A 122,718-nucleotide genomic window follows, 5' to 3' on the forward strand; every position below is an offset into this window, starting at 1 on the left:
GGGTTGCCATAAGTTGGGTGCAACTTGACGGCACTTTCCACTACCACACACCATTTTGACAGGTGATATGTATATGGAAGAAGGGTTTGATGGGATGCAAGTAATACTTAACACATCCTGTAGAACTCAACGGTAGCTTCTGGAAACTCAACCAGGTAGTGTGGTGTAGTGGTAAGAGTGTTGGTCTAAGATTTGGGAGACCCAGGGTCGGATTCGACCCTGCCACTGAAGCTTTTGGGGAGGGGCTTGGGCCAGTCACTACAGGATCACTGTGACAGATTTGACTTCTGCTGGCAATCTGCCCCACAGTACTCCATCTTGGGTGGCTTCCAGTTTGACCTCTGATAAAGCCAGCTCAGAAAAAAAGGGGGGTTTAGGACAAAGCAAGCCCACCTAGCCCAGTTTTGGAGGGGAAGGGGGGTCCCTTCTGAATACTGTTTTCTGCATGTCATTCTGCTGCTCTAGGCCAAGGTACACTGGCTTGAATTTCTGGAAAGACTGTGCTGGAAATTTGCATTAAATCCTTTTTTCCCCCATTCTGTTTCTTCCGCAGACTTGTAGAGGCATCAAAGGGAAGTCAATTGGAGAAGATCGAACCTGGTTTTGAAAACATGGATTGTTTCACCCTTGACCTAGAACACGTCACAGAAACACTGAGAGCAATAGACTTTGAAGCAGGTGAGGTAACTTGGCCTCCGGTCAATGGGGGGGGGGGAGAATAATTTGAACCTTGAAAGCTGCTCAGTCTGAAGGTTCAGAACAAAGTCAGGGGCTTTATAGGATGAGGTGAAACTCTATTGGCCCTTGGAGCTACTTTGACGATTGAAAATTTGCTAACTGTAATACTACTTTATGACTATTTGTAGTCATGAAGTGACTATTTGCTCAAGCAGACAACACGGGAGTTCTCTCCTCCAGCAAGCTACCATAGAGACACACAGAATAGTGTGCTTGGGTGTTCCTGACATCATCAGTGGCTGAATTCCCTGGTACCAAATGTCAAAATTAATGCCGGAGTATGCCAAGGGAGGGGCAGTGGCTCAGTGGTGGAGCCTCTGCTTAGCATGCAGAAGGTCCCAGGTTCATCCCCGGCATCTCCAGTTAAAGGGACTAGGCAAGGAGGTGATGTGAAAGACCTCTGCCTGAGACCCTGGAGAGCTGCTGCCACTCTGAGTAGACAATACTAACTTTGATGGACTGAGGGTCTGGTTCAGTATAAGGCAGCTTCATGTGTTCATGTGATAATTTTTTGGAGTAAATTAATTTCAGCTCAAATTGCCTCTGTCTTCTCTGTGGCTGATATCTATAACCCTGTCTTGAAGATACCACATCCTCTTGTGTTAACAGTACCTCAGGAAGGAAACATGTTTGTCTTTCAAAGCAAGATAATTAATTATCAGCTGAATCATAAGCAGGGTTTCTGAATATCGAGCAAAGCCCATTTGACACCAAAGACTTTCTGAGAACCCCCAAAACCTTTTGGGTTTTGCTCGTAAACACGTCGCCCTTTCCCGAGTCAGAATAACCAGAAGTGACCCCTTGGTAGAAACCAGGAGCCTCAAAGGGATTCAGCTTCCTAAATTATTTTTCTCCCTTCCCTTTGAAGATGAGGACGATGAAGAGCTAAACGAGGAAGAAGAAACGGAAGAGGAAGATACTCAAGTTGGCAATGTGGATGGTACGCAGCAAGCCTCGGGAATCTCACGTTACTTCCATGCAGGGACAATTGCTCGTTCTGCTCTGACTGCCTTTGCATTTGCAGCAGCCGCAGTGCTTCCACATGGAGATCATATTTTCCTCTACCATCCACCTTCCCCACCACCCTCTGTGGGTTTTTTGGGAGTTTTTTGCTTTTGTATATTATTGGTAGTCAGTTTTCACTACTGATAATTTTTAAAGAAATGTCCAAAAGTCTGCTAGCAGTGGTGGGTTGGGGTGGGACAGTGGGTGGCAGAGGAAATTATGCTGGATGTGGCACTTGTAATGTTTTGGAGTGGTGGACTCTGATCTGGAGAACCGGGTTTGATTCCCCACTCCTCCACATGAGCGGTGGACGCTAATCTGGTGAACCCGGTTGGTTTCCCCACTCCTACACATGAAGCCAGCTGGGTGACCTTGGGATAGTCACAGCTCTCTTCGAGCTCTCTCAGCCTCACCTACCTCACAGGGTGTCTGTTGTGGGGAGGGAAAGAGAAGGTGATTGTAAGCCGGTTTGATTCTCCCTTAAGTGGTAGAGAAAGTTGGCATATAAAAAACTCTTCTTCTTCTTCTTGATGTGGGTGGAGAGGTGCAGAACTCTGCCCTTTCCTTTCCACGCTTTTCTAAAGCTGCTTTGGTTATGACCTTCCAAGAAAAATTCTACAAAGCAAGTTTGGGAAAAATCACGGCACAGCTGGGGGAAAACCTGGAAGGTTGAAGGAAGCACAACACCTGTTCAGAAGCCGAAATTAAACCTTCTGAAGTTTGGGGGAGGAGATGTGGAGCAAGAACTCCATGTGGAAGCAACCTAACTATCCGTGCACATTCTAAAAAAAATCTGTCTGCACACACCATAGGGATGCCATGGAAAATGGCATTCATGCGTCAGGTTCTCCCGGTCCTCTTCTGTAATACATAGGATAACTTTACCTTTGATGCAGCATCCTCACAGAGATTCTTCTGTCACTCCACATCAGTGGCTGCCGACTAATGGAAACAGAGAAATGGACAAAGTGATAATGTCACGCCACAGAGATGCCATTTTCCATGGTATCGCCGTGGCATATATATATAATGGTTCAACAGAGAGCACAGTGGCCTATTTTCCCCTGTACTTTCCCAGATGCTTCCACAAGGCACCTGGGAGCGGGCCATTTTCAGCAACAGGATACTGAGGTGGATTAACCATTGACCCAAACCCCCAAAGGTTGCTGTTATTGTGTTATCAAGTCACAATGTGCTAATTTTTCTGAATGAAGCTAGTTTCAGTAGGCCCAACAAAACAGTCAGGCTTATTTGATTGATTCTGACAGCTCTCAATTCCTCACTATAAAGCTACCATAACGGTTGAGCGGGGATTTAAGGTTTCTTTATTTGGGGTGGGGGGAAGTAACTCCATACATTTTGTAACTGCTATGAAGACTTAGGCTTATGCAGAAAATAGGATTTGATAGTTGCATCTAATAAACTTTACTAAAATATGTTGCTCAAACCATGCCTTAAACAAACCAGGGTTTATCATGATATCTGAATGCAACCTAACCCTTCCTCCGCTCCTGAATCAGGTTCTCTGAACATGTTTTCTTCACCCCTTCCAGGTTCTCAATAACAAAGCAGGAAATTGAATTCCATGGAGGAAGAGGAAATTCCTCATGTACAGACCGAGAGAATCCAGGGATGATGATGATGATAATGATGATGATAATGATAGTGGGGTGGGGGATGGGAAAACCAGACCGAATGCCCAAGCAAGCAATGGGAAGAGCAGGGCAAAATCCCAGCTGAAGAAGAGCCATATGGAGCGTGGGGTTCTTGGCAAGTCAGAAAGACAACTTGCACAAAGACACTTTTATACACGGGTGCAAAACGAAATCTTTCATACATTTTATAAGTATTTTTTTTGTACATAATTGTCATGGCACTTGAATATTTGTAAATAAAAATAAGGGGTTTTCCCCCCTTTTTTTTGCTTCGCAGCACCCTTCCATGGACCGAAGGGTGTTGATTTTGATTATTAGTTACAGGGATTTCTTTGCACTATGTAGGGCATAGGAGAAAGAGGAAGGTAGTATTAGACTTAGCTGTTTTAGAAAATGTTGGTTAAAGGATCTAATAAAGAATATTCTTCCCTGCAATGCCTGTAGTTAAACTTCAAAGATGCCTGTTGATTTTGTTGCTGCATATTGTTACAATAAAGTAAATCCCAGTTTAACCTTGTTGTCAAAATTGTTTTACTCTGGTTGGTGGTGGCAGGAGAAGCAGTTTGAAAACAACCTACAGAACCCATTGCCATAAGTAGCAGCCACTGATTTAGACCACGTGAAAAAACGATCAGAGAAAATAAAGGGAGAGCAATAGATATTAGCTACATTATGCTTCAAATTATCTTTTGAAACGTGGTGTTGGAGGAGAGCGTTATGGATATCGTGGACTGCCAAAAAAACAAATCAGTGGGTTATAGATCAAATCAAACCTGAATTGACCTTAGAAGCTAAAATGACTAAACTGAGGCTGTCGTATTTTGGTCACGTCATGAGAAGACAAGAGTCACTGGAAAAGACAGTCATGCTAGGAAAAGTGGAAGGCAGCAGGAAAAGAGGAAGACCCAACAAGAAGTGGACTGACTCTATAAAGGAAGCCACGACCCTCAATTTGCAAGATCTGAGCAAGGCTGTTAAGGATAGGACGTTTTGGAGGACATTGATTCATAGGGTCGCCATGAGTCGGAAGCGACTTGGCGGCACTTTACGCACACACATACACACCGGGTCAGGGCCTAGGAGCAGAGCCCATCATCACTTTGGGAATGGAGCTGGGAAGGCAGACATTAACAGTTTGGGGTTGAGCACAGGGACAGGAGCTCTCTGTGTTGTTGTGGGTCCTGGGTCAAGCCTAGCACAAAAGCTGTCTGCTCCCAGTGTGATGTAGCGAAAGTGCCAGACTCAGACCAGAGGCATCTGGATTTGAATCCTGCTCCAGCCACAAAGTGAACTGGGCACATACATTAACACATATTAACACATAAAGCTGCCTCATACTGATTCAAGACTATCAGTCCATCAAGGTCAGGTACTGTCTACTCAGACTGGCAGTGACTCTCCAGGGTCTCTGGCAGAGGCCTTTCACATCACCTACTACGTCATCCTTGTATCTGGAGATGTCAGAAATTGAACCCGGGACCCCCTGTATACAAAGCAGATGCCATGAGCCCTGGCAGTCTTGGGCATGTTTGTTAACTGACTTCACAGGGTGGCGGGGACTCTCTTATTTTTAGCAGAGGGGTTCTGTGAGAGAGCTCCTGATTTATATAGAGAGGGGTCTCGAGTTAAGAAGATCTTACGTGACAGGAAAGACCCCTCCCTGCTTGAGACTTTGGAAAACTACTGCCAAGGAAACTCAGGCAGAGCAATTCCTGTTACTAGTTGGGCCTGCCTTTTACTACAGGGTTATTGCAGCGACTTCATCCCGCAGCAGAACAATCATGCTGGCTGGAGTTTAGCAGAGAGATCCAGGCAGGTTACTCTTTTCATGCCTAGGTGGATGCAAGAGGCACCTGCTGGATCATCTGCTCTCTGCAGAGCTTGAGCGCCACCACACCAGATAGCCCAAGAGTGGTATTGCACCTATCAAGTCATTAGAAAAGGTCAAGGTAGTCCCCTGTGCAAGGATCAGGTCATTACTGACCCACGGGGTGACGTCACATCATGACATTGTCTAGGCAGACTAGTGGTGGTTTGCCAGTGCCTTCCCCAGTCATCTTCCCTTTACCCCCAAGCAAGCTGGGTACTCATTTTACCAACCTCGGAAGGATGGAAGGTTGAGTCGACCTTGAGCCAGCTACCTGAATCCGACTTCCGACGGGATCGACCTCAGGTCGTGAGCAGAGCTTGGACTGCAGTACTGCAGCTTACCACTCTACGCCTCGGGGCTCCTGTCATCAAGCCATTAGGACTTGCCTAACACCAATCAGTTTTCACCTCATCATCCTATAAAGCTGCACACTTCACTATCTTCTAATTTCTTTATTAATTAGTATAAGACTGCAGTAAACTCAAACACACATGACTAACTCAGCAACTATTTTGGCAGAATAATATATGGTATTTTTTACAAAGCCCTGACCTGGATGGCCCAGGCTAGCCAGATCTCGGAAGCTAAGCAGGGTCAGCCCTGGGTTAGTATTTGGATGGGAGACCACCAAGGAAGTCCAGGGTTGCTGTGTAGAGCAGTGGTTCTCAACCTAGGGGTCGGGACCCCCAAGGGGGTCGTGAAGTGTTTTCTGGGGGGTCGCCGCCACTGTCCTAGGACAGCCCCCATCCTGGGCTGTCCAGGACTAACCCAGACGCCCTGTAACCCTGATCCATCCGCGAGGGCAGGGAAGACCCCAAGCAGAGAGGTGAGGAACTGGCCGAACCAACAGCCAGAAGGAGCCAGGCTGCAGAGACGCAGCGGCGTGCCGCCCCACACCAGCTGTAGCCCCGCTGCCCAGCTGAGAGGCGGGCGGGCCAGCCCTGGGCGCGGTCACACCTGCGCCGGGCGGATGATGCGGCAGGATGTGTGGGAGGCCGAGGAAGCTCCCCTGGCTCGGCCAGTTCAGGTCTTGGAGGAGAAGAGGGCGGTCCGCCTTGAGGCCGCTACAGCCACGTTGTTTTTACTTTTAGCGGTGCTCAGGTGGGGCAGGAGCTTCAGCCTGGAATCCAAGTGCGCATGACTGTAGTGTGGCTTCGCTTTTCTGCCCTGAGTCATCAGTTCCGCTCTGGCAAGGCCATGGGGAAGAGAGTCGAGGTGCATGCGCAGTTCGGGATTTCCCCCTCGAGCGCGAAGGTTCGGTGAGGCGCAGAAGGAGCGGTGACTGGCGGAGGGGAGAAAAAGGCACGAAAAGTCCGAGCGGGATAAGCGGCCCTCGGCTCTTTCCTGGCCCTTCGCTCTCGTGAGGTGATTAAACGGAGCTCCGCTTTGAGGGATAACTGCAGTTCTGTGCACAAGCAGTGTCCCAGTCACAAGAGAGGGGTTTCCTCGCGAGAGCCCCGGCCTGCTTGGATGAGTTTTTGGGGAGAGAGGGGAGGACAAGGAACGCAGTGCATGCTCAGAGGCACTCTTTCCTCCGTGCCACACAGTCACAGCCGTTGCGCAACAGGTGGTAGTACCGTTTGCTTGTTTGTTTTAAACTTTAAAATTTAAAGTAATTATATATATGGATACCCTGGACTGCCAAAAAAACAAATGTGTTTTCTTTATCCTATTGAAAATGTCATTTATGCAAATTTATGCAAATGTGACGAGGGTCGCAGGTTACTTGGCAATTGTAAAAGGGGGTCGCGACTCGAAAAAGGTTGAGAACCACTGATGTAGAGGAAGGCACTGGCAAACCACCTCTGTTAGTCTCTTGCCATGAAAACCCCAAAAAGGGGTCGCCATAAGTCAGCTGTGACTTGACGGCACTTTACACACACACACCTTTTACAAAAGTACATCGATGTGAAGCATGGGACTCTCTTATGCTGCCGCAACATTGAAAACATCTTTATTGCCCTTGAAACCCTTGGGTTAGACACCACGATCCCCTTGGTACCATAACTAAGGAGATATAAGTCTTCAAAGATGGCAGCCTCCCACACTGAGTAATATCTATGCAATTTGTGTTTTCTTAGCACACTGGTAAGGTAATCACAGTCAGTTTCTGACTTTTCAAAGTCAGAGACTGGATTACATGGTTTTTACATGGGCTTTCCCGGCCTAAATCCACTGTGAAATCACTGCTCTCATGGACACCTAACCCTACCCACGGACTTCACCATGAAAATAGTGGCATAAAACTGGAAGCTAGTTCATAACTGAGAACGAACAAATAAACAAGGGATCTAATATATTCTCCGACAAATTTTTGCCCCATCCTTTCTCTCAGGAGTACAGGGTGGTGGTATACGTAGTCTTTCTCTCAAAACAACCATGTGAGGTAGGCCCGGTTTAGAGAAAATGGCTGGCCTGGAGGGTTTGAACCCAGGTCCCCTCTCCCGAGTTGTAGCCCTGCACTCTAACCACTGCACATGGCTGTTATGGATCCGCATGATGTTTACATAAAGAGTACACACATACAATCTATCATCCATTTATAGCTTGCATCCCTGCCCACTAATTTATGGGTCACATACAAAAAAATTCCACCCTTCTTTCCAGGATTTTAGAGTTACATACATGAGTCTCCCCTCCTCCTTTCAAGGTAGGCTTCTTCCCACCCCTTCCGTTATGTCAAATTTGGGGCTGTAAACCTCTTGGGGGCAGGTACCGGACACTGCTTACCGCACTTTGAGGGCACAGTATAAATAACACCTTATATAGAGGGATGATTGTCTCAAACTCACAAAGCCAGAGCTGGGGGGCTGAGCTGGGAGTGAAATGCAGGTCAATCATCTACCCCACATTTATTCCCCCCTTCCTCAAAGCAGCTCAGAGCGTCGCATCCGGTTCTCCCCCATTTTATCCTCACAATAACCCTGGAGTCTGTCACTAGCGGTAGAAAAGAGCAAGAGTCCAGCAGCACCTTAAAGACAAACACAATTTCTGGCAGGGTATGAGCTTTGGTGAGCCACAACTCACTTCTTCCGATACATAGGGTTGCCACCGGCGGGAGGTTTTTGGGGCGGAGCCTGAGGAGGGCAGGGACTTCAACGCCATAGAGTTCAATTGCCAAAGCGGTCCTTTTCTCCAGGTGAACCGATCTCTATCAGCTGGAGATCAGTTGTAATAGCAGGCAGAGCTGGGAGTGAAGGCTGGCCACCATCCTACTCCAGGCTAGTACCTGGAGGCAACCCTACTGATACAGTTAGAATGTGATTCTAGCTGTGTTGGAAGAAGTGAGCTGTGGCTCACCAAGGCTCATACCCAGGGCCGGTGCCAGTCTTTTTTTGTGCCCTAGGCAAGGCTAACTACTTGTGCCCCCCCTCCCATTGCTAACCAATTTAAAAAAAACAGGTGTCTTGTAGAAAAAATAAAAGCCTGATGCATTCCTACAAAACTTTTTATAAGACGTTATAATTAATTATATTCCATAGCACTGTCGTGGTACTTACCTTAAAATTTAAAAATATAAATTGTCAGTTGCATTTTTTCAAGAAACTAATCTGTTTAAAACTGCACCCCTCTAAGGTCTGTGCCCTAGGCCCTGCTCATGAAGAAGTATTTTTTCACACAACACATAGTTAAATTGTGGAACTCTCTGCCCCAGGATGTGGTGATGGCTGCCAACTTGGAAGGCTTTAAGAGGGGAGGGGACACGCTCATGGAGGAAAGGAGTAAAATTAATACTGGTCATGATGCAGACCTATTCTCTCTAGTATCAGAGGAGCATGCCTATTATTTTGGGTGCTGTGGAACACAGGCAGGACGGTGCTGCTGCAGTCGTCTTGTTTGTGGGCTTCCTAGAGGCACCTGGTTGGCCACTGTGTGAACAGACTGCTGGACTTGATGGGCCTCGGTCTAATCCAGCAGGGCTTTCCTTATGTTCTCATAGGTAAAAAAGGTAAAGGTCCCCTGTGCAAGCACCGGGTCATTCCTGACCCATGGGGTGACGTCACATCCCGACGTTTCCAAGGCAGACTTTGTTTGCGGGGTGGTTTGCCAGTGCCTTCCCCAATGTTCTCATACCCTGCCAGAAATTTTGTTAGTCTTTTTTTTTTTATAATATAAAACAAAACAAATACAATAACTAAAAACATAAAAAGAAAATACAAAAGAGTATCAATTATAATTATACAAAGTTATACAGTTCAACAAAGCCACAATACCCTTTTGACCCTCCACCCACCTGAAAAAGTGACCCATCACCTGACTTCCGCAGAAGTGTCTAAACAGTTTTGAAAGTTGTTAACAGTAATAATAGAAAAGTAAATAAACTTGTTTCGATAACTCACTAACTAAAATAGTAAAATCCATTTTTGCCAGTTTAGAAATGTTGTTAGTCTTGAAGGTGCCACCGGACTCCTGCTCTTTTCGCAACAACCCTGTAAGGTCGAGCGGAGGCTGAGAGCGCGACTGGCGTAAGGTCGCCCTCCTACCCCCCCCCCCCGCAGAAAACGAGGCGAGATGCCGCGGCGGGGGGTGGGGGTGGAGGAGGGCGCGAGGCGGGCCTGGGGTCGAGCGTGCAAACTTTGCAGCCGGGCCCAGCGGCCGTCGGGCCTCCCTTTGCGCACGTCCGCCGCTCTCCGCACGGGCTGCAGGCGGGCGCGAGATAAGAAGGCGGCGGCCGAGCGCCGCTGCCCTGCAGGCGGAGGGCGCGGGCCGGACGGGGCCGCTCGCCGGACGGGAGGATGGAGCCCAGCGACGGGAGAGAAAAGAGCCGCCTCTTGCAAGGGGTGGAAGCCAGGTAGGTAGGTAGGTAGGTGGGAGCCGGGGGGGTGGAAGGTAGGTAGGTAGGTGGGTGGGGGGGTGGAAGGTAGGTAGGTGGGGGGGTGGGGGGTGGGGGTGGAAGCCAGGTGGGTGGGGGGGTGGGGGTGGGGGTGGAAGCCAGGTGGGGGGGTGGGGGGGAAGCCAGGTGGGGGGTGGGGGGTGGAAGCCAGGGTGGTGGGGGTGGTGGTGGGGGGTGGTGGAAGCCAGGTAGGTGGGGGGTGGAAGCCAGGTGGGTAGGGGGGGGTGGAAGCCTGGTGGGTGTGGGAAGCCTGGTGGGTGTGTGGGGGGGTGGAAGCCAGTTAGGTGGGTAGGTAGGAGGGGGGGTGGAAGCCAGGTAGGTAGGTGGGGGAGTGGAAGCCAGGTGGGTAGGGGGGGTGGAAGCCAGGTGGGGGGGTAGGTCGCCCGCCCTCCTCCCCCTCCCAGAACCCCATAGCAACTTCCCTCTCACCCCCTCCCTCAATTCCAGGGCTTCCAGCTTTTACTTTCCAGCTGTTGCTCCTCCAGCCCGAGCCTCCACACCAGTGGTTCCCAAAGTGGGCAGGACCACCCCCTGGGGGGCGGTGGGATTGCCTCGGGGGGGCACTAAGAGGCAAGAGGGCAGCAGGGGGCGCTGGAAGCGAGACCCTTCGACGGGGTTGTGCGCTAATTGACAATCGATCCGGCTCTGGCACCATGCTGGCCAATTTGGTGGAAACTATCAGGATTCCCCCCCCCCGCGCGCCCGCGCCCAGACTTTGCAGAGCTGGTACCATTGGTTTCATCGGTTTTGTTGAATAAATTTCAACTAAAAAGTTTTAATTTGATTTTGAATAGATGTGCGATTGATTGTTAAAGGGTAAAGGTCCCCTGTGCAAGCACCGGGTCATTCCTGACCCACGGGGTGACGTCGCATCCCGACGTTTCCTACGGGGTGGCTTGCCAGCGCCTTCCCCAGTCCTCTTCCCTTTACCCCCAGCAAGCTGGGTACTCATTTCACCGACCTCGGAAGGAAGGAAGGAAGGCTGGGTCGTGGGATCGAACTCAGGTCGTGAGCAGAGCTTGGACTGCAGTACTGCAGCTGACCACTCTGCGCCACGGGGCTCCTTGGTTGATCGTTACGCTTTTGAAATTGTATTGTCATTATCTTCTTTAATGAGTCCTGCAAAACCCCTATTTTGAATAATGCTTTTTGTAGGACAGGGTAGGGGGGGCTGGGGTTGAGTCTGTGGAGCCAAGGGGGCGGTGGCCGGAAAAGTTTGGGGACCACTGCTCTAGATGCTTACTCGGAAGTAAGTCCCACTGAGAGACATTGCTCCCAGGCAAGGGTGCATCGGTTTCCAGCTGTGCAGCCGGCGCAAGTTTACTCTGAAGTAAGCCCCTCTGGGTTTGACGGGTTTATTCCCAAGGAAGTGTCCTGCCCTTGAGTTAGATTGCAGCCCAAACTGCTTCTTGCACCGATTTTGGGAGGCAGGGGTGTATCTCCCTCCCCCCCCCCCACATACTAACCAGCTGAAAATGTGCCTGTCTCTGCTTAATCTCTCCCCCCCCCCCCATTGGACTGTTGAGTGGAAGAAGGCTCCCCCCCCCCCAAGCAGTTTAGTAAATAGGGTTGCCAGCTCCGGCTTGGGAAATACCTGGAGGTTTTGGAGAGAAGTCATCTTTCCAGGCTAGGGTTGCCAGGTCTCTCTTCTCCACCGGTGGGAGGTTTTTGGGGTGGAGCCTGAGGAGGGCAGGGGTTTGGGGAGGGACTTCAGTGTCATAGAGTTCAATTGCCAAAGTGGCCATTTTCTCCGGGTGAATTGGTCTCTGTTGGTTGGAGATCAGCTGTAATAGCAGGAGATCTCCAGCTAGAATCTGGAGGCACTACTAACCCTATTAGTAAATGAAGCTTTTCTTTACATGAATTAGTGGGGAGGAAAGCTTCATCTGTTTAATGGCCGCTGGTGGGTAAACCATTGTATACCCAAAGAGTAATTAATCTCTACTGAGTAACTAATATCCCTTAACTCGACAATAAAGGTGGCTGGAAATATGTCCAAATGACAGACTGCCCCCAAACATCTGGGTCTCTCACTGCATTGGTGATCATGGGTAGTAAATGGCACTTGGGTAAGCAACAGCAGTTAAGATATAGATGTTTGTTCTTGTGGCACCATGCAAAGAACTGGAGGTAAAAGACTTTGAGAGATCCTGAAGTTTCACTGATAAAAGGCAGTGGCCATTTCTTACAGGGAGAGCTGTGGGCTCTGAAATAGTTGGGTGAAGGTTGCCCTGCACAAAATGCGTTTGCAAACTTGCTTGGGTAAATTATTTAACTGCTGCGATCTAGACTGTTCTGTTTAGCTTATTGTAAGTAGGATCCTAGTGACGTAATTTCTGTTCTCCTTAATGCAGGGGTGGGGAACCTTTTTTCCGCCAAGGGCCATTTGGATAGTGGAACATCATTTGCGGGCCGTACAAAATTATAATCTTAAAAATTAGCCAACCAAGCCCCAAGCGGGCAGCTGCCCCAGATGACACCCCCCCCCGGCGCAGGCAAGCAGGCAGGCATCCAACCGGTGGTGCACTCGCCCACCTGGTGGCACAGGATGGTCTGTTGCACCAGCCGGGTGTAGCCGTCTAGCTGCACGCCTGCTCCTGCTCTGCATGGTCAGGGCGGATTCTACAGCTAGCTCCTGCTACCTCTGCCTGCAGGGATGAAATGAGGACACACTGGCTAAGAACTCCCCGCCCCCGCGCACTTGCATTCTGGCTCGGCCCCCATTAACCCCTCCATTGTTGCCACTTCCACTTCCGGTTCTGTACTTCTGAAATTCTAATGCGTTGGTTAACTGAATGCCCCAATTTTGTGATTGCCCTGGCTCACTGTGTGTAATCCTCCTTGAGCCCCTGTGAGAAAGGTGGTCTATAAAGAATGCAAATAAACTAAACAAGACAGGCTTAGCTTCCGCCACAGGCTCTGTCTCATTTTTTATCCCGCAGCTCTTCCTCCAGCATGCTGTTCTTCACTGTGTCCTCACAACAACCCTGTAAAGTGGTTTGGGCTCAGAAACAACAGTTGGCCCAGGGAGCTCGTGTCTGAGTGGAGATTAAAACCCGGGTCTTCCTGCTCCTAGTCAGAAGCTCCGCCCGCTGCCCCAGATTGCACCCCAAACTGCAAACAGAACCCTCCTTCCCAAGTTCATTTTAGTTGGGTTTATTTAAGAGAACGGCCTAGTAGCCCATGCTGGTCATGGGTCAAGGCTGCCTGTGTTTCTCTTGCTTTCTCTCTGCGCATTTGCCACGGCACGCTGCTTCTGGGAAGGACAAAACAGGCTGCGGGGATCTACTTACAGAACATTGGGAACTCTCAGCTACTAGTTATCATGTTTTGATCGGTACCCTCAGCAATGCAGAGTTCAGGAACATCCACGATGATTTAAAAAAAATGTGATAAACCCTTTTGCAGGGCTGGTGTCTGACAGAGTTTGGCTCTGGCTTCTTAAATATTAGGGGAAATTTTGTGCTCGCCAGCCTGTAGCGTTGCCAGGTCCCTCTTCGCCACTGGCGGGAAGTTTTTGGGGCAGAGCCTGAGAAGGGTGGGGTTTGGGGACGGGAGGGACTTCCATGTCATAGAGTTCAATTGCCAAAGTGGCCATTTTCTGCAGGTGAACTGATCTCTATTGGCTGGAGATCGGCTGTAATAGCAGGAGATCTCCAGCTAGTACCTGAAGGTTGGTAACCCTACAAGCCTGGCTGTGAATCTGTGAAGCTTCTTATTTTTTTATGCAGTGGATCTAATATGGGTGCCACTTGTTAGGAATTTGGAGAATTTTTCCAGCTTTGCAATTACAGAGAGAGACCAGTCAAGTGTATCCCTTTGAGTGCCTTTGTGGACTGTGCTGTTTGACTCTTTTTTTGTGGCCCCACATGCCCCCACTTCCCTGTACAGTCTCTGGAGCTAGAGATCCTGAAAAATGAGGGAGCCTGGCAACTCAGGAAGGGGACAACAGCACCTGTCAGGTTGTGGCAGGCCCTCATAGTAGCCATAGACACAGAACTAATTGTTGAAGCTCCCCGCATGTGCAGCTGAAAATGTGCAGCTGAACCTTCCCCTGGGGTTCTCAAGAAGGTGGCTAAAACCTTAAGACCCAGCAACCCCCCCTTCTCTTATTTATTTTATTGCATTTCTACCCTGCTCTTTCCCAACCCCAGGGTCGGGCTCAGAGCGGCTTACACAATCTAAAACATAATAAAAACAATAAAACATTAAAAAATATAATTTAAAATCGCCCCAAACAATCTAGTAAATAGAACAATAATGTCCCTCGATGGCGCTAAAACCCCCAAAATAGCCATCTGCAGGCGTCAGATGAATCTAACCACCTCCCAAGGTGGTATGGTGGGGGTGGCACTCAGCAGCAGGGAAGGGGGGGAGGATTAGGGAGGCCAGTATTTATAACGAGAACCATCGCTGGCCTCGACCATAAGCCCGGTGGAATAGTTCCATCTTCCAGGATTCCTGAAGGTCCCGCATGGCCCTGATCTTGCTAGGGAGCCTATTCCACCAGGGAGGGGCCAGGGCCGAGAAAGCCCTGGCCCTGGTCGAGGCCAGCCGGATACTCCTTGCCGCACAATTCTGGCAGGATCTCCAGCCTGCTGATTGGAAGGAGGGGGCCCATACTGTTAAAGCTCTGCCTCCATTCGGTAATTTCTCTGAGTTTGTTTCCGGTGAGTGTGTGAGCAAACCCTTATGGGCATCTCTGAGCTCCTTGCACCCTTATCAAAATGTGATAGATTGGTGAAGCTGAACTTGTTTGCATTGGTTGGATTTTGCAAGGTGCTTAAATGTGCCTAATTTCATAGGTTGCACCAACAGCTTTCTTGGGGCTGAATCTTGATTGCTATATTAATGTGCACCATCCTGGTTCTATGTGGGGCAGCTCTTGTCGTGCCAAGCAGTGCAGACCTTTAGTCACGGGAGGCTTGTGGTCCTTATAGGGCGCTTTCACACATGCTGAATAATGCACTTTCAGTCCACTTTTACTGCACTTTAACGATGGTTTGCAAGTGGATTTTGCCATTTCACACAGTACAGCCCAGCTTCAAAGTGCATTGGAAGTGAATTGAAAGTGCACTATTCAGCATGTGTGAAAGCGCCCATAGTGATGTGGTCTGTGGTTAATGAGAGTTGAGGGGAGGGGCTTGTGTCCATCGTTGGGCATTAGTTGGCAAGCAGCTCCCTCTTAGAGAATCTCTCTCTTTTTTAATTGCTCTTCTTGGTTCAGATCTTATTTAGGGATTTCAGGGAGCAGCTTCCCTGGTTCGATGCTCGGCTACGTCCCAGACCTCTCCGCCATCGAGCTGGGCCTGAAAGAAAACCAGCACTGCCATTCCAACTGGGCCTCTGGCAATGGCTACGACTGTGAAAGAGAGAGCGCGCGGAGGAAGCTCTACGTGGCCTCTGCGATCTGCTTGGTCTTCATGACAGGGGAAGTTGTGGGTAAGAGGCCAAGGCTTGTCGTACCGCGCAGTTTCTTTGGGAACAGCCACAAAGCTGTGCATAGCTCTGAGTAGACATAGCAGCCTGTCAAAGAGGATGCCTGGCCAGAGGTACCCTGGTCTTGATCCAGCAGGGCTGTTCCTGCACCATCTGACCTATCTGTTGGCCTCCCTTTTCCTCTTTCTTTCTGTGGTGATCCCGTTCGCCTCCCCGTTGTTCCATCCTTAATTTGCATGTTTTCTAAGGATGTTGTGCATGAATGCGGATACATGTGCCATATGTGCTGTACACTGCATTGGTCAGGCCGCACATGGAGTATTGTGTGCAGTTCTGGAGGCCTCACTTCAAAAAGGATGTGGACAGAATCAGGCGGGTGCAGAGGAGAGCGACAAGGGTGATCAGGGGCCTGGAGGCCAAGCCCTACGAGGAAAGGCTGGGGGAGTTGGGAATGTTTAATCTGGAGAAGAAGAGTTTGAGGGGGACATGATGGCTCTCTTTAAGTATTTGAAGAGCTGTCACTTAGAGGAGGGCAGGAAGCTGTTCCTGTTGGCAGCAGAGGATAGGACTCGCAATAATGGGTTTAAATTGTGGGCGGAAAAGTACCAGCTGGATATTAGGGGGAAATTTTTACAGTAAGAGTTGTTCGACAGAGGAATCAGCTACCTAGGGAGATGGTCAGCTCCCCCCTCACTGGAGTCTTTAAGCAGAGGCTGGACAAGCACTTGTCAGGGATGCTGTAGTCTGATCCTGCGTTAAGCAGGGGGTTGGACTAGATGGCCTCTGTGGCACCTTTCAACTTTATGATTCTATGTTAAAGGCTCTAGGATGTGTTCAAGGATGACGTCCCGTTTATGCTTGTGCAGTGCGCTAAGGAAATGCAGTGACCGGAGTTGGAGCACTTAGGAAGAGTGGGAATGCAGAACAAGGGCAGGTGTCCTTGGGTGGCCAGTGGAGGAAAAGGGTGGTGGCCTGGGCCACTGAACTGAAACAAGCCACGTTGGGTTACGTGTGACAGAGTAATTGAGTCTTTACACACATGAACGTTTAGGGGGAATGAGGAGGCAGCTCTTAGATGCAAGCGCATTCTCAGAGGGAGCTGCCCCATGTGGAAATGCCATGTGATGCCGTCTTCCTAGCGCCATACCACTCTGGAACACAGTGGAGGAGACTGAATGTTGAACGTTGCCCTTGTTTCAAAAACTCTCTGTACTTAAACTAGCATGGCAAGGAGAAGATCTCTTCTCTGATGTGTTAGCTTTCCACAATTCCTGCCATTGAAAGAAGAGCCAAAGAGCTTCATAGTACCGATTAACAAAATTTCTGGCAGGGTATGATCTTTCGTGAGCCACAGCTCACCTCTTCAGATATCTGAAGAAGTGAGTTGTGGCTCACCAAAGCTCATACCCTGCCAGAAATTGTGTTAGTCTGTAAGGTGCTACTGGACTCCTACTCTTTTCTACTGCTAGTGACAGACTAACATGGCTACCCATCGTGATAGTACTGATTGTGAGCCGTCAATGGCCTGTGATTCTTCTTTCCGCCTCCCACGTCTCTCCTCAGGGGGTTACTTCGCACACAGCTTGGCCATCATGACGGATGCAGCCCATCTGCTGACCGACTTCGCCAGCATGATGATCAGCCTCTTTTCACTTTGGATGTCATCCCGGCCGGCTACCAAGACCATGAACTTCGGCTGGCATCGGGCAGGTAACTTAGAGCCAGCATGGTGTAGTGATTAAGAGCGGTGATTTGGAGCAATGCAGTCTGATCTGGAGGACCTGGTTTGATTCCCCACACCTCCACATGGGCGCAGGCTAATCTGGTGAACTGGATTTGTTTCCCCACTCCTACACATGAAGCCAGCTGGGTGACCCTGGGCTAGTCACGGCTCTCTCAGCCCCACCTACCTCACAGGGTGTCTGTTGTGGTGAAGGTAAGGGAAGGTGACTGTAAGCTGGTTTGAGTCACCCTTAAGTGGTAGAAAAAATCAGCATATAAAAACCAACTCTTCTTAAACTGTTGTATTTAGCTTTTGATGGATCAAATTCAAGGGAAGACCCTGCTTTCTGTAGAGAAACGGCATTCTGTGATGTAGTTCTGGCCTCAGCCTTTTTGTCTCTTTCTGTTCTTCTCCCCCCCCCACCCCACTCACGCACATACACACACACCAATTTCCTCCTAATTCACAGCTGGTCAATGGTCTCTGAATGTATCCAGATTCCCATGGGCTGGGACCCTCAAAGCACGGCCTGTTGGGTTGTGATTCTCTAAAGAGCTGCCATTTTTGTTGCTTTTTGGAAGGCCCTGCTACTGGTGATCATGTGCAGAAAGCTAGGAAACATCACCCCTTGCCTTCCTTTGCACACATCCTGAGAAGAGCAGCAGGATGCCGAGGTGTGGTTTTGGAAGAAGAAGAAGAGTTGGTTTTTATATGCCAACTTTCTCTACCACTTAAGGAAGAATCAAACCGTCTTACAATCACCTTCCTCTCCCAACAGACACCCTGGGAGGTAGGTGGGGCTCAAAGAGAGTTCAGAGAGAGCTGTGACTAGCCCAAGGTCACCCAGCTGGCTTCATGTTTAGGAGTGGAGAAACCAACCCGATTCACCAGATTAGTATCTGCCGCTCATATGGAGGAGTGGGGAATCAAACCTGGTTCTTCAGATTAGAGTCCACTGCTCCAAACCACTGCTCTTAACCACTACACCATGCTGGAAGAGATTGCTTTCAGCACTAGGAGGGTTCTACCTCTTCCTGTCATGTGACTCTCTTACATTACTTAGATTCATACTTCTCGCTCTTGCAGCTCACTGGGTCTGATAGACCCACTTCCAACCCTCAGAACTGAAGGGCCCTAATCGCAATCAGTCCAGATCTTCAAATGTTCAGTGGGCTTCACCCCACCACTCCGTGTCCAGATGGTGCTGTTTTCCCACGGTCCTTTCCATTGGAACAGCTCTTTCCAACTGCCCAGACAGATAAATGCTGTGGTTGTGGGATCTGTCTCAAGGAACAGCCTCACAGATTGTGAGGCTGGAGTAATGAAAGGCAAGTAGTTGAAATAACTCTTCCACAGATTCTGCTGGGGGGGGGGGCAGTTTCATTCCCACCCCCTTTGTCTCTGTCCCACTGATCTTCACATCTGTGAGAGCCAGCGTGGTGTAGTGGTTAAGAGCGGTGGACTCTGATCTGGAGATTTGGGTTTGATTCCCCACTCCTCCACATGAGCAGCAGGGGCTAATCTGGTGAACTGGATTTGCTTCCCCACTCTTACACATGAAGCCGGCTGGGTGACCTTGGGCTAGTCACAGCTCTCTCATCCCCACCTACCTCACAGGGTGTCTGTTGTGGGGAAGGGAAGGTGATTGTCAGCTGGTTTGATTCTTCCTTAAGTGGTGGAGAAAGTCGGCATATAAAAACCACCTCTTCTTTCTCTGCATGGATCCTGCGATCCCTGGAATGATAACTCCAGGGTTAGAAAGAGCTGTAGCAACTGAGAACGTGGGAAAGTCCTGTGTAGTGTTGTGCATACCCATGAACCCAAACCGAAAATAAACCCAAAATTAGCTGTTTCGGCAATATTTGGGTTTCAGTTTTACAGGATACCAAAATTTGGGAATAAAGCCAAATAGCTGATCAGTATTCAGCTTTTTTCGGCTTCGGCTTTCTCCAGGCTTTACTATGGGATTTTTTTCAGTGAGCTCTGGGGGATAGCTTCAAGGAACTGTCCTTGTGTGAACTCCGAAGTCTGGTGAAGATCGGGTCAGGGGGTCTGATTTTATGGGGTCCGGAAGGGGGAGACCCCATTCCACACAGAAAAACATTTTAAACTTTACCATGTATGGAGGAGGGGGGGTGACCCCTTCCATGCATTTGCAAATTTTCCTGATGTTTCCCCCCACCCTGCAGAGATTTTGGGAGCGCTGCTGTCGGTGCTGTCCATCTGGGTCGTGACCGGGGTCTTGGTCTACCTCGCGGTCCAGCGGCTGCTCTCGGGCGACTACGAGATAGAAGGGGAAGCGATGCTCATCACCTCTGCCTGCGCAGTGGCGGTGAATATAATGTACGTAGGAATCGCCTTCAAAAGCTGCATAAAACGGAGATTTCTGATTGATGGGAGGTGACCTTAGTAGCTGGTCATGGAAGACTCCTGGATGGGCTGCTGGAGATGTGGACTTGAAGACCATGGGCTGAACCAGTCAGATCAGGCCCTGATCTAAGGAAAAGCCCCCTTTTCCCTGCTGGCCTTTGAGTAATATCCCCCTGATGTTCTTTTGTGTGATTATGTCCAGAAATAACTGCACTCTGTTTGTCTGCATTCTCTTGTATTTGTGATGACAGTTTTCAGATCTTAAACGAGGATTGGTCCTTAGTGTTTAAGGTCGCAAATCGTAAATGTTCACCTTGCTTCTTCCAGATACCCTTCAACAGAACTTTCTGCTTGCCAGACTATTTCGGCTGGTTAGAAATTCATAAGTTCAGACGAGCTTTCTTATTGGCGAGATGACATGCCCTTGCCTCAGCTGAGACACAAGGGCAATACAATAAAATTATTGCAGAAGAAGGAAAATGCCCATTTTGTCCGGATCACATAGACTGCCTAGCCCACATTGTTTTAGTATGTACACAAAATAATATTGCACGAAATAAATATATCACTTCTTGGATAAAACAGCTAAAGACGCTTTCTGAGAAGCGAATACTGCGATACCTGCTGTCAAATAGATCGGTCAATTGCATGAGAGATGTGGCAACCTTTCTCTTCATAGTGTCAAGGAAAAATTAAATTTCATCTCCCTTTTTTAAAGTGTGAAGTGTGAACAGCCATTGGCTGTTAAATCTAGGGAAAGGAAAAGTTTCAGACATGAGCAAAGGACGATGGGGGTTGGGCTTCTCCTCCAAGGCAAATTTGCCTTCCCTTGTAGCTTGGCTCATTTCCTCAAGTCCCCTTTCTGCTGTCCACTTCTGGAACTTTGTGCTGTGGGCTGTGAGAAGTTGAAGTGTGGGCAGTTCTGCCTTAATGGGGTCCCTGGCAGTCCTATGACTCTGGAAGGAGGGAGTGGTGGCAAGGAATGGAGAGGCCTGCCTTCCTTGCCACATGGGTTGCCAGGTAGCAAAAGGGGTCTCCTCCATGCAAGAGGAGTAGAGAATCTACATGGCTTCCTTTTTGCTTGCCTTGGCCTCTGTAGAATGGGAGTCTCCCTTCACCAGTCAGGACACGGGCATAGCCATCACAGTCACAGTGAGGGGCAGAATACCAGCGTCCGGGCTGCATTCATCCACGTTATTGGGGACCTTCTGCAAAGCATCGGGGTTCTGGTGGCAGCCTACATAATCTATTTCAAGGTAAGGGTCCAGCTGTGCTTTTTGGGAAGGATTTGGCCAGAGTGGTCATTCTACATGTAGAGTTGTCACTGAATAAGTAGCTGCCATGATCCATCAGTGAACAATTTCAATGCGGGAAGTCCAAGGATTACCAAGTCCCTGTGGCATCTTCCGTTGCAGGGTCTCGGCTGGTGGATGCTGAGAAAGACCTTTGCGTAGGGTTACCAACCTCGACGCACTAGCTGAAGATCTCCTGCTATTACAACTGATCTCCAGCCGATAGAGATCAGTTCCCCCGGAGAAAATGGCCGCTTTGGCAATTGGACTCTATGGCATTGACGTACCTCCCTTCCCCAAACCCCACCCTCCTCAGGCTCTGCCCCAAAAACCTCCCGCCGGTGGAGAAGAGGGACCTGGCAACCCTACCTTTGCCTGAAAGTTCGGCTAGACCTTATTGTTTCTTCCATGTTTGCTTTCAGTTTCCTTTTTGCTTTTGCAAATGCAGCCTCTGGGATTACTTTATCAAGGAGTAGAGGGGGGGCAGAAAAACCAGGAAATTTCTCCCTTTCCTCCCCTTTCATTTTCTCGCTGGATAAAGCCATGCCTGAGCTGCTTTGCCCCCATGGGGAACAACATGCAGGAGCCTGTAAGTTTTTCCTACCAGCATATTTGGGTCATAGGTCTGTTTCGTCATGGAGTTAGGGTCGCCAACCTCCAGGTACTAGCTGGAGATCTCCCACTATTACAACTTATCTCCAGCCAATAGAGATCAGTTCCCCTGGAGAAAATAGCCACTTTGGCAATTGTATTCTATGGCATTGAAGTCCCTGCCCTCCCCAAACCCTGCCCTCCTCGGGCTCCACCCCGAAAACCTCCCACCGATGGTGAAGAAGAACCTGGCAACCTTACAAGGAGCTGATCTGCCTACTGCCAAGAAAATTATTGCAGCCACGTAATACTTTTTTCACTGTCGGCAACAAGCTGGGTGTTGTATAGCATGGGGACGGTAGTACAACTCTATATTCACATCCTTCCAGCCAGAACTGAAGTTCGTGGATCCCATCTGCACATTCCTGTTTTCCATCCTTGTCCTTGGGACAACGCTGAGCATTCTCCGAGATGTGGTCCTTGTGCTGATGGAAGGTAAACCTCTATGTGAGTGAGAGGGGATGGATGACTTTGGACTATGAAGGAGGAGTTCTCCCCTGTTTATATTTAAGACATGTTTTTACTTGTGCAGATTTACCTGCTAGCATTACTTAATCAAAGATGGGAACATTGTGGGGAAGGGGAGACTTTAACCCTGTCCTAAAAAGGTAAAGGTCCCCTGTGCCAGCACCGGGTCATTCCTAACCCATGGGGTGACATCACGTCCCGACGTTTACTAGGCAGACTTTGTTTTTACGGGGTGGTTTGCCAGTGCCGTCCCCAGTCGTCTTCCCTTTACCCCCAGCAAGCTGAGTACTCATTTTACTGACCTCTAGTGGCCCCCAACTTCCTGTTGCTTGCACCTAACTGGCATCTCCCTCTTGCTTTTCCGCAGGTACACCCAAGGGTGTGGATTTTAATGAAGTGAAGAAGATCCTGCTGTCCATCAGTGGTGTGAAAGCTCTTCACAGCCTTCACATCTGGGCCCTAACTGTGTCTCAGCCCGTCTTGTCGGTTCACATTGCAATCAGTAAGTTGCACCCCCAAGCTGTGGGTTTGGGGCTCACTAGGTACAGCTGCCATGATCCTTGGATTGTGTCTCTGGAGCGGGGTGGGGAGGTGACCACATCTGGCATCTGCAGCTGGAGGAGGGGTCAGGATCCTGTCCACAGCTGTTGGACGGGCCCACCAAGCTGATCCTGGGATGTAGAGCAAAAACACAAAGAGGCCAAGATTGTGCATCTCTGTTTGTTTATAAAATGCAAATTGCAGCCCCAGTTTGCATCAGGGCTGTGTGCAGAAGGAGTATTTAACCCTTTAATCTCCACCAAGTCTTTATAATCAAGACTGGATTCGCTGCTTAGCTGTAGCAGTTTAAAGGTAAAGAAACCCACATTTTTAAAATGACATGCCTCTCCTCCCCTTGAAAATGGTAGCAGAACTGGGGAACAGATTTGATGAGCAAAACTGAGTAGAAGATGAAAAGTTATGCCTCCTCTCCCTTTCCTGATTTGCCCTGAGGCAAATTGAGGCTGCTATAAGTTGAGGCTGCTTGTGTCTGCAATTTGCATTTTATAGGTAGGTAGACAGGCTAGAAGGAGCCCCGTGGCGCAGAGTGTTAAGCTGCAGTACTGCAGTCAAAAGCTCTGCTCACGACCTGAGTTCGATCCCAACGGAAGTTAGTTTCAGGTAGCCGGCTCAAGGTTGACTCAGCCTTCCATCCTTCCGAGGTCGGTGAAATGAGTGCCCAGCTTGCTGGGGATAAAGGGAAGATGACTGGGGAAGGCACTGGCAAACCACCCCGCAAACAAAGTCTGCCTTGGAAACGTCGGGATGTGACATCACCCCATGGGTCAGGAATGACCCGGTGCTTGCACAGGGGCCCTTTACCTTTACCTTTAGACAGGCTAGACTTGTAGGTGGAATTGCATGGACATTAACTGTTCTCCCCCCCCCCCCAAATTCTCCTTCCCAATGCTTTTATGAACTGCAGATAGAACTCTGTTGAAAAGGGGAGGCGTTGGAAAACTGGTGGGGATGCTCAGAGAGTCTTGGAAATTGCTCACTTCAGGTGGTGCAGATGTCTGCCTGCCTGACCCTTCCCCCCCCCCATTCTTCGATAGAATAAAAGTGTATTTTTTCCTTCCAAGAGTTCACAATGAGGTGAACTCTCTCATAATACTAGAACGTAGGGCCATCTGCTGAAGCTGGAGGGTGAGAGATTTCAAGAGATTTCATAAAATGAAGTATTTCTTCACACAATGCATAGTTAAATTGTGGAACTCCCTGCCCCAGGATGTGGTGATGGCTGCCAACTTGGAAGGCTTTAAGAGGGGAATGGACATGTTCATGGAGGAGGGGAGTATCCATGGCTACTGGTAAAAATGGATACTAGTCATGATGCAGACCTATTCTCTCCAGGATCAGAGGAGCATGCCTATTATATTAGGTGCTTTGAAACACAGGCGGGACAATGCTGCCGCAGCCGTCTTGTTTGTGGGCTTCCTAGAGGCACCTGGTTGGCCACCGTGTGTACAGACTTCTGGACTTGATGGACCTTGGTCTGATCCAGCAGGGCCTTTCTTGGGTTGTTAGGTTAGGCCAGTGGAAGAAGGAGTGGCAATACGGAAATGGCCCCACGTACAAATTTTGTTCTGGGCCCAGAAAAGTAGTATGGCTTGCCAGTTAAGTAGTGATAAGAAAGTGTGGTGTAGTGGCTAGAGAGTCAGGCTAGGGGGAATACCCAGATTCAAATCCCCATTATGCCCTGGCAGTTGGCTGTGTCACCTTTGGCCAGTCACACCCTCTCAGCCTAACCTACTTCACAGGGCTGTTGTGAGAGTAAAATGGAGAACGATGTTGCAAGCTGGTTTGGGTCCCAACTGAGGAGGAAAGCAGGGTATAAATATCTAAATAAATAATAAAAACATTCTTCAAGAAAAGGGTATTAGATGTGTCGGCATGAGATGGGGCGCTGTGGAGGGTCTTTTGCCAGGGAGGTCACATCCCCGAAAAAGAACTCTACATATCTAGTACATTTTTATATTTTCCTTTCCCCAGGGATCTCACGGTGGCATACCTGGTGCTCTTCCTGCCCCATTCTATCCTCACGACAACCCTGTGAAGTAGGTTAGGCTGAGAGTGTGCGACCAGCCCAAGGTCACCCCCTGAGCTTTGTATTAGAGTAGGGCTTTTAGACTCTGGCCTGCTAGATCGTAGATGATCACTGTAATCACTACACAGCACTGCTTCTTCTGGAAGAAGTTGCCTTAGACTGAACGAGACTCTTGAAGCTGCCTTATACTGAATCAGGCCCTTGGTCCATCAAAGTTAGTATTGTTTGCTCAGACTGGCAGCGGCTCTCCAGGTTCTCAGGCAGAGTTCTTTCCCATCACCTACTTGCCTGGTTCCTTTAACTGGAGATGCTGGGGATTGAACCTGGGACCTTCTGCATGCCAAGCATATGCTCTACCACTGAGCCACAGTGAAGGGGAGCAAGGAGCTCTGAGCTGAGGGTACTGGAGATAGCCTACAAAGATGTGAACTGCAGAAAGAGGATCTGGGTGGTTTTGGCACGTGCTGGGTAGGATCCAGCCAGCAGTTCCTGAAACCATCACGTGCAGTCTTTTCATCAAAGCTACTTCCTTTTTTAAAAGGGGGGGGGCATTTCCATCTGCTGGCAGTCTTGTAAAACTGCCCAGCAGGGTTGGATGATGCTGTTCCTAACGTCACAAGCACCCCTCCTGTTTCTAACTTCACTAACGTCACAAGCACCGCTCCTGTTCCCTTTCCGTGGGGCTTGGGCAAGAGCACTTCCCTGTGAATCGCATCCACAATGCGACTGTTAATAGATCCTCTTTTCAAGTCCTGCTCTCTGTGCTCCTGCCTGCAAAGGTGGGGTGGGTGGCAACCAGAGACAGGGCTTTTCCAGTGGTGGCGCCTTACCTGTGGAATGCCCTCTGCCTTGAAGCTTGCCTGGAACCTAACCTACTCTCTGTTAGGTACCAGGCCAAAGCATTTCTTTGTACCCAAGCTTTTAACAAAGGGGGTTGATATTTATTGTTTTTACAATCTGCTTCTAGTTTAAGGCCTGTTATGAGGTCAATTTCAGCCGCCAAATGTTTAATGGTTTGGGGAGCCAGCATGGTGTAGTGGTTAAGAGCGGTGGAGTCTGATCTGGAACCGGGTTCGATTCCCCACTCCTCCACATGAGCGGCGGAGGCTATTCTGGTGAACTGGATTTGTTTCCCCACTCCTTCCCACGAAGCCAGCTGGGGAACCTTGGGCTAGTCACAGCTCTCTCAGCCTCACCTGCCTCACAGGCTGTCTGTTGTAGAGAAAGGAAGGGAAGGTGATTGTAAGCCGGTTTGAGTCTCCCTTAAGTGATAGAGAAAGTCAGCATATAAAAACCAACTCTTCTTCTTCTTCAATCATGTTTATTCTTTGGGGCTTTCGTTGCCTGTTTTTAAACGGTGATTAGTTCATTGCTTTTATTTCTATGATGTTTATTTTCACAAGCCGCTTGAAGATGAGCCTTATGATTACTTCAAATAAATAGTAGAAAAGAGCAAGAGTCCAGTAGCACCTTAAAGACTAACAAAAATATTTTCTGGCAGGGTATGAGCTTTCGTGAGCCACAGCTCACTTCTTCAGATACAGCTAGAATAAATAAATATCATCCCAGATTCATGATCCCCCATTAAATGCGCAGTTCTGTATTTTGTGTCATCTTCATCTTCCTTTTCCCTCTGCTTGCTTCCCAGACGAGGACGCAGAGGCGCAGGCCGTCTTGAAGGAAGCCAGTTCCCGGCTGCAGGCGGCCTTCAGCTTCCACACCACCACCATCCAGATAGAGAACTACTCCGAGGACATGAATGATTGTCAGGAATGCCAGAGCCCCTTGGACTGACGGGTGCCCACCGGGGAGGGTTGCTAAGCAACCCGGACTGGATGGTCTTGTCAAAACTGCTACCTCAGACCTGCTGTTGATGTGAACTTAAAATCCTATAGTCTTCTGGGCTGGCTGTGGCCGAGGAGCATTCTGGGGTTGCCGAAGGGGGTGTTTGAGACTTGGGGAATGTGATTGCTTTCCACTGCATTTTGCATTTTAAGGAACCAACGTCCCTTTTTTTTTTTTTGCCCCCTTCCTTCTCTTTGTTTGTTTGTTAATGTCTCTTTTTTCATTCTCTTCAGAAAATGTAATTTTTAAAGGCCTGCAATTAAAACAGTGGAATCTGTCGGTCGGTTTGTTGATTTCTTTTTTGTGGGGGGCTTTCACTGTCATTTTCAACCGGCGGTTATCCGTTGCTGTCCCAATTCTATGTAAAGCAACGTGGGGACGGAGGTTTCAGGCAGCATTTTTAAATCGGTTTATGTCTGAGCCGTATCTGAAGCTTCCTGCTTGCGCTTGTTTTCATAGTCCTTTTCCCAGGTCTTGTTCTTTGCGTCTTGTCTGCTCATAGAAATTATATTCATTTTGGAGCTCCTGGTCTTTCATTGCTCTGAAAGGCAGCGCCTTCCAGCCCGAGGGTCGCAAAGCTTGTGAAAGAGGGTTTCAGGCTTTTGCAGTTTTATTGATGTGTGCCTGCTTAGTTTTTTTAAGTGGGTCACCATCATAACAAGTAAACTTGGCCTTGTTGGACACCATACCAAAAAGTTTGGAGGCCACTGGTCTAGGGTTGCCTTCGCCATCTCTTTTTAACCATCCCGTTCCTATGGTGGTCTTATCCCCTTCCCCAGCTGATTTTTGTAGATCAATTGTTTGCTGAAAGCACAGGAGTAGGCCAGGCTGGGTTTATTTTTCCTGGTCAGTTTGGCATGCCTAAAACTCTCTGCAGACTAGGTAGTTTGGGGCTCTTATGTTTGCACCTTCAGAGAATAATGTCTGCAGTTGTCAGTGGTTACAGTGTAAGACCATGATCTGGGAGACACGGGTTCAAATCCCCACTGCCATGGAAGGTTGCTGGGTGACCCTAGTCAAATGGGTGACGCATAGTTAAATTGTGGAACTCCCTGCCCCAGGATGTGGTGATGGTGGCCAACTTGGAACGCTTTAAGAGAGGAGTGGACATATTCATGGAGGAGAGGGTTACCCATGGCTACTAGTCAAAATGGATACTAGTCATGATGCAGACCTATTCTCTCCAGGATCAGAGGAGCCTATTATATTAGGTGCCTATTATATTAGATGCTGTGAAACACAGGCAGGACAATGCTGCTGCAGTTGTCTTATTAGTGGGCTTCCTAGAGGCACTGTGTGAACAGACTGCTGGACTTGATGGACCTTGGTCTGATCCAGCATGGCCTTTCTTATGTTCTTTTGACCCTGGACCAGTCACACGCTCTCAGTCTATGCTACCTCAGAGTTGTGAAGATAAAATGGAGAATGCTGTACATCACTTTGCGTTCCCATTGGGGGAGGGAAGTGTGTATAAATGACGGAAATAAAAAATGCAGGGTTAGGAATCTAGGCCATGGTTGGACCACTAGAGGGCCTCAGAAGCTTTCTTAACTCGTGATTGAGGTCTTGTGAAATTTCCTTTGCACATTGTTATTACTGTACAGTATTCTATGCCCTGACCTGGATGGCCCAGGCTAGCCTGATCTCGTCAGATCTCAGAAGCGAAGCAGGGTCAGCCCTGGTTAGTATTTGGATGGGAGACCACCAAGGAAGTCCAGGGTTGCTGTGCAGAGGAAGGCACTGGCAAACCACCTCTGTTAGTCTCTTGCCATGAAACCCCCCCCCCCCAAAAAGGGGTCGCCATGATTCTGCTGTGACTTGACGGCACTTTACACACACACACACACATTCTTCTGCTGTAGGATAAGGACTGGAGTATGTTATTTGGATTAAGCCACGGCTCCATCCTGCCGCATTCTGATATGACTTGCTGTGAGCAATCTTTCCCAGTGGTCTGTCCTAATGAATGGGGTTCAGTGCCAGAGATACTGCCTCCTTGGCTGGTGTGGGGGGACGTAGGATAGGTTTCTTTCTGCATAATTTACTGTTCTTTTGTTAGTTGGCAACAGTTTTGCCCGAACCATCTCAGCAGACAACGACCCTGTGCAGTGGTGTTGTCATACTATAGATTGTGGGGTAGAGACTCAGACACCAGCTTGCTAAATTGTACGTTATATGAGAGAAGTGTGCAGAATCTTCTTTAAGTGCTGATGTTTATTTGCTTCATTGAAAGTCCGCCTTTTTCATGAAGACACGAGGCAGATTGCAGAATGAGGAAACGTGGTAGCATGCATGGCTCTTCATTTAATTCCCATAACAATCCTGTGAGGTATGTAAGGCAGAGAGAACACAAGAAAGGCCATGCTGCATCAGACTAAGGTCCATCAAGTCCACCGGTCTGTTCACACAGTGGCCGACCAGAAGAAGAGTTAGTTTTTACATGCTGACTTTCTCTACCACTTAAGGGAGTCTCAAACCGGCTTACCATCACCTTCCCTTCCCCTTCCCACAACAGACACCCTTTGGAGTAGGTGAAGCTGTATCAGTGTGACTCACTCAAGGTCACCCAGCTGGCTTCATATGTAGGAGTGGGGAAACAAATCCAGTTCACCAGAATAGCCTCTGCCACTCATGTGGAAGAGGGAATCAAACCCCGTTCTCCAGATCAGAGTCCACCGCTTCAAACCACAGCTCTTAACCACTACTCCATTCTGGCTCCCAGGTGTTGTGATAGCATACAGCTGGTCCTGGGCTACCCAACAATCTTAATAGCTAAGTCAGGGTTTCACCTGGGTTGCCCTAGGTTTAGTCCTACCTTCAATCCATATCACCACTCTGTTTCCGTATTGTTTTTTCCAGTGTGCCAACATGGCTGCTTTTTTGGAATTTTTCTTCTTGTGATCTGCATCTCGTGATGCAGATGATGTTTGGGAGCTTTCAGCCTAGGCCCGTAGTAACGCATTGGCAAGACATTCCTCTGGGGAGGGTGCTTCCTTCATGGCCTGTGTGCAGAAAAAGGCATAGATGCGCACAGCCTTCCACCCTTGCGGGGTGAGGAGTGCGCCGAGTCCCGGAGAGTTCAGGAAGCCACACAGTTGCCTGAGGCAGCATCATGCGGGAAGCGGCTTCCTGTCAGCAGGGACTTAGCGAGCACCAGCTGATGGATGTGACCGGATTCTGGTTGAGGAATGATGGCTGCCATTTGGCCCTCGTGAGGGAAGGGTCTCAGTGCAGCCCTGGAGAAGAAACGGTTGGGCAGCGGCAGGAAGGCTGGCCTTGGCAATGGTGCCGCTCGGTTTGAGGCTGCAACATATTCGCGGATGAGACAGGTAGGTTTGCACCAGGGTTTTGAGGTCTCACTCACTAGCCTGCGTGGCGTAGTGGTTAAGAGCAGTGGTTTGGAGCAATGCAGTCTGATCTGGAGGACTGGGTTTGATTCCCCACTCCTACACACGAAGCCAGCTGGATGACCTTGGGCTAGTCACACTCTCTCAGCCCCACCTACCTCACAGGGTGTCTGTTGTAGGGAAGGGAAGGTGATTGTAAGCCGGTTTGATTCTTCCTTAAGTGGGAGAGAAAGTCAGCATATAAAAACCAACTCTTCTTCTTCCCCAGAGCCTCAACTGTTCCTTTCATGCCAACTGGAGGGAGCTGGAGCTATGTCACCGCTCCTGGCATGTGCAGAATATGTCCTCCTCACAACTAGGCTGAAGGGAAGGCATTTCTGGGTGGCCTTTTTTGCTTGGCAATAGGTTCAAAATAAACAAAAGGAAGCCTGGCATGATGCAACCCATGTCTGAGTAATGCAATTTGTTGCCACACACATGGAGAACGAACAGCTGTCAACTTACGACGGTGTCTTTCGGCCGTTCTGGCTGCAGGGAACCTTCTTGTGGTCTTAGGACTCGCCTGAGTGTCTGTTGCAGAAGATCTTGGAACATCTTTTATGCCACCCATGATTCATATGGAGCATTGGTCAGTAGGGGGACGTGGTCCTTGAATACATGAAGTTGCCCTATACGGAATAAGACCCTTGGTCCATCCAAGTCAGTATTGTCTACTCTGACGGGCAACGGCTCTCCAGGGTCTCAGGCAGAGGTCTTTCGTATCACCTACTTGCCTAGTCCCTTTAACTGGAGAGCCGGGGATTGAACCTGGGACCTTCAGCGTACCAAGCAGATGCTCTACCACTGAACCACAGCCCCTCCCCAAAAACAGCTTTATCCTCACAGGAGCTTTCATAGTGGTCAGTGTATTTGAACACATGAAGCTGCCTTATACTGAATCTGACCCTTGGTCCATCAAAGTCAGTATTGTCTACTCATATTGGCAGCAGCTCTCCAGGGTCTCTGGCAGGGGTCTTTCACATCACCTACCTGCCTAGTCCCTTTAACTGGAGATGCCGGGGACTGAACCTGGGACCTTCTGCATGCCAAGCAGATGCTCTACCACTGAGCCACGGCCCCTCCACAGTCCTTGCTGTCACCCTGAATGAAACAAAGAGCCAAAGGATGCCCCCAGTGCCTGCACATGGTGGGTAGCTGGGTTCTGCATTGCTCCTTAGTGGAAGCCATGTTGTGTCTTAGGAAGACAAGAGGAATCTTTTCACTGGCAATCTTCTGGGGAGCACCTGGGAAACTTGGGCTTGAAAACCAGTACTTTAGAAGACCTTATAAAAATGAGATACATTTGTGGTGCCTCTTTTTGGGTGCGGCTAGGCCATTCCATACTCTTGGCTTAACGTTGTATTCCTCTTTCCGTATACTGCAAATGCACCTGACCCTTCAAAGAGCCAGAAGCAAACCCTTTTAAATTGCATTGATTTATGAAGACGGTCATATACCACTTAAAAAAGGTAAAGGTAGTCCCCTGTGCAAACACTGGGTCATTACTGACCCATGGGGTGACTTCTGTCGGGATCAAACTCAGGTCGTGAGGAGAGCTTTTCACTGCAGTACTGCAGCTTACCACTCTGTGCCACGGGGCTCCTACATACCACTTTGGGACCCATTAAAGTAGAAACATGGCTGATAATTACTTACAGAATCCCCCACACACAGACCCAATTGTTGTCCACTTTTCCTGCGTAAACTGGTTCAAGAACTTTTTGTTGAAAGGCCATAAATAGAAATTGTAAACACCTAAGAAGTGTTGTCAAGGGTTGTATGAAGTTGGTGGGTTTTTTTAAAACACCACTGACTCTGAGGAGATGGAAACAGGCAGGCGGGGTCTGAAAGGGAATCCATCTGCCCATCAATCCTTAGCAGTAAAGCCCAGGAGAGAGAAGAGTCCGAGCCAGTAATATACTTTAATCTGTGGATTTATAGTCTCATCTGTTTTGCTGGAGGGAGGGTGCGAGAGCCACTCGGCTTCCTCCCCACAACCCAAGAAGCGTATCTGCCGCTTTACGGACACCAGAGCCCGGCTGCCTTGCAGGAATGATCAATTTTATTGCAAGGTCTGTGAGGTTGCTTGGGAAGAAAAGCCGTGTTATTTATGCCACAGTTTGTCAGCACCATATTGATGGCATGGCGAGTTCCCCAGCCTGTTTAGAGAATGATTGCTTAGAAAGAGACTCAGGTTGGCTGATAAAGTGATTCTTGGCCCTCTTGGGCAACCCCAGTGGGTAGTCATTTCTCAGAAGGAGCTTAAGTTGTTCCAGGATGAATGTACTAGTGAGGTTCTGAATCAGGGCAACTTTACATGGTAGTGAGTCGACACAATCACCTGCTTGTGTCTATGGGGAGTGGAGGGGGACAACAGGTGCCCTCTCCCCCCTGAATCCTAAATTTACTGGTAAGAAGTCAGGTGATCTGCAGTTAAGATTAATAACCTCCTCCCCAATTATTTCTGCAGATACTCTTTCAAGGACTTAAAGAAGTGATATCAACACATGAAGCTTCCTTATACTGAATCAGACCATCAAGGTCCATCAAAATCAGTATTGTTTACTCAGACCGGCAGCGGCTCTCCAGGATCTCAGGCTGAGGTCTTTCACATCACCTACTTGCCTAGTCCCTTTAACTGGAGATGCCGGTGATTGAACCTGGGACCTTCTGTGTGCCAAGCGGAGGCTCTACCACTGAGCCACAGACCCTCCCCTAGGGAGCAACACTCGCTGTTTGATGTAGCCACGGGGGGGCAGGGAAATCCTCTTCTTAAGAAGAGTGGTCCTTCAAATCCGGTATCCTGCTTCCCACAGAGGACAGCTAGATGCTCTGGAAATGCCATAGGGCAGGGCCCACTGGAAAGAGGGAAGGCCCACCTTTTTTGTTTTTCAAAGTGGGGGTTCCTTTTATTAACTCGGTTAAACACAACTATAAGATTGATATAAATAGATGTGGATCCTTTTGTGTGACTTAATATCTGCTCTTAGGTACCTAATGTAGGCTTAATATAACATAAGTTTTATACTGTGGGTATATGTAATTATTGGTAGTTTTGGAAAGCTTGTAAAATTTAAAAAAAATTCCCCCCAAAAGTGGCCCAAACTTCACCCTGTTCTTGTCCTCCAGGAATGGATATTCAGAGTTACAGATCCTTTGACATGACCTGGCATCTTCTAGAAAACAGGGAAACCACACAGTAAACAGGGACCACATGAGATTTTTCCAGCTAAAACCCCTCCCAGCAACCAGTCAGAAGGATGACATTGTGGTCAAGTCAATAGAATGTGGTCCAGGATAATAGCATTCCCCTGGCTGTGCCAGGGGGGTGAAAGGGTTGGTGAATAAGAGGAGATCCAAGTAGTTAAAAACAAGCAAAGAGAGGTGTCATTTCCTGCAAACTTTTACTTGTACTGGTAAAACCCAATAAAGACTGAAAATTCAACTGGCATCTCTGCAGGTTACCAGCGGAATGAGTTTCCACCTCTCAGAATCCAACATCAGAAGGCTCTGGAGCCGTTCCCCACTAAGGAATGTGGCCTGCAGCCTTGTGAAACGACTGCATCCGATTCCCCAAGGCCTGCAACAGGCCAAAACCCAAGTGACTTCCTCCAGACAAGTAGCAAATCCGTACAGCCATGCCAGGCTGTTTGTCTCCAGTAGTGGGGGCTACTTCCGCCGTTGCCCCTCCGCTGGCGTTCTGTCTCCCTGAGAGGTTCTTCTGCTTCCCCTGGGCTAGTCTCTCTCCAAATGCCGGTATTTTTTGCGCAGCACAGACACCTGGTCTTTGAAGAGCACGGGGTCCAGGCGGAACTGAGAGTGCACCAGGGGCATGTAACCAAACCAGGCCGCAAACTGGTTCACGCACTCCTGGCGCTGGGAGAAACGAAGGTTCCCGTTGGAAGGAGGAGCGCTCTTCAACAGCTGCAGAGACAGAAAGGAAGACCACGGGGCAGAGAAAGACCAGATTTTTGCTGAGTGTGAACAGCTGCCTGGGAACTGCTCACAGATAAATGGATCCTATGCTACAAGGGTAGCATCTAAAAATGACCCCCCAGAAATACTAAGATGTGGAACCAGCCAGTGCCCCCATCCCTGCCTTTTATTCCCCTCATCGACCCATCTCTGCTCAGTACCTGTGGCAAGGGAACGTCTCTGTGCTGTTTCTTTTGGGTCACTTTGATGGGAGGTAGTTTTGTGACAGCCGAGACCAGGAAGTTCATCAATATGTCCTCGCAGTTGGAGATCTGATCAATGAAGCTCCTTATTCTAGCCGGCAAATAGTTAGTAAAGAGGCTGTGATAATACCTAGGGATGGAAGGGGTGGGGGAAGGAAAAGAGAAATGCTATTGTTAATGTCATGTTCAGGCCTGGTTTCCAGCAGGGACAAGACATTTGGGGTTCCTCAGGCTCAAGATGCTGGTATATTTCCATGGCAGAGATCTTGTAAATATTAATGTATGAAATGCAAACTTCATAGAGTTGGAAGGGGCCATACAGGCCATCTAGTCCAACCCCCTGCTCAGTGCAGGATCAGCCTAGAACAGTGATGGCGAACCTTTTAGAGACGGAGTGCCCAAACTGCAACCCAAAACCCACTTATTTATTGCAAAGTGCCAACACGGCAATTTAACCTGAATGCTGAGGTTTTAGTTTAGAAAAAACAACACATACATTAACATCTTTTGCCTTAAAAGAAAAACACAATAACAGAGCTTTCAATGATACAAACAACTTTTTATTGAAAGGTAAAAGTTTGCATTTGGCATGCTTTTGAACAATTAATGTTTGTTCAAAGCCCCTAAGCTGGGCGGCGGGGAGTCCAGGGAAGGCAGACGCGAGGGCTGCTCAACTTACCCGCGCGTGCCCACAGAGAGGACTCGGCGTGCCAAGTACGACACTCGTGCCATAGGTTCGCCAACACGGGCCTAGAACATCCCTGACAAGTGATTATCCAGCCTCTGCTTAAAGACTGCCAGTAAGGGGGAGCTCACCACCACCTCCCTAGGTAGCTGATTCTATTGTCGAACAACTCTTACTGTAAAAATAAAATTCCTACTATCCAGCTGGTACCTTTCCACCCACAATTTAAACCCATTATTGCGAGTCCTATCCTCTGCTGCCAACAGGAACATCCCCCTGCCCTCCTCTGAGGGACAGCCTTTCTTTCCACCTGGTTCTTGATTTTGGAAACAACAATCAAGACCCCATAAGAACATAAGAAAAGCCCTGCTGGATCAGACCAAGGCCCATCAAGTCCAGCAGTCTGTTCACACAGTGGCCAACCAGGTGCCTCTAGGAAGCCACTAACAAGACGACTGCAGCAGCACCATCTTGCCTGTGTTCCACCACACCCAAAATAATAGGCATGCTCCTCTGATACTAGAAGGAATAGGTAAGCAGCATGACTAGTATCCATTCTAACTAACAGCCATGAATACCCCTCTCCTCCATGAATATGTCCACTCCCCTCTTAAAGCCCTCCAAGCTGGCAGCCATCACCACATCCTGGGGCAGGGAGTTCCACAATTTAACTATGCGTTGTGTGAAAAAATACTTCCTTTTATCTGTTTTGAATCTCTCACCCTCCAGCTTTAACAGATGACCCCGTGTTCTAGTATTATGGGAGAGGGAGAAAAACTTCTCCCTGTCTACTCTCTCCAAACCATGCATAATTTTATAGACCTCTATCATGTCTCCCCTCAGCCACCTTCTTTCCAAGCTAAACAGCCCTAAGCGTCCTAACCGCACCCCCTTAGGGGATGCGTGTGTGTGCTTGTTTGTTTGTGAACAACATTGACTTGACCTAACTGGAAAGGTCTGAGCCAGCGTGGTGCAGTGGTTAAGAGCTGCGAACTCTAATCTGGAGAACCGGGTCCAATTCCCCACTCCTCCACATGAAGCCTGCTGGGTGATCCTGGGCCAGTTGCGGTCCTCTCAGGACTCTCAGCCCACGAGGAGGCAGGCAATGGCAAACCACCTCTGAACTTCTCTTGCCTGGAAAAACCCTACCAAGTCGCCATAAAGTCACCCACGCACAAAACTAGAAAGGTGCTCCAACCCCCAAATGTGATTTGAGGTCTCCCTCTCCCCTACTTTCTCTCACTGAGGGGGGGCAGGGCAACAAGACAACCAGAACTGCATGCGACACTCAAAGTGTTGGATGCGCCATGTGTGTGTGTGTTAAGTGCCGTCAAGTCGCTTGCGACTCATGGCAACCCTATGAATGAAAGTCCTCCAAAATGTCCTATCTTTGACAGCCTTGCTCAGATCCTGCAAATTGAAGGCTGTGGCTTCCTTCATTGAGTCAATCCATCTCTTGTTGGGTCTTCCTCTTTTCCCTATGCGCCATATGGTCATATAATGCGCCAGATTGTCATATAATGGCATTGGGAGGCTGGCTTCTGGATGTCCAGCCCATTTCCTAACAAGAACCCATTTCTTAGGAAGGTCACCTGTGGTAGAACGCAGCTGCTGTGAGGACCATGGAGAACTCATTTGTCCATTTGGAGGTGTAACTCCACTGGTTCCTGCTGTTGTCCCAAAAGTGGCTACGCATGGGAAAGCCGACGATCCGGTCGGGGAAGCTCCTCCACACCATAAAGGCAAAGTCAACCTGGAGAGTCATGGGGGGTGTGAGGAAAGGACACACACACCAAGCATTAAAGAAAGAAAAATTATAAGCTGTCATCCCTACTCTGGTATACTTGCCTGCAATCCTCAAAACACTTCTGTAGCAGTAAACTGCACTGATGCATGGTGTGGTGGTTAAGAGCGGTGGTTAGGAGCAGTGGATTCTAAACTGGAGAACCGGGTTTGATTCCCCACTCCTCCACATGAGCGGCAGAAGCTAATCAGGTGAACTGGATTTGTTTCCCCCACTCCTACACACGAAGCCAGCGGGGTGACCTTGGGCTAGTCACAGCTCTCTTAGCGCTCTCTCAGTCCCACCTAACTCACAGGGTGTCTGTTGTGGGGAGGGGAAGGGACAGTGATTGTAAGCCGGTTTGATTCTCCCTTAAGTGGTGGAGAAAGTTGGCATATAAAAACCAACTCTTCTTCTACGTGGGTGGTGGGGAAGATTTGCCTGCTGGTTTGGCCTCTCAGTTGTATCACCTTTTTTGCCAGTTCCTGGGAAAAGCCAGAATGCCTCTACAAAAAAACACACAAAAAAACCCTTGCCCCACCCCAAACATGTTACTCATCCAAGCCTTTTGTGAGAAAAGGACCTCTCCCCTGCTGTTTACCACTCCCTACCACAATTTCTATTAAGTTGAGGCAATCGCTGATCCTTCCTCATTTCTTTGCTGCCCCACCCAGTAAGATGTCAGCCTCCACCCAGTGAGGAACAGACCTGAAACCCAGCAAGGCTAAAGATGAGGTGAACTGCTTCAAATTGCTCTCCCCTTAGCCCTTTTCAATTTCACACTGTGGTCAAAGAGGCGATCTGATAACAGTGCCCAGACTCCACCCCCTCCAGAGACGGCTGCTCCTTGGTTCATATATTCTGGGTATCCTTGCACTGATGGATGAGAAGATTCAAGGGCTTCAGGTCAATGCCTCACCTCGCCTGTTGAAAGGCTGGTGTGTTCGTCTAGGCTTAGCACCGCCTCGGTCTCGATAGCTGAGTAAGGCAAAAACCGATCGCTGACCTTTAAAGAAGGGAGAAGAAAAGAGGGCCATGAATAGGCAGGCCAGAAAATAGCTTCATCCTCAGAATCACAGAGTGCATTTTCTCATTGACAGACAAATCTGTCTCCCAGTACAAAAGGGTGAATGGAGCAAAACTGGTCTCCCACTCTCTTTAGAAATTAGGTATATTGTTGAGCTACCCAACAACAACCTGAGCTGCATGCCACAGTATGAGGAATGAAGAGTCCTGAGGATTTAAATTTTTCCCATTTTAAAATGTCTGTTTGTAGTTCCCATTAGGTTTGCCAACCTCCCGGCGGCAGGGCTTGGATATAGGGTTGCCAACCTCCAAGTACTAGCTGGAGATCTCCTGCTTTTAAAACTGATCTCCAGACGATAGAGATCAGTTCCCCTGGGGAAAATGGCCGCCTTTGGCAATTGGACTCTATGGCATTGAAATCCCTCCCCTCCCCAAACCCCGCCCTCCTCTGGCTCCACCCCCAAAACCTCCCGGCAGTGGTAAAGAGGATCCTGGCAACCCTACCTGGAGATCTCCCAGAATTACAACTGATCCCCAGACAGAGATTAGTTTCCCTGAAGAAAGCAGCAGCTTTGGAGGGTGCATTGTACAGCACTATACCCTGCTAAGCTCCCTCCCCTCCTCAACCTCCACTCCCAAATCTCCAGGAATTTCCCAACCTGGAACTGGCAACCCTGGTCCCCATGGTTAAAGACATGCTTAAAGCCAATGCTTGAAAACACATGAAGCTGCCTTATGCAGACCATTGGTCCATCAAAGTCTACTCATTTAGTTTATGCATGGGTACCTTCACTCATGTTTGCCCCCAGTCTGTCTCAGTTTTTCCTTGGAGTTATGCATAAGTTTTGTCCATTAGAGATGACCTCGTGCCCAGCCCCCACAAATCCCAGGTCTTCCCATTCCACTGTTCACCTGATTCTTCCCTCTCCCCTGAGTTCAACCCGGGAGAAATCCCTGTGCATAAGGCAAGCTCGGTTTCTCTCACAGCCAATTACAAAGCAGAGTGTAAAGAGGCGGGGATTCAAATGCTTCCTGCTTCCTCGGAGCTCTTTCTGAGCAGAAGAACGGCTTTTTAAAAATGAGGTGTGGATTTCTCCCCCCCACACACACTTCCTTTTGGATTGCTCCTTTTGTTGTTGTTCTTAAAATGCTTTTTAATGCGGCAATTGGGTTAGGGGGGATTTTCTCTCACAGTAAACACTACAAAGTAAGCCAATTACAAAGCAGCATTTAAAGGGGCGGGGGCTTGATTTGAGCTTGGAGACTGCTGGCACATTGATTCCCAACAAGTGTGGGTCCAGCAAGCAACAAACCTCAGATAAAACTCGCATGCATAAACGACCTCAGACTGGCAGTGGCTCTCTAGGGTTTCTACACCCCAAGCCGACCCAGTCGCCCACTTACTTTGCTGCTGGCTTGGATGATGCTCAAAGGGACAGCAGTCAGCGGCCATCTGGTGTTCAGGGGTGGAGGTTTCTCACAGCTCCACAGAACTACAATCTTTATGAACAATAAAATAAAAAAAGCACAAGGCAGAAAAAAAGCAAAGGAATCCAATATTAGTAAGGAGCCTCAAACTGGGCCGTCGTTCTGTCTCCTGGACATTCGTGAGACGTGCGCCCAGATTTGGCACCCGGGAGTGCCCTAGCATCTGCCAACGTGTTTCCTGGCACCCGTTTGCTTCGTGAGCCTTAGGGATAAAATCCAAAAGGTCTTCCATAGAATAGAAAGAAAACTCCCAGAGAGCTTCAAATTGCTCCCTGTCAGCAAAGTGTTCCGCCCAGGCAGGCACATCACAGTCATGCATGTGTGGTTTTTGCCATAAACACACACTTTCTTCCGTTGCCAGCCCCCCCCCTTCATCTGCACACCCTCCTTCCCAGCCTGAATGGATGTACTGCCAGAGTGACACCGTGAGCAAGTCCCAAGAGGCACATGCCGAACATGGGGAGCGCTGCCATATTTTATGTCTAACAGGGAGCCATGCAGCGGTGAATACAGCAGAGGATTCTGGGACAAAAACCACAGCAATGCTTTCAGGAAGCCCCTCTGGGAGAAATCAGGGTGTGCCAACAGGACAACAGCAATTAAGCCACACCAGGCAAGAAGACAAAGATGTCCTTTCTTTTACATGCTATGCAATCACTGACCATTAACACAATTCAGACTTCATCGTCAACAAAAAAACCAGAGAGAAGACTTGACAAAGAACTGGAAATTATATTATGAGTATATTGCTAAGTAATTCTGTCAAGTGGAAAGTTATAATATGAGATGACTTTCTCTCTCACAATTAACAGTTGAAGACAGTTTAGTGTTATTATACAGAATAATTACATTCTAATGAGATAACTAAATAAAGTTATCATATATGAAAGTATTTTATTACTCTTAAGCCATTTATGCACGGGAGGTTTTACCTTGGATTTGCCACTCTCTAGATGCACATTTTCCCCATCCTAATTCTCAAAACTCTGTATGGGGGCTTATTTTTGAGTTTTGAGAATTTAGATGAGGAAAATGTGCATCTAGAAAGCGGCAAATCCAAGGCAAAACCTCCCATGCATAAACGGCCTCACTCTTTCTTTTATTATAATTCTGTGTGCTAAATATTATATAAGTAAATTTCTGACATCAGTAAGCATGAAAGTGTAATCTCCTAGGTAAAATCAATATAGGTAGGTAGGTAAATATTTATTTGTAGATAGCCAAAGGCCTTTACAAAGTATATTAAATTAAAACAAGAAGATTATGCAATAAGGATAAAAGATAGAATACAAAATGCCGTATAAGTTATAATAAAATACAATCTAATTATAATATATCCTAGCTGGCCCTCAATTCTGGCTAGTTGCATTCTTTGGCACCAGTTTGGCTCTTATCTTTCTAGCTGCTAGAGCGAAAATAACATCCTGTAAGTAATAAATGAGTTGGTATCAGACAACAAACACACACACACATAAAGGTAAAGGTCCCCTGTGCAAGCACTGGGTCATTCCTGACCCATGGGGTGACGTCACATCCCGACATTTACTAGGCAGACTGTGTTTACGGGGTGGTTTGCCAGTGCCTTCCCCAGTCCTCTTCCCTTTACTCCCAGCAAGCTGGGTCCTCATTTTACCAACCTCGGAAGGATGGAAAGCTGAGTCGACCTCGAGCCGGCTACCTGAAACCGACTTCTGTCGGGATTGAACTCAGGTCGTGAGCAGAGCTTTTGACTGCAGTACTGCACCTTACCACTCTGCGCCACGGGGCTCCTGTATATATACATATACAGCAGGATAATAGGGTGTTAATTAATATTATGCTTTGCAAGTATTTAATGGTTTTATATTAGCTTAGGTTAGAAGGTTTATATCCATTCCAGCTATTTACAAACAGTAACTTGTCCAAGACTTGTATTGATAGGTAGAACTGTTTTGTGGTGTAGTTTCCATGTTTTTTTGATGTATGTTTTATATTGTGTTGAAAATTTAATTTTTTTTAAAACACAATTCAGACTTAAGCGCTACTCACAGCCACCTCTAGGTAAAAGATCCTGGTTTACTGTGCCCTGCACAAACATACAAGCTAATTCCCCATATTAATCTAAATGTATGTTCATGTGTCTGTGGGGGTGCGATAACACTCCTGTCCCCGGGCTTGCCAACCTATCCCTGTGATCACACAGGGAGCAGACCCTCCCCCCCTTTTTTTTGGACAATGAAACTTAACAGAGGTGCTTCAGAAGAGCCCTGGAAGTATCACCTTTGGACCACCCCATTCAGAAGCAGCTGCTCTGATGATGGGTGTGTGTGTGTGTGCGTCTGGGAATAGGAAAATGGGGCCAGTGCAGGCAGGGCCAGGAAGATCCAGACTTTCCTGTTCACATGGGGTGCCATCCTGGCTTTGCTGTGATCTTTCCCAAAACATCACAGCAACTCGTGTTTGGGAAAGATTGCAGGAAAGACATGGGAAACCCAGGAGGTGCGTGGGAGCACCGTGATGCAGTTGGGAAGCAGGAAAAAAACCAATGAACTTCCCAATAACATCCCATCTGTGTAACAATAACATCCATGTGTAAGTGATCTCCCTCTTTTTGTTAAGTTTAAGATTTCCCTGCAAACCTTAGCATTTCTCATGTGTTGCACAAATAACTCCCCCATCTGTACCTAGCCCCCATGTGCAGGTTTTTTGATCCGCACAGTGGGAACCTGTTTTGAATCTAAATATCAAATAGTACTATAAAAACAACACATCACCATCCAGCAACATCAAGAAAATCAGCACAAGAATAGAACAAAGGGTTAAAAAAACATAGATAGGAGAAGCATGAAGGAAAGGGTGCTGTTGTCTCAGAGTGTTTGTGGGTGTGGGTGGAACTTTGCTCTGATTTAAATGTGAGGCTAGCAAGAGCTTCCTTTGGGTCTTTGTGTGAGGTCTGCATCATGTTTTAATCTGGGCTGCAATGTGCAAAAAATTCACCACAGACACCTGTGATGCTTGTAGGCACTGTGTTGGTGACCAAGACTTGGCATGAGCTGGATTGGGGTTCCCCCAACCAAAGCAGCTCAATTTGGGAGAGTCCTGCCCCCTCCTGCCCTATCCCACCTGCCTGGAGCTCTTAAAGAAACAGGCATGACTATTTTTTAGTCAGGGAAGGGTTCAAAGGCATCTTTATGCAGAGTTGCCAAGTGGCCAGAATAAAGCAGGCTCGGTCTGCTCCGATCCCTTTACCCATGATTGGCCCTGCAGCAATCGGGTGGCAAAGCTCTGAGTGGCGTGAAGCTGTCTATTATCCCTGGCAAGTTGCTGCAGATTAAACAGTTGGGAAGGGGCAGTTGGCAACGCTCCATGCCACCAAAGGGGCTGTACGTGTTTGCATATGTGTGTTTGCGTAGAAAGGAGGGTGGGTACGCCTCTGGTGTGTACCTGTGTCTTGCCAAGCCAAGCCCTCCTTCCCAGCTGCAAGTTCAAATAAGGTGTCAGCCCTCTAGCCTTGGTTTTAATCAAGGCGGCATCAGAGTCGCCAGGGGCTCAACCCCCACATCTATGGCTGCTTATACTTTTTGTACCTCAATAGGCTGTAATCGATGCACCAATAAGATAGTAATTTTTAAAAAGGGGTTCATGTCAGAGACACAAGCTTCAGTCAGAGGCTCTGGGGATGGCCAGTTCTAGCCGTATTTTTTAATTTTCTTTAAACACATTTCTATAATCATTCCCATTCCTCAACCTTTGGCTGTTCAAAATCAACAGTGAAATCCTAAAAGAGTCACACCCTTCTAAGTCCATTGGCAGGGCGGTAGAAGTGTGTTACTCTACTTAAGACAGCAAGGTAGTTAAGCTTTTAATATAAGTAAGCAATGATATATTATACTGAATAGTAAAAAGCAGCTAAGAACATTGGCTCTTAATAATACCTGTTATTTTTTCTTTAGGGAGTAATTAACTGATATATGGCCAGTATGTTGCTAATACTCTATATCCTTTGGAAGGTTTAATACACCGGATGAATGGCTTTAAGAGGGGAGTGGACATATTCATGGAGGAAAGGGGTATTCATGGCTATTAGTTAAAATGGATACTAGTCATGCTGCATACCTATTCTCTCTAGTATCAGGGGAGCATGCCTGTTATATTAGGTCCGGTGGAACACAGGCAGGATGGTGCTGCTGCAGTCGTCTTGTTTGTGGGCTTCCTAGAGGCACCTGGTTGGCCACTGTATGAACAGACTGCTGGACTTGATGGGCCTTGGTCTGATCCAGCAGGGCCTTTCTTATGTTCTTATCATTATCTTTTCTTTAATAAAAAATTATTTTAAGAAAGACAGCAAGGTAAACGACTTTGGGAGCAAACCTACTCAGAAGTAAGTCCTCATGTTAGTCTAAGGGGCTTACTCCCAGGAGAGTGTTTTTAGAACTGCGCTGTTACTATAGGGTCCCAAACCACACTTCAGCTCCCTAAGACAAGTGTTTATTTACTTCAAAGTAAATAATGCTGAGCTCAATGGGACTTTCTCTCAAGGAAGGAGTGTATGGTGACCCTAAGCCCCTGGCCCCGATCCAGTTCAAGTTGCTGTGATGAAGATTTCAATCTCCTATGCATGCTTGCATGGGAGTAAACCTCACTGAACCTTAAGGAGCTCACGTATGTAAGTGCCGTCAAGTTGCAACAGACTTCTGCTGACCCCAGAAAGGGTCTTTCAAGGCCAGTGAGAAGCAGAGGTGTTTTGCCATGGCCTTCCTCTGCAGAGTCTTCCATGGTGGTCCCCCATCCAAGTACCAACTCAAAGAGGCTTACTTCTAAATAAACAGGCACAGGGCATCACAACTGACACATCACAACCATCTGTCGTTGGATCAGGGCAAACGGGTTTGCATTTAACCTTCCGACTGTGTCCTTCTTTTAAAAAATATTTTTTTTTTTGCACTTTGTATTTCTAAGAACTTGTTTTAAGGAAGAAGAGCTGGTTTTTATACCCTGATTTTCTCTACCTTCAAGGAGTCTCAAACTGGCTTACAATGGCCTTCCCTTCCTCTCTCCACAACAGACACCTTGTGAGGTAGGTGGGGCTGAGAGAGTTCGGAGAACTGTGACTAGCCCAAGGTCACCCAGCAGGCTTCGTGTCAAGGAATGGGGAAGCAAGCCGGTTTACCGGATTAGAGTCCGCTGCTCATGTGGAGGAGTGGGGAATCAAACCCAGTTCTCCAGATTAGAGTCCACCGGTCTTAGCCACTACACCACATACATAACGTTTGCAATATAATTACAGAAGCAATTACAATTCTGTTTCTTGAATGGGTTTTAAGAAACTCTGCCTTACTGCGGGAAACAAGCTTCATTGCCCATAAAAGTCTCCTGAGGGCAGAGTGTATGCTTTGAACTATTCTCAATACAAGCAATAAGGCTTTCATTTTCTCTGTGGGTTTAAGTTCCCTATTTCAGATATACCATCCACAGGAACTAGAAACAGAAACCAGGACAACAAGAATTCCACTTGATGGGAAACCTTTAATGGCTTTTACTTGACATGTCATTTTTTTCAATGAACACACATTTCTATATCTAGGTACTAGCTGGCGATCTCCCGCTATTACAACTAATCTCCAGCCGACAGATCAGTTCACCAGGAGAAAATGGCCGCTTTGGCAATTGGACTCTATGACGTTGAAGTCCCTCTCTTCCCCAAACCCCACCCTCATCAGGCTCCGCCCCAAAAACCTCCCGCAGGTGGCGAAGAGGGATCTGGCAACCCTATCTATATCACAGGGATGGGGGAAAGGGCAGGCAGTGGAGTGATTAGTGTCAACAGTGCTACAATCCCCGCTCTGCTCTGAGGTTTCTTGGGTGACCTTGGGCCAATTGCTCTTTCGCTTTCAACCTAGCCTATCTCAAAGGGTTGTTGTGAGGATAAACTGGAGATGAGGAAAACAAATTTACTCTTTCCTGCGACCCTTGGAGGAAAGAAACGTGTGTGACAAAAAAGACGATGGTTATCTTCCCTAAGGCCAAATAAAGATTAGTCACAGGTTGATGTACACACATCCAGAAGCCTTGTTCGTTTTGCATCAGATTATGTGAACAACGGTCCATGTGGCGGTGGCTCTCCAGGGTCTCTGGCGGGAGGTCTTTCATGCCACCTACTTGCCTAGTCCCTGTAACTGGAGATGCGGGGGATTGAACCTGGGACCTTCTGCATGCCAAGCAGATGCTCTACCACTGAGCCACAGCCTCTCCCCAGGTGGCTAGGATCCAGGGTGCAAGAATACTTTGCTTAGCGTCCATGGAGCTGGCATGCCTAAACTAACCTGCTGCTGCACATCTTAAAGCATGGGTGGGCCGGGTCGGGTGTGGCTCGTTGGCTGAATTTTCCAATAGCACAGCAACGCTGCCAACCCTTGCCCTGGAGTCAGAGGGAGAAGGGAGCACCTGCTGGCAGCTGCCAAGATGGCTAGCCCACCCAGCTGTCTCCACAAGGCTGCCAACAATCCCATCGGTAATTTTTATGACTTCCACTGATGCACGCTGATACTAGGGTTGCCAACCTCCAGGTAGTAGCTGGAGAACTCCTGCTATTACAACTGATCTCCAGCCGACAGAGATCAGTTCCCCTGGAGAAAAATGGCCACTTTGGCAATTGGACTTTATGGCATTGAAGTCCCTCCCCTCCCCAAACCCCGCCCTCCTGAGGCTCCACCCCAAAAACCTCCTGCCCATGGCGAAGAAAGACCTGGCAACCCTACTCTGATGCACTACTATTGGGGAGACTGAAAAGAGCTCACTGCTGGGGGGGGGATGGAAATGGGGGGGGGAGATTCGACATTGTGCCAATGTGTGATGTCACTTCTGGCACAAAACTGGGAGTGCCATCATTGCGTCAGGGCAATGCTCTAGGCTTAGAAATTAGAGTTCTGCATGACTCCCAGACTGTCACCCCCGATGCAATGAAGTCACTTCATGTTTTGTGCTAGGAGTGACATCACCCATCAGCACAGCGGCAAATCACTTATCCCTGTCTTCAACATTATCCTGCCAAACTGCCACCTACGGCTGGCAACCCCTACCTTTCACCCCATTGCAAACGGCAAAGAAGGTTTGGGCAGCTCCTTTCCCTTCATGTGCATCTCAGGTCAGTTTTACATAGGGTTGCCAACTGATGATGGCTGGCGATCTTCCGCTATTACAACTGATCTCTAAGTGATAGAGATCAGTTCCCCTGGAGAAAATGGCCGCTTTGGCCATTGGAAGCTATGGCATTGAAGTTCCTCCCTTCTCTAAATCCTTCCCTCCTCAGGCTCCGCCCCCAAAATCTCCAGGTAATTCCTAATCTGGAGCTGGCAACTCTAGTTTTGCATGACTGAGCCAGAGGCTCGTTCTAGTAACAAAAAAACCATTGTTTGGTCAGTATGTACATTATGTGGGGGGCCAGGGAAACCCACATCACACTAAAACATGAAGCTGCCTTCTACTGAGCCAGCCCCTTGGTCTGTCACATTCAGCGTTGTCAACTCTGACTGGGAACCCCTCTCTGGGGTCTCAGGTCAAAGTCTGAACCTAGAACCTCCTGCATGCAAAGCAGATGCTCTACCACTGAGCCACGCCCCTGCCCCTGTTTCATCCTCTAGGAACTCTGAAGACCTACAGCAGGGGTGGGGAACCTTTTTTTCCGCCAAGGGCCAGTTGGATATTTATAACATCATTCAAGAGGCCACACAAAATTATCAACTTAAAAATTAGCCGACCAAGCCCCAAGCAGGCAGCTGCCCCAGATGACACGCCCGCCTGCCCCCCCGGCACAGGCAAGCAGGCAGGCATCCAACCGGTGGCACACTCAGGGGGAAAAGGGTTCCTTTTCTCAGCAAAACAAACTCACATCCATCTTGAATAGAGGCTATTCCTGTCTGCAGGAGGGGGGCGCATCACCAGTCTTAGATCCTTCTGAGCTAGAGATCTGCCAGGACCCACAAAAGGCCAGACCAAATGATTTCGCGGGCCTTAAACAGCCCCCAGGCCTGACGTTCCCCACCCCTGACCTACAGGATGGTTTGCTTTAACAATATCCCAGAAACATATGGAAAAATGGGTTTCTCTGCCTCTGATGAGACGTAACATTTATTTTATTGACGTTATTTATAGTCTACCTTTCTCCTTTGGTCTCAAGGCAGAAGAAGAAGAAGAAGAGTTGGTTTTTATATGACAACTCAAACCGGCTTACAATTACCTTCCCTTCCCCTCCCCACAGCAGACACTCTGTGAGGTAGGTGGGGCAGAGAGAGCTCTAAGAGAGCTGTGACCAGCCCAAGGTCACCCAGCTGGCTTTATGTGTAGGAGTGGGAATGGGGAAATGAGAAACAAATCCAGCGGGGAAACAAACCCTCCGCCGCTCATGTGGAGGAGTGGGGAATCAAACCCTGTTCTCCAGATCAGAGTCCACCACTCCAAACCACTGCTCTTAACCACTATACCATGCAAGTCAATACAATCAACAAGATGGGACATTCATGGAACAATGAAATACAACTTGGGTTGCAGAACCAACCGGAAGTCTACAAACCGAACTGAAGTTAAGCATAAGTATTAACACGACACATTCAATGATGAAAATGACACAACAGGACCCAACCCACAGCAAACTATACACAGTAGTACAGACCACAGTCCCCAATAATTTACCCAAGTCACTTTGTGATGCCTTTTGTGCATTACTCCCCTATTACCCGCACAGAAAAGCCCTCATGAATAATTCAGTTTTGCATAGTTTGCGCAAAGCCAGGACAGTGTGAGCTTTCCTGACCTCCCCAGGCACTCAAAAGCCATTTATAGAAGGAGGGAATTTTACCAGGTGTCAGTTTTTACACCAAGCTGCCGCCTCCCTTTACCTGGGCACAGTAGGAGGATCTGGATACTGCTTGAATGAGCTTGAGGATAGGCTGAGAGAGAGAAACGACTGGCGAAACCGCCCGGATGAGAGCTGTGAACTTGCTGGAAGGGCTGGATCCTGCATCGGGGAGAGACGGAATTAGTCTGGGGTGCAGCAACGGCAAACAGGGAAAAGAATCTGAGGTGTGCAGGGAGGGAGACGGAGGGTAGAAGAAGGGATTCCTGTACCCTGCTGCAGGTAGTAGAACGGAAAATCGCTGAGGTGGGTGGAGTACTCAGGCAATGCCAGCAGCCCGCCCGGCAGTGTGTTCCAGAAGACCCTCGGGCGGGACGCCTGATGAAATATCCGATCTTTAATGATCTAGCAGAGAGAAAGCAAGTTGTCATCACGTACCAGCAATCGGCCCCTGAAGCTCTCCGCACCCAGCAGAGGCGGGGGAGAAAACACCCAGGAGCAACCGCAGACACCTCACCCGCCTGAGCAAAGAAGAACAACAGGGCCAAATTCAACTATATTTGGAGATCTATAATCTGGGTCCCCTGTGGGTTTGGTGTAAAAGCAGAGGCTCAGTGTGGAGAACTGGATCGAGGGTAAATAAAGGAGGGGTTAACTCTGAACTCCCCTGTGTGGTTTTCTTCTATCTATCTATCTATCTATCTATCTATCTATCTATCTATCTATCTATCTATCTATCTATCTACCTACCTACCTACCTACCTACCTACCTACCTACCTACCTAACCCCTGTTCAAATCCCCACTCTGCCATGGAAACTTGCCTGAAGACCTTGGGCGAGGAGAATGATGTAAGCCACTTTTGGGTCCACATTGGGGAAAGAGAAAAGGTATAAATGAGGTAAATAAATAAATATTATTTGCTTGTTTTAAAAAAATCTGTAGATTGACTTTCCCAGAACGGCTCATGGGGTTTCCATTAGGGTTGCCAACCTCCACGTACCAGCTGGAGATCTCCTGCTATTACAACTGATCTCCAGCCGATAGAGATCAGTTCACCTGGAGAAAGTGGCTGCTTTGGCCATTGGACTATGGCATTGAAGTTCCTCCCCTCTCCAGACCCCACCCTCCTCAGGCTCCACCCCAAAAACCTCCCACCAGTGGCGAAGAGGGACCTGGCAACCCTAGTTTCCATACAAAATACAAAAAAACACACATTTTAAAAATCCATTTAAAATCAAACACATTTAAACTGGGAATATGGAGTGGGGGGCGGGGAAAGGTGAACCCATCCTTCCCTAATGTAAAGGCCCAGATAAGACTGAAGCCTCTCCCCTCCCCCCTGGTTGTTTTTAATATATGAAAGGAAGAAATACAGGAATTCAGGGAACTTAGATTTCTCTAATGTTTCATTGAGTTGATGCTCAATGTCCATGTGGCATAGTGGTTTGAGTGTCGGATTAGAATCCCCACTCTGTCATCAAAGCTCACTGGGTGACCTTGTCGCAGTTACACTCGCATGGCCTAACCTACCTTGCAGGGTTGTTGTGAGGATAAAATAAGGGGAAGGGGGCAAGAGTGCCCCCTTTAGCCCTTGGCAAACAAGAGGGATCACATCATATTAATAATAGGTTGGTTGTAAGGTAGGGTTGCCAGGTCCCTCTTCACCACCAGTGGGAGGTTTTGGGGGCAGAACCTGAGAAGGGTGGGGTTTGGAGAGGGGAGGGACTTCAATGCCATAGAGTCCAATTGCCAAAGCGGCCATTTTCTCCATTTTCTCTATCAGCTAGAGAGCAGTTGTAATAGCAGGAGATCTCCAGCTAGTACATGGAGGTTGGCAACCCTATTCTAAGGTTATACTTCCTAGCAGCTGGGGAGGGAAAGGGCAGGGAAAACCTACTTGCTCAGAAGAGAGAGAAGGGGAGCTAAAATAAGGGACAAAGAAAAGGATCTGCAGCAGCTTCTCCTTCTGTGTGAGACTGATGTCTATGCCTGCTGGCTTTCCCTGCCTCTCAGCAGGGGAGCCTTTGGAAACCCTCAGCAGGCAGAGATCTGCTGAGGTGGGTGGGGCGTGCAGTTTGCAGCAGGGCTCCAATTCTCTTGAGGGTTTGCAGAGCCGAGCACTCCTTGAGGAACCTACACCCATATAATTAGCTACTGCAGGGACTCTTGGAAAGCTCAGGTGGTCAGATCTGGATAAACAGCAGTAAGCATCAAGCATTCCTGGGAGCCTTCCTGATTTCTTCCCATTCTACCACACCAAAGGCTTGGAAACCAGCCAGCACATTTCCCAGCCCTTTTTTCCCATTCCTGCTGTACAAGATTTCCACAAGACACAGGATCCGTCCCCATGCCTTTCCCAGATGTCCCCTAGGGGCCAAAATTAATAAAATTTGGTGAAGCTGCTGAGGATGCCAAATAAAATTGTAAACAGCCATAAGGGCACGCACAAAATCCAGAAATAAGAAATAAAGCCCATGCAATGCCTTTTGTTAGGGACAACCGAAACAACACAAAACAGTGTGCAACCTTTCGAGCTCGTGAGAATTGGCTGGATGTTACAAAAATTAAAAAGGAAGGCGGGGGGAAGCAGATTTTTCCAATCAAGACCTTAGCACACAGTCTCATCAGACTTTAGTGTCAGATGCCGGCAAGATCACCGTTTAATTGCTTCAGGTGTCAGATTTCAGCACTTGCATTCTGGATCATCCCATTTAGTTTTACCTACAGATAGCAACCACGATAGCTAAATGGAACCTTCTTGTTCAGAGGCAGTATACCCCTGAATTGGAAGTGAAACTTGCAACAGGGAAGGACTTTTGCCTTTCTGCCCTGCCTGAAGGTGAAGAAGAAGAAGAGTTGGTTTTTATATGCTGACTTTCTCTGCCACTTAAGAGAGAATCAAACCGGCTTACAATCACCTTCCCTTCCCCTCCCCACAACAGACACCCTGTGAGGTAGGCGGGACTGAAAGAGCTTGAAGAGAGCTGTGACTAGCCCAAGGTCACCCAGCTGGCTTCATGTGCAGTGGAACCTGGCTGATCCCTGTTGGAAACAGGATGGTGGACTAGGCAGACTTTGGGTTCGATCCAGCAGGGCTCTGTTTATGTTCTCAGTCAGACAGTCAGTCATGTGCTTATGCTGTCAAAGAAGACCGTAAGAACATAAGAACGGCGCTGCAGGATCAGACCAAGGCCCATCAAGTCCAGCAGTCTGTTCACACAGTGGCCAACCAGGTGCCTCCAGGAAGCCACAAACAAGACGAATGCAGCAGCACCATCCTGCCTGTGTTCCACCGCACCCAAAATAATAGGCATGCTCCTCGACCGTACGATGGAGATCTTCCAGGGCTGCATTCAGTTGCTTTCGCAGCAGGACATAAAGAATGACACTGGAAGCCACCACAGACAGTCAGACATTTAAATCAAAGTATCGTTCTCAGGAGGTGCTTTTGGGTTTGCTGCAGACCCCAAACAACACACAACTGTGCATCTCTTCTAAGCATGCCTGCAGCCATGATCATTGGAGAGACACGCTTTTCTTATACCTTTCCAATTTAAGGAAAAGATGAGGGTGTCTGGCTCAGATGGATCTTTAAAAAAACCCCTACAATAATTAATGAAGGAAGGATCCTATTTGGTGTCAAAGAAGTGAAAAGATTTCCAGGCAGGATACAGGGTCCAGGCACAACAGACACCCTGTGAGCTAGGTGAGGCTGAGAGAGCTCTAGGAGATCTGTGACTAGCCCAAGGTCACCAACCTGGCTTCATGTGCAGGAGCAGGGAAACCAACCCGGTTCACCAGATTAGCGTCCGCCGCTCATGTAGAGGAGTGGGGAATCAAACCTGGTTCTCCAGATTAGAGTCCACCACTCCAAACCCCCACTCTTAACCACTACACCACGCTGGCCAGCAACCACACCAGTGGAGTAATCACACTAAGGGAGAATTATCCCAAGTCCCCGCTGGTAACTGGCAGCAATCCAACATTTTGTGTTTTAAAAAATACTGAAGAGATTGAGCCCCTCTGGCACAAGCACATTCTCAGGACTTTCCATGGTTTACCTCAAGCGTGGTTTGCACAATCTTCTCCACAGATGAGAAATATGCCTCCCACAGGAACTGGGTTTGTTGCTGGAAGGCTAAGATCTTGTCGCTGGGGAGGCATCGGACGGTGGATGGGATCTAAAGAGCGAGGAAGAGCAAACAGAGAGCCTTATGACCGATGGAGCCAACTAGACATTTTGACTCCAAAATGAAGGGCAGGGGGCCCTCGCAAGCAAGGGCAATTGACCAAGCTGTGATTAAGACAATGTGTAAAAACTGAATTTGTATGATCCTTATCCTGAAGATTTGAACAAGTGGGAGCTGTAATATTTTTGGAAATGTAGTTTTGCACAATCTGTTTGCTCTGGCCAATGGCTATGAACAGGAGACTGGGCTATACTGGATTTCACAGGATATTGGAGTTTGGGTTGGATTTTGGAAATAAATTTACAGTACAATCCTAAACAGAGTTACTTCCAAATCCTCATATCCACTGAAATCAACAGGCTTAGAAGGGCGTCACTTTGTTTAGGATTGCACTCTTAATTAACAGAGGCTCAGCCAGTCTGTAGATTAGAATCTCTGTTTTAAACTGTTACAGTCCATGAGGGGCATTGAAACCACTGATGGCATTTGTCACTTCCACTGCAAAAACAAGAGCAACTCATTCTGAAAGTGTGGAATGCACAGCAACTCCCATTTTCAACTACAACTGTACACACCCTAATATTGCCAGTATCAAACTGCAGATATCACACATGCTTTCTTTCTTTAACACTGCGCTGAATGATTCCAAGGCTAATATAAAATCTGCCTCATTGCTTGTATTATGCCCACTGGTTCTAGTATTTTGCTACCTGAAAAAGGATACCCCCCCCTTTTTAGGGGGAAATGGTAGATGAATAGCCAATGGCTGTTAAATCTAGGGAAAGGAAGGAAAAGGACATTTGTTTCCCCTTCTCTCTGAAATCCTAATATACTTAAAAGGTAAAGGTAAAGGTCCCCTGTGCAAGCACCGGGTCATTCCTGACCCATGGGGTGACATCACATCCCGACTTTGTTTATGGGGTGGTTTGCCAGTGCCTTCCCCAGTCGTCTTCCCTTTACCCCCAGCAAGCTGGGTACTCATTTTACCGACCTCGGAAGGATGGAAGGCTGAGTCAACCTTGAGCCGGCTACCTGAAACCGACTTCTGTCGGGATCGAACTCAGGTCATGAGCAGAGCTTGGACTGCAGTACTGCTCCTTACCACTCTGCGCCCCAGGGCTCCTATATATACTTATACTTAACCTTTCATCAATTGATAATTGGATTCTGGATTTCCAGTTTCATAGAAATTATTAATCTTGTTGCCACAATTAAATAAATCACCAGATCTCCCTTTTCTGCTTCAAACCAGATCCTGAGCTACCCTAGTAGGAATAATGAAGAAGAAAATGGAATATTGTGACATGGGATTTGATTAGGGTTGCCAGCCTCCAGGTACTAGCTGGAGATCTCCTGCTATTACAACTGATCTCCAGCCGATAGAGATCAGTTCCCCAGGAGAAAATGGCCGCTTTGGCAATTGGACTCTATGGCATTGAAGTCCCTCCCCTCCCCAAACCCTGCCCTCCTCAGGCTCAGCCCCAAAAACCTCCCACTGGTGGTGAAGAGGGACCTGGATTTGATCTACAGAATTACTACAGCTCCTTTTTTTTAAATCTAATGTAATAGAGCCATCTTTTCTTAAGCAAGTTCCTAGCTTGCAGATGGGACTAGAGGAGAAGTTAAAACACATCATGGGCTAGTTAGACTGAAATAACTGCTCCTGTAAACACATCTCAGAAAGAAGTCTGGGAATGCTTGCTTGCACAAGATTTTCCTGCTGCCTTTTCAGACACAACCCGCTATCAAAGAACGCTTCATCCCAGGGCTGTGATGACGAGATCACGGCGAGGCCGTCTGTACAGTAATTCTACAGTTCTCCCCATGAATAGGCCAACGCTCTCCCGAGGACCGACTGCACGATGCCATCTTGTGTCAGGCTGCACGATGCCATCACCCTGGCCTGCCCCTCATGACACAGCGCGGGCATTGTTACCTGCAGAAGGAGCCGCTCGTCCCCGACAATGGCCGATTTGCTCCAGTCAATCACCTCCGAGAATGGCAGCTCCCAGCCATTGCTGAGTAGCATGGGGATGCAGGCGGCCTGGATCAACGAGAGATGGGGGGTGGGGGAGATGACAAAGTTGCAGGAAAGATAAGTGCATCAGTGGTGGCAGTAGGGTTGCCAACCTCCAGGTAGCTGCTGGAGATCTCCCGCCACTATTACAACTAATCTCTAGCCGATAGAGATCATACTCCATACTCAGATGCAGTCAACCACTGAATAGCAGTGCTAGGAAGCAACACTGAGGGAGGCCTTGGCCTGTAGGCCCTGTTTGTTGTTGGCCCTCCAGGGCAACTGGTGGCCAGTATTTGAAACAGGAAGCTGAACTAGATAGGCCACAGTTCTGATCCAGCAAGGCTAGGGTGGCCAACCTCCAGGTACTAGTTGGAGATCTCCAGCCGATAGAGATCATTCCCCCTGGAGAAAATGGTCACTTTGGCCATTGGACTCTATGGCATTGAAGTCCCTCTCCTCCCCAAACCCCGCCTTCCTCAGGCTCTGCCCTAAAAACCTCCCATTGGTGGCAAAGAGGGACCTGGCAACTCTTGGTGGCAGCCTTGGGATTTAGAGATCCAGTCAAAAAGGAAAGGGAGAGGTCTGGTTGTGCCACAGCTCAGCAGCATCTATGGATGCTTTGCACCCCTTCTGGAGTTTCCAGTACTCTTATGGCTGCTTTTGCCGTGCTTGTGAGGTCTGCCACAAGCCCTCAGTGTAGCAGCCAGAGAAGTAGTGGTGGGAAATGGGCCGACAGCACTCCTCAAACTATCCACTACCGAGAAGCTCTGCAGCAGCCGAACGGGGGGAAAGAAACTTGGAAAGCTTCTAATAGGAGCATGAACCAAACCGAGGCTTGGTTTGCATGCTCACAGTGCCAGCCTAACCAGATTGCCCACCTTCTGAGGCCATTTATTATATTTACAACTTAATCAATCAATCTTTATTGTTATATACACACAAAGGGTTGCCAAGTTTTGTGCCCAGGTCTATAACCTTAAAAAAAGACGGCTGAGAAGTGATCTTAAATTAAAGAGTGGTATAGATTTCAAGTCCTTGGGGTGACTTTATTTTTAGCTTTCGTTAAAAACACATTATGTTTATTTGTAGTCGTGCAAAATATGTTCTATGATTATTTTTATAATGTTCCCATTTTTGTATCTGCTGTATCTGCTGTATCTGCTGGTTGTGGACCGTAATAAAATACTTTTGATTTGATTGACTTGAATCTTTATTGTTACAGTCAACGACCAGCATATGTACACATTACAATTCTTATAAAAGAGAAAAACTGTATGAAATCAAAAACTAAAAACCCTGATTGAATAAATAAGCCAAGGATAACTATAAAGCTGTCATAAGTGAATTGTGCGAACCTCAGCTACAATAATGTGTATATATAAGACCATTAATCCTCCTCCTTACTTATGAGTGCGTTTCTTTTTCTTTATGGCTAAAAAGCAGAATTTTGCCATTGCATGGGATACAGCAGCCTCCCTATTCCTCAAGCTATAGTTTGACCAGGGCTAACTCTGCGCACTCCAAGAAAAAAGTTCAGATGCTTAAAACGAGAAAGCAGAAGGAAAATATCCCACCCAAGCAGGGCTCGTTGATTCTAATGGGTTCAGATTCATAGAATCATAGAGTTGGAAGGGACCACCAGGGTCATCTAGTCCAACCCCAGCACAATGCAGGAAATTCGCAAATACCTCCCCCCCACACACCCAGTGACCCCAACAACATGCCCTTTTCACAGCCCTGGTCTAAATCGCCTCCCCCCATTTTGCAGCCGGTAAAAAAACTGTGAAAGATCCACAAATGGATCACTGAGCAACACCTCTTGTGCAGCCTTACAAAAACACACCCTTCAAGTACCTGTAATGCTTCCAGGAACCGAAAGGATCCCAAGCGTCTCCCTCGGGGAATGATGCAGAAGGTGGAGTTGTGCAGGAGTTCCTGGTAGTCAAATCTGGGAATAAAAGATACAAGCCTCGTTACAGAAAGCGATAACTGAAGGCCCTAGCCAGTTGCTCCCAGCTAGGGTTGCCAACCTCCTGGTACTAGCTGGAGATCTCCTGTTATTACAACTGATCTCCAGCCAATAGAGATCAGTTCACCTGGAGAAAATGGCTGCTCTGGCAATTGGACTCTATGGCATTGAAGTCCCTCCCCTCCCCAAACCCCACCCTCCTCAAGCTCCGCCCCAAAAACCTCCCACCATTGGCGAAGAGAGACCTGGCAACCCTCCTCCCAGCCCTTCTCTTGACCTGGGTCTGCTTTAATTAGCTTTTTTGGCTAAGGGGTCTGCTTTAATTAGCTTTTTTGGCTTCCTGGAATAGATGGAACCTGATCGACTTCTGGTTCAATTCTGCCAGGATTCCGTAGGAGGCTATGGACTCTATGGCATTTAAGTCCCTCCCCTCGTCAAACCCCACCCTCCTCAGGCTCCGCCTTAAAAAAACCCACCGGTTGCCAAGAGGGACCTGGCAACCCTAGACTGGTGCCCGTGGTGCCATGGTGCTGCTGCCACCTGTCCTGATGCCCGCCAAGTGTTTTTAGAGAGGTGGTGGGGCCAGGTAGGGCTTTTCCCCAACAAGGCTTCTGATTGGCCACTGGAGTTCAGATCAACTGTGCAGATTTGAAAAAAAATATTGCTTTGGCAGCAGCTGCCTGCCACCGCAGCGAAAGGATCATCACTGTGGGACTGGAAGCATGCTGTGTGTAAGCAGGAAAATACTTTGCAAATAATATGTTCATTTTAAAGCCATCCTGTTGAGCAGAGCTTCTGTATGAAATGTTGAGCTACTATTAATTATGCATAGCCTTGTTTTGTGGTTGGCTTCACTTCCTCCAGTAGCCATTTGGGGGTTGCGCCTACCCCCCCCACCCATGTCAGAAATCCAAAGGTGCCCACAGGCTTAAAAAGATTGGGGACCGCTGTGAAATTCTTGGTAGGGTTGCCAGGTGCCTCTTCACCACTTTCGGGAGGTTTTGGGGGCGGAGCCTGAGGAGGGTAGGGTTTGGGTAGGGGAGGGACTTCAATGCCATAGAGTACAATTGCCAAAGCGGCCATTTTCTCTATCGGCTGGAGATAAGTTGTAATAGCAGATCTCCAGCCACCACCTGGAGGTTGGTAACCCTAATCCTTTTGCGGGTCTTGAATTTATTGCCCAACAGACTTCATTGGATGACAGGGATGCCCATTCCAGGATACGCCTCTGCCTGTCTGCCTTCCCTCCTCATGCATCGCCTCTACTCCCTGTGGCTTGTGGGGCCTTAAACAGGGCAGCTTCAGGGGTCTCCAATTAGTAGGGTTGCCAGGTCCCTCTTTGCTACCAGCAGGAGGTTTTTGGGGCAGAGCCTGAGGAAGGTGGGGTTTGGGGAGGGACTTAATTGCCATAGAGTCTAATGGCCAAAGCAGCCATTTTCTCCAGGGGAACTGATCTCTATCGGCTGGCAATCAGTTGTAATAGCAGGAGATCTCCAGCTACTACCTGGAGGTTGGTAACCCTAGCAATTAGATACCCAGGCTCTGTTGGCTCTACTGCTGCCCTGCAAATCACCACCAGTACGAATCTGCTCTCATTGGCTGGCTGCTGACTAAGCAATGGATAGGGTTGCCAACTGCCAGGTAGTAGCAGGAGATCTGCTAATTCAACTGATCTCCAGCCGATAGAGATCAAATCACCTGGAGAAAAATGGCCACTCTGGCAACTCTATGGCATTGAAGTGCCTCCCCTCCCCAAACCCTGCCCTCTTCAGGTTCCGCCCCCAAAATCTCCCACCGGTTGAGAAGAGGGACCTGGCAACCCTAGCAATGGAGGCTTCGTCACTGCAGAACAGAGGTTGGGGAAACCCCTCAGGGATGCCAACCTCCAGGTGCGGCCTGAAGTTCTCCTAGAATTTCAACTGATCTCCAGACTACATAAATCAGTTCCCCTGGAGAAAACAGCCAAATCTACAAGAATTTCCCAAACCAGAGTTGACAGCCCTACCCATCTTAGGGGTTTTCCTAACTTCATATCCTGATTTTGGTTGCCAGCCTCCAGGTGGACCCTGAACATCTCCCAGAATTACAACTGATCTCCAACGACAAAAATCAGTTACCCTGGAAAAAATAGCTGCTTTGGAAGGGGGACTCTATGGCATTATACCCCACTGAGGTCCCTCCCCTCCCCAAACCACACCTTCCTCAGGATCCACCCCCAAATCTCCAGGGATTTCCCAATTTGTGGCTCTGAAGCTATGGAGGATTCAAATATAAAGATGCTAGGGCTTTTCAGCTCTTGCACTGAATCATGAGCTATGGTCTTAAGAGATGCCTGGGGGTTGGGAATAGGTGGAAAGTATACAACATATACAACAGCACTATATGTTGCATATATACAGTTCATATCCTGCACATATAAAACCCAGAGGATTAATTGTGCCAACACATCCACAAGTTGTAACATACGTTGCAACCCAGTTTCAAAAAGCCACAAACAGGCAAAAGCATTTCCTCCCCCCGCCCAATGAGAACAAAGGGTTTCATCTAGGAATCCAGAGTCAGCACATTTTACTGCATTTTTTAAAGATAAAACTTCTCACAAAAGGTACAAAAACTGCCAAATTAGATGCGCTGGCTCAGGTTGAAATTGAGTGCACGATCACAAGGTTTTATTTCCACCCCTGAGTCTGATTTATCATTGCATGCTGCACACGGTGATATCAAACAAAACCAATCTTTGCATTAAAAGCACACTGGCTCCAAAAAAGCATACAAAGGAGTCAGGCGATCTGCTAAAGGATAATACAAGGAACAATTCCAGTTAAAAATCCAACCCCACCAATGCAACAGGACCCCCAGTGCTGAACCTGAATATTGATCTGATGAAACATCTATATGGCTATGCAGCCAAAGCTTTCATAAGAAACATAAGAAAAGCTATGCTGGATCAGACCAAGGTCCATCAAGTCCAGCAGTCCGTTCACACAGTGGCCAACCAGGTGCCTCTCGGAAGCCCACAAACAAAACGACTGCAGCAGCATTGTCCTGCCTCAGTTCCACAGCACCTAATATATTCGGCATGCTCCTCAGATCCTGGAGAGAATAGGTATGCATCATGATTAGCATCCATTTTTACTAGTAGCCATGAATACCCCTCTCCTCCATGAACATGTCCACTCTCCTCTTAAAGCCTCCCAAGTTGGCAGCCATCACCACATCCAGGGGCAGAGAGTCCCACAATTTAACAATGCATTGTGTGAAGAAATACTTCCTTTTATCTGTTTTGAATCTCTCACCCTCCAGCTTTGAAGGTGGTTCACAAGCCCTTTCCAGTCTTTACAATGGCACATACCAGGAACCTAGCAACCGAGCTGCAGATCCTCTCGATATGCAAGGTTGCCATGTCGTGTGAACGGGAATAATGTGCATATTTATCATGCACATACATCTCTGGTATGCACAAACTAACCACTGGGTTTTCCAGAGTCTGAGTCCATGCGTACCCAGGCCTATACACGGTTGTTAAATATGCACATTGCCCCGTTCACAAAACATGGCAACTGCAAGCATCTGGAGGACCTGCTCCCAATATCCAAAATTGAGGGGCTCCCAGGATGCACAATTTGTAAAGTCTAAGAAGGGCTACAGCAAAACATGTAATGAAACCATAAAATCTCTGTAAAAATAAAAAGCAGCCGCACAAAGAAAATGCAGTATAAAAATTCTGCTTCTCTTTATTTAACCTGGCTAAAGATCTTACCACCCAATGCCAAATGCTCGATGAAGCAGCGCTCTCTTACCTGCCCCGGGCTCTGGTTCCTCTCTGTTCCATCAATGACAGAAAAGCCTGGAACCAGGAACTCCTTTAGGAGACAGCCACTGAGCATTTAATTTATTTACGTCATTTCATTTTTACCCCACCTGTCTCCCTGTGGGGTCTCAAAGCGGCTTACACTGTTCTCCTCTTCTCCATTTTATCCTTCAACATTCCTGTGAGGAAAGTTAGGCTGAGAGTGCACGACTGGCCCAAGGTCACCAAGCAAGCTTCCACGGCAAAGTGGACATTTGAACCGGGGTTTCCCAGATTTTAGGCCAATGCTCTCACCACTACACAACATTGTCTCTCCCTGTCACACCACAGCGGCACTCTCAGAGCTCACATATAAGGAGACAGAGGAGACCAGGGAACAAACATGCCCAGCTCTGGACATTGCACTTTTAAAGACATCAACAAATTGGAAAGGGCCCAGAGGATATCGACAAAGATGGTCTTGAAAATAAAGGCCCAAGGATACCTTACCCTGTGGTAGAATAGGCCCTCCAAGGCATCTGGGCACCAGAGGCTGTGCGAGGTCTCCACCTGGCACGTACCACCCACTCGGCTTTCCATACCCTTGGAGGGGTTTTCTTTCCCTCTTTTGGTTCCATCACTGCTACCACCTGGCCTTTGTAGGAATTACCCACAGAAACGACCAGGACTCCCAGCTTTCCTCCCTATGTTGCTGTTCCTGTCTCATGCTTGTGTCTCCCACTACCTAGTGCCTGCTTACCACAGGGACAGCTTACTGCATTTGCCCACGACTGGGGAATAGCAGTTTCCCAATGGACTACCCCACCCCTTCTCCTGTCGCTCGTTTTAAAATGGCATGCTCAAAACGGTGGAGGTCTATATGATACAGAGGCCAGTTGCCAGCATTAAAAGTTACAAAACATTTATTAAAAAGAAAAAACCCACAGGTATACTCTCAGCACAGCAACACTTTGAGCAAAGGATCCAAAAGAAAAGTGTCAACATGCAATTCCTCTATCCCTCACTCTGTACATGCCCTGGCTGATTTTTTTCTAAGGCAGGCTCCTTAACTTAATTACAGTGGTTCTAAAAGGTTCCCATTACCTCAGAGTCTTTGTTCAGGGAGGCAGCCTGCCGCATGGCAATGGCCACCTTCAGCAGCAGCTCGGTAGAAGACCTCCTTCCTCCTAGAAGGAATCAGCAACAAAGAGACTCTCCTCTCTGTGCCAAGGAGTTTAATTATCTCTGCTCGCCCATCCCCTGGGCTGGGCAGGGCAGGTCAAAAAGCTTTTCCTGACATCTCCAGGGAACATTTCTCTATGATTTTCAACTTGCAAAACTCTGTTCCCTGTTAGATGTCACCTTTCCGGTAGGATGAGGGGCCTTGACCATCCCATTGTCTCCCGCTAGCATTTCTAAAGAGTGGCTGAGGTGAGGTTGGTGAGCAATTGAATTGATTTCCTTCCTCTGGCCTGTTCTCTGTCAAGAAAAAGAGAGGGGGGAAACTTTAAAAACTAAACGTGAAGGTTTTGCTCAGTCCAAACCTACAAAGAAAAGTGCATTTCTTCACAACATGTCTCCCCTTCCTGTCAGACATCTGTAGGGAGTCCCATGTTGAAAATGAACACCTAGGTGGAGGTCTGATTCAGATCAGTACCTGAGGAAAGGAGACTCAAGCCTTCTCCCCCGTGCACTGGTTTCCCGACCTGAAATGGTCCCGAGGAGCTACTATTTACCCCGCTGAGGGAATTTAGGTATATTCATGGGCTCCTCTCTGTATCCATTCAGGTCTGAGTTGGGTCCCTTACGTACATCCTGCCTGCATGAGTTAAACACAGACCACACTCACGGTGCTGCAAGCCACTGACAGAGAGAGCTGTTATGTGCCGAGCGGAGCTCAAGAGAGAGCGAGAGGTTTCCACACAAATCTGTCAACTTGTTTTTCCCTCTCAGCACACATAGAATCATAGAAACATAGAGTTGGAAGGGACCACCAGGGTCATCTAGTCCAACCCCCTGCCCAATGCAGAAATTTCACAACTACCTCCCCCACACACACCCAGTGACCCCTACTCCATGCCCAGAAGATGGCCAAGATGCCCTCCCTCTCATAAACTGCCTCTCATGATCTGCCTAAGGTCATAGAATCAGCATTGCTGACAGATGGCCATCTAGTCTCTGCTTAAAAACCTCCAGGGAAGGAGCACTTACCACCTCCCGAGGAAGCCTGTTCCACCGAGGAATCGCTCTAACTGTTAGAAATTTCTTCCTAATGTCTAGATGGAAACTCTTTTGATCTAATTTCAACCCGTTGGTTCTGGTCTGACCTTCTGGGGCAACAGAAAACAACTCGGAACCCTCCCCTATATGATAGCTCCTCTATATACATGCCTTAAATGCCCACCAAGCACCTTTGTACATGGGTGAATTTCCTGCGGGGTTGTGTACACAAAGTTTTGTGTCTTCTACTTTATCCACAGTATATTTTTATTTTGCTCATCCTCCATAGTATACCTTGTTCTCCCTTCCCTAATTTATTCTCACAACACTCCTGAGAGGTTAAGCTACCTCAATGACAGAGAGCTAGCCCAACGACAACCCAGTAGGGTTGCCAAACTCCAGGTGGGGTCTGGAGATCTCCCAAAATTACAACTGATCTGTGGCTTTAGGGTTGTCAACTCTGGGTTGGGAAATTCTAGGGAGATTTGGTGAGGGAACTCAGTGGGAATGTGAAGCCACAGAGTCCATCCTCTGAAGCTGCTGTTTTCCCCCCAGGGGAACTGATATTTGTGGTCTAGAGATCAATGGTAACTCCAGAACTCGAGGATCCATCTGGAGGTTAGCAACCCAATACTTTTTCTGTGCCTGTTCAATAATATTTGATTGCCGGAATCACATCTGTAGGGGCAATGACATGGTTATTTCACACCTCAAGGTCAACCAGCCCTGCGTTTAAATATCACTGGAGCAGTGTGGGTAGGAAGGATCCTGGCGAAACAGTCCTCAAGCCCTGAGGTCATGCACAAACTGGCCCTAGATAGGAGAGAGAATATTTAGGGTTGCCAACCTCCAGGTTTCAGCTGGCAATCTCCGGCTATTTCAACTGACCCCCAGCCGACAGAGATCAGTTCACCTGGAGCAAATGGCCGCTTTGGCCACGGGACTCTATGGCATTGAAGTCCCTCCCCAAATCCCGCCCTACTGTCTTCTACAATCAAAACTGCTCTTTTTACACACAAAGAGACACAAACCCACATCTCCCTTCCTTGGAGGGGTCACCTCTTCCAAGCTCTGATGGATTCTTGAACACAATCCCTGGGGAACCATCTCCTAACAAGCAGGGCCCATTGAAGAAACATCCAGAGTCATTAAGGAACATTAGAATCCTTTTGTCACAGTCCAGGGCTCCACTCCCTTTAGGCCAAACCCATCAGTGAGATGATGAAGCAGCAATCTCACAACAATCCATTACAGGAGTCTTGACTCCAGGCAGTAGGCCGCCAAGTTCTTTTATGGTGCAATTAGGGTTGCCAGCCTCCAGGTACCGTTGTAAAAAAGAAACAGTATAGACTCAATATATAACAAACATTTGGGGTTACCGCACTTTGTATTCCCAGCGATGTATTAAGAGTTTGAAAATGTTATAAAAAACATCGCTTTAAAAGGGTTTTGGGATACCACAGCTCATACATGGTTGGAAGACGTCTTCACAGCTAAAGGGGCCAAACAAAGTGCGAACAGTATTTTTTATAACATTTTCAAACTCTTAATACAACGGTGGGAATACATAGAAAGTGCGAACAGTATTTTTTATAACATTTTCAAACTCTTAATACATCGTTGGGAATACAAGTGCGGTAACCCCCATTGTATTCTATGCAGCTAACTAAAAAACTAAGTGCAACAAAGACAATACAAGTGGTTACATGCAATATACAAATATATACAAAAGTTAATCAAAAATGACAGTCAACGATGCTTATAGCATAATAGCTATCTCCAAAGGAAGATGAAGGCAAGAGAGTCCAAATAGGAGACGGTGGTTAATAACCTAGCGTCTATGATGGCAGAAGTTGCTCCAAAAGTGCTCTATGGCAAAGGCGAAGAACAAAGGAGGAAATGCTATTCCGGATACTCGTAGCGCTTTTACCACAGCATAGCTTCATCAGTCTCAAAGGTTAGAGGATAAGGCCCATTTGAAATAACATCTTACATGCCTGGGAGGTTCATAGTCTTTTAGATATCAAAGTTGTAAATTTTGTAAAAATACTTTTTAATTTTAGTTTTTATTTTTAATATTTAATTTTAGCTTTTCAGCTCCCACTAGGAATGGGCTGCTGGAGCAGTGGCACAACACTCCATGTACAGGGTTGCCAACCTCCAGGTACTAGCTGGAGATCTCCTGCTATTACAGTTGATCTCCAGCGTATAGCGATCAGTTCACCTGGAGAAAATGGCTGCTTTGGCAATTGGATTCTATAGCACTGAAGTCCCCTCCCCACACCCTGCCCTCCTCAGGCTCCGCCTGCAAAACTTCCCGCTAGTGGCGAAGAGGGACCTGGCAACCCCAGGTGCAACAGCCCCTTCTTGGCTTTCTAAAAAACAAAAATACTCTACAGTGTGAGGGCTGATCAAAATAGAGGGAAACAACTGTCCTGGGTGCCAATACTCCCAAATATAGGCCAGCAGCTGTAGTGCGTGAAATGGTGGGCATGCACTGGGCACGCACAGCTGCTTGGCATGAATAGTGCCCTAGCGCAAAGTCCCACAATGGCAACTAGGGTTGCTAGCCCCCCCCCCGGCCACTGGCAGGGGACGTGTGTGTGTGGGGGGGGCGTAGGGTTGCCAGATCCAGGTGAGAAAACTGCTGGAAATTTGGGGATGGAGCCTGGGGGGAACAGGGACCTCAGTGGGGTACAATGCCATAGAGTCCCTCCTCCAAAGCAGCCACTTTCTCCAGGGGAACTGATATCTGTAGTCTGGAGATGAGCTGTAATTCTGGGGGATCCCCAGGTCCCACCTGGAGGCTGGAATCCCCTAGTGGCATCCCCGTGTGTTTCTTAGCACACCAGTAGAAAAGAGCAAGAGTCCAAGACTATCAAAATTTCTGGCAGGGTATGAGCTTTCATGATCCACAGCTGACTTCTTAACACACTAATTTGTCTGTACCACTAGTCCTGGATGGGCTCAGGATTAGGGTTGCCAACTGCCAGGTAGTAGTAGTAGATCTGCTAATTCAACTGATCTCCAGCCGATAGAGATCAGATCACCTGGAGAAAAATGGCCACTTTGGCAATTGAACTCTATGGCATTGAAGCCCATCCCCTCCCCAAACCCCGCCCTCTTCAGGCTCCACCCCCAAAATCTCCTACCGGTTGAGAAGAGGGACCTGGCAACCCTACTCAGTATACAGGCATGCGGAGAGGCATCTTTAGATTTTCCACTTCAGTCTTGGGCCAGTTCTGCCTGCAAACACACCCTCAAGGAGTAATCGCCCTTTGCTAAATCCAAACAGGCCCTCATTTGGTATTTCAATCTCTTCCCTCTGGGAGGGATTCAGGATGGATCACATGAGCCCTCTGGCCCTGACCTTTCACCAGCCCTTTAGACCAGAAACACAAAGGAGGCAAGACTTGATGTATTAGTCTCTCCCAAAATATCTTCCCTAGGACACAAACGGCTCTGTCAGGCATGTTCCTAGTCCCTATGGTTCTTTTTTTTTTTTTTAATAATTTTTTATTGATTTTCAAAATATAAATTTGTCAACAATTTAACAACAATTGAAGGTATAAGTCTTCAGCATGAAAATGTCCATATGTTGTTATAAATGTAATTTAATGAATATATATATACTGACTTCCCCACCACCTCCGTCTACCTCAAAATAAAGTGGTGTAATCTATCATTTATAGTTCTGATCCTAATATTATTCTAGATATCCAATTTACTCTTAACTCTTGTTTAATATATCTATTTTACTTTTCGATCAATTATAAAGATAATACATTATGGATCAGATTAAGGGTAGTCCCTATGGTTCTGATACTGTTGCCAGGTCCCTCTTCGCCACCGGCGGGAGGTTTTTTTTGGGGGGGGGATCCTGAGGAGAGCAGGGAGGGACTTCAGTGCCATAGAGTCCAATTGCCAAAGCAGCCATTTTTTCCAGGGGAACGGATGGAGATCAGAAGAAGAGTTGGTTTTTATATGCCGACTTTCTCTACCACTTAAGAAAGAATCAAACCTGCTTACAATCACCTTCCCTTCCCCACAACAGACACCTGTGAGGTAGGTGGGGCTGAGAGAGCTCTAAGAGAGCTGTGACTAGCCCAAGGTGACCCAGCTGGCTTCATGTGGAGGAGTGGGGAAACCAACCCAGTTCACCAGATTAGCCTCCGCCGCTCATGTGGAGGAGTGGGGAATCAAACCCAGGTCTCCAGATTAGAGTCGACTGCTCCAAACTACTGCTCTTAACCACTACACCAGTTGTAATAGCAGGAGATCTCCAGCTACTACCTGGAGGCTGGCAACCCCATGTTTTGATTTTTGGAAGCCCACAACCTGGCAGCAAGCCTTTCCCCCCCCATCCTTATTTTGAGAAGTCTGCCCTATGAACATCAGCTCCCAAGGATGAAAGAGACCTCTGTGCAGGCTCCTCGGTGAGAGGTGCATTCAACTTCTGCCGTGCCTGAAACCACAGCGGAAAATCCAATATTTACACTCATCTTGGACACACCAGCTTGTGTTTCGACCTCTCGCTTCCACCAACGACCGGCAAACTGGGGCAGGGAGAACAAAGGAGGCAGTGTGGGCACAGATGGGCGTGGAATGGTACTTCTGGCATTCGGGAAGGAGGTTCGTCCCCCCCTCTCGCACTAAACATCACCGGGTCGGACTGAAACGATTGTACAGTTATCCAGCCACACTCAGTCTAGGGAGAAATCTGGGGTCTGAAAACCTACCAGGCTCCAATCTCATGATACAATGCAAACCCCATTGCTTGTAGTAAAGTCTCAGGTGTTGTTTTTGCAAAAAAGCTTTAGCAGTCAACTTGCTGGCATTTAGCGGAGACCTAGTTCTGACAACCAGATTATTCTGACTAGAGTTGCCAATTTCCAGATGGGGGACTGGAGAGCTCTCAGAATTACAAGCGAGCCTCAGACGACACAGATGTTCCCCTGCAGAAAATGGCCGCTTTGGAGGATGGAATCTATGGCATTATACCTAAGGTCCCTCCCCATTTAAAGGGTTGCCAACCTCCAGGTACTAGCTGGAGATCTCCTGCTATTACGACTGATCTCCAGCTGAAAAAGGTCAGTTCCCCTGGAGAAAACGGCCGCTTTGGAAATTGGACTCTATGGCCCTGAGTCCCTGCCCTCTCCAAACCCTGCCCTCCTCAGGCTCCACTCCCAAAATCTCCCACCGGAGGCGACCCTAGCGAACCAAGGTTTCCCAGGTCCTAGTCCAAGACCTTAACCACTACACCACACTGGCTCTCATGCCTCAGCCTAACCTACCTCAAACGGGTGAGCAAAGAATCAGGTATTCCAGCCTGAACTCCTTGGCGGAAAAGCGGGATAAAAATGTCACAGGTGCAGAGGCGTTACGTTCAGTTGTAACATGCACGCTGCCTTAAGAAGGGTAAATTTGGCAGCTCGAAGTTTATAGAGCACGGACGTAATAGTCAGTTCTGATCAAAGCTGGCCACAGGGGTGTGCTGACCAAGGAGAAGCCGCCAGTGCTATATATAACACAATTCCTCAGACCCCAGCGCATTGGCATAGTGGAAAGCCTTTTCCCCAAAAACACAAATCATGAGACAATTTGCTGCGAGTGAAGAAATCACTCAGTTTCTCTCACCCACAGCACACAAAACAGAAGGGGTTTCTGCAATACTCAGTGCAAACGGTGAACTGTTTTTTTCCTCCTTGCTGGGACATGAAGACTCTGGCCTAATTCAGGGCCTCGTCCAACTTTGAGTAAAGGTGGTGCTGAAAAGAGTGGGCGAGCCAGCTCCCTTTGCAGGCCTTTGCTGCCCAGAAAGAAAAGAGGACCTGAAAGGGAGACCTGCATTCTTTCCCGACTGTCGCAAGTCCCACGGCGACTCCCGCCAGGATGTAGGCTGCCGTTTGTTTGCGCAGCCCGTAAATGCAAACACGAAACTCCAACATTGGGCGGCACAAGGCTAAGGAGAGTGGTTTTGCTCAGCAGCAGAGCAAATAAAGCCGAAAGCCCCACAGTGTGTACTGGGACACCCCACTGTGCCTCGGGGAATCATGTAATACAAGACTCGAGCGCCCACCCATAGAGGAGGATAAACCTCCTGACCCTGCTCGATAAATACGGGGGAAATCGGTTGCCAGGTCCCGCTTCGCCACCAGGGGGGGAGGTTTTTGGGGCGGAGTGCGGGGTTTGAGGACAGGAGGGACTTCAATGCCATACAGTCCAATTGCCAAAGCCACCATTTTCTCCAGTTGAGCTGATCTCTATCGGCTGGAGATCAGTTGTAATAGCAGATCTCCAGCTAGTACCTGGAGGTTGGCAACCCTAGCTTGCCCCTGTTCTTCTGTCAAGGACCATTGCTGAAAATTCCACAGTGTGGCACGCCTTAGCTGTCCTTTGCAGTCTGCAAAGACAACTTCAGTTATTGATGTTAAAAAATAATCATCATCTCTGTATGCCAGCATGGTCGAGTGGTTAAGAGTGGGGGGACTCTAATCTGGAGAACCAGGCATGATTCCCCACTCCTCCACATGAAGCCTGCTGGGTGATTATGGGCCAGTCTCAGTTCTCTCAGAACTCTCTCAGTCCATGTGGAGGCAGGCAATGGCAAACCACCTTCAAACGTCTCTTGCTTTGAAAACCCTATGGGTAGGGTTGCCAGGTCCCTCTTCACCACCGGTGGGAGGTTTTGGGAGCGGAGCCTAAAGAGGGCAAGGTTTGGGGAGGGGCTTCAATGCCATAGAGTCCAATTGCCAAAGCGGCCATCTTCTCCAGGTGAACTGATCCCTATCGGCTGGAGATCAGTTGTAATAGCGGGAGATCTCCAGCTACTACCTGGAGGTTGGCAACTATACCTATGGGGTCACCATGAGTCAGCTGCGACTTGACGGCACTTTACACACACATATGTCAGTTGCAACCTACTCATGGTGACCCCAGAACCACAGGGTTTTCAAGGCAAGAGATAAGATTTGAGGTGGTTTGCCATTGCCTTCCTCTGCATAGCAACCTCAGTCTTGCTTGATGGTCTCCCACCTAAGTACTTTCCCTGGCCAACCCTGCATAGCTCCCAGGCTCTGATGAGAATGTGCTAGTCATGGCTGCATTTATAAAGGTCACCCAGCAAACTTCCAGGGCACAGTGGGGGATTCGAACCTAGGTCCCCCAGATCCTAGTCCTGCCCTCTAATTGCTGTACCACACTGGCCTTTTTTGAGCGTTGCATGGCTTCAGTTCTAATTCAGAAAATTAAGTGTACGTGAGATGTCAGACGTTTGGGGAAGACAAAGCAAAAGATTAATGGATTTGCTATTCTCTGGGAGGTTTGGGTCTGGAAGTGGGAATATTGGCTTGTCCTCGGTTAGCAAAAGGAGTTCATAGTATTTCCAACTGTGGCTATCCAAAAGCAACAACCCACAAGAGGTTACAGTGAGGTACAGTGAATCACCGGGCCTTGCCGGCTCCAAGAATCCATTCCAGAAAAAGATATCCCCATACTTAGCTCATCTTTCAGTTGTTTATACAGGGCTGTGGGCATTTGCACAGACAACCACAACTGTGCTGAGCAAGCGTGCAACTCTGACCTCTGGAGTGGCATTTAGTATCCTGCAGATCTCAGCTTTCAACAAAGCAAGCCTCTCTAGGCTGTACTGGGGCAGACAGGACTGGGACTAAGGCATAAACAATGACTGCAGGAGTTTCGAGGAGGGATTTGAAAAGAGGAAGGTTGTTTGATAAACAGGGGGCGCAACACTCCATGTATAGAATAGGGTTGCCAACCTCCAGGTACTAGCTGGAGATCTCCTGCTATTACAATTGATCTCCTGCCTATAAAGATCAGTTCACTTGGAGAAAATGGCCACTTTATAGGGTTGCCAGATCCCTCTTTGCTACCAGCGGGAGGTTTTTGGGGTGGAGCCTGTGGAGGGCGGGGTTTGGGGAGGGGAGGGACTTCAATGCCATAGAGTCCAATTGCCAATTTTCTCCAGGGGATCTGATCTCTATTGGCTGGAGATCAGATGTAACAGCAGGAGATCTCCTGATACCACCTGGAGGATGGCAACCCTACCACTTTGGCAACTGGACTGTGTGGCACTGAAGTCCCTCCCCTCCCCAAACCCTGCCCTCCTCAGGCTCCGCCCCAAAAATCTCCCACCGGAGGCGAAGAGGGACCTGTCAACCCTAGTATAGAAAGCTGGCATGTTGTGTGAGAGACAGTAATGTACAGTGGTTATAGTGCTAGACTAGGACCTGGGAGATCCATGTTCAAATCTTCACTTAGGACTTTTTTACTCATTTTTTTGCAAATTCAGTGGCTAGGAATGCTTTATCAAGAAAAAGAACTGCAGGGGAAAAAGAGGAAAACTATAGCCTTTTCAAGCCTGCGGGCACATTTGGAATTCTGACACGGCATGGTGGGCGCAGCAACAATAAGGCTGCCACAGGAAGCGGAGGCCACCACAGAATGATTGCCACAACTTTCCTTCAGTCACACAATGAAGATTCTTGTGCAGTGGTTGCAGCTGCTGTCAAAACAACATTTTAAAAAATCTGCACAGCCAATCAAATCTCTAACTGTCAATACGAAGCCTTGCTGGGCGAAAGCTTTCTCACCCCACCCCCACTTCCTAAAAAAAACTTGGCGGGTGTTGGCCTGTGCCATGGTGCCCACGGACGCCCTTTTGGGCACCCCTGCTTTAGCCCTTTCCTCTTCTGACATTTTCTCAATGGAAACCGTCATCCTGAGCTGCCTTTACTTCTGCTGGGGAAAACTTACTGCTACGTGCCCGCCCCGGAGGTAAAAGCACCTTCAGGTTATGAATACATGAAGCTGCCTTAGACTGACTGAATCAGACCCTCGGTCCATCAAAGTCTACTCAGACCGGCAGCGGCTCTCCAGGGTCTCAGGCAGAGGTCTTTCACATCACCTACTCGCCTGGTCCCTTTAACTGGAGATGCCAGGGGTTGAACCTGGGACCTTCTGCATGCCGAGCAGATGCTCTACCACTGAGCCACGGTTTTCTCCAGTGAGAAAACAGTGGAGGGAAAAGGGTTAAAACTCCTCTCCCTCCCCATCTCTCTTCCTGCCATTCTCCGCCTTGATAAAGCCATCCCAGAGTAGAGTTGCCAGCCAGGTTCCTCTTTGCCACCAGCGGGAGGTTTTGGGGGTGGAGCCTGAGGAGGGGAGGAACAATATATGCCACTCTGAGCACCCTGGTAGAAGGAAGAGAGAAAAAAGTCATGGACAGAAATAGAAGGGGAAGCAAACTGGGCCAAAGCTGGCTTGGCAGAGAAGCGGGGGGTCGGCTTCAGCCACTCATTCTGCTGGAAACCTTGTTACACTTCCAGTTACACTTCCATACACAATGATTCCAGAATGTGATGGACATCTCCCCCATTAACTTTACAGATCACATAAAAACTTCTTCCCCACTATGCAGCAATAATAAAGATTATCTACTAATATTCTTTCCGTAGCAGAATAAGGTTGCTTCCTGGATACAGAAGAGTTCTTTATCTGTCCTTAGACAGAACATATTTGTTAAAGCTGTCACTTCGGCAAGAGAAACTAGGTTGTTTTCAAACTTTTCCTCTCTTTAACAGGTCACGCCTGACAAAGGTTTCACTGTTAAGCAAAGTTCGTCCAGGAAAGCAGAACGTTGCTAATTGCCAAAACGTGACACACACCCCACTCCAGCAGCAGCCAAAGCCTGCTCTGGCCAATCCAGGGCTGGACTTGTCCAAGGCAATGTCACACTAGAACTTGGGGTCATCCATTATGAATTGGTTGGCATTGGATTCGGGGCAGCCCTCACCACCCATAAGTAACTTATGCAATTCAGCCCACAAGATGTGCTGAAGGCCTAGAAGCCTTGACACCTTTTGTTTCCCAGTATAAAAGATTCTTAAGTGTAAGGATGTGTCACTGGCAACCAAGATCAAGTTAATTCATGCCATTGTATTCCCTATTACTATGTATGGGTGTGAAAGCTGGACAATGAAGAAAGCTGATAGGAAGAAAGTAGATACCTTTGAAATGTGGTGTTGGAGGAGTGTTACGGATACAGAGGGCTGCCAAAAAAACAAATCAGTGGGTTATAGATCATATCAAGCCTGAACTGACCCTAGAAACTAAAACGACTAAACTGAGGCTATCATACTTTGGTCACATTATGAGAAGACAAGAGTCATTGGAAAAGACAATCATGCTAGGAAAAGTTGAAGGCAGCAGGAAAATAGGAAGACCCAACAAGAGATGGATTGACTCTATAAAGGGAGCCACGGCCCTCATTTTGCAAGTTTTGAGCAAGGCTGTTAAAGACAAGATGTTTTGGAGGACACTGATTCATAGGATCGCCATGAGTCAGAAGTGACTTGACGGTACTTAACACACACACACTATCTTCTCTGACTGGCCATGGATCTCAGGCAAAGAATGGCTTTCCTAGTGCTTGTTATCTGAGATCCTTTTACCCAGAAGATCCTAAAAAATTGAGCCTGGAACTGTCAGCCTCCAGAGTTGGGTTACTGAGCTGTGAAAGCCAGCATGGTGTAGTGGTTAAGAGCGGTGGTTTGGAGCAGTGGACTCTAATCTGAAGAACAGGGTTTGACTCCCCACACCTCCACATGAGCTGCGGAGGCTAATCTGGTGAACTGGATTGGTTTCCCCACTCCTACACATGAAGCCAGCTGGGTGACCTTGGGCTAATCACAACTCTCTCAGCCCCACCTACCTCACAGGGTGTCTGTTGTGGGGAGGGGAAGGGAAGGTAATTGTAAGCCCGTTTGATTCTTCCTTAAGTGGTAGAGAAAGTTGGCATATAAAAACTATCTCTTATTCTTCTGTATTCCTTCCAAGGGCAATCTCTGCAAAGAGCAAAACTAGCCCACGCCTTGGGGCTGTATAACCTCTAGCTTACACAGGAGCAGGCAGGGGGATTTGCCGTATCAAAGTGTGGGTGGGAAATTAGAAATTACAACAGTCTGGGAAGCAAAACTCAAAACAAAAATCTTCCCTGTAAGTTGAAAGCCAAAGACATCAAAGAGCTAGGTTAAAATCCTTCTCTTTGCAGGGTTTTTTTTTTTTAGATGAGTCCTAAGTGGTACAGTCCCATGAGGACTGTACCGAATTCTGTTTCTGCATACTGCAAGCAGTCCATCGTTTCCTCTCAGCTGGTGTTCAGCCCCTGGAAAGGGATTCTGGCTCAGGGAAGAGAAATGTTGCCTGTAGCTCCATGATTCTTGCAAGGGACAATGGCTGTTTTTACAAAATGCAGCCACGGAGGACTCTCCAGACATTTTCCCCTCAAAAAGCAGCCCCAGTGCTGCAGGCAGGAGGCAGGGATGCTGTTTCTCCATTAAATTGATGGGGGGGGGGCAATTTTGTCAGGAAAAGGGGCATGAAGAGAAAAGTTTAAGGAGCCTCCTCCCAACTCATGCCAATCTCCTCCTTCAGATTGCAGCCTCAACTGCTATATTTCATTTTTTTAAAACAAGAAGCATCCCTTAGAAGAAGAAGAGTTGGTTTTGATATGCCAACTTTCTCTATCACTTAAGGAGGAATCAAACCTGCTTACAATCACCTTTCCTTCCCCTCCCCACAACAGACACCCTGTGAGGTAGGTGAGGCTGAGAGAGCTCTAAGAGAGCTGTGACTAGCCCAAGGTCACCCAGCTGGCTTGATGAGGAGGAGTGGGGAAACCAATCCAGTTCACCAGATTAGCATCCGCAGCTCATGTGTAGGAGTGGAGACTCAACCCTGGTTCTCCAGATCAGAGTCCAGGATTCTTTGAGGCAAATTGTTATGGTTATAAAACCAATAGGAGGGGTGCCCTGCAATAATTTACGGTATTGACATTTTCCGTTATCTTTAACAAGAGAGAAAGAGAAATAATCAGCATCTTTACAAATGATATTCAGAAAAACAAATATATTATCTCTTGGGATATTACAAAGTTATTCGGAAGAAAAAAATGCTCCAAGTAATCAAGAGGATGCCCTTCTTGACGGTCTTTGAATTCCCAAACCAGCTTTCGGTCTTCATCCGGGACGTTAACCAAGTAACCAATACATGTTTGCCGTTTCGGTGTGGCTTTATTCGTTTTTCAAAGGGAAGCAAGACAGTTTGGGACCTGCTGTTTTGGAAATTGTTTATTGGACGTCGGCATCCTCCTGAATTGGGTTTGAGTGGATTCCAAAGACACACGCGCAAACTACCCCGGCAAAATCACGATCCCTAACTTGCCTTTTGGGGAGATTTGCGGTGTTCCATTTCCGTCAGCGGGTCTCCTCAGCCAGCAAATGTCTGAGCGGCAGCTATTCTATAATTAGTACGTCCCACAGCCATGCTGCGATCCAACGTTCGTAAATATTTCAGCAAAGAAACACTGACAGTCAGTTTACTAACGCATTGTTTTAGAATCATTTTGTGCAGAACTGGCAATTCACAGATACAGCAGGCAGAGAAAATGAAATATGTTATATGTTGGGCGGGGAAGGGGGGAGATGCTAAAGCTCGGTGCGAAATCAAGGGTGCTACGTAGAAACGTAGAGCCGGAAGGGACCTCAAGGGTCATCTAATTCAACCCCCTGAACAACGCAGGAGACTCACAACTACCCCACACCACCACCACCACTCACCCCTGCTCTATGCCCAGAGGAAGGCAAAGAACCCTCGTAGAATCCCTGGCCCAGAGGAAAATTCCTTCCTGGCATATATAGGAGGGTCATGCAGAAGTCACTGGGAATAATGGACACCATCTTTTTCTATGCAACCATTCTTGGTTTTCCTTGCTCGCTTTTTGCAGCGGTCCCATGCCTCTTTTGGCCTCAATTCCATATTGTGTGTGTTGTGTTAAGTGCCCGTCAAGTCGCTTCCGACTCATGGCAACCCTATGAATCAATGTCCTCCAAAATGTCCTCTCTTTGACAGCCTTGCTCAGATCTTGCAAACTGAGGGCCGTGGCTTCCTTTATTGAGTCCATCCATCTCTTGTTGGGTCTTCCTCTTCTCCTGCCGCCCTCAGCTTTTCCTAGCATGACTGTCTTTTCCAGTGACTCTTGTCTTCTCATAATGTGACCAAAATACGATAGCCACAATTTAGTCATTATAGCTTCTAGGGCCAGTTCAGGCTTGATTTGATCTATAACCCACTGATTTGTTTTTTTGGCAGTCCACGGTATCCGTAACACTCTCCTCCAACACCACATTTTAAAAAAATCTACTTCCTTCCTATCAGCTTTCTTCAATGTCCAGCTTTCACAACCGTATTATTATTATTCCGTATTATTAACCTGTATATTGCAATCTTTCACATACAGAGTTTTTTGTATGCACGGAGCCAATATCCAAACACCTGAACTAGTTTTGCTGCTTGCTGTTGCCAAAGAGAACACTTTGACTTGTGCAACGAAGCGTGATAGCCTTTGCAAAATCTGCATCCTGTGAAATCCAGACCAGACGGGCTTCCCTAAGCATTTTCGAGTCATCTTGGGTTAAGCGAGCTTTAACTGGCGCTTGCAGATTATAGGGTCTTTCACTGCTAGTAAACAACGTTGGTGGCTCTGTGTGTGTATGTGAAATAGAGTCAGACAGAAATTGAGACAAAACTATTTCTGAACTTGTTCATTAACCTTACATACCGTCTATCTGGTACATTTTTATCCCACCTTTCCCCCAAACAGCTTTGGGCCATAAGAACCTAAGAAAGGCCCTGCTGGATCAGACCAAGGCCCATCAAGTCCAGCAGTCTGTTCACACAGTGGCCAACCAGGTGCCTCTACGAAGCCCCCAAACAAGATGACTGCAGCAGCATTATCCTGCCTGTGTTCCACAGCACCTAAAAGAATGGGCACACTCCTGTGATCCTGGAGAAAATAGGTATGCATCATGACTAGCATCCATTTTTACTAGTAGCCATGAATACCCCTCCTCTCCTCCATGAAGATGTCAACTCCCCCCTCTTAAAGCCTTCCAAGTTGGCAGCCATCATCACTTCCTGGGGCAGGGAGTCCCACAATTTAACTATGTGTCGTGTGAAGAAATACTTCATTTTACCTGTTTTGAATCTCTCACCCTCCAGCTTCAGCAGATGAACCTGTGTTCTAGTATGATGAGAGAAGGAGAAAAGCTTCTCCCTGTCCACTCTCTCCATACCATGCATAATTTTACCCAGTTTACCCATCATAGGGAACTCTGTCAAAAGCTTTCCTAAAATCCAGGTAAAGTACATCGACATTGTTCCTACAATCCAGTAAACTCATCATTCAATCAAAGAAGGAAACAAGGTTGGTCTGGCAGGCCCTGTTGGGGACAAATCCGTGCTGACTTCCTCGGATGGGAGAGTCAGCGTGGTGTAGAGAGAGACAGTGTGGTGTAGTGGTTAAGAGCGGTGGTTCGGAGTGGTGGGCTCTAATCTGGAGATCTGGGTTTGATTCCCCACTCCTCCACATTAAGCAAGCTGGGTGAGCTTGGGCTAGTCACAGTTCTCTCAGAACTCTCTCAGCCCCACCTTCCACACAGGGTGTCTATTGTGGGAAGGGGAAGAGAAGGAGATTGTAAACTGGTTTGATTCTTCCTTAAGTGGTAGAGAAAGTCGGCATATAAAAACCAACTTCTTCTTCATCACCACGTTGTCCTTCAGATGTTCACAAATCGACCCCTTTAAAATCTGCTCCAGTTGCTTCCCTGGCGATAGAGGTCAGACTGACTGGCCTATAGTTTCCTGGGTCATCCTTCCATCCTTTTTGAAGATTGGGATCACATTCACCCTCCTCCAGTCCATTTACCGTCCTCCAAGAGGTCTTGAAGATGAGAGACAAAGGCTCTGCAAGCTCTCTAGAAAGTTCTTTGAGCACACTTGGGTTCATACCATCTGGCCCGGGGCATTTGTACTAATCCAATGCAGCCAGGTGCTTCTCAACAACCTCTCTGTCCATGTCAACCAGCAGCCTGGATGCAGTGCTTTGCCTACTACCATCTCTAAATCAGCCCATTCTCTTCTTCAGGGGAAAAACTGAGGCAGGGGTGCTGTTGTATCCCTGCAGCTCTAAAGTTCCATGTGACTAGTATAGGCAGTTACCGAGGCTATTATTTCCATTCAATGCTAGTATATTCCAATAAGGACTAGCCTCTTGGGTGGCTCAGTGGCAGAGCCTCTGCTTTGCACGCAGAAGGTCCCAGGTTCAATCCCCGGCATCTCCAGTTAAAGGGATTAGGCAAGTAGGTGATGTGAAAGACCTCTGCCTGAGACCCTGGAGAGCCGCTGCTGGTCTGAGTAGACAAGACTGACTTTGATGGACCAAGGGTCTGATTCAGTATAAGGCAGCTTCTTCATGGGTTCATCTTGCCCTGGACACTATTGTTTCCCAAAGAGAGGACATGGTTTTTCCACCAACCGAAGTAAGCCGGATTAAGGGCAGAAAAAGGAAGGACTCCTTCTTTTTGTTCTCTGCTCCCTACCTTTAAAAGATACGCCTGGGGTTCTTTTTAGTGGCTCTTCCCTGTGCCACAATGAGGTTGCGCCCGTGAGTTTCATTCACCGATGGATCCATTCATCATGTAGAACGAAAGAATTTGCCGGGTCAGAGAATCCCACCTGCCATGTTCCCACTTTGCGCCAGTGACAAAATAAAAAATAACGCCATTTCCCCCAACATTACGTTTTGTCGCCTTCAGCAGTCTCTGAGGTTTGGAGGTGTGTGTGTTCGTCTGCACAGCCATTAGCATTTAATTCAGAGGAGAGCTGCAATAGTGGCCCTGGGGAATGGAAGCATGCAAACAGAGGAAGACGCTTTCTACTGAACCAGGCAAACGTGTCCATCGAGTTCTGGTAAGCCAGGGCCTTCAAACTGGAGATGCCTAGATTTAGGCTTGGGTGCCATGGGAGGGGAGAACATGGGAGGGGCTAAGTGATGGACTGACATCTGTTGGAAGTAAAACCATCAAGTTTCCAGTGATTCCTAAAGAAGTGAGATGTCACTTCCAGGTTTTCCCTGGAAATGACATCTCACTTCTCTAGGAATCACTGGAAACTCTATTAGAAGAAGTAATTTATTTGTTTAGCCATAGGCCGTTACAAAATATCCTTACATGACTGGAAGCTCTATGATTTTACTTCCAACAGCCAAGAGATGGAGGCAGGGCATCCCCCACTTCCATGGGGGGGGTGACTGGTAATCAGCGTGGTGTAGTGGTTAAGAGCAGTGGTTTGGAGCAGTGGACCCTGATCTGGAGAACAAGGTTTGATTCCCCACTCCTCCACGTGAGCGGTGGATGCTAAACTGGTGAACTGGATTAGTTTCCCCACTCCAACCCATGAAGCCAGCTGGGTGACCTTGGGCTAGTCACAGCTCTCTTAGAGCTCTCTCAGCCCCACCCACCTCATAGGGTGTCTGTTGTGGGGAGGGGGAAGGGAAGATGACTGTAAGCTAATTTGATTCTCCCTTAAGTGGTAGAGAAAGTCGGCATATAAAAACCAACTCTTCTTCTTCTTAATTGTAAAGCACTCTATACAGGCTTGCCCCTTGAAGTCAACTTGGTACAGAACACCACAGCTCAGTTATTATTGGGAGCTAGGTGGAGCATGCATATCACACCCATTCTGCAGTCACTCTTCTGGCTGTCCATCTGTTACCAAGTTCAGTTCAAGATACTGACCAGCACATGCAAGGCACTGCAAGGCCTTGGACCCTCACCTCTGGAAAACCACCTCTTCTCCTATGCTCCACCACAACACCTTCATTCATCTGAGTGGCGCTACTGTTCATCCTTCTGTGGGTGCTACTCCAAAATGGGCAAGATCATCAACTGCCTCTACATGTGCATACTCTGTTGCGGCCCCCGCTTTGTGGAACGGCCTGCCTGAGGTCAGGAAGGCCCCCCACACTTCTGTCTTTTCGTAAACGACATAGAACAGAATTGTTCGGGAGGGAATTTCTATAAAGGTAACAAGATAATAGGAGCCCCGTGGCGCAGAGTGGTAAGCTGCAGTACTGCAGTCAAAAGCTCTGCTCACAACCTGAGTTCGATCCTGACGGAAGTCGGTTTCAGGTAGCCGGCTCAAGGTCGACTCAGCCTTCCATCCTTCCAAGGTCGGTGAAATGAGTACACAGCTTGCTGGGGGTAAAGTGAAGACGTCTGGGGAAGCCAATGGCAAACCACCCCCTAAACATAGTCTGCCTAGTAAACGTCGGGATATGATGTCACCCCATGGGTCAGGAATTACCCGGTGCTTGCACAGGGGACCTTTACCTTTACTTTAAACAGGGCTATATTACATTGCAATGGTTCAGAAAGCTACTTTTTACAAAGAATGATTGGGGATTACACCACTGTGTAGAGCATGTGTTATTTGTTTTTATATGTATTATCCTGCTGCACCTCATTGTTTTATACTTATGTAATACCATTTTCTAGGCTGGAAGGCAGCATGGTACAGCTCGATCTCATCAGATCTCAGAAGCTAAGCAGGGTCAGCCCTGGTTAGTATTTGGATGGGAGACCACCAAGGAAGTCCAGGGTTGGTATGCAGAGGAAGGCACTGGCAAACCACCTCTGTTAGTCTCTTGCCATGAAAACCCCATAAGGGGTCGCTATAAGTTGGCTGCGACTTGACGGCACTTTACACACAATACCATTTTCTGCATTGGTTAACATATCATATCTAATACTTTCACTTTGTTTCAAATTTCTGCAATCCTAGTCCAACCACATTGTTTACTAGATGTCACATCCTATTGATCACAGTGACTCGTACTGTGTAATTCTCCTTGAATCTCGTTGAGAAAGGTGGACCATAATTAAAGTAAGTAAGCAAATAAATAAATTTGAACACATAAAGCTACCTTATACTGAATCAAGCCCTCGGTCCATCAAAGTCAGCCTTGTCTACTCAGACTGGCAGCGGCTCCCCAGGGTCGCAGGCGGAGGTCTTTCACATCACCTACTTGCCTAGTCCCTTTAACTGGAGATGCTGTGGATTGAACCTGGGACCTTCTGCATGCCAAGCAGATGCTCTACAAACTGAGCCATGGCCCCTACCCTTGTCCTTCTATAGTAATGCTAAAAGCTTATCAACACCAGTAATCAGTGAGGACTATTTGCTAAAACAGAGAACTGTCTTGAATATCCTGCCCAGGAGGGGCTCAGCACATTGTTTGTCTTTCAGCCATCGGAAGCTCTCGGCTTTTAATCCACTCAAGACCCTTTGGACTGCCCACCCTCCAAGACTAAGGAACCAAGCAGGCACCGCGAAACATTTCTGCAGGAGCTGCAGCATTCACGGGCAGCTCTTTGGGGATTGCTGTTAGTCACTACACGGCTCCCTCTGGTCCGATGATCTATTAATGAGGAAGGCCTTAAAATATCCAGGATGTAGATGCTCTAAAGGTAATATTATGTTGCACAGAGAGACAGTGATCATGAAGAGCCTGAGGGAACAGAAGCATAAGGAATTCCATCCACCCGCCTTCTCATTCCCCTCTGCTGCCCCAGAGGGCTGAAAGATATTAAGACACAGATGGGGAAACAAGAAACCCCTGCTTCAAAAACATCTCGTTCTGGGCCGACTGGTCAGTCCCCGTTTAATCAGCGCGGGCTTTGCCCCTGCTTGCAGATTAATGGCTCTTGATTCAGTCCCGCCTGCCTTCTCGTGGAGTGCTCTGCCTGTATCTTGAAGCAAATCTTTTGGAAGTGATGTTTTCATTAAAAGCCATATGGCAGCTCTTTCACTGGGATTCTGATTTCTGCAGATAGTCAGACAGAAGGTAGCCCGATCTGGCTGGTTTCTCTTTTCCGAGGGACCAGCCGCCACAGAAGGGATACGCATGGTTGCATCCGCAACAGAAGCGCACTTAGTGGGCTTAGTGGAGCCAGAGCCTTCTTATTTCCTTGTAGCTTCATTCAACACGTGGGCATCTCTGTTTTGTACACATGTAGCACTGTGACATCATTCAATATGGCAGTCCAGGTGAATTCCCTCTGTAAAGGACTGGAATGGATTTGATTGTGAAACACAATGGATAATGAGAGGGGTCTCTTGTCATGAGGTTCAGGTCGACAAAAGTGTAATTAAGTAGGAGAAACACCAGCTAATAAAGGAAGAAGCAAACTGAAGCACAAGACAATTAACATCAGTAAAGGGCTGCAGTATGGCAGAACAATGGGTTAAAATTAAAGCAAAAGAGTTTCCGTCTAAACATTAGGAAGAACTTTCTAACAGTTAGAGCGGTTCCTCGGTGGAACTTCCTCGCGAGGTGGTGAGCCTCCCTGGAGGTTTTTAAGCAGAGGCTAGATGGCCATTTGTCAGCAATGCTGATTCTATGACCTTAGGCAGATCATGAGAGAGGGGGCATCTTGGCCATCTTCTGGGCATGGAGTATGGGTCACTGGCGGTGTGAGGGGGGGTAGTTGTGAATTTCCTGCAGTGTGCAGGGGGTTGGACTAGATTACCCTGATACCCCCTTCCAACTCTATTATTCTGTTCTATGATTCTATGTTAAAAAGAGCAACACCAACAAAGAAGAAGAAAAAACATGAGAGCCAGAGCAATAAAAGAGTACTGAACGAAGTAAATATCTGGCAAGGTGAGAACTGTTTCAGCAGTTTCTTTAGTTGCATCAAATATGCTCAATTAGAAGTATAAAATTAGAGAATATTTGGCATGGGCTAAAGACAATGGACCTGTTTGTGCTCACGGTAGCACACAAGGTGGGATCTGTGATGAATGGACAGTTATAAAGCAAGAATCAGCAGCCAGCTAGTGTGTGAAAAACCTCATGAAAGGACATCGCTCCCGTTTACACTATTGATTTGGCAGTTTTGTGATGACTTTTATTTTTCCAATATATTTGAATCCCACCCTCCCCCTCAAAAAACAAGGCCCGAGGTGGCTTATTACAACGCATGATGCCAGCATCTTTTTTAAAAAATGGGTTGGATCCTTTTCCCACTCGGATCTTGCTGAGTTCTCCTCCTCACTGCAGCTCCTGTCCTACATAGCTTTTATCCATGTGGTTCCCACAAACTTCTGAATAGCATTTGAAAAGTCAACGGGGGGGGGGGGGCTTTTCCTCCCTCTTTCCCAAGAAGAAAAGCTGATAGCATCCAACCCAATAAATATTTTTAAAAAAACACCCGCTACAACTATGTACCATTCAACGCTTTTGCATTTGCGGATCGCCTGCTCTAGAGGATTTACATCATTATATAGTCAACTGCCCTCTGTATGTGGAACCTAGGGCTAAATTCCTTGCCGGGTTGGTTTCTGGTTTAAATACTAGCTCTAGTGTTGAGAAATGAACATTTTTGTTAACGGACTCTGATGGGTTTGTTTCCTGTAGGACCTCCCTGTTTGCCTTGGCAGCGAAGAAAATAAAGTCCAACACAGCTGCTAAGAGAGTCGATCCTGTGAGCTGATTTTAAATGGTTGATAGCTCTTACTGGTTTGCTGGGATTTTGTTGCCAAGATTTTTAGCTAACATTATTTTGCATTTTACTAATTTAGCTAACACAGTTTTGCATTTTGCTAATTTAGAATATTTTCCTTTTTTATTATGTATATTTATAACTATTAGAGGTAATTGTTGACATGTTTGTAATGGCCTATGGCTACAGGAAAATAAAACTCATTCATTCATTCAGCTATGTACCACAATACCTAAACTGATCATCAATAGGGTTGCCAACCTCCAGGTACTCAGAAGATTGTAGGTTCGACTCCTGCCTGGCTTGCCTTGCTGAGGTCTTCCCTTCCTCACTTCGGGCTGGAGTTTGTTTCTGCCTGAATGAAGATTACTACTCGTCTGATCTTCTTCCTTGGAATTTCAACCTGTGGCAGACAGCTTCTCTGCTGGTCAAGGAGTGTGGCTGAGCACTCTGGACTATTATAAATTTGAGTGATTCTGGACCTTTGTGGGGAATTTCTGGGGGCTTGTAATTGACATGCATTGATGGAGTGTAATAGTTATGTGAATTAGTCATAGGTAGATTCTTTAGACATAGGATAAGTATAGATTGTGTAGATAGTGGGTTTTGTTTAGTAGTCATAGAAATAATTAATGTAAGTTGCATTTACACATGAGCCTGTGTGCTGCTAATTTTGTTCTCAACCTCCAGGTACTAGCTTGAGATCTCCTGCTATTACAACTGATCTCCAGCCGATAGAGATCAGTTCACCCGGAGAAAATGGCCGCTTTGGCAACTGGACTCTATGGCATTGAAGTCCCTCCCCTCCTCAAACCCCACCCTCCTCAGGCCCCGCCCCAAAAACCTCCCGCTGGTAGTGAAGAGGGACCTGGCAACCCTAACCATCAAGCGGAGACCACCAAAGGAGAAGATAGCCGACCATCACATAACTATGAAACACAGCAACAAACCCTCTCTAGGACAGAACTGTGTTACGACGCTGCAGCAAAATGCCATCTAAGAAGGCACCCTCTGCATTGCCTCCACAACACATCCCAGACTCCCCGCTCTGACATAGCCATCCTTCATCTCCTCTTTCCCATGATTAATCTAATCTTCTCTCAGGCCTCTCCTGCTTAGCTTCTGAGATCTGACGAGATCAGGCTAGCCTGGGCCATCCAGGTCAGGGCCATGCAACGATGCCCAGATACAAAAAATGTACCACTTGGGCCTAATGTACTGGGATATGAAGCGGGATGCAGATGTTTTTATTAATGAGTTCATCTATTTTCCCAGCATTCCCACAGACCGTGGCAGAAATTCTCTCACACCGCTATCAATCTGCGTTTCTCTCCCATCGACCTGTTACAACCGGGGCCCAGAAGGGAAACACATTCATAAAGAAGAAGAGTTGGTTTTTTATATGCCAACTTTCTCTACCACTTAAGGAAGAATCAAAGCGGCTTCCAATCACCTTCCCTTCCTTTCCCCACAACCTGTGAGGTAGGTGGGGCTGAGAGAGCTCTAAGAGAGCCGTGACTAGCCCAAGGTCACCCAGCCGGCTTCGTGTGTAGGAGAGGGGAAACTAATCCAGTTCACCAGATTAGCATCCGCCGCTCACGTGGAGGAGTGGGGAATCAAACCTGGTTCTCCAGATCAAAGTCCACTGCTCCAAACCACCACTCTTAACCACTACACTACGCTGTAGAGGTTCAGAACACTTTTAGTGCCAAGGGATGTTTCGAGTATGAATGGAGAAAGGATCTCTCCAGATTTCTTGGCTAGTCAGTGTAGAAAAAAGAAGAAACACAGTTTATAAATGTGGACACCCTATTCAGGCCATTAATTGCTTAATGGGAGTCTAACGGATACTCAAACACAGCCACAGTGGCTGCATGCAGCCCTTTGGGAGTTTGGAGGAAGCCACTGAGTTGTAGAGGAAGAAGTGGAGCGGGGGACAAGGCAGAAACTACACAATCTGAGGAGTGCCGGAGGACAATAACAGAAGATTGGGTTACAGGAGACACCCAGAACAAATGTCTTTAAAGCAGCCTCTTTTAACGCATGGAGCTGCCTTCCAGTGAGTCAGACACTAGGTTAGGGTTGCCAACCTCCAGGTACTAGCTGGAGATCTCCTGCTATTATAACTGATCTCTAGCCGATAGAGATCAGTTTGCCTGGAGAAAATGGCCGCTTTGGCAACTGGATTCTATGGCATTGAAGTCCCTCCCCTCCCCAAACCCTTCCCTCCTCAGGCTCCGCCCCCAAACTCTCCAGGTATTTCCCAACCCGGAGCTGGCAACCCTACACTGGGTCTATCAATAGGGTTGCCAGGTCCCTCTTCACCACGGGCGGGAGGTTTTGGGGCGGGGCCTGAGGGGGCGGGGTCTGGGGGGAGGCTGGAGCCTTCCAAGCTTCGCTGTGTGCGCACAGCAGAGCTGGGACGGGGTGGAAGGCTCCAGCCTCCCTCTCCACGTTACAAGCCCAATTGGGCTTGAAGCGTGGAACAGGAGGCTGGAGCCTTCTCGGGAGCGCGCGGGGGATCGTTTCCCCCTTTCTGCTCCTCCCGCCGGCCATCAGCTGGCCGGCGGGCAGCCCGGTTGATTGGCGGGCAATTGCCTGCCACAACCGGGCAGTTGGCAACCCTATCTATCAAGGCCATTCATGTCTAACTGAGGGCTAACATAGTGTACTAATTAGAGTGTTCGACAAAATTCAAAGAGCTACTCTTTTCACTAAATCATATACATCTTCTGACCGAATATTTTGGTCTATGTAGTTTCATCATACCTTTTATCATATTAAAATAATAATATACAAACATTGACACCTTACACAAGATTTTCCAGGGCGCCAAAATCCCCCTTGCAGAACATAGGCCTCTCAGAACATCTAACCTTAAGAATAAACTGGTTCATCCTGACGTTTTACAATTGTTCCAAAGAATCTTTGATAGTCGGACATTACAAATGTCCTTAGTTGCCCACAGAGTTAGAGTCTCCGCTCTGCCATGGAATCTTGCTGGGTGACCTTGGGCCAGTCACACACTCTCAGCCCAACCAACCTCGCAGGTACTACACTAACTAAATCTTGTGTAAAAGGTAAAGGCCGCACCCTTGTGTAACCACCAGGTTGTTACTGACCCATGGGGTAACGTCACATCCTAACGTTTACTAGGCAGACCGTGTTTACGGGGTGGTTTGCCAGTGCCTTCCCCAGTCGTCTACACTTTACCCCCAGCAAGCTCAGTTGATCTTTTGACCAACCTCGGAAGGATGGAAGGATGGGTTAACCTTGAGCGGGCAACCTGAAACCGACTTCTGTCGGGATCGAACTCAGGTCGTGAGCAGAGCTTGGACTGCAGTTCTGCAGCTTACCACTCTGCGCCATGGGGCTCCTATCAAATCTTGTGGCCCTCCTATTACGCCATGAGCACACAGAGCTGTCTTGCCACCATCAACAGCGTTCTCTCTCCCTCTCTCTCTCTCACACACACACACATCCTCCATCCTGCTACACAAACTGCTCTTTTCCAGGAACAGAGGAGGGCTCCCCAAGGAAACGCCTGCCTTCCTTGTGATGAATAAGGAGGGAGGGGAGGAAGCGGAGATCAAAGCAAAAGGTGAAATCCGGCAAGGTGGATGCCCCTGTTAAACATCCACGGCAGAGCTCCGTTTGATATTTCGAATGGCAATTACCAAGGGAGGAGAGGCTCGCTTGACGCAATGGGGGCGAGGATCTGTTTCATAATGCCTCAGGCAGGTGGCGAGCACCCCAGCGAATCCCAGTGGTTCCGTCACGAGGAAGAAATTTCAAAAACCCGCCGCTTGCGTTTAATTAATTCCTGAGAGTGCGAGGGAGCCCAAAATAGTTACAGGCAGAGGCTGGCATACTCCGAGGGATCCGCACAGCCTGCCAGGGGAGGCAAGGGCACTCACCAGGGCCCATTCCTACAAGGGGCCAAGCCGTTTGGAGGAGGGCAGGGTCCTGAGATCGGGTTGTCTCCCTTCCTGGGGCTGCCAATGATTGCATGCTGTTTTTAAGAGCGTGCGAACAGTTCTGCCAGGTCGGACCCATGCGTTCATTTGATCCGACAACTGGTTTCCCACAGTTGCCCAACAGGTGGCATGGAAGTAGAGTTGGCAACCTCCAGGTACTGACAAAAAAAATACCCATGCTGAAATTACAATGTTACAAGCAAAAGACCAGCACGTAGAGGCTCAATTATATTGCAGTAAAGAATTTACTATATATGATCAACAATTACTATACAAAGTAACTGTAGTCTAAATTCTATATCCTACTACTATATCCTAATTCTATCAAGAATCTAAGCCTATAACCATAAACACAAACTTCTATAAGCAATCAAATCACAATTATCACATTCCTCATGAGAAAAACACACATTTAAATCCAAATAGAAAGTCTCTTTAACAACAACAAGTTGCTCCCTCCAAAGGGAGGGAAAACAAAGGGCGAAAACGCATGGTCGCTTTATCCTCTTTTAATCCCTGTTTTAGCCAGGATCGAACGCACATTAGGTGAAATGCATGCGTTCGATCCTGGCTGAATCCTGGCTGAAACAGGGTTTAAAGGAGGATAAAGCGACCATGCGTTGTCGCCCAAAGGCGTCTTGTTTTCCGTCTTCTTCTTCCACCAGGAGGGAGACTTGGGGCAAAAACGCACGGTCGCTTTATCCTCCTTTAATCCCTGTTTCAGCCAGGATTCAGCCAGGATGGAACGCATGCGTTTCACCTAATGTGCGTTTGATCCTGGCTAAAACAGGGATTAAAAGAGGATAAAGTGACCGTGCGTTATCACCCTAAGTTTGCTGCCCCTTAGGAGAGAGCAACTTGTTGTTAAAGAGACTTTCCATTTGGATTTAAATATTTATGTGTTTTTCTCATGAGGAATGTGATAATTGTGATTTGATTGTGTATAGAAGTTTGTGTTTATGGTTATAGGCTTAGATTCTTGATAGAATTAGGATATAGTAGTAGGATCTAGAATTTAGACTAGTTACTTTGTACAGTAATTGTTGTTGATCATGTATAGTAAATTCTAAAAACTGCAATATAATTGAGCCTACGTGCTGGTCTTTTGCTTGTAATCTCCAGGTCCTAGCTGGAGATCTCCCGCTATTACAACTGATCTCCAGCCGATAAGAGATCAGTTCCCCTGGAGAAAACGGCCGCTTTGGCAATTGGACTCTATGGCATTGAAGTCCCTCCCCTCCTCAAACCCCGCCCTCCTCAGGCTCCGCCCCAAAAATATCCCGCTGGTGGCAAAGAGGGACCTGGCAACCCTAAAGATTACCTCCATCCTGTGACAAGCTTCACTTGCTGATTTCTGGCCAGGTTTTTTTTTTTGCCTCTGTTCATTTGGCAACCTGAAACACTATTTAAATGTTCCTATTTTCATCCGATAAATCTTGGAAGGCAAATGTGCTTTTTTCCTCAACTGGTTCTGCACATGACCTTCGTTGCAGTCCTCTTGCTGCACACCAGACAGTATTCCCAAGCCTTTCAGCCGCACGAGGCGCGCCACAAATGCCCTATCTTTAGTTGCTAAGAAGCCACGGCACCTCATAACCTCTCTTCAGCCCGCTGGGCCGTTCATGACGCGGACGCGCTGCAGAGCCAGACACTAGGAACAGCAGCTCTGGTGCGCACACACACATAAACACACACACCCCCAGAGTGCAAGATGAATTGGTCTCCCGCCCTCTCTCCCCTGTTCTGACAGATCTGTTATCTTCTTTGGCTGGTTTCACCGTTCACAGGAGAGCCGGGAAGCGAAGCTTGCTCCGCAATTAACGGAGGAAAGGAGAGACATGGGGGCGGTGCTTCTGGGAAGGTTGCTTCCCCAAAGCAAATGATTTTGACAAAAATGGCTTCGCTTCAAGGCCTTCCCTAAGAAGGAATGGAAAGATACACAAGTGTCTTTTGGGGAACCCAAAGGCATGATGCTCCTTTCACTGAATTATTTGGAGAGTGGAGCCTAGGGAAGGGAGGGTTTGGGGAGGGGAAGGACCTCAGCTAATGTCATAGACCCCCACCCTCAAAGCAGCCATTTTCTCCAGGGGAACTAGGGTTGCCAACCTCCAGGTATTAGCTGGAGATCTCCTGCTGTTAACAGAGGGAGGGCATCTTGGCCATCTTCTGGTCACTGGGTGTGGGGGGGAGGTAGTTCTGAATTTCCTGCATTGTGCAGGGGATTGGACTTGATGACCGTGGTGGTCCCTTCCAACTCTATGATTCTAACTGATCTCCAGCCGATAGAGATCAGTTGCCCTGGAGAAAATGGCCGCTTTGGCCATTGAACTCTATGGCATTGAAGTCCCTCCCCTCCCCAAACCCTGCCCTCCTCAGCTTCCGCCCCCCCCAAACCTCCTGCTGTTGGTGAAGAGGGACCTGGCAACCCTAAGGGAAACCGATACCTGTAGTCTGGAGATCAGTTAGGCCTAGGGTTGCCAGGTCCTTCTTCGCCGTGGGCAGGAGGTTTTTGGGGTGGAGCCTCAGGAGGGCGGAGTTTGGGGAGGGGAGGGACTTCAATGCCATAGAGTCCAATGGCCAAAGGGGCCATTTTCTCCAGGTGAACTGATCGCTATCGGCTGGAGATCAGTTGTAATAGCAGGAGATCTCCAGCTAGTACCTGGAGGTTGGCAACCCTAGTTAGCCCCCACCTGGAAGATGGCAACCTTTGCCTCCAGTCTCACTACTTCCAATTCCAACTAGAATTCCTGATTCACACATGCAACAGAACAGGTACCACTCCAAAGACATCCAATATGTGGATTGATGGTTGGGGGTTTAGATGTAAAAGGACAGTTTTGCATCTGTGTGCATACATTTACATACCTGGAAAACATCAGTCAGATATCTGAGGGAGAGGGTTAGAGGGTGAAGAACGGGTGTGTGCGTGTGTGTAAACAAATAACAAAAAAATTAAACGTTCCCAACATCTCCCCAAACATTAGGGTTGCCAACCTCCAGGTACTAGCTGGAGATCTCCTGCTATTACAACTGATCTCCAGACGATAGAGATCAGTTCCCCTGGAGAAAATGTCCGCTTTGGCCATTTGAAGTCCTTCCCTCCCCAAACCCTGCTCTCCTCAGGCTCCGCCCTCAAAACCTCCCACCAGTGGTGAAGAGGGACCTGGCAACCCTACCAAACAGTAACATGCCAAAATAGAGGCTGCCCCTGGCAAATGGGGAGCGCATGGGAGAGGAAAAGTCTTTTTATCATAATTAGCATAGGCCGTGCCCAAATTTCTGCAACTGCTGCACCAAATCGCCACTCTGTAACTACAATTATGTAAGGTTGCCAACCTCCAGGTGGGGTCTGAAGTAGAGTTGCCAACCTCCAGTTATCTAAGCAAAAATAATCAACACTAGGCTCAGTTCTACACATATGTTCTAAGTGAGAAGTCAATACAAAAAGTAGTGCAAGCAATATCTACAAGTGAGCGATAGTCAAACAAGGGAACATAGTACAACAAATATCAATGAACAAGGTCAAGGAACATATTTACAAAAAAATCTATGTCTAATGTTTCTCTCTGAGTCTAAAGACTTTCCAGTTATAATATAAGTCTTTGTAAGAGCTGGTCCAAGTGATGAAGAGGATTCCTGTAGATTTCTTGATGAAGTCCGTATATGGAATCCGACTATAATCCGCTGGCCATGTGCTGCGGGTAATTCAAACGAGGACCAAGCTGACACTTAATATCAAAAGGAAACGTCTTCCAGGTAATCGACACTTTCACCAAAGATGGCTTCTTCAGCCTTGTTATTTTCTTAATGCTACATAGTAGTCTAGAAGTTGATTCTTGTCTGCGTAATGGTCACTAGCCGATAGCGATCCGCTCCCCTGGAGAAAATGGCCGCTTTGGCAATAGGACTCTATGGCACTGAAGTCCCGCCCCTCCCCAAACCCCGCCCTTCTCAGGCTCCACCACAAAAACCTCCCTCCGGTGGAGAAGAGGGACCTGGCAACCCTAGCCTGGAGAGATCACTTCCCCTGGCGGAAATGGCAACTTTGGAGGGTGACCTCTATGACAGCAGATCCCTGCTGAGATCCTTCCCCTCCTCAAACTTTATGCTCCTCAGGCACCACTCCCAAGGCTTCAGGAATTTCCCAACCCAGAGGTGGTAACCTTACCCCCAAATACATGCCTATTATCTTACCATCTGTGTGGCAATCTCAGCAGCTTCCCTCACACCAAACTGGGCTCTCTTTTAATCTTTCCCAAACCCCCCCACCCCCTTCTTCCCAGGACACTTTTAATCCCCACCACCCTTCTTTCTGATTTCTACCTTTCTTTTAAAAATAATATGCCTAATTTGTGTTTTCCTCTCGAGAGTTTAGTGGTATTGATTGTACCCTTCAAAATGTATTTACACCCGCTGTCGTTCTTTTTCATCTGCCTAGCTCAACGTTGCATTAAAAGATAATAATTTTAAGGAACTAAAATATCACATCACATCAGGGACGAGCTAATTTGGAAACTGGCCTTCCATATAGCTAAGAAAATTTACACCATGTTTTCAAGATCATAGCAGATGGCAAAATAAAATGAGCGGATACGTCACATTTATTCAACATTAATCTTGCTAAAAAAGAATTTTCAAGTTTTCAAGGCCAAAAAACTAGACTCCGTCCTTAACAAATCTTGACATAAAATGAGGAATTGAGGGGGGGGTATTGATTTGAAGCGGTTGATTTGTTTCCAGTCAGTACACTTGTTGTCCTTTTTATAAACCAATCTAAGACTCAGAAGTCTCTGCCCCCCACAAACACGCAGAGCACTTCAGCTTACTTTTGGTCCTGAGATCTGAATAAGGTCCACTTGTTTGTACAGTAGATGCCAAAGTGAGATATAGAGGCAGAAGCTTTCCGTGTATTTCGGATTAATTTCCTTGGCTGTGTAAACAAGTTCAAAACGGGAATGGGATAGACAAGATGAGGCGGTTTGATGATCCCAACATGACTGCTCAGATTGTACCATCCCTCTCTAACGTTTTCAGGTTCAGCTCAGAACGAGACAAGCTTTTAGTAGGAACACGGGAAGCTGCCGTAATCCAAATCCCATCGGAGGTCTGTGTAGACAAGCGCCGTCTACTCCTACTCTTAAGGCTCTTGTACACAGAACGGTTTTTCCCAACTACTCTAGATTCTTTAATTGACGGTCCCTGCTTGAATCTGGGATCTTCTGCATGCAACACAGGAGCCCCACTACAGCCCTTCCCTACATAACAATGTGGTGAGAATTTCTGCAATTGCAGTTTTTCCTCTTCATGATGTTTCTGTGGTAGGAGAAAGCAGCACCTGCTCAAAGTATCCCTTGGATGCACAAATATGGATAGGGTTGCCTGGTCCCTCTTCGCCATCGGGGGGAGGTTTTTGGGGTGGAGTCTGAGGGGGGCAGGGTTTGGGGAGGGGAGGGACTTCGATGCCATAGAGTCCAATTGCCAAAGCAGCCATTTTCTCCAGGTGAACTGATCTCTGTAGGCGGGAGATCAGTTGTAATAGCAGGAGCTCTCCAGCTAGTACCTGGAGGTTGGCAACCCTAATTATGGACAGCAAAAGCCCTGACTGAATCTAGGAACCATAGCAATGCCCCCCTGTGCCTCTCAAGCACATGTTCTCAAACCTCTCCCTAGTAGCAAACCCATTTATTTATGTATTTAAAACATTACTACCTTCTCCAATTCCCAGGTGATTTGCAAGTAGGGTTGCCAGGTCCCTCTTTGCCCCCGATGGGAGGTTTTCTGGGTGGAGCCTGAGGAGGGCGGGGTTTGGGGAGGGGAGGGACTTCAATGCCATAGAGTCCAATTGCCAAAGAGACCATTTTCTCCAGGTGAACTGATTTCTATCAGCTGGAGATCAGCTGTAATAGCAGGAGATCTCCAGCCGATACCTGGAGGTTGGCAACCCTACTCACAAGGTCGTTTGAAAACACTTCAAAAATTCCAAAGAGAAAGCATCTACATCATAAACCTCGCAGCAGCCTTTGCATTTCATTTCACTTATTTCATTTATATCGCACCTTTCTGCCCAATGAGGACTCAAAGCGGCTGACATTCTCTCCTCCCCTTTATTCATACAACAACTCTGTGAGGTAGGTTAGGCTGAGAGTGTGTGACTGACCCAAGATCACCTGGCGAGCTTCCATGGCAGAATGTGCATTCGAACCTGCCTCTCCCAAATCCTAGCCTGACGCTCTAACCACACGGACTAAAAACTGATCAACAAAATTGTCCCTTAAAGCCAATAAGAACAAGCACATACGCAAAATCATTATAAAGGGGTCAGCATACCAAATGGAAAGAAACTGCAGGAACCAAACTGCAAGAGCAAAAAAAAATATTAACATAACTTATGGAACTTATATCTAGACTCGAAGCACTACCCACATTTCAACTAAGTTTAAAGCACTGGGAGCTGGGTCACCAGTGTGTGTTTGTTACTCGACTGACTCAGACGTTGCGTGTGAATGTGCCATTGCAGATCGAGCATCACAGAACTTTCAGGTCCATGAAGATGTCCCCTGAAATGGCACTTTCCCTCTGCATCCAGTTCACACTTGGCTAACAGTTATCAGTAGAGTTGCCAACCTCCAGATGGTGGCTGGAGATCTCCTGCTAATACAACTGATCAGGTGACAGAGATCAGCTCCCCTAGAGAAAACGACTGCTTTGGCAATTGGACTCTATGGCATTGAAGTCCCTCCCCTCTCCAAACCCCGCCCTCCTCAGGCTCCACCCCCAACATCTCCAGGTATTTCCCAACCCGGAGCTGGCAACCCTAATTATCAGGCAGGGAGCCATCAAAATCACATCCATCTGTGAACTGGCCCTTTAAAGAACAGACTTCATTTTAAGATTAAGACTAATAAAATATATCCTACTTAAAATAAACAACCAAAACCAACACCTCAGCAGAACTGGAGCTACAGTGTTGGTGGAAAAAAAAGCTACCGCTGAAGATAAAAAATGGTGAGCAGGTCTGACTAGGTCTGATTTTTTTTTTAATGCCCAGCTGCAGGGCATCCCCCAGAATTTCCAGACATTATAATTTTCCATCAGAAAAATGGAACAGTGATTTATAGGCCGGAGAGAGAGGAATGATCACAGAAATCCTTCATCTGTCAGCGACCTCAAATGAAGAAACTAATTCTGTTCACCCATACAAGCTCACTGGTTTCAACAATCTTTTAAAAGTCATCAAAAATAAAGCAGATTATTCCCCCTAGTGTTTGGTGACTCCAAACTCCTGGTCTTCCCAAATCAGCATATCCGTCGCAGGGATATTTCATTCTACACAGTAGCATTTTATGCTTTACTCCTGGCGTCTGCAAACTATGGCTCCAGAACCAAATGTGGCTCTTTAAAAAGAAACAGATATTGAAATCTTTAAGGTAAGGCCTATTGAAGGGGTAGATGAGATGCTAGAAGAATCAAGCATGGGAAGAGAATGGCAAGCAGAGGTTTTCGCGGGGCTAAAGGGCTTCCTTCATGAAGGGAAACAATAGCGGAGAACAGCTGGCAGGAATCCCAGTGCAAACCATGCGCCAGTGCACTAAAACAATCGCGCAGGGTGCTCCTGAGTATATTACTTACTCATGTGGGCCACCTCCTAATAAAGGACCGGCAACAACCAGTGTTGTTGCAGGGCTGTAGAAACTTTATGGATTATTAACAAGCTTGTTAATTATCAATGTTAAGATGTATACTTTCAGTTATGCTAATGGGCTTTCTTATGAACACTCTTATGATCACTCTTTGGGTGATCTCTGGTTCTGAATTTGGACGTAGTTTGGCTCTTTAACTGTGAAAGGCTGCTGATCCCTGCTTTGGCCAGGATAGGATGGATTGCAAACCTAAAGAACACAGTCCAGAACTCAGTGTTGTGGATGTAATTATTTCTCAAAGAGTTTAGATGTTTGTCCTGAGCTTCTAGAAACATAACGTTGCCAATGGGAAACAAGGGCTCTGGGCAGCTCCCCAAATATACAGCCATCCTTAAAACCAAACACATCCGATATTACAACTTAAAATTCATAATATCACATCACTGCCTTTTCTTTCAGTGAGGTTCTCTGCTTTTCATGGATTTCAAAAATAAATCGATGTTGCAGTCACACGTAGTTTTTATGTGCAGTGTACATAGGGAGGGGCTGTGTACATGTGAAGTACATGGGGAGGGGCCGTGGCTCAGTGGTAGAGCAACTGCTTAATATGCAGAAGATCCCAGGTTCAGTCCCTGGCATCTCAGTTAAAGGGACCAGGCAAGTAGATGATGTGAAAGACCTCCACCCGAGACCCTGGAGAGCCACTGCCGGTCTGAGTAGACAATACTGACTTTGATGGACTAAGGGTCTGCTTCAGTATAAGGCAACTTCATGGGTATTTATACATCCAATGTATATTGGAAAATATCCTACCACTCCACACAGCCAGGTCTGAAGCATTTCTCCAGCCTAAAGGAACCTTCTTCTGATTAAGCAACTGCCCCTTAAATTGGGGGGGGGGTCTCTTTAGGCTGGAGGAAAGCTTCAGCCTTGGCTGTGTGGAGTGGTGGGATGCTTGAAAGTCACATATAAGGCTGATTTAACTGATTCACAAAAAACTGGAAAATGTACACATCTTGAAGAGAGAGAAAAAATTAATGGGAAGGAAATGGTGCAAAAATAAAGAAGCACAGGCTGATTTGTGCAAAGGAAAAGTTGCCCTCTAGGACAAGACAGTGAGAGCACACACTGTTCATGCCCTTACTAGAACATGCCAAATACACGCAAAAAAATAAGAGTCTTTGCTGTGCTAAGAGGTGCCAGGGCACAAATCTCAGAACTGTCACCTCCAACTTGGTAGCCCTTACAAGCCTAGAAACACGGGAACTGGCTGCGGCTACTTAGCAGTCAGAAAGAAGCACTCTGCACATGTTTAGAGGCACGCTTCTACTGGCCCATTCCACAGTGGAGCCCTTGCATTGGAAAATAGTTAAATCCTAGCAATAAGTGGTTCAAATTAAGCCCTGAGCATTTGGGGGAAGGCAGAAATTATATTCAAACAGGGTTATGCAGACACATCGCTACATGGAGGGTCATACTGCAAGTCTAAATAACAAGACTTCCAAGACATCCCAGCTTCTGAGCATAGAAATTCTATAGGACGTGCATCTTTTATTTGCTGATTCCTCTGTTTTGCTCGTTGCAGAAGCACCTCCCCACCTAAACTTTTGAGATACAAAGCTCTAATCGAAAACGGGCCCGGCCCAGGATATTTCAGCGCCCGAGGTGGAAAATTAAAATAACACCCCACACACTCTAATTAACCCAGGACACAATCGACTGCAAGTGTTATCTTGCGCAACCCCTCACTGAAGCATGTGCTCTTGCACACCTCTTGTAGAGAAGGCATGGATGGGCATCATGAGACTTTCCCAGCTGATCGTACTCACAGGTCATATCTAACCATCTCCCACCCCAAAATCTGCCTCTAGAGGTGGCTGTCTCACCTTGCCCCATGGTAGGGCCAGCTACAGGAAAAGATTCCCACTTACTTCTCATAGTCCGTATTATCCTTGTCGCACCGTTGGTCCTTGTGCTTCTCCCAGTCTTTGCCATGCTTGCACGTGGTTAGCGAAATGATGTCCTTGCCGTTGTGGATATGGTGCAGCGCGTTCCTGGTGTCGGAGCCAATGCCGGTCAGGTACCTTTTCCCTTTGAAAACCAAAAGATATTTTTTCTTGGGCGGGAGGGAGGTTTTATGGAGCCATCCTCTCTCCCCTCCTTTCTGGGGATGGTCCTTTGAAAACAAAGGGATGGAAATGTCAAAACCTGGGCGGAAGTTCTCGATATAAAAGCTCGCCTTGGCCAGGATCGCCTGGCCAATGTCAAAGCCCAGGTCTTCGGTATAGTTAGGCCAGGTGCCAGAATAAAGGTTAAAGATCAGGTGGTTTCGGCCATCATTCCATAGAGGGAAGCCTTGGATTTTTTCATTGATGTTGTGCACATATTGGATTGAGAGATGATCCCGATCGAGCGTGTCAGTGTTCAGGACGAAGAGGCAGGCTTCTTCGGGATTGGATGTGTAGTACCGTGACTCCTCAAGAGAGGTGATGATTTTGAGGTAACTTTCCGACACGGGGTCCCCACTTTCCATAGGGTAGACAAAAACCTTGAACCCGTGTTCCCTGCACTTGGAAAAGTCGAAGCAGGTCTCCATGCGGCACCTGCTGTACTTGTAGACGTTCCGCCTCAGCTCGCGCCGAGCTTTGGGGGATTGGTCATGGTGGTCTCCATCGTCCCTCTGGAGCTCTTCAGGATCCGCAAAGCTCTTCAAGAGAAACCCATCAGCCCAGCGGGGCCAGCTCCTTGGGGCTCTGGATTTCTTGAGGAAGGCGAGGCGTCTCAGCTGGTCTCCTCCAAAGAAAAAAAGCAAAAGCCACGTGGCAAAGAAAGTCATGAAAATGTATTTTTTCCTGGCCGGCATAGGGTCATACAGAACCCCACTTCCTTAGCTGAAAAAGGATGCTAGCATGGTCCAGTACATAGATCCAGAAACAGAGTTCACTCAAATTCAAAATTAAACCTTCCAGAGATAAGTAGAAGCCAGGCCTCCTAAGTGGAGAAGTGTGTCCATCTGTCTACGGAATTCATTTCTTACGAGGAAGACGCTAGCAACGTTTCCAATTCCTCCCCCATCATGCGATACACCCAAACACACCCTGGCTTGACCGCCCCTCCTGTTTTTTAAAGTCTGGCAGAGTTTTAACGGCAACGTTTCTTACAGGAACATCACTTTTTTCGGCTTGGAGGCGGCTTTCGTTACCTTGATGTCGTCCGATCCTGGCAGAGGCCACAGCAAAGCAACGTCCGCGCCCACTTATCCACACTGAGCCGGGATTAATTTTTCCTCCTGCAACTTCCTGGTGCGTTTGTCGTTGTTTCTTTTTTAATCCCCAAAGACGGCTGTCCGATTTATCCGCTCTTTCAGATTAAATCGCATTCTGTAGCATTTTATCAGCTCCTTTCCCCAGCTGGTGGTTGGTTGTGCGTGTGTGTTTTAAATCCCAATTTGTTCCAGTCCCGACACGGCCCCTCGCCACACACCTCTGGAGGGAGCTTACACTTTCTTGCTCTCACCCAAGGAAGTCCTTTCTGAGTCTTTGCCCCAGGGGTGCCGGCAGCTTCTTCCCCGCAGCCGGATTCCAAGCTGAGCCACTCCTGTTACCTTACGGGGATCACCCGCAAAGGCCACGGCTCCTCCTGCCACGGGCAAACCTCAGCCACAAGGACTCACCAGAGGACCCATCAGCCACGGACTTCCGCCTCTCCGTTTGCTTGGATTCTCCCTGCTGCTTTTCAGGTGCCCTACCAATAAAAGGTCAGGAGGGAGAAAGGGGAGGGGGCTTGTCCCGGAGACTTTCCCCACCCTCACTGGCTTTCTTTTTTTTTTTTTTTTAGCTGCTCCACCTCCTCAGCTTCCTTGGGGGAGATCTTGGAGAAACTAAGCCGAGTTCGGGTAGATCACATGGAACACACGAAGCTGCCTTATACTGAACTAGACCCTCGGTCCATCAAAGTCAGTCTTGTCCACTCAGACTGGCAGCGGCTCTCCAGGGTCTCAGGCAGAGGTCTTTCACATCACCTACTTGCCTAGTCCCTTCAACTGGAGATGCCGGGGATTGGACCTGGGACCTTCTGCATGCAAAGCAGAGGCTCTAACCACTGAGCCACAGCCCCTCCCCTAGATCAATCCCCTCCTTGATCTCCTCCCGAACGGTTCCTTTCCCCTCTCCCCTTCTGCTTCTCCTTCCAACCTCCCAAGTTGTGTCCGTCCCTGCTCGATCCACCTGCCGCTCCCTCTCCTCCTGGGTCGGGGCGTCAGGGAAAACGGGATCCGCCGCTCTCCTCGCCCTGGGTTAAGCCGGTCCTTCCACTTCGGGGCGCGGGGAGCCCACCGGCACCGAAGAGGGAGCCCCAGCCGAGCCTGCGGGGCGATCCCTCCAAACCTCCTCCTGCTCGGCTGGCTAGCCCATGATTCATCCCCTGTTCTTCCAGGCTCGCCTGAGCCTGCCAAGGAGACGGCCCATCGCGGCCGGCTTCCCGCCCCTCCAACCTGGATCTCTTGCTGGATCGATCCGTCTCTCTGCCTGATCTCCCTACCCTACCTGATCGGATCTCCCCCAGCCACCCAACCGCATCCTTCGCCTCCGCCTCCCAGCTAGCCTCTGTTGCTTCCACCCGGCGCTGCGAACCCACCTCCGCAACATTCCATCCCGGGCCCCGCCCTCCTCGCTGCCGATTGGCTCTCCGCTTCCCCAAGAGGCGTGGCTGCCCGGTAAACCCTTTCCTGACCGGAGGGGTTGGCAGAGAACAGGGAAGATTTGAAACGCTCTACTGCTGAAAGTTTAAAGAGAAAGTGCTAAAGCAGGACTGCGGCTGAACATCAAGAAGACAAAAGAAATGACCACAGGAGAATTACACCACTTTAAGGTTGGCAATGAGGAATGGTTCAAGACTTTCTGTTCCTTGGCTCCACCCTCAACCAAAAGGGAGACCGCAGCCAAGAAATCAGAAGGGGATTGAGACTGGGAAGGGCAGCCATGAAGGAGCTAGAAAAGATTTTGAAGTGTAAGGATGCGTCACTGGCCACCAAGACTAGATTAATTCATGCCATCGTATTCCCTATTACTATGTATGGGTGTGAAAGCTGGACAGTGAAAGAACTTGTTCAGGTTATAATATTGTCGAAGGCTTTCACGGTCAGAGTTCATTGGTTCTCATAGGTTATCCGGGCTGTGTAACCGTGGTCTTGGTATTTTCTTTCCTGACGTTTCACCAGCAGCTGTGGCTGGCATCTTCAGAGGAGTAACACTGAAGGACACTGTCCTTCAGTGTTACTCCTCTGAAGATGCCGGCCACAGCTGCTGGTGAAACGACACTGTCCTTCAGTGTTACTCCTCTGAAGATGCCGGCCACAGCTGCTGGTGAAACGTCAGGAAAGAAAATACCAAGACCACGGTTACACAGCCCGGATAACCTATGAGAACCAACTTGTTCAGGTGTTTGGATGTTGGCGCCTTGCGTACAAAAAACTCTGTATGTGAAAGATTGCAATATGCAGGTTAATAATACGGAATAATAATAATACAGTTGTGAAAGATGCACATTGAAGAAAGCTGATAGGAAGGAAGTAGATTTTTTTAAAATGTGGTGTTGGAGGAGAGCGTTACGGATTCCGTGGACTTCCAAAAAAAAACAAATCAGTGGGTTATAGATCAAATCAAGCCTGAACTGACCCTAGAAGCTAAAATGACTGAACTGAGGCTGTCGTATTTTGGTCACGCCATGAGACGACAAGAGTCACTGGAAAAGACAGTCATGCTAGGAAAAGTTGAGGGCAGCAGGAAAAGAGGAAGACCCGACAAGAGATGGATTGACTCAATAAAGGAAGCCACAGCCTTCAATTTGCAAGATCTGAACAAGGCTGTCAAAGATAGGACATTTTGGAGGACTTTCATTCATAGGGTCGCCATGAGTCGGAAGCGACTTGACGGCACTTAACACACACACACAACCGGAGGGAAAGGGAACGTCGGGAGCGAAAGAGAGAGGGGCTTGCCGGTGGAGACTTTTGATTGGCTGCTGCCCAGGAATTCTGTGGGGCTCACCGAGAGGTACTTTTCCGGTCCACGTGGGCAGTAAGAAGAAGAAGAAGAAGAGTTGGTTTTTATATGCCGACTTTTTCTACCACTTAAGGGAGACTCAAGCCGGCTTACCATCACCTGCCCTTCCCCTCCCCACAACAGACACCTTGGGAGGTGGGTGGGGCTGAGAGAGGTGTGACTAGCCCAAGGTCACCCAGCTGGCTTTGTGTGTAGGAGTGGGGAAACAAATCCAGTTCACCGGATTAGCCTCCGCCACTCATGTGGAGGAGCAGGGAATCAAACCCGGTTCTCCAGATCAGACTCCACCGCTCCTAACCACCGCTCTTAACCACAACACCACGTTTGAATGGAATTTTCCGTAAGGAGATTTTTTTAGGTTGGGGGACATAGGCAGGAAGGAGGGGTACGCGCCATGGCATTCTAGGGGATGCCTAGAATGGGGATGTATTATGTTCATTTTCCAACTTGGCTTAAAGTGGCTCTGTGATTTTGGAGTCCGGAGGAATCGACTTGCCCTGCAGCGCCCTAAACGCAGGGCCATCTTAACGCTGGGCAGTTGCCCCGGGGGACCCACGAGCATAGGGTCCCCTTGCTAATCTATGTATGTTGTGACTTGCTGTCAATGAATGAATAAATACTATACTAATAGGGTTGCCAACATAAGAAAGGTCCTGCTGGATCAGACCAAGGCCCATCAAGTCCAGCAGTCTGCTCACACAGTGGCCAACCAGGTGCCTCTAGGAAGCAACAAACAAGAGGAAGCCGCAAACAACCTCCAGATACTACCTCCAGGTACTACAGGGAACCTCTGAAGTCTTGTTGACGACTAGCCTACTTAGGCAGAAGGAGCCGTTGCTACCCATGTGAAGTTTATATCTGTAATTGATGAGCTAAAGGAAATATACAACAACTGAAGGAATTAAGGTAGAGGAACTGATGAAGAACAGAAACGGCCGTCTTCCTCGCCTGTCTGACATCTGATGAACCTTTATTCTGCTAGGAAAGAGAAATATTATTAGACATATATATTAGAAATAGATATTTGTATACTTACCTGTATTCACACTTTTGTGGATATAACATCTTTTTTTTTTGTATATTTCTATATGTTACCTGACTGTGTTATACCTACTACTAGGTGGTAGATTTAATTATTGGAATAATATTGTGATTTATTGGATATTATGGTCTCTGTGTGATTTAGGGTTTAACTACTGAGTACACAGAAGTGTCTATGTTTTGCCAAACCTCCAGATACTAGCTGGAGATCTCCTTCTATTACTACTGATCTCCAGCCGATAGAGATCAGTTTCCCTGGAGAAAATGGTCCCTCCCCTCTCCAAACCCTGCCCTCCTCAGGCTCTGCCCCCAAAACCTCCTGCCGGTGGTGAAGAGGGACCTAGCAACCCTACGAAACTATAAATATTTGTTATCGGAAAAATGCATATTTAGCATGTGTTTTACTAAAGATAATGAACAATGTTAATGTTAATTTGGGTTTGGATTAAGAATCAATACTGAAGTATAATGTAAGAAAAAAAATAGGAGCCCCGTGGCGCAGAGTGGTAAGCTGCAGTACTGCAGTCAAAAGCTCTGCTCACGACCTGAGTTCGATCCCGACGGAAGTTGGTTTCAGGTAGCCGGCTCAAGGTTGACTCAGCCTTCCATCCTTCCGAGGTCGGTCAAATGAGTACCCAGCTTGCTGGGGGTAAAGGGAAGATGACTGGGGAAGGCACTGGCAAACCACCCCATAAACAAAGTCTGCCTAGGAAACGTCGGGATGTGACGTCACCCCATGGGTCAGGTCAGGAATGACCCGGTGCTTGCACACGGGACCTTTACCTTTTTTAATGTAAGAAAGGACTTGTTCATTATGGAAGCACCAATAAATATCTCTTTAATTTGATCGACCATTTACATTTTCATTCCTGTGAGTGGTTGTGTAGGTAGGGGCCCCACTGCACTGCTTTGCCCAGGGGCCTATAATGCGGTTAAGACAGATCTGCCTAAACATACTCTGCTGTTGTATTGGTACAGAAAGTTATGCTCAAATGTACTGTTTTTATTTTAAAAATTAATTAGTTTAAAATATGCCCCATGTTTCCAAAGGGCTGAAGGCAGCTCTTTTGCACTCATTTCTATATTTCCTAGACAAGGGAATAGAAAAAAATATTTCTTATTCAGGGGAGAGGGAGACATATTTATAGTAACGATTAAAAAACAGTTGCTAGGGATAGTTCAAGATATATTTCTTTATTTACTGAAAGTATTTATATGCTTGCCTCTCCCCGGAGCATATCGGGACCCAAGATGGGTAACGGCAATCTAAAAACGATTTGATACACATGAATAAGCAGATCTGAAAACACCTGATATTCCCCTTTTGTCCTGACTGCCTCCACAGCTCTGCAGAATAATTCTGAAAGCCCAGAGGGGAGGGGTGAAGCCCCCTGTCTTCTTCTGGGAGTCTGTTGCAGAGGTCTGGGGCAGCCCCTGAAAAGCTGCAAGCCAGGACAGTTACAGAATGGGCCATCTGCTTCCAGTACCCAAAAGGCTGTCTCGTGGAAGAAGAAGAGTTGGTTTTTATATGCTGACTTTCTCTACCACTTAAAGAAGAATCAAACCAGCTGATCAGTCGCCTTCCCTTCCCCTCCTTACAACAGACACCCTATGAGGTAGGTGGGGCTGAGTGTGACTAGCCCAAGGTCACCCAGCTGGCTTCATGTGTAGGAGTAGGGAAACAAATCCAGTTCACCAGATTAGCCTCCGCCGCTCATGTGGAGAGTGGGGAATCAAACCTGGTTCTCCATATCAGAGTCCCCCGCTCCAAACCACCACTCTTAACCACTACTATGCCATGCTGGCTCTCAGGAGAAGAACAAGACAAAGACTTGATCTCGCTGCTCCTAAAATCAAGACTAGATCCACTGGTCTTAAATTACAAGAGGGCAGGTTTCAGTTGAACTTCAGGAAGAAAATGGTAAGAGGGATTCAACAATGGAAGCAAGGACTTAAGGGTGAGGGGGGGAGTCACTGGAGGTCTCTGAGCTGAGCCTGACTGGGATGCTCTTGCATAGGAATGATTATAGAATCTTAGAGTTGGAAGGGGCCATACAGGCCATCTAGTTCACACACACACACACACACACACGCTCAATGCAGGATCAGCCAAGAGCATCCCTGACAAGTGTTCGTCCAACCACTGCTTGAAGTCTGCCAGAGAGGAAAACCTCCCCACCTCCCCAGGCAGCCAATTCCACTGGTGAACTACTCTCACTAAAAAAAACATTCCTAGTGTCCAGCTGGTATCTTTCCGCCTGTAATTTAATACCCATTATTGCAAATCCTGTCCTCTGCTGCCAACAGGAACAGCTCCCTGCCCTCCTCTTAAGTGGCAGCCTTTCAAATGCTTAAAGAGAACAATCATGAAGATTCCAGCCCTGTCCTGGATGGACCAGGCCAGCCTGATCTCATCAGATCTCAGAAGCTTAGCAGTGTTGACCCTGGCAAGTATTTGGGCGGGAGACCTCCAAGGAATACCAAGGTCGTGATGCGGAGGCAGGCAATGGCAAACCACCTCCCAATGTTTCTTGCCTTGAAAACCCCACTAGGGGTCGCCATAAGTCAGGCATGACTTGACAGCAAAAATATATATAAAAAATGAAGACTCCTGCTCATTAGCTCTCACTGCCGACCTATGTTCACCAACGAGGTGTAGTGGTTAAGAGTGGTGGTTTGGAGCGGTGGACTCCGATCTGGAGAACCGGGTTTGATTCCCCGCTCCTCCACGTGAGCGGTGGAGGCTAATCCTGGGAACTGGATTTGTTTCCCCACTCCTACACACGAAGCCAGCTGGGTGACTGTGGGCTAGTCACACTCTCTCAGCCCCCACCTACTTCACAGGGTGTCTGTTGTGGGGAGGGGAAGGGCAGGTGATTGTAAGCCGGTTTGATTCTCCCTTGAGAGGTGGAGAAAGTCGGCATATAAAAACCAGCTCTTCTTCGCCTATGCTTGCAAGCCTTAAAGTAAGGCTCATTGAAATCAGTGATTCTGGCTTCAGAGGAAGCTTGGGTAGGGTTGGTCCGTTCCCGGTATGCCTCCCACAAGGTAGGGTTGGTCCGTTCCCGGTATGCCTCCCACACAACTTTTTGGTCAACCACAAAGTTGTCTGTGTCCCAGTAGCATTTCACCCTGATTTAGAGTTGGCGGAAAGCCAAGTTGGCAAAGCCATGCTTCTGTATTCAGTAATATTGTTAAACATTGTGTCAGCATCAAGCAAACCATGGATGAAGTGGTTCCCCAGTCTCTGCTGCCTCTCTGCTTTCCAAGCTAAGAGCACCATTTGCTGGTCCCTTGTTTGCACACCCTCAAAGGGCAGGGTTTAGCTCGACCTAAGGAGCTGGTGGCAAGTCTGTGACAGAACCTTCGGTACCTAAGACCCAAATCCACGAATGCTCAGGGAACAACATGATCAAAAGTTTATTAAAACATGTCTGGGGTAGAGAAAGTGGCTAGAGAGAACGTTTTCTCCCTCTCCCATATACAAGCACTTGGGGGCACCCAGTGAAGAAGAAGAGTTGTTTTTTTTATGCCGACTTTCTCCACCACTTAAGGCAGAATCAAACTGGATTACAATCACCTTCCCTTCCCCTCCCTACAACAGACACCTTGTGAGGTAGGTGGGGATGAGAGAGCTCTAAGAGCAGTGACTAGCCCAAGGTCACCCAGCTGGCTTCAAGTGTAGGAGGGGGAAAACAAATCCAGTCCACCAGATTAGCCTCCGCCGCTCATGTGGAGGAGTGGGGAATCAAACCCAGTTCTCCAGATCAGAGTCCCATCGTTCCAAACCACTGCTCTTAACCACAACACCACGCTGGTGATGGGCAAAAGGAAACACCTTTTTTACTCAACAGATGATTAAATTGTGGGAATTAGTGCCAGTGGACATAGTGATGACATAGTGTGAGCATAGGTGGCTTTAAAGGAGGATTAGACAGATTGGTAGAGGAGAGGCCCATCAGTGGCTACTAGACATCGGTCATTTATGCATGGGAGTTTTACCTGAGGTTCGTTGCTGGCAGGACCCACACTTTTCTGTTGTGGATCTATGCACCAGCAGTCTCCAAGCTCCAATCAGGAAGCATTTGAGTCCCTGCCTCTTGAACGCTGCTTTGTAATTGGCTGTAGTGCTTACTGTGAGAGAAAAGTCCTCCCTTCCCCCCTCCCCGCGGAAACCCAAGTGCCCTGAAAAAAAGCATTTTAAAAAACAGAGCTCTCTAAAAAAAAAAAAATGGGAGTGGGGGTAAGAAACCCAAGCCTCATTTTTAAAATCCTTTCTTTGGCTCAGAAAGAACTCTGAGGAAGCATTTGAATCCCTGCCCCTTGGCACGCTGGTTTGTAATTGGCTGTAGTGCTTTCTGTGAGAGAAACGCCACTCCCTCAAGCTTCTGTGTCCAGCGCTTTGCCTTATGTATGGGGATTTCTCAGGAGAGATCGAAGAATTGGGTTAACAGAGGAACAGGAAGTCCCGGGATTTGTGAGGGCTGGCGGCAAGGTCATCTCTAATGGACAGAAAACTCATGCATAACTCCAAGGAACAACCAAGACAGACCGGGGGCATAAGAACATAAGAAAGGCCCTGCTGGATCAGACCAAGGCCCATCAAGTCCAGCAATCAGTTCACACAGTGGCCAAACAGGGGCCTCTAGGATGTATCCATGCCTCTAGGGCAAACGTATCCATGTATTACTGACCATAATGAGTAATGGGAACCTCCATAAACAAATGCAGAAAACTTTGGCATACCAGTGCTTGGAAGGCCTTGGCCTCTCTGCCCTGTTTGCTGGCCCTCCATGGCGAGTGGTTGGCCACTGAGCGAAACAGGATGCTGGACTAGATGGACTCCTTGTCTGATCCAGCGGGGCTCTTATGTTCTTATGTTATATAGCTGTATTTCCCAAACAGAAATTGGCATTGCCTGAAATGCTCAGTTAGAAAAGTTTTTGGTATCCGGTAGGCTATCGAAATAAAGTTGTAATGTAATGTTAACAACAGTCCCGAACTTGTAGGAAACATGTTACACCTAGAAGTTAGCTGAGATTGAGTTCTCTTTTACCTATCACTCTTTCCATCCACAGGCAGGAGAATTCAATGGCAAAACTCCTGTTCTAAGGACCCCATTGAACTGACATCAACAGGCTATTAAAAACCTCTTTATTGAACCTAACGTCATATGTCTTGGGAGGGGAATCATAATGTTCATGCTGGCCGATGCAATCTCTGCAAATAAAGATCTCATAAAAATGAGTGATCCCCAGAGTGTGATGAAGAACTAAGAGCTTCCCAAATGCCAGCAGCTATGTTGTTTGAGATGATGGAAAGAACCCCTTCTTCATTAAAAAAAAAAAAAAAAAGTGCCATTAGTCATTGGTAAGAAAGCAGCCAGAACACAGGTTGTACCCAGAAGACATAGGAGGTTTTGCCATTCTGGATCATAAAAGCGGCCCTGCTGGGTCAGACCAAAGGTCCACAGATTTCAGGATCCTCTTTCTCACATTGGCCAACCAGATGCCCTGGACGTAGAAGCCAGTAGGACAATAGAAGCCAAACCTTCCCCTCCCCCAGCAACTGATGTTCAGAGGTATACTGCCTTTCAACATGGAGGTTCCATTTGGCCATCGTTAATTAGTTTAATCCCTTTAAAGCCACTGCTCACTTCGTTCCCCGCCAGATCAGATCCAGCATGGGTAGAGCATCTGCTTTGTGTGCACTCCCGGGGCTCTCTCCTTAAATGGCCCTCAGACAGTGGAGCTGGGCATAGAGTTGCCAACCTCCAGGTAGTAGCAGGAGATCTCCCGCTATTACAACTGATCTCCAGCCGATAGAGAACAGTTCCCCTGGAGAAAATGGCTGGTTTGGCAATTGGACTCTATGGCACTGGTCCCTCCCCTCCCCAAGCCCCACCCTCCTCAGGCTCCACCCGCAAAACCTCCCGCCGGTGGTGAAGAGGGACCTGGCAGCCCTAGCTGGGCAAGATCTTGTTCTGCTAGAGGGCTGCATCAGCATTTCCTAGCAATCTGTAGTTAAAGAAGGCTGATTGTTGAATCAGGCCCATGTCACTCATATCCCCCCATTTTACGCTTTCCACGAATGTCATTTTCCACATTTAATGTGAAGCTCCTCAGACAGGATATGAGTGGCTGTCATTTTTCCACCCTATCAGTGCTTTGGGGGAAGGGGGATTTCTATTGAGAAAACAACACAAGGGGGAAAGATCAAACCCTGCCCTCCCCCCTCCAACCCTGATCCAAGTCAGGGGCCCTTACGCGACAAGTGCTTCATCCTTCAGATGAAACTGGCGGATTCTGACCTAGATGGGCCAATGGATGGCAGCTTCCGATGGGCAGGGTTGAGCACATGAAGCAGCTCTATACTGAATAAGACCACCAACCAGGTTCTCAGGCACAGAAAATAACTTTCCCAACATCTGCTAACGAGAAATGCAAAGGGTTGAACCTAGAACCTTTTACTGACAAAGCAGGTATCCTTTCCTAATTTCATTTTCAGAACTGGCAAGAAGAAGAGTTGGTTTTTATATGCCAACTTTCTCTACCACTTAAGGCAGAATCAAACCGGCTCACAATCACCTTCCCTTCCCCTCCCCACAACAGACACCCTCTGAGGTAGGTGGGGCTGAGAGAGCTCTAAGAGAACTGTGACTTGCCCAAGGTCACCCAGCTGGCTTTGCGTGTAGGAGTGGGGGAAACAAATCCAGTTCACCTGATTAGCCTCCGCCGCTCATGTGGAGTCAAACCCTGTTCTCCAGATCAGAGTCCACCGCTCCAAACCACCGCTCTTAACCACTACACCACGCTGGCAACTGCTGAGGTCACCTTCAGTCTTACTCTCTCTTCTTAGGGCCAGGCCAAAATATTTCTTTTCTTTTCTTTTTTAATTTTAACTAGAGGTTTGATAGTAATTGGCTTTCCTAATATGTTTCTAGCCTGAGGACTGTTATGAGGATTGCTTAGGCTGCCAAATGTTTCATGCTTCTAGGGTTTTTATGTGCTTTTATGATTCTGGATTTTATTAGCTACCTTTTTAACAGTTATTGTAATGATTTTATATTTCCTGTTGTGAGACTCCTGGAGCTGGTCTCTGAAGAGGCGATGTGTATTTAAAATAAATAAATACATAAATAATATAGCCAAGGTCATCCCCAGACCCTTATAGCAGAGTGGAGATTTGAATGTGGGTCTCCCAGATCCTAGTAGTCCAACTAGCTGCCTTGACTCAAGCTGAGATGGGTATTATTTATTTATTTCACTTATACCCCACTTTTCTCCACAACAGGAACCTACAATGGTTTACAAAGGGTTGCCAGGTCCCTCTTCGCCACTGGCGGGAGGTTTTGTAGTGGAGCCTGAGGAGGGCAGGGTTTGGGGAGGGGAGGGACTTCAATGCCATAGAGTCCAATTGCCAAAGCGACCATTTTCTCCAGGTGATCTCTATTGGCTGGAGATCAGTTGTAATAGCAGGAGATCTCCAGTTAGTACCTGGAGGTTGGCAGCCCTAGGTGTACAACATTCTCCCCTTCTCACATTTGTCCTCACAACAATCCTGTAGGGTAGGTTAGGCTGGGAGTGTGTGACTGGCCCAAGGTCACTCTAGCAGGCTTCCATGGCAGAGTGGGGATTCGAACCTGGGTCTCCCAGATGCCCTCTCTCTTAAAACAGAGCAGAGTTGAAATACCCTCCATCCTGGGCACTCCTGTGTCAGTTAGCCAGGTACCCTGACTTTCCTGGACCCAAATATGTAGTATGGTGGTAACTCCGATTCTGAATGAGGTTCATGTCAGCCTTTCCTACAATGTGTGTCAAGATCATTGTCTCAACTAGATTAGGCCCTGGATTTGGGGGGGGGGGAATGCTGCCATCTGCACAACAAATTATTGTGTCCTTGTGATGTTTAGGAGTCAGGGAACATCACACGCACACATACTGTTTCTCCCTCGCTCCCTCCCCGCTTCTCGGTGGCCCAATAAATATGTAAAAAGCTACAGAGGCCGATTTAATCAAGAACAGAGAGGAGACACAGCCACCCTGGGATCGGTTGAGGCTGGGAAGGAAAACGTCTCTCTGCAAAAGTGAGACGAGGCCTTGGACCAAAGCTGTAACGTTTTCAATCATCCACCCCACCCGCCCATCCCATGGACTAAACTCATTTCATTCTGCCAGTTTTTATGGCTGTGAGGATGATCTATGGAGACACCACCGTTACCTCAGTGTGTGCCAGCCACATAAATATTTGCAGCCAAAGGAAAGGAAAGTGGATTACCCTCTACCTCAGGAAAGAAATGATAACAGCAGAGGAGACAGAGATGTAGGGGCCCAGAGGGAACCCAGGGCCCTATTCCTTATCCTTTGTCTCATATGCCCCCCATATTTCCTCACTGAAGCCAATGCCTTCTAGAGTAGCCAGAGGCAATACACATCGTTAATATTTTGGATGATATAATAAAGTACCAATAGCACAATGTGCATTTGTGGTTCTGCTATGGGGGTTTATCCCATTATATTTTTGCTTGCCCTCTTTATGCAATACCTAGGGACAAATTCCTTCGTACGATATTAACTGGGTTAAACTTGTTTCCTGATTCCTTAATATTTGTACCAAAGTCCAGTGCAAGTGTACAAAACTAACAGGGTGACCTGGTTAGAGTGGCATACAAGGCTTGGGGGAAACCAGGTTCAAACCTTTGTCATCAAATTCACTGGGTGACCTCAAGTTGGTCATTATCTCTCTCAGATATTTCATGGTGATTTAGTAGGGTTGCCAACTTCCAAGTAATAGCTGGTGATCTCCTGCTATTACAACTGATCTCCAGCCGATAGAGATCAGTTCCCCTGGAGAAAATGGCTGCTTTGGCCATTGGACTCTATGGCATTGAAGTCCCTCCCCTCTCCAAACCCTGCCCTCCTCAGGCTCCACCCCCAAAACCTCCCACTAGTGGCGAAGAGGGACCTGGCAACCCTATGATTTAGGGATCTGAACCCGAGTGTCTCAGAGCCCTCTCCTACACTCAAACCATTACTACTACTCTGTCAGTCTCACCTACCTCGTAGGCTTGCAGAGAATATAAAGTAGAGGAGAATCATGTACATCACCCTGAGAAGCTTGAGAGGATATAAATTTACTTAAATAATACAAAAGACCAGGATCTTTCCAGTAGAGATCCTGTGAATTTAACAGCAGTGTTTCAGCCAGAAGTTCAACAGGTGTGGAGTTACCCTCAGTATTAGGCTAATGTTATTATTCACTTCCTGGATTTTCCAATCTGAGAGGTGAATGATTGCAATAGTGTAATATCCAACAGGATCTGGATCCTACCCAGGGCTTTTCCAATCATTGCCTTTGTAACCTAAGAAAAGCCTCACAGGCTGGATTTCTAACTGCTGTCCAACCTAAAAGTTCCAGGAAATTCCCACAGATCAAGACATACGGTGTCAGTCCTTTCAGAATTTACAAATTGGGGGGTTTCCCTCCCCTTTCATAAGGCCTGTGAACAAGGACCCAACCTTTTCTCCGTGATTTTCCTCCCAAAAGCAAGCAGTCTCAATGCATATAGCTGTTTATTTATTTACCCAAAAAATTCAGCAGCTTTCCAAGCATTTCAAGGCAGCAAAGATAAAAGCCATTGATGTGACGTTCTATATAATAAAGAAGCCACATAACACTTGAAACACAGAAGAGACACTAATAGAGCAGGAGCCAGGAAACATCAGCGATTTCCTTTATTGAAACAAAAAGTCTGCATAACCACAGGCCCTCTCTACAAAGCTTTTTGAGAGGAGGAAATCCAGGACTTGAAGCTTTCCCAAAAGCTTCAGCTGCTGAGCTATTTCATGCGACTCTGAAAGGTGCAGGAGCCATGCCAGGGAAAAAGCTGGCAGCCCACCTGAGTGAGAATAGCTGCATGCAAGAGGTGCCAACTGATCAGGAAAAAAAAACAGCTTGCCTTGCTGTTGTACCTTTAACAGCCATTTGATCCACAGAAACCAGCTGATGAAGCCGATCTCAGCATGGATCAACATTATCACCTGCTCATATCTGTAGCTAGGGTTGCCAACCTCCAGGTGGTAGCTGGAGATCTCCTGCTATTACAACTGATCTCCAGCCGATAGAGATCAGCTCACCTGGAGAAAATGGCCGCTTTGGCAATTGGACTCTATGGCATTTAAGTCCCTCCCTTCTCCAAACCCCACCCACCTCAGGCTCCACCCCAAAAACCTCCATCCGGTGGCAGAGAGGGACCTGGCAACCCTATCTGTAGCTAAAGCCACTCATCAAAGGCACAGCCACTGAGGCCTGTGGGAAAGTTGGCGAGCTTGTGGTAGTGATAAAAGAAGGTTGTCTAGATCCTTTAAGAAATTAGACAACATTATGGCCTTCATTGGGAGTTCTGGGAATTAATTTACAAGTTTGGAAGCCTTTTGTAGTTAGGAGCACTGACACGGCAGTTCTGAGCAGAGTTACACTCTTGTAAGCCCCACTGACTTCAATAAACCCAGATGGGCATAACTCCGCTTAGGACTACGTGGCAAATGTTTTAATTGAAGCTCTTCTATAACTGTAGGCACATTCTTCAGTGATGATTGGAAAGTCTTTTTTTTTCTAATAGCTTCTGTGTGCTGCTCTCTCACACACCCTTAAAAATATGTGCACAGCACTTTGGCTAACAAGCATGCATTTAAATTAACAATGCCAATTTTCCCGGTGGCATACAACCTCCATTTCCAGATTGTACGCTGGGCTTCCTCAGCAGCTTATTAGGAATTCCTCAATTAGAAGATCAATAATGGCAAACAACCTTCCCTCAGAGACAGCTTGAATAATGGCCACTGTTACCAATCCATCTATGCAGAACACAGGGAGTGTATACTGGCTTTGGGGGCAATATTTCTCCATTTTTACAGCAATAACAGCAACCCTTCCTGTATCTCTTGAAAGATTAGGGAAATGGTGAGTGAGTTGTCAGAAGGGAAGGAAGAGAGGGAATGGGGAAAAGAAAAAAATGGGGGGGGGGTTAGGGTTGCCAACCTCCAGGTACTAGCTGGAGATCTCCTGCTATTATACCCTTTCTCCAAGGGTATTGATCTCTATCAGCCTGAGATCAGTTGTAATAGCAGGGGATCTCCAGCTAGTACCTGGATGTTGGAGATCTCCCACTATTACAACTGATCTCCAGCCAACAGAGATCAGTTCACCTGGGGAAAATGGCCGCTTTGGCAATTGGACTCCACGGCATTGAAGTCCCTCCCCAAGCCCCACCCTCCTTAGCCTCCACCCCAAAAATCTCCTGCTGGTGGGAAGAGGGACCTGGCAACCCTGGGGGGGTTACAGTATGGGGGAAGGGGCAGCACCCTCCATTCACCTCACGTTCATGCTTTGAGAGGTAGTGTGGATTGGGCCCATAGAAGAAGAGGGCAAACAAGGGGACAGGGGCAAGGAGGCAGGGCTCATTTCGGGGCACTTTGGCCAAGAGCACCCTAATTCATGGACCCAGCCCTAGTTTCAAACTGCATAACTAGCAGTTGCCCTGCCGAATGTGTCTTCTTTCCTCAGATTAACTTCAAAGTTTTCTTGAGTGGTTTTCTGTCCCCCCACCTTGCATTTTCCCTCCCTCAAACCCACCATTTGCAGCTCATGTTACAGTTTTCTTGAGTGGTTTTCTGTCCCCCCCCCCTTTGCATTTTTCCCTCCCTCAAACCCACCATTTGCAGCTCATGCTACATTTAGACCTCAGCAAAGGTCCCACAATGCTTTGCTTTCCACCACCGTCAAGGCTATCATTAAAGATCTGGAGTCGCTGACAACTGCAGGAGGCAGCAAGACCACATGGGGCCTACTAAGGGTCTCGGGCAGAGAAGTGAACGCAGGCAGAAAGATCCAGGATACATTGCAAACACCAAAGTGCCCTGGCAACAGAATCAGTCTTTGGGTGGGAAAAGGTTGACCTCCCCTGGATGTAAAGGCAAATACTTGTGGATCTTGTCTCCCAACCTCATGGTTTGGGAGGGGGTTTGTTCTGAGGAATTTCATCTGAGTGATTTCTGTCTCTATTGAGACTTTGGAAGAGACACTGTTAGCAGCCAGGGCAAGCAAGATAAATCTTTGCCAGAGATCCAACCAAAAGTTATCTCACAACAGCACAGCTCCTCGGCAGTGTTGTTAGCAATGGAAGGCTGAAATCACAGGCATGTTTCCTTGGGAAGAAACTCTATTGAACTCAGTGGGCCTTACTTCTGAGTAAACCTGCTGCAAAGCTGGAAGTGGGGGAAAGTATGTTTAACTCTTTCCCCACAGTGTAGGGTTGTCAGGTCCCTCTTCGCCACCGGTGGGAGGTTTTGGGGCGGACCCTGAGGAGGGTGGGGTTTTGGGAAGGGAGGGACTTCAATGCCATAGAGTCCAATTGCCAAAGCAGCCATTTGTCTCGGCTGGAGATCAGTTGTAATAGCAGGAGATCTCCAGATAGTACCTGGAGGTTGGCAACCCTACCACAGTGTCATTTTCCTGATCTCAAACAACCCCTTTGGAGCCAAGGTCAACCCTAAGAGAGGAAATTGCAGTTCCAAGGGTCTGTTTGAGGATGGGGGACAGAGGCGATTCTTTCCACTAGTCATTCTGGGGCCTTTCCAATTTTAGCACCCCCATTTTGGAATTACCTTCCTGAACTGGTCTGGAAAGCTCCTACTCTGCTGAATATCAGAAAAACATGCAAAACAGGGTTGTTTGGGCTTCTGCCTAATGAATTTTAAGGGCTTTGATGCATATGATCTTCTGTATTTTTAGATAATCTGTTTTTTTTTCATTCTCATCAGTAACCATGAGAAAAAGAGTGTTAGAACTGTCCTAAATAAATAAGAGAAGCATTGGGGGTGTCCACATGGCCCTCTTCACCACCTGCGGGAGATTTCTGGGGTGCAGCCTGAGGAGGTTGGGGTTTGGGGAGGGGAGGACTTCAATGCCAATTGCCAAAGCGGGCATTTTCTCCAGGGGAAGTGATCTCTATCGCCTGGAGATCAGTTGTAACAGCAGATCTCCAGTACCTGGAGGTTGGCAACCCCAGTCAGTTAAAATGTTTGCCACTGTGTTGTGGCTTCAGATTTTAAGATATTTTTTTTGTAATCAGGATTTTCCCTGAGCACTTTCTCCAAAACATGCTCCTTTGGTTAAAGTGGAGCTTGCGGGGACTGAAAATCGATAACCAGGTTGACAGCCCTTCTTCAGACTCTGCAGGATCTTCCTGACCACTTCCTGGACATAAGCTGTCACTGAAAGTCAGAGCTTGTCTTCACCCTTCTTATCTGGAAAAAAAGAATTATCGGAGACACTGTCAGGCGTTCATCTGTACGGAGCTGCTGATGATTCCAAATTGCTGGAATAAATTTCCACCGAATGCTGCTCCCAAGTGTTGCCTTTTTTTGGCAGACAATTCATGCTGGGATCATTTGTGCTGGCTGAACATAGCAATAGTCCCTCTTTGCCACCGGTGGGAGGTTTTGGGGGCGGAGCCTGAGGAGGGCAGGGCTTGGGGAGGGGAGGGACTTCAATGCCATAGAGTCCAATTGCCAAAGCGGCCATTTTCTCCAGGTGAACTGATCTTTATCGGTTAGAGATCAGTGAGAGGATAACTGCAATACTGCTCCCTGCCACCTGTGCTGGGGGCACTAAAGACCAGCAGAAAGCTGGAGAGCGGCTCCCTCTTTTCTCAAGCTACTACAATGACACATCTGCCTATGCCCCACTGCTAGAGTATCCAGTTTGATACCCCCAAAGTCTATAGCTACCGCAATTATACTGGCCACCATTTGATTCATACATTTGCAAATGGAAAGGTTATTTTGTAATCATTATGCCCAGGAAGGGTTTGTGATGCATGTCTGAACTGGCTTCTCCACCCTCCCCAGGTTGTGTTGCTGTTTGTACCCAACACTTCCCACACCCTTCCGCAGCATTCTTGGCATGGAGTCAACACACCCGTCAGGTCGGAAAGGAGCTGCGAACAAATTAGATTGGAGGGTTGCCCTTCCACCCCTCAGCGTAGAAATGGGCTCAAACAGGCAGGAGACCAAGCGAACTTGATTCTTTTATTACCTCCCAGATTTCAAAGACTGACAATTACAGGAAGTCCCCAGGCCGACTGAAATGGATCAGTTGGTGCGCACCAGTTTGATGAGTGCAATGTTCACTGAAGACGATCCAAGAGAGTTGTGGCTGTTGAAATACCATGGCTGGTTGCATTCGCCATGTGGAGGCTACTTGAAACTGGTTCCAGCATGGTGTAGTGGTTAAGAGTGGTGGTTTAGAGTGGCAGACTCTGATCTGGAAAACCAGGTTTGATTCCCCACTCCTCCACATGAGCAGCGGACGCTAATCTGGTGAACCGGGTTGGTTTCCCCACTCCTAAGCCAGTTTGAGTCTTCCTTAGGTGGTAGAGAAAGTTGGCATATAAAAACCAACTCTTCTCCAAAGATGGCGATAACATTCAGAGCATCTTGTTAAGTTGGAGGGCGCTATCATGCAGAATGTGTTCATGCAGGTGGGCAGTGAGCTGCATGGTTAATACCATATAGAACAGTGATCCCCAACGTGGTACCTGTGGGCACTGTGGCATCCACCAGCGGGTTTCCTGGTGCCCATTTGCTTCATTGACAAAGCATCTCTTCCTCAAAGAGAAGAGTCCATCCTGGCTTCCCTCCATCATATCAGAGTATCAGGTGCTCGTGGCCTTTGTGTCTACCAGGAGAGACCGTTCAGAAACAGCCACCTCCACCATAGGTAGGGTTACCAAGTCCTTCTTTGCCATCAGCAGGAGGTTTTTGGGGCGGAGCCTGAGGAGGGCGGGGTTTGGGGAGGGGAGGGACTTCAATGCCATAGAGTTCAAGTGCCAATGCGGCCATTTTCTCCACGTGAATGGATCTCTATCGGCTGGAGATCCGTTGTAATAGCAGGAGATCTCCAGCTAGTACCTGGAGGTTGGCAACCCTACCACCAATGCACCAAGGCCACCCCACTTTTCCCAGTGGCCTTAATGGCCAATCTACCCCTGCTCCTAAACTCTACTGCTTGAGGGGAATCGCTCCTTTCAGGAATGGGCCAACTCTGATGACGAAGCGGACATTTAAAAAGTTGACTACTTGGAGCAGAAGGGGCCTGTGTGTTCCATGAACATTGGCCATTATTTTCAGCCTCCTGGCATGAATCTGCCAAAGGGAAGCGGGCTGTAATTAACAGCCTGTTTTGCCAAAGCAAGGACACTGTGATTTATTTTTCATAACTGGTCCCTGAAGATCCCAGCAGTTCTCATTAGTAAACATTAACTTCAGCCTACCCTTTATGTAAATGTTCTTCTCCGGTGGGTTTGCACTCGTGCCTGGGCACGCTCCAGGAAAGATGGCTGCTGTGACTGGAGTGTGGGAAGGAGACACCAGTCCCCTTTATGTTTTCCAGCCAGATAACGGGTAGGGAAAAGGGCGTGGAGTCTGCAGGTTCTACTGACTTACAGGGCAAGAAGAGTCAGCCAAAGTACTGATAGCCAGACATCAGAAAACAAAAGCCACATTCCAGGGAGATTAAATATGGGGGTGAGATTATGGTGGCAACTGGCAACTTCTGCTCCTGCTGTGCATATATTCCACTGCAAACATTCATGGATGGAGCAATGCACGTAAACATTGCCTGCTGCAAACTTTTACAGCAGTCTCCTATAAGGCCACCTGGGTGAAGAAGACAGTACATCTGAAGATGTATAGGTTCACCACATGCTTACTATATAGGATTGCTGGGTCCCTCTTCTCCACCGGCGGGAGGTTTTAGGGCAGCCTGAGGAGGGCAGGGTTTGGGGACTTCAATGCCATAGAGTCCAATTGCCAAAGCGGCCATTTTCCCCAGGTGAACTGATCTCTGTTGGCTGGAGATCAGTTGTAATAGCGGGAGATCTCCAACCTCCAGGTACTAGCTGGAAATCTCCCGCTATTACAACTGATCTCAGGCTGATAAAGATCAATACCCTTGGAGAAAATTGCTGCTTTGGCAATTGGACTCTATGGCATTGAAGTCCCTCCCCAAACCCCACCCTCCTAAGGCTCCACTGATGGGAGGCAGCATGATGTAGCCCAATCTTGTTAGATTTCAGAAGCTAAGCAGGGTCGGTACTTGGAAGGAAGGCCACCAAGGAAGACTCTGCAGAGGAAGGCAATGGCAAACCACCTCTGCTTCACCTCTGCCTTGAAAGCCCGTGGCTGGGGTCATCATAAGTCGGATGCGACTTGACGGCACTTTACACACACACATTTAGCTACTCTGACTGTGAGCTTAAAGGGATAATTTAAAGGCAGGATGGTTGGCTTCTTCTGTTTGGGACTGGATCCCCCCCCCCCCCCCACAGATATTCCTACTTTCCCCTTCCCATGCAGATATACTGAGGAAGCTTTGGGGGACCCACATGGAACAGAGTTGTTGTGAGGATCATATATGGCAGAGGGGGGAGTGGTGTGCCCTGCCTTGGGATCATTAGAGGAGTTTAATGGGGCACTGTGATGAACAAACCACTTCCATCTCTCCTTGCACCACATTCTTCCCTCCTGCTCACATGCACTGTTCAACAAAATGTTGAAAAAAACAAAGTTTTTTTCAGAACTGGAATAACACGATTAGATAGATCTAAACTGGGCCCGTCTTTTTCTCCCTTGAAACAGCTTCAAGACACATTAGGGGTGTTGTCAACCTGGGAAACAGCATAGTCTTCAGCAAGACACAGCTCCAACTCAGATTATTGATTCATTTTACTTCATTTATAGCCTGCCTTAATCTTTGAGAGAAGCACTGAGAAAGGGAATGGGCAGAGCTAAGGAGCTCTCTCAGTTCTGAATTGATTCTGATTTTGGTAACTTGCGTGATCAGAAGCTGTGTTTGACTCTGATTTCCTGAGGGTTCAGTTTTGCCTACGCTGGTGTAAAACAAACCCTATGGAGTGACAGGAAGAGACTGGGAGGAAAATGGCCCTTTCTTAGGTCACTAAGAGGGAACAGACTCTGGGAAGGAGATATGCCAAATACAGGGTGTTGTTTAGGGATTACTGCCACTGAAGTGGGGTAGATCCATAGTGAGAACTGGAAGAGAGATTTGAGGAGAAATCTCCATACTTCTGTGTTTCTCTGGGGAAGGGAGATTGTATGGTCTCTTCCTTCCCTGTTAGCTAGGCAGCAGAGTCTGAATGGAAACATCTATAAGATGTTCTGGGAGCTGAACTGAATCTGTGAAGTGAATTTAAGAACTGTAATTCTGTACCATCTAAGATCTATGCCTTCTCTGAAGTGAAACATATAAAATTAGCTCTGATTCTATGCTCTTCCTAACCACAGTTTACCCTGCAAAACCATCCCTCGTGCAGGGTTTAATAAATCTCCGTTTCTTTTTTGTTAATTTGAAATAAGTCTCATTTCGTCTGAGGTAAAATAAGTAAAGGGGACTAAGGAGAAAAATTAAAAATGCCAGTCAAACATTTTGACATGCAGTCTCTCTCTCCTTCAGCACAGACACGGGGGGGATCGTGTTATAGGCGCATTGCCAGGGAAGTGTGCGTAAGGGTGCCAAGCAATATTAGAGAGACAGAGATATCCAGTTTTCTGGATATCTTTTGTAGAGCAAAACAGGTGCTGAACCATTTCTATCCGATGGGCAGGTGCTAGGCACCGGCAGCTTTCAAACGCCACTCGGTTTTTGGCTTCTGTTCCATATATTGAGCTCGTGTCAAGGAGCAGAACGAAAGATACGAATGGCTTTTCCCCTTCATGGGAAATTGTACTGCAGGAAGCCGGCTGTGTGTCTGTGCTTTTCATTAAATCCAAAATGTAATTATGTTGACTGGGTGGCTTTCCCTCCCCCACCCCCTCCATCCTTTCCCTATTGTTTCATGCAGTGACTCCATTTTGCACGTTGGTTAAGGATGCCACTCAGAAGTTCCTACCAAGGGGAGAGGAAAAAGGAAAGCTGCTCCAGCGGAGCCCAAGAAGCAAATTGCTCCCATATGCTCCAGGGATGTTTCTGGGATTGTTGTTCCCAGTGCCACAAAATTCTGTACAATTGGAACGCTTTGAGAGAGTTTTGGTCTGCCGGGTGTCCTCTTTTCCATGTGGGTTTGGCCGCACTGAAGCTGTTCTTACTTTGATTCCCCACTCCCTTAATTTGTACCTTGGATCATCCGCAGATGTGAAAATGACAGGGATGGAGTCATCGTTCCCAGTCAGTTTAAGAGCTTCCTCAGACAAAATACGACACTTTGCATTTTAAATTCGCCTTCCTGATTTCCATGGATATCTGCAAATAAAAATTACAGAATGCTGAAGAGAGAAGCCAGCGTGTAATAAGTGCCTTTCTTGCTCCTTTGAACAAGCAAGGAGCTGTGATGCAGGGGCCAAGTTACATGAGTAGGGTTGCCAACCTCCAGGTAGTGGCTGGAGATCTGCTATTACAACTGATCTCCAGCTGATAGAGATCAGTTCACCTGGAGAAAATGGCCACTTTGGCAATTGGACTCTATGGCATTGAAGTCCCTCCCCAAACCCCACCATCCTTAGGCTCCACCCCAAAAATCTCCCACCTGTGGCAAAGAAGGACCTAGCAACCCTACACATGAGACTTTGGGTTCAGCAATTGGAACTCCTAATATGAAATTTGGCACTCAAGAGGCAGTGGGGTACAGCGGTTAGAGTGCCAGCCTAGGGCTGGAGAGAACCCCAGTACAAATGGCCTCTCTGTCTTGACGCTCACAAGGTGATTTTGGGATAGTTGCTATCTCTCTGCCTAAACTTACGTTGCAGGTGGTTCTTGTGAGATTACAATGGGGAAGACCAGGTAAACTGCCTTGTTCTCTTTGGAGTAAATATCAAGTTCACCTATGCTGGGCCAATGTGGTATAGTGGACTGAGTGTCAGGTTAGGATCTGGGAGACCCAGGTTCAAATTCCCTCACTGACATGGAAGGTCACTGGGTGAACTTGGGCCGGTCAAACATTCTCAGTTTAACCTACCTCACAGGGTTGTTGTGAGAATAAAAAGGAGGAGATGATGGTGTCACGTTGGGTCTCCGTTGGGGAGAAAGGCAGGCTATAAATGAAGTAAAACGAATCAATAATCTGAGTTGGAGCTGTGTCTTGCTTAAGACTATGCTGTTTCCCTGGTTGACAACACCCCAAATGTTGCTCGAAGCTGTTTTAAGGGAGGAAAAGACGGGCCTAGTTTACATACATATGATCGTGTTATTCCAGTTCTTAAAAAAAAACTGCACCTGTTGCCAGAGGACAAGCTTTATGGCATTTTCACAATATTGATGTGCAGAAATAACATTATGTTGACCTTAGTGCGTGAAAGCAGGAGGGAAGAATGTGGTGTGAGGAAGGATGGAAGTGTTTGTAAATAACTCTTGAGGGAGAAATGAAACAAAAATGTAAGATATTCAGACTGAGCTGGCCAACTTTCAAAATTCAGCCTCATCCCTGCCATCCTCCTGCGCTCCAGCAAGGCCAGTTTGCATCAGCCACTCCTGTTAAAAGTCATTTGGTTCAGTCTGGTCCATAGATGCTTCATTAATGTCTCTTGACCCTAGAGGATGTGTTTGCGCATGGTTAGGTGGTGCCCTCTGGTGGTTGGCACATCCTTGCAGTGCAGTGCCTGATAAAAGGGGGTAGCGGTTGTAAGTAGCCCAGCATCTGAAAAAGATACCATGCGGCCTGGAACAAAAACCATATAATAATATTTGTGATGGTCGGAAATCTGTTTGTCATATCTGTGGAAAATCCAACACCCACATTGCGTCACTTCCGAGAAAAAGTGCTTTTCAAAGATACAAAAACCACAACTCTGTAAAAAAATGTTTCCACTGTGCAACACACATTTAGTACGAGGCCAGTGCTATCATTTTCAAAAGTGTCAAGCAAAGCATTTTTTCAGAGCCATTGGAGCATAAAAACTGGTTACCTTCCAGCCAAAGAAGTTCAGTGGGAGGTTATGCTCCAGGATTCGGTGCATACTGCATGGATGGATGTGTGTCGGTGTACTGCCTGGACTGAGGCAGGGCTTCTGTACCTCCGGCAGTTGTGTGACAGGCAGAAATTCAGCATAATAAATTTTATAAGTCAGAAATCATTTCACCACAGTCAGCGTGGTGTAGCGGTTAAGAGCGGTGGTTTGGAACAGTGGACTCAGATCTGGAGAACCCAGATTATATTTGTTTCCCCACTTCTCCACACGAAGCCAGCTGGGGACCTTGGGCTAGTCACAGCTCTCTCAGCCCCACCTACCTCACAGGGTGTCTGTTGTGGGAAGGGGAAGGTGACTGTAAACCGGTTTGAGTCTCCCTTAAGTGGTAAAAACCAATTCTTCTTCTTCTTCTTCTTCGTCTTCTTCTTCCCTGGGCAGCCATCTGTCAGGAATGCTGTCTTAAGGCTGCCAACTGGGAAATTCCTGGAGATTTGGAAGCAGTGCCTTGGGAGGGTGGAATTTGGGGAATGGGGGTGGGGGAGCTTAGCAAAGATCTGATGCCATACATGGGGCCCTCCAAAGTTGCCATTTTCTCCAGGGGATCTCATCTCTGCCATCTAGCCATCAGCTATAATTCTGGGAGAACTCCAGGCTCCACCTATAGATTGCCAACCCTAGACCATTTTGGATTTCCTGCATTCATTGAGGTGGGGTGAGTAGGCTGGGACTAAATGGCCTCCCACTCTAGGAAGGAATACTTTGTAGTGTCACATATTGTAGGACAAGTCTTATCTCTTTAACCAGAAGAACAAATACTGTCTTGAAATTTAAATTAGTGTATGGTAAACTAGCAGGGGTCACATGCATCATATTCAGCAAATGTATAATAGCACAGTTTCCATCTAGACATCAGGAAGAACAGTTAGAGCGGTTCCTCAGTGGAACAGACTTCCTCGGGAGGTGGTAAACTCTCCTTCCCTGGAGGTTTTAAAGAAGAAGTTAGATGGCCATCAGTCAGCAGTGCTGATTCCATGACCTTAGGCAGTTCATGAGAGGGAGGGCATCTTGGCCATTTCCGGGCATGGAGTAGGGGTCACTGGGGATGTGTAGGGGGGGAGGTAGTTGTGAATTTCCTGCATTGTGCAGGGGGTTGGACTAGATGACCATGGTGCATGGTCCCTTCCAACTCTATGATTCTATGGTTCTAGGGAAGGAATTGAGGAGGTAGTTGGGGGATGATCTTTGGAGTGTCCATAGAATTATAAACTTCAATTTTAAATGTAATTAATTAGTTGTTTCAGCTTCTTCTAGGCATATCAGAGGCACAAGTTCATGCTACCTAGCATGCCCGGGTATTTTCACACCCTGGTTTTGCTCCAACGACTTTGTAACTACATGCCCCCCCACCAACAGGAAAAACTCAAGGGGGGAAAACAAACGCAGAGCAACTAAGGACCAGCAAACAACAATGTGCTTAAGGAGCGGGGAGAAACGATGTAGTTAAGAAGTTGCACGGAAGCAAAACCCATTGTGGAATCGCTGCCTCCTG

General features: G+C 47.7%; 3 protein-coding genes across 3 annotated transcripts in view; 2 read left to right on the plus strand and 1 right to left on the minus strand.

Annotated features, from left to right (window-relative positions):
• The window catches only part of TRIM63 (tripartite motif containing 63), a 15,739-nt gene extending 12,432 nt beyond the window's left edge, over positions 1-3,307 (plus strand). Inside the window, exons 7-9 of the mRNA XM_056846430.1 lie at positions 554-678; positions 1,607-1,678; positions 3,297-3,307. Coding sequence (XP_056702408.1) covers positions 554-678; positions 1,607-1,678; positions 3,297-3,307 — 208 coding nt within the window. The remainder of the gene's footprint in view (positions 1-553; positions 679-1,606; positions 1,679-3,296) is intronic.
• Positions 3,308-10,001: 6,694 nt separating this feature from the next.
• SLC30A2 (solute carrier family 30 member 2) lies at positions 10,002-26,533 on the plus strand. The gene is made up of 8 exons (XM_056847684.1): positions 10,002-10,060; positions 15,330-15,544; positions 17,105-17,251; positions 19,454-19,607; positions 20,734-20,890; positions 21,907-22,012; positions 22,413-22,547; positions 26,281-26,533. Exons 1-8 carry the CDS (start codon positions 10,005-10,007, stop codon positions 26,424-26,426), a joined length of 1,116 nt encoding a protein of 371 aa, XP_056703662.1. The 5' UTR covers positions 10,002-10,004; the 3' UTR covers positions 26,427-26,533.
• Positions 26,534-33,576: 7,043 nt separating this feature from the next.
• On the minus strand, positions 33,577-97,026 carry EXTL1 (exostosin like glycosyltransferase 1). The gene is made up of 11 exons (XM_056847667.1): positions 96,016-97,026; positions 55,920-56,013; positions 53,982-54,089; positions 51,917-52,036; positions 48,126-48,258; positions 47,897-48,015; positions 38,940-39,035; positions 37,429-37,515; positions 36,319-36,479; positions 34,000-34,171; positions 33,577-33,787 (listed from the first exon to the last, which is right to left on the minus strand). The coding sequence occupies exons 1-11, from the start codon at positions 96,945-96,947 to the stop codon at positions 33,599-33,601; spliced, it is 2,211 nt and encodes a 736-aa protein (XP_056703645.1). The 5' UTR covers positions 96,948-97,026; the 3' UTR covers positions 33,577-33,598.
• Between the last annotated feature and the right edge of the window lie 25,692 nt (positions 97,027-122,718).

This window comes from Euleptes europaea, chromosome 3, assembly GCF_029931775.1.
Source record: "Euleptes europaea isolate rEulEur1 chromosome 3, rEulEur1.hap1, whole genome shotgun sequence".
Classification (NCBI taxonomy): Eukaryota; Metazoa; Chordata; class Lepidosauria; order Squamata; family Sphaerodactylidae; genus Euleptes; species Euleptes europaea.

What these genes read in the sequence shown, in the direction of transcription:
- EXTL1 (XM_056847667.1), bottom strand. Translation starts at nt 96,947, where the DNA reads ATGCCGGCCAGGAAAAAATACATTTTCATGACTTTCTTTGCCACGTGG. An exon ending in GTTCTACTACCTGCAGCAGG is followed by an intron (nt 48,016 to 48,125) that starts GTACAGGAATCC and finishes TCCCCGATGCAG; the next exon opens with GATCCAGCCCTTCCAGCAAG. An exon ending in TCATCCAAGCCAGCAGCAAA is followed by an intron (nt 37,516 to 38,939) that starts GTAAGTGGGCGA and finishes CCTTCTTTAAAG; the next exon opens with GTCAGCGATCGGTTTTTGCC.
- SLC30A2 (XM_056847684.1), top strand. Translation starts at nt 10,005, where the DNA reads ATGGAGCCCAGCGACGGGAGAGAAAAGAGCCGCCTCTTGCAAGGGGTG. An exon ending in TTGCAAGGGGTGGAAGCCAG is followed by an intron (nt 10,061 to 15,329) that starts GTAGGTAGGTAG and finishes TTCTTGGTTCAG; the next exon opens with ATCTTATTTAGGGATTTCAG. An exon ending in GCAGTGGCGGTGAATATAAT is followed by an intron (nt 19,608 to 20,733) that starts GTACGTAGGAAT and finishes TGGCCTCTGTAG; the next exon opens with AATGGGAGTCTCCCTTCACC.